Below are 126,326 nucleotides of genomic sequence, written 5' to 3' on the forward strand. Positions count from 1 at the left end.
CCACCTGGAATATTGCGTCCAGTTCTGGGCAAAACAATCCAAAAAGGACATTGAGAAACTGGAGCCATGTGTCCGAAGGAGGAAGACCAAAATGGTGAAAGGTCTGGAAACCCTGAAGCCCTATGAGGAAAACTTAGGGAGCTGGGGGTGTTTAGCTTGGAGAAGAGAAGGTTAAGAGGTGATATGAGAGCCCTGTTTAAATACTTGAAGGGATGCCATATTGAGGAGGGAGCAAGCTTGTTTTCTGCTGCTCCAGAGAATAGGACCCAATGGAGCAATGGATGCAAGCTCCAGGAAAAGAGATTCCAGCTCAACATTCAGAGGAGCTTCCTGAGAGTAAGGCTGTTCAACAGTGGTTCCACATTCCTTCTTTGGAGATTTTGGTGGAGTCTCCTTCCTTGGAGGCCTTTAAACAGAGGCTGGATGGCCATCTCTCAATGGGGATGCTTTGACAGAGAGTTCCTGCATGTCAGGAAGGGGTTGGACTGGATGGCCCTTAAGTTATATTCCAACTCCAGGTAGTATACTTCCGATTGGAAGTATTATATTTTTTGCCTGACATTACTGACTGCCATGGATTAACCATTTGAGGAGAGGATTTATTTCCATCGTACCACTCCATGCAATTTACAGTACAGTTCCTGCAAGGGGACCTATTTTGGCCTTACCACCAACTCCATTGGTTTCCATCCGTATGGTGAATAGACATTCTGTCGTCCTCTGATACTTGTTGAATGACACAGGTGTTTGTAAGAGTGCAACAAAATAATTCTTTTGCAGTGTCTTATTGTTTTTTGGTATTTGTACTTAGTGAAATGTAGTGCAACAACACCTTGGTTTTTTCCTTCTCCCTTGGGGTGTGGATTACCTGGTGGCATGTGCCAACACCAAGAGACAAACAGGCCTGACATCTCAGCCACTGTTGTACTTTGGACCCTCCTGGGATCACACAACTCACATGATACAGATGTTGTGTAATGTGGAAACTAGTGAAGGAAAAGAGGAAGAGCGAGAGACACGGTGCCCTGACTTTGCAAGACCTAAGATGGGCAACTGGAGATGGGGCAGGGATTTTGGGGGGGCTCCTCTTTCAGAGGTCATCTCAATTCAAAACTTACTTGGTGAAAAATCCCAGCAACAAAGAAATCCTTCTCCCCAAGTTCCTCTCAAGACTGCTGCTGGTTCCGGTATTTCTTGATCCCAGGGTGGCTTGCAAGGGCATTTGAGGACCAGAGTTTGAATCACAGCTTGGCTATGAAACCCACTTGACCCAGGGCAAGTCATACTCTCTCAGCCTCAGGGAATAAAAATGGCAAACCTCCTCCAAACAAATCTTGTGAAGAAAATCCCATGAAAAGCCTTGTAAGTTATGTCTTTTGGTGCTCCCAGGTTGGCTGGCAAGGGCATTTGAGGACCAGGGTTCGATTCCCGGCTCAGCCATGGAGACCCACTGGGGGGACTTGAGTGAGTCAGTCTCTCAGTCCCAGGAGTTGGCAACGGCAAACCTCTTCCGAACAAATCTTGCCAAGAAAGTCCCATAAAAAGCCGTGTAAGTTTCTGACATGGTGATCCCTAGAGTGGTTTGCAAGGGCATTTGATGGCCATAAAGGTCACCATTAAGTCAGAAAAGACTTGAAGCAGGAATGCCACCCTCTTCCTTGGCCAGTCTGCCGCCTCCGCTTTGGGCATGACCAGCCTCAGGGAAGAAGCACAGCTCCACTCGCTCCTCCTGAACACATGCAAAGCCCCCAAAGCTAGAAAAAGCCAGAGTGATTGGGGTCCCCAAGAGAGAAGAGTTTGATCCCCCTCGCATCCTCTGCTCTTCCCAAAGAAGGGTGAAAAGTCACCCCCAGCCTCTCCTGCAATTGCCACACTCTCTGCCCAAATCTTCCTGCTTCTTTCTTTGCCCCCTTTTGGGGGCTTTGTTTGGGCCTCCAAATAAAGCAGGGCAAAAAATGTGTCCCTCCGGATGTTGCTGGACTTACAACTCCCTTCCTTCCAGCCAGCATGCAACCAATAGTGAGGAATGATGGGGGTTGCAGTCCCTTGTCACGTAAAGAGGAGGCTGCACTTTGCCCAGCCCTGGAATTTGGAAACTGACATTATCCCTGAAAAAGCCACATGGATCCCTTTGCCACAAAAGGAGAACTGGTTTCATGAAGTGTTGCTTTACCAAAATCCAAAATCCCTGGAATTCCCCAATATTTATTATTATTATTATTATTATTATTATTATTATTATTATTATTATTATTATTCAGTCAAAATCCCCAGAAAGACATTAAATTCCCTGGATTCTGGGGAATTCCCTGGAAAATGGCAATGCAGTTCGTGAAGTGGATTGAATCAGTCTAAAGAACAGCTTGATGAGGAAGGTGAAAAGCCACAAGCGCCTGAACCTCGGGGACAATGCAAAGCATCCTGGGCTTATCTCAAATCCAAGGCCTGCAGGCCTTAGGGGAACTTGGGGCCTGGTGACTCCACACCAGGTCAGGTTTATCTGCACAGTGTAAAAACACTCCAGTAGCTTGGCCCTGAAACCCCAGGGCATGTCACACATCCTCTACCTCCTCTGAACTAAGCTTGCCAAGAAAACCCCAGGATAGGTTCACGAGTCAGAAATGACTTGATGCCACACAACACATAATACACACAGCCCCAAAGGTGCAGAGGCCAAATAGGACCCAGACGGGCCTTCCTGACCCACTGTCTTGTCCCTACAGTGGCCAGAGGAGGAAGCCCCCTGGAAATGGGACTCCCATCCTCCCCAGCAATCTGTAGCCACCCTGATTGGTCTTCATCCACGGGTGGCCTTTACCCTTCTCCATGGACTGAACTTGTGCACCCAAGTTGGCCGCTGTCTCCCCATCTTGTGGCAGCAAGTTCCACTCATGATGCCCCTGGCTTCAACTCTGTAGTAAACTGGGCCTCTGCCACCAGCTCCATGGGCTCTAGGATCCTTGTTTGCATCATGAACAAATGTAATGTTTATCAGTGTTCACTGACACTCAGTTCCAGTGTAGAACTGAAACTTCCATCCGCCTTGCTAGCCAGCAAGGAAGCATGATAGAAGTTGTACTCCCAAGAACGGTGGGAAGGTTGCATTTTGCCCACCCTTCCAGAGCAGCAGAGGGAGGCAGGCTGAGAGGGGCTGGCCCCCCTGGCTTCCCACGCAGGAGGTCACTTTTGCAGAAGGCCACGCTTTCACTTCTCCTTTCCCGCGAAGGGCTGCAAAGTGGGGGATTTCCTCAGAAAGCTTCCCCCTGCTTTCCTGCTCCTCTCGGTCTGGGGACCTATGGAGCCTCCGGCCAGGCCTGGCTCTCTAAATGCATACAGTGCCAGGCCCCAAGGTGGGTAGGCGGAAGAAATCATGACCTGCCCACACTGCCAGGAATTTTGCAGGAACAATTTCATTTTAATTATTTTTCTACTTGTGAAGTACCATACAAACTCTTCTTCTTGTTTGTGTTTTAAAACATTTGTGTTATGTGTGTCTTGTTGTAAATCCCAACACCATTACTACTGCTTAACAATGCTTTAAAGTAAACATTATTACTTCTTTTGCTCCCTGTTCTTAAATGGAAAATGGTGCTGGAAAACAGGAGTGAGGAGGAGGAAGAGGGGCGGATGTTATTGCATATCTCTGAGGGGCAGGGGAGGAAAAGAGGGTGCAAACAACCACTTTGGGGTCCCAAAGGAGTCCTGGGAGGCTTATGTGAGGAAGATCAAGGGCATTTCAGGGGGACCCAAACCAGGAGCAGGAGGAAATGTGGAGGGCAAGATAAAATGGCTTCCAGGCAGGGCTTGGGGAATGCCAAGCTGCCTTTTTTTGGGTGGTAAAAGTGGCAGGCATTGATAGGTGGTGAGGAAAAAGGTCTGGGGTCCAAAGAGAGAGAAAACAATAGGACAAAATGGGTTAATGGTCTCTCCTGGCTGCAAAATGTCCGTATGGCTTTGTAGTAGAATGGGAGACCCACCATCTTGAGGAACAGCTACTCCCCACCTGAAAGGACAGGCCATGCAGAGCAATGGGTCTGCCTCAGGGAAAATGGGACCCCCCCTTCTCCCTGAAGCCCCCAGAAGGGCTGCCCCCAGGCAGCCAATGAAGCAGGCAGTGCTCCCTTTCCTTGCCACAGCTGGAGCAGAGGCAGGGCATGTAAACTGCTGCCAGGGAGGGCAAGGAGCATGTATAGGGGGCACTGCATGGAGCTAGCTGGAGAGCTTCGCTCTCACCCCCCATTTTTGCATATTTGAGGATAAAAGTTGCTGCTGTATAGGAGGCTGGATGGGACGGGTAAGGTGGCAGATACCCTTCACAGATGCAAACCACAAAGGGGGATAGGGCATTTGAATTCCCTCTGGAGGAATGATAGGTGGGGGATAAGGAGGGGTACATAAAGGCCGGAAGCCCCAAGGGAGAAGGGATGGGCACAGGCGGGCCAGAGAGAGAGATTCCCTCAAGCACCAGAGCAGGAAACTGGTCTGTTGTGGGGAGGGCAAGGTGGACTGCCAGTGAAGTGGTGGGCTGGGAAGGGCCTCTCCTCCATCCGAGCCCCCCATCCGCTTGCCTGGCGATCCCGTTCACCTGGGTGGGGGCTGGGAGGCAAGGATGGGGTGGGCGAGGGTAACATTGAGAGAGTCATTGTGCTGGATGAGGGAGGTGTGCCGGTAGTGCAAAACCAGCTCTTTCAGGGAGGTATAGAGGTTGTAGGGGTCAGCGAAGCCAAACCCAGTGGCTGTCTTGTATATGACACAGTGCTTGGTGTCGCCGTCCACCCTGCAGCACCAGTGTTTGGGGGGGGGGGGGAGAGGAGGAGAGAGAACAAACAACAGAGACAACCGTCACTTGGTGTGAACAGGACCAGAAAGGCTACTATTTTCTTCTGACTGCAGCTCCCAGCATCCCCAAGCCAGGGCTGAAACAGCCTTCCAGAATCTGTGGTGCAAAATAAAGGGAGACCACTCACACAACGGAGCAGGCGTAGCACCCACGCTGGCTGCTCTCCCGGATGAGGAAGGTCCCATCCCGCTTGCCTGCCAGCATCTCCTCCGCCTGGGTCCGGTGGATCTTGCCCACGTACCATGTCCACTCCTCCTGATGGGGCAGGTCCTCCTCATCCTCCATCATGGAGTATTGGCTGCGGGGTGAGAAAGACAGTCAGCCCTTGAATTTGGGAAGGGAAGGCAAAAGGAAGCTACATAGAATCCCCCAACAAAGCTGAGGACTTGGGGAACTGTTGTCCATCGGGCCAATTCCCCCAATTCTGGCTGCCTTTTGGGCACAACACTGGGGCACACATGGGCATCACAACATACCCTGGACTGGCACCTTGGCATTGGAGCAGGATCCAGTCCCAACTCACCAGCTACTATCCACTTTTCTGTTGAAGAGGAGAACTCTCTAAGAGTCACCCTGTCCTCTTTAGGGGTCCCATAATCCTCTCCAAAAGCTCCCTCTGTGAATACAGTGGGCACAGGAGGGCTGACTGGAGAATAAAGCGGATGAAGCCAAGCAGGGTTCTGGACACTGTACCCTGGGTGGGGGTCCCTCTTCCTATGCATCCCTCCTGGGGTCCTTGGAGGGCTACATCAATATAGGGCCTGGCAGGGCCAAATTATCGCTGTTAGGTCTCCCTGCCCACAGGAGAAGCCATGCACATTTTGAAAATAAAACCCTATATGAATGCAAGGGAACCGAGCAAGGCTGCTAATGTGCTAAGGATTCATGGAGGCCCTGAAGGGGCCAGATGCAGCTCCTAAAGCCTTCCCTGAGCTCCAGCTATGGAGTCCTGTGTCTCCCTCAAGAGATGCTTACTCCTCAGTTTCATTCCTGATGCCGAGCCATTCATTGATCTTCTTCTGCCGTGTCCCCTTCTGTGTCAGCCACCTGGGAAAGAAAAGAGAGAACTATAGGAAAAGAAATCCCACCTCAACATTTGGAAAATGCTCTTCAAGAGTGGAAGATGCTGCCTCTGACAGAGGATGGGCTGTGATGGTGTCTCCTTGCACTCAATGACCCCTGGGGGTCCCTTCCAAATCTAGGATTTTACAAATTAACTACTACTTAATGTTCCTGTGACTGCAAAAGGACAGGAAAAGATGTTAAGGGACAGGAATAAAGCATGGGTCAGAATGAAAAAAAATAAGATTCAGGCTTGGGCAGCCAGCTCTCTCTGATGCAGGAGATGAGGCCCCTGTTTGTCAGGACTAAAATACAATAAAACGAAATGGCTGAAACTGGTAGCACAGCTTGGAATAATGATGTGGTGGAAATATTCCTTGTTGAAATAAAAAGCTATAGAAAGATGGAGTCACCTTTGTCAGCCAGAGAGATGGTTTTTGAAATAAAGGCTTGGAGTTTAGAAAAACTAGAGCAAAGGAATAAGGAGTGCGTCTTGACCTGGATGGAAGCTGGCACCAGTAAAAAGACATAACATAAACTACTGAGATAAGGACATTCAGAAGCAAGGTTAGGAGGAAAGCCACTGAATTCCTACAGGAGGGGGTAAGGAGTGATGATGCAGTTTTAATGTATGCATGTATTTCTGTTCTGATTGTAAGAATTCTGTATGTTTAAATTGTAATTAGCCAATCAGGTGTATTGAAGAAGCTTCTTTGTCTTGAATAATATAAAAAGAGCCATTTTGTCTTGTTCGGGGTCTCAGCTTTTGGAACTTGAATTCCACTGAGTTCATTGCTTTCCTTTGTCGACAATTGGAAATAAACTTATGGATTTTCAATTACTAGGTCCTCTTGCCAATCCTATTGCTCTGCAAATCCTAGAAATTTAAGTTTCCTGAAATTTCTGTTACATATTTGGCGAGCCAGCCAGGAGTAAAGGCAAGCAGGAATTGGCAAAGAGTGGAAGAACTTATCTTCCTGCAGGCTCTGTGTGTTTTTGGCATTGAGCGGACCCTTGTGAGAAGGCCTTGGCGCCATCCAACATCTTGATTGGAAGGGCTGAACATAAGGGTTGGCTCAGTGGTAGGAACAGAGTTTAGCCTATGTGAGACCACTTAGTACAGTAATTTGAAAATTCACTGGGGGAAAAGGAAAGGGAAAAGTAAAAATAGAAAAAGAATCATCTCTTCAGGAACAGGTAAAGTATAAAATATAGGGAAAAGTGCACTAAAAAGGGAGCCTCGTTGACCGGTCCAAATCTTTGGATGCGAGTAGGAGAAAGGACCCCCTCCCTGTGTTAGCTGAGCCAGTAGCAAAGGTTCTGCCCAGAGAAGCCTTCTTGCCAAAACTCAGGAACCGGGCCCCTAGGGAACATAAGCAAGGAACTGGGAACTGAAAGGAGGTAGATTGTGGTGTAAGTATTGATTGCCAAAGTGTGGGATCAGTGTGGAAGTATAAGGCACTTGCTGGAGTTGTGTTGGGGGTAGTTAATCTACTGATCTCCAAGTGCCAATAAATTGTTTTACCTTTTGTGTGGTGGCAAACCTTTCCCTTCTGTGGTATTTTGTTTTAAATAGCTAGAAGTTAGGTGCTGGTGGAGAGTTGGAGGAGAGCATTGGTCTATTGTGAGTATAAATTATGGTTGTGATATTTTGTTTCATTCTGTCTGGTTGTGGTGAAGGCTCCAGTAAAGACTGTTGAGCTCCAGTAAAGAGTAAAACGTGGGTATATAACGTGTGGAATTTGTCTGTATGTAGTGTCTGAGATTTGTGGGTTTTGCAATCTGTCCAGTGTGTACTTTTAAATCCTAATCCTATAGTGTTTGCGCCTGTTGAAATTGTGCTTGTGGTCTTTTGTTGTTTTGTGTCTAAGGATGGCTGAGGGAGGTAAAACTCCTTTGGATTACATTAGGAAAGGCATGGGGAAACGTTTGAAAAAGGAGCGATTAATCTTTTTGTGTAAAGATGTTTGGAGTCAGATTTTGCCAAATTGGCCGAGAGAGGGTAGTATAGATATTGACATTGTCTTGCAGTTGTATTCTAAAACATTGGAGCCAGAAAGAGGGTTACTCAATGATTATTTGTATATTTTCTATTGGTATAAGACTGTTGGAAAAAGCCCACCTGGGTTGAATAATTGCAGAGAATTGGTGTTTAAAAAGGATGAGAGATTAACTAGTATTAAAGAAGCTGTGTTCAAGGTTCAGATTGATTTGGCCCAAATTGTGGAAGAGATAGAAAAGATAGAGATAGACTCTGTAGAGAGAGGTGCAAATCAGGGAGGAAGGCCCCCACATGACAAGAAAAGAGGGTTTTGAATTAGCTTTGTGTGTTAGACAGTGGCCAGGAGCAACCCAGAGGTAGAAACTTGTTGTTTGGGGAAATTGAAATTGTTTAAATTATAAAAATTGGAAATTGCCTTTGTGTATATTGTAGATAAATTTTGGAAAATTGGTGTTTTAACTTGAGGTTTTCATGATTTTAAATGATCAGTGCCTTTGGGAAAGTTCTGCCCTAAATTTGAATGCATACCCATTTAAAGCCAAAGGAAAATCTAAATTGAATATTAAGCCTGTGCCTTCCCAGAGACATTGCAAATTCTTTTGTCAGTGAAAGTTTTAAGAAGATGGGCAGAAAGAAGTGCTTTATAGTGGTGGTGTTGTTATGGCATAGTAATAATAAAATAGTGAGTTTTAAGCTTAGCCAGTAAGCTTCAGCTGTGGCCTGATTTTGTGAACTGGACTGTGGTTGGAAGTTATCTAAGAGTGGAGGAAATTGTGAGAAAGATAAAAGAAAGTGTTTGAAGGTATGAGGATGTGAAAATGATGGTGTGTGAAAGGAGAAAGCTTATGGAGCGAGTTGATAATGGTTTGGAAAATGGTTGGAAAATGTTTACAGAGGAAAGTATAAACAAGGTTTGAATTGAAATTGAAGGCTCAAGAATGTTGCAGAAGGTTTGAGTATGTTTAAGTGGCTGAGAAAGATTTAGAAATGGGTTTGGTGCAGATGGACAAGCTAGAGTGAGTTAGAGAGAGAAAGGGGGGTTAGGGAAAGCCCACGGTTTGCATTTTAAAACTTTTCCTTTTGCTAAAACTAAAGCAATAGTAGAAGCTATGTTGGAAAGAAAACCTGGAATGGAGTTTCGTGTTGCCAATCTGGTGACTTTCACACCAACATGGGTACTTTTCAGAGCCTTTGGTGTGATTTTGGTGATTGGTTTTAATAGTAATTTTGAAAGTTAAGTATTTGGTGAGTTTTGGCCAAACGTTTGGGGAATTATCTTCGAGGCTTGTTGGCTACACTGTTTGTGAGAGGTTTTTTCCTGGCTGTGGCTAAAGGAGATGGAGCAGCACAGCGTTAGTAAGTTGTAAGTTCAAAGCTTGTTTTAAAAATTTTGTTCTCTTCCCCTCTGGCTGAGATTTTTGTAGACTATTTTTAAAGGCAAAGGATTTTTTTTTCTTAAGTTCATAGAATAGATGTTGTGCTTTAGACTTAGATGAAAAAATAGTAAATGTCTTGTTAAGGGTGATCTATGAAGATGCTTGTTAAAAGAGATTATATTAAGATGGTTTGTTTTAATTTGAGCGGGAAGTGTGTGTGTGTTTGTAGAGAGAGTTCATATTACATAAATAGCAGCCAGACTGGATTCTATCTGACCAGAGAATGCAAGCTTGTTTTTGATATTTTTAAATTTACAGGCAAGCAGCTTTTTGCTCAATATTTTGTTTTTATTTTCTGGCCTCAAGATGCTCTCATGGGTTTTTAAAATGAAGTTTAAGTTGTGCCTTTGGGAATTTATATATGTTTTTTAAATGCAATTGTTTTTCATTGTGCTTTTTGGATTTTAAATTATTGACCTGCAATCTTCTGATTGGCAATCCAGCTAAATTATTTTTCCAATTAAAGTTGATAAGATTAGTGTGTTAGGCCTGAATTCTTTTGAAGCCTGGGGAAAAGTTAGGATGTTTTGGTTTTGTAAGGCTATAGCTGTGCTAGGCTGAAACAGCTGTTGCAATCATGAGCATTCGCCTGAGGTCATGCAAAGTTATGCTGTTGCCTGGTTAGAATTGGTTTATTTATTTATTTTTTGAGTTTTAAGTTGTGATCCATGAGTTTCCTGGCCTATTCCCTGGCCTATTGAATTTTCGCTTTTTCTGAATATTGTGTGCTTGTTTTGTACTTATTTCAACTGCTAATTTTTGAGGCCATAGCTTTTGTATTTTTGAGCTCAAAGATGCCTGCAAAGTCTTGCCAATGTCATGTTAAATTGGCTTGTTTTAAATCATTTTTTGTTCCTGGTTTTAATTTTTAATTTTGCTCTTGAATATTTTGATTTGTTTTGATTCTTGCTTATTGACTGCAATAATTGTTTTTTTGTTTTAAATGCCTGGCCTAAAGTTTTTGAAATGATTTCTTGTTATAACAGACGCTGAGAACTATTTTTATATTTTTAAGTTTTGAGAATGGCCCATCCAAGAGGTTTTTGTATATTGTTTTAGCTTGAATTTTTATTTTTATAATATCTAAATGTATTTTTGAAAGCACCCGAAGTTTCTTTTGTGATTTTGGAACCCAGAGATCCAGAATATAATTGTTATATTCTGGTTAATTAGTGATTGTCAATTTGATTTACACTCATTGAAATTTATAATTTTTGTTATTTTGAAAAAATAACATGGCGAGCCAGTTGATCCTATGTTGAATTATTATGTGGTTCTGGAATGGAATAAGGAACGATATGAAAGTATTAAAGAGATTGGTATTCTACTATATTGTAGCAAGAGAAAATTTGGAAACATTTTACAAATTTAAATTCTGGTTTCCACTGCCAGACGTAATCAAAATTACTCAAGTTAAACTCAAGCCAGCATGTGTGAAATTGTATCCTAATTCCAAGCTAGAATATATCATTTTGGCCTGAGAGGAGTGACTAAAAAAAAAGAGCATCAACTGATTTTTTTGAGTCTTGAGTAAAAAGCAAAGAAGTCACTCTATCATAGTTTTGTTTTTTCCTGTTCCCTGTTCTGTTGTCAAACTGTTGTGGATTCAAATGAGATAAAGCTGTGAGTACATTGGGTCAGAGTTAAAGTTTCATATTCAGTATGTACATGTAAATGCAGCCTGTAAAATTAAGGTTACATATGTATTTTTTTAAAAAAAAAGCATTCAAAAGGTCCAAAGATGCAGGCATAGATAAAAACCTAAAGCATAAAGAGCTCAGAATGACCCAAGAATGACCCAGGGGATCTGTTGTTAGTTAGAGTTAGCAGTGAGATATAAATTCTAGAAGAGAAATATCTTAGCAAAGCCTATAAGAGGGGAGTTAATGAAATGTGGCTAAAGTATACCTTTAATGTATTCATAACATTCTAATAACTTGTCAATTAGTATTTTTCAGTTTTTTGCTTTTCCTTTGCCTGGGAAAAGGGGGGACACAGACAAGAGGAACGAAGTTTAAGCCCCACTTACAACCGGAAGCTGAGTGGGCTCTACTTCGCCATCAATCAAGAAAAGCTAGGCTGCACCTTTCCAGGACTTCAGGTGCTCTACGCCAGCTCCTCTGAAAGAAAGATTTCAAATGCTCTCTATCACCCCTGTTCTCTTTTATGATTTCCTATATGTTTGTTATAAGTGATGCACAAAAATAATAAAAAGAATACACATACAGGTGCATGTCCCATTTTCACACCCCGGAAGCTGAAATGGGCACCACCTTGGACTTCAATCAAGTTTGAGCTGAAGCTCCATCAAAATATTATTTTTTTCAGAGACATTGCCTCTTTTTCTTGTCTATATTCCTTGTTTGTGTTCTCTATTCATGTTTCTGTTTGTTGTCTGAGGTTTTTATAAGTGATTAATGCTAAAAGTGATAAAGTTCAATCATACATATTCTCAAATCAAATCACATCCCAACACATAAGCCTACATATACATGCACATATGTTCCTGACATAAGCAATAACATATGATTTTCACAATAAAGTTAATAAAGCAATCCTATTGAAAAGAAGAAATAAGCTCATCAAGCTCCATGATCAAAGACATAATTGTGTTTGTCGTCAGGATTCCTATTGTTAACTGTGGAATTGGCATGAAATTCAAGTCAAGCATGGTAAGTTTTTTCTCAGGACGCTCTTTGAAAGGAGGGAGACTTTTATACATCTGGAGATAGTCTTAAAGTGTGAAGGCCAGATCTATTCTGATTAAATGGCATTGCACAACAAGAGCTATTCCATAGTGATCTCCCTGAGGAAACGTGAGATGGAAGATGCCCCTGGAGTGGAGGAACATCTGAAACATGGTGGCACCCTGGGCATTCCTATTCTGTTATGAGAGTAGTCCAGAGAAGCATAGTAACAGTTGCTTGGCAAGAGTCTGTAACCAGGCTAAAAATTATAGTTTCTCAATGAGAGGTGATTCTGACAGCAGATACAATATTCTTTATAGTGGAGTTTTCCTATTGAATCATGAAACAAATACACATCACTATTAGAAGATTAGCTTGGTGGCAAGAGTAAACTCCAGAGAATCAGATCCAACAAAAGTGTCAAAGGGTTAAAAGCAATGAGAATATGTGTGTTTGACTAATGCTATACACTGTCTTTCTGAAATTGGACCGACTGGAAGATGTTATTGCCTGGTGATGGTAAGAATATTAATATTTTGGTAACTGCTAGACAGGTTTGTTTTGTTCTGAGTTTAGAGTGTCATATAAACATAGTTAATAGTTGATAGTATCATGCAATATGAATATTGATGAAACATCAAAAGGGGGGAATGTGGTGGAAATATTCCTTGTTGAAATAAAAAGCTATAGAAAGATGGAGTCACCTTTGTCAGCCAGAGAGATGGTTTTTGAAATAAAGGCTTGGAGTTTAGAAAAACTAGAGCAAAGGAATAAGGAGTGCGTCTTGACCTGGATGGAAGCTGGCACCAGTAAAAAGACATAACATAAACTACTGAGATAAGGACATTCAGAAGCAAGGTTAGGAGGAAAGCCACTGAATTCCTACAGGAGGGGGTAAGGAGTGATGATGCAGTTTTAATGTATGCATGTATTTCTGTTCTGACTGTAAGAATTCTGTATGTTTAAATTGTAATTAGCCAACCAGGTGTATTGAAGAAGCTTCTTTGTCTTGAATAATATAAAAAGAGCCATTTTGTCTTGTTCGGGGTCTCAGCTTTTGGAACTTGAATTCCACTGAGTTCATTGCTTTCCTTTGTCGACAATTGGAAATAAACTTATGGATTTTCAATTACTAGGTCCTCTTGCCAATCCTATTGCTCTGCCAATCCTAGAAATTTAAGTTTCCTGAAATTTCTGTTACAATGACAAGGGTTTACATTCAGACTTCCTGAAAAAAAATAATTTTGTTTTTAATACAATTGTGTATCATTTTATATAATTTTAGTATTTTATAGTATCATTGTCTTTTATTGTTCATTTCTGTTTGTGTATGTTCCAACAGATCGCCCTTTGGTGAAAAGAGCATTACAAACAAACAAACAAACAATCTTCTTCTTCTTCAATAATACTAATACTAATAGTGTGCTTTCCTGCATGGCAGGGAGTTGGACCTGATTGCCCTTGAGGTCTCTTCCAACTCTATGATTCGATGATGACGAGGAAAAAATACTTTTTCTGGGCTGCAATTTCCAGAATCCCTCAACCAGCCATGGCAAGCGGGGGATTGTGTTAGTCCAAAGAAGGACATTTCCCTCTCCCAAATTCTGTGAATCCAATGCAAATTCAATTTTTTTCCTGCACCTGTGCTGTTTTTTTGTGGAAGAGCCACCAGCGGGCAGCAGGGCTATTTCAGGAGATGGAAAAATGGCATTATTTTTTGGAGAAAGCGGGTATCCACTTACACCAGGTACTGGTCCCGGAGTTTCCGAAGCTGGAGGAGGTCCGGCTTGAGGCTGTTCATCCGCTTGTCGATCTCCCGGTTCTCAGCTGCCTGTTGCTTGAGGTCTTGCTCCAGCTTCATCTTGCTGTCGTGGATCTCCGTGATCCGGGATTTCAGCTTCTCCGAATTCATCAGGATCCTGGAACCAAAAGTGATGAGGGGACATTGATATATATTTGTGTGTCTTTCTTAAGACCCCCCACTCTTCTCATTCTTGAGATTTGTTGGGATTTGCAGTGGGCATTTTAGCAATCATTTCTCAGCTGCCTTGAACCTGTGGCTGCTGCATGGCTCCCACATCAGCAGTGCTCGGGGCTTTAGTCCAAACTCCAAAGGAACTATAGCTGAGGTGTGGAACTGTATCCCACAAATGGATCCAGCACTGCACCATGGACAGCTTCTTTAAAGGTGCTGTCTTTGTTATATACAAAAATTCTTTAAAGCAGCAGCTCCTAAACTTAGGTCTCCCAGATGTTTTGTACTTCAACTCGCAGAATTCCTGGTGGCTAAGTTGACTGGGGCTTCTGGGAGCTGAAGTCCAAAAGAAATGGAGCCCCAAAAGTTGGGAATCATTGTTTTAAAACTTTGGTCCTCCAAGGCAGTTGAGCCTGAATGGCTACCAGTGGCTACTGATGGCCCGGAGCAATGGCTAGTGGATCACTGTTTTTTCAGTGCTTCTCCTCTGCCGCCCCCAGGCCTTCAGCTGCCTGAAGCTCACCGCTGGAACTCCTTGTCATTCCCTTCCCTCCGGAAGCGCTCCATGTAGTCCTGGCTGCATTTCTCTTGAGTCTGGCATTGCTCCTCAAAGATCTTGATGGTCTCATTGAAGGCCTCAATGGCTGTTCGCTTCATCTGCAGCTCCTGAAAGCATTTGAGATAGAGGGTCCAGGTTAGAGCTGAGCAAAGATCCCCAGTCATCCACCTTGAGGCTCCTGAACCCTTAGGTGTCCTAGCAAGGCCACCAGCCCTTGGGATCTTCTCAGCTCCCCATGGATTTTCTTAACCCCAATGGCTGCAATTCCTTCCTCCTTCCTCCATGACGTTAGAAAAGTATTGGGATGAAAAGAGGAATGCTGTTTTTTTCCCTTTGGCCAGCAAGAATCTGGCACTTGGTCTAGGATGGGGGCCTTGCGGGTCCCCAAAACTGCTTTTGAGGACCTTTTGGGCACCTTAGTCTTTTTTTGGACAGGGGGGCCACATTTTGGAAGCCAGTTGCCAAAGACTGAAGCCCTACCCTGGAAAAGGTGTACTATGTCTGCCCAAGATCCTATGAACCTTTGGCAACAGGAGATCAGCTTCTAAAATGGCACGGAACACCTCTCCACAAAAATATTGGAGTACCCCAAAGATCCTCAAATGCAGGTTTGGAGACCTCATGGGTCACATCCCCCCATCATCTTAGATTTGTCCAGGATAAAGTGTGCCATGTCTGCTCAAGATGCCAGGGAAATCCAAGGCACCCCTACCCATGCCCACTCGAGTCCCATGGCATGGTGCATGGCAAACAGATGGGACAGATCCTCACCTGGGAGGTACGGGTGTACTCTTCGTAGAGGAGGTCGTATTCGCGGCTCTTGTCCTGATACTGCTGGTGGTAGACCTTCAGCTGCTCCCCAACAGCCTCCACACTGTCCTCCTTCACCACCTGGTCCTGCCGGGAGGGGAGACACCATTTATTTGACCCCCCTGGACTTTAACCCCATGGCCAGTGAATCCCCCCAGTCCCACCCCGCAACCTTCTCTTCAAGAGCAAGCCCAGTATCCACTAGGCATTTGGCAAGCAGGAAAAAACAGACCCCAAATCCACACTGCCCAAGACCCAGAAAGACGTCACCTTCTGGGAAACATCTGCCCTTTCAGCCTGGCATAGCTTCTGCACTCATCTCACTGGATCAACTCCCACATCCATGCCACAGGCAAGGCACCATTCTGGAGTACAGCCCCCAGCATTCCCTGCCCAGTCCAGCTGCTGATTCTGGGAACTGTAGTGCAATCATACTTCAGTCAACAAAGCCTCTGACAAAGAAGTTCCATTTTACAAAGCCTCCAACAAGCCCCTCCCCACTTGATAATTGGATATAGCCAGCAGTGAAAGATGATGGGTGTTGTAGTCCAAGGGCTGCTGCTGCATTCTGTCTCCTTTCATGGGTTCCTTTGCATCTGCCTCCTTTCATTTTTCAAGCTTATGGTAGACATACATGAGAAGAAGACGTATCCCTCCACACAACATAAGCCTCCAACAAGTCCCCCTATTAATAACATATAGCCAATAGTGAAGGATGCTGAGAGTTGCAGTTCAAGGGCTGCTGCTGTATTCTGCCTCCTTTCATGGGCCAGCAAGCTTTTTCAAGCTTTTGGTAAGCACACACAAGGAGAAGACATTGTAACCCTCCCACAACTGGCGCACAAGAATAGACTGCCTTGGGAAATGGGGAGCTCCATTTAATGCTATGACGTGGCCCCAACAGACCCCTTTGCCACCCTGGATCACCTTGTAATAAGAACAGCTCTGACTGACAATCCGTTCGGATCCACCTGGGTCCAAAACCAAGCAAAAACCTTGCTCCCTGCCTCCCTGTAAAATCCCTGAGTAGACTACCCTAAACCATGGAGATGTCATGCAGCTCCCCTTCCCCTCCCTGGGTCTGGCTAGCACCCCTTGCAGACCCTGCAGAACCTGCCTCACCTGCTGGTACTTGGAGATAGGGCAGAGGAGACGGGTGTCCAGCTTGGCATTGTACTGGGCCAGCGACTCGTGACGATAGTGGGTGATCAGCTCCACCACTGAGCTGAAGGTTAGGGGCTCAGAGAAGCCGTACTTGCCCTCCCGGTGGAAGATTTTAATCAGCTTGTTGTTGCCGCCTTTCCTGTTGGTACCAGGGGAAAGCAGGGGACAGAAGGGTCATGCTTGGGGGCGGCTGATGATAATTTTAAAGACGACTGATGATAATTTTAAAAGATCCAACCGAAAGACTCATTTACAAAAGTCAAAACGGAATTGAATGACAACGGGGTTAAAAACATGAAAGAGCTAAAACCTATTTAAAACAGTTTGTACACACACACACACACACACACAGAGTTTTAAATAGGATTTAGTGTTTTAGCTCTTTTAGAATCATAATTTATTTTATCATAAAATCACAGTCAATTTAATCATATATATGTGTGCGGGCATGTGTGTGTGCGTGCAAACATCTCAACAACATAGAGCACACCTTTTCACGTTCTTCAGCACATCATCCATCCCTTTGTTTGCACCCCACACCCTTCTCCCAGGCTGGGATGCCAGCTGGCTTGCGAAAAAGGCAGAAAAAGCAATAGAAAAGCATGCAAAATCACAATTAAAACAGCATCAAACATCAACAGAATGAAAAGCAATTAAAACCCAAGAGAAAAACAGTGCAGCAGCAAAGCTGCCATTTTCACGACGATCCTTTTTCAAAAGCTTGCCCTCACCTCAGTGTCAAGGTGTATTCGCCTTGGATCTTGCTGGATGCATCTCTCACCAGGAAGGTGCCGTCTGGAGTGTCCCGGAGCTTCTCGTTCACTTCCTCCCTGCGACGCAGCCATTGGGTGGGGGGTATGTCAAAGGTCTTGGTCACTTTCTGGGGTCTTTCTGAACAGGGGCTATTTCCCAAATTGCATTATGCCCACCACCCCCCAGCTGCCTCCCACCCCCTCTTCCTACCTGGAAATGTCCCCCCAGTACCACTCAGCATCCTGGAGGGGGATTCCGTTGCCGCCATTGGGGAGGGGTCCTGTGGCTGTCACTGCTGCCTTTGGCTTGGGGGGCAGAGCTGGAAGAGAGGGTGCCTGTTGGGTGGGGATGGCCAAAGAGAACCACTTCCCCTTCTTTAAATTGTTGTGTTTTTTTTTTTTTTTTTTTTGGTATTTAAATTTGTATTTAAAATCTATTTAAGTGTGTTTTTTTAAAAAAATGCATCTCATTTTGAGTTCCAATTTTTTTGCGGGGGAAGTGGGATATAATAATAATAATACCACCCCTGGCAAATAAGCCATCCCCTCTGGACCTTGAAAGATGGTCCTTTTCTAGTAATAATGATAATAATAATATTAACAATAATACCCTTGGCAAATTATACCCATCCCCATCCCCTTTAGGCCTTAAACAACAGCAATAACAGCCTTGGCAAATAAACCCCCTCCCCATCCCACTGGGATTCTGGGACTCATAGTTCAGAAAGGAAAGCACAGGTATTATTCCCCTGCTTTGGCCTTCCCATCCTCCTCTCCCCCCCTGCCCCCCTGGGTCCAGAGCATACTTTTCTTTCTCCTCCTGCCCCCCCTTTCTATTCCCAAGGAGACCCCCCATGGGGTGACCCCACCCCTCTTTTTACCTGGAGGGGGTAAGTCTGCCTCTGGGTCTTTGGTCTGCAGAAGTGTCTGCAGGAAGAGGGCAGGGAACTCGGGAGTCGCCTCAGCGCTGTGGGGAAGGAAGAGCAGGCAGCGTGAAGTTTGGAGCACTGGGGTTGGCATCCTACCCCACACATGCCTCTGCTAAACACGACATTGATGGCCACACCCAGGAGGTGCACAATATCCATTCATTGCCTCCCTGGGCACATCAATCTCCCTTCCCCTTTTCTTGCCACACCAGATAGTGGCCACGAGTTCCACAGGCTCTGCAAAGAAATACTCCCATCCATGGCACCACTTCATAATCAAAGTATTTTTGCATCCTCCTAGCTTGTCACACCTCTCCCCCAACCACAACCTCCCCATAGCAAAGAGGATGAAGCAAACTGGTCAGCTTTAATGAAAGTCCAAAGGAAGGACAGGCCGTTCTCAGGGGCTGGAGGGAACCCCCCCCCCAACATGTACCCACTCCCCAAATATTTTTGGAAATGTTTCCACTCCTGAAGGGCACCCTCCCTATGTAAGGGGTCAACTTCTTATTACAAAAGCAGCTAAAAACAAGGTCAGGGGCAGCAGGAAATGTGGGGAAAGGGTGCCATGTGCTCTGTGGTCACATTGCTTCCAACCCCTCCCTCCCCAGAGAGATAAACCCAGCACCTACCTGGCGGCTGGGCCCACACCAAGCAGGAGAGGCCCAAAGATTTCCCCCAATACTCGTGGGCAGAGCCCGCTGCTCTCAGCGTGGGCAGCCACTTTGCCCAGGTGGCATAGGAGGAACTGGAAGGTGAGGAGGTGTGGGACAGGCAGGACCCCCGGACGCTCCAGGGCTGAGAGGAGTAGCTGACGCTGGTGGCCCAGGTCCGTTGTAGGGGCAGCATCTGCAGGGGAGGAAGGAAGGGGATTAAAATTACCCAGGGGGGCTGGCACTCTGCCCATGCCCAGTGGCTCTCTCTCTGTCTGCAAACATTCACATTCACATCCTGGGAGAAGGATGAGGGAACCTGGGAAACTGTATGGGTCAAGAGAGCAGTGGAGAAACAGGGCTACTGGGAGGCTGCCCCCTTTTGGCTTCTCCCTCAGGGGCTGGAGAAGTTACTTCGGGGAACTACAACTCCCAGAATCCACTTTCAAGGTCACCAGCTCCCTTCTACTCCCCATGGGCTGTGTCCACGGAAGCTTCCATTAAGGGGAATAGAATCATAGAATATTTGGGGCAGGAGAAAGACCTGGCGGGGGCAGAGGCTATGAATGACAGTGGGCCCCAAATGCCCCCCTGTGCCCTCTCTCTATCCCCTTCCTCACCTTGCAGAACCCGCAGAATCTCCACCTGGGCACAGGTGGGCACTATGGGGGTTGGGAGGTCCTGCAAGTACCCTTTGAGAGTATCACCAAGAGAAAGGGTGCCAAAGGCCTCCAGGTCGCCAGCCATCACTGTTGCCACATCTGTGGGGAAAGAAAGGGGGCTTGGATTTGGCATAGGGAGTTGGCATGGGGGGGGGGGTCAGGAGTCTCCTAAGATAGAACAGAGCTGGAAGGAACTGCCAGGGCAAACCTTTTGATTATCCAGCACCAAGAAATGTACCAGGGAAAGGAAGGTGCCACCCACAACCAGTCCAAAGCCCCTTTTGCTTTGTGACCAGAGGGCACTAAAAGGGTCTGACTGCTAGCAGAAGGAAAACTGGGAGGAGAGAACTGGATTTCCCTTGGCAGGGAGCTCCACAGCCTTCTGGGACCAACAAGGGTCTTTTCTCAGGTGAAGGAATCATTCAAGTAGAAGCTCATCCACACAATGCATTTAAATATGTAACAAATTCAAGGAGGCCCAAATGGATCACCGGCCACATGTGATTGCTCTATGTAATATTAACAACAATATTGCTACTTGCCCTTGTTGCACAATGATGATGATGATGATGATGATGATGATGATGATGATGATGATGTTTATTTATAATGCCCTTTTCACCAAAGGGTGGGAAATCAAACATATTATCAAAAGTGGAAGATGAAACATAGCACTATAAATTGCTAAAATACTAAATTAATTATAATATACTATATATGCATGTTTATAACACCCCTGGGGATGTGTGCAACTCTTTTATGTATGTGACGATGGCACACTTTTAATGCACACTGCAAGTGCATCTATGGGGCACAACTTTGTTGTTGCCCCAAATCCTCCCCAGCACCCCACATCTCCAACCATTATTTTTCCATGCAGAAAATCCTGGGCCTCCCCTCAAACCCCCCCCCCCCCCCCGTATCTCCACTACCAACAGGGTGTCTGTGGCTCTACCCCCAAGGCCTGGCCTTCAAAGGAGCTGTGCAGGAACATGTTCCCTCCCTACTGAGCTGTGGGTCTTTTGCTCCTTCCTCTGCCCTCTCCAAACAGGGCAAGAACCCCAGAATCAAAAATCCATGGGGCCCGCAGTGGCTTTTCCATTCAGCACCTGGGAGCCCCATGCAAAATCCCCCCCATCCGTTATTTATTTTATTTGTATTCCATCTTTCTCCCAACTCAGACCTGAGCCAGTTTACAAAGGTTTAAAAACTACAGTAATAAAATAATGCAATCTAAAAACACAATTAAAACAACTTATTAATATAATAAATCAAAAAACAAACCCCATAAAATGTTTGGCCCCTGGCAGAGGGCAAGGTCTCCTCCTCTCATGCAAAGGCAAGGGGCAGTCCTGAACCCCTCTCATTTTCTCCTCACAGCACCCCAGGCCCAGTTTGGGAAGATGTCTGTCTCCAATGGACTGCTAAAACAGATTCTTCTTCCTGCAGCCTCTAATGCCATCTTCCATCCCATTGGCCTTCTCTTTCTCCTCCTCTTTGCCACTTTTGCCCCCATGCCAACCCCATGGCTGGCAGAACTATTTCCTACCGCTTCTCAGAGCCTGCCTCAGTTCGGAGCCAGATGTTCGATACAACATTTTGTTCTCCAGCCCTGCAAAAGGCACAGAGAGATACAGGTTAGCACTGCAGGAAGGGAGGCAGCAGCATAATGGGCAAGGAATGGGTTATGGGTACACAGTTGGGTGCCAGCTCCCCCCACTATTCGAGTCTCCCTTTGCTGGGAAGCGACTTGGTGGGGGTCTCTGCCACAGAAGTATGGACTTCACAGACTATGGGCCAAGGATTCAGACAGGCACGCTCCTTTGCAACTGTCAATAACAAACTGGGGGTTTAATTCCATTTTAATGCTCAACTTTTATATATTTTAGTTATGTTGTGTTAATAGACTCCTGCTGGGAGCTTTCAAGCAGAGATTGGGCGGCCACCTCTGTTAGGGATGTTTTAGCTGTGGATCTCTGAACTGGAATGGGGTGGCAGTGATGGACATGGTGACCTCTAGATGCATCGGAGGGTGGCGGAATCTGCTTCTTGGGAGATTTTTAAAGAGAGACTGGATGGCCACCTGTCCCACGGAGTGCGTTGATTGTGTATTTCTGCATGGCAGAAGGAGAGCCCTGCAAAGTTCAACTCTGCAGGGTTAGAACTCCCAGAATCCCTCTTCTCAAAACCAGCAGAGCCCCTAAGTCTGGTCAGATCACCAGGGGTGAAGGATTGGATGCAGAGGTGTCTCTAGAATAGATATCCCCCCCACACCCACCACGGACACAGTGCACCATTGGGGCCCCCTTTCCCTCCGTCCCCCTCCTCACCTTTCTTCTCAATCCCCTCCACCAGCCGGCACAGCAGAGGGGGGGCGGCTTCAGGTGGCCCAAACTGCTCAGAGAGCTCTGGAAGCGTCGTTCCTGGGAGGGGGAAATGGGAGGTGAGGGGAGGAAAGGGTGGGGTGTCAGGAAACATGGAGAGAGAAAGGCATCCTTCACCCCTGCCCTCTTATCAAGAGAATGGCCGAACCTTAGATATCTCCACACTAATGTACAAAGCTTGGGAAATGAATAAGATGAACCTGAACTCTTAACACAGGAGGGCAAATATGCTATAACAGGCATCATTGAAACTTGGTCTCATGACTGGAACGTAGTAATGGAAGGGTGGACCCTATTCCAAAGAAACAGACTGAACAGGGATAGAGGAAAAGGCAATAATATGTAAACCCATGAGGGGATCCATGGCACAGAGCACAGAAAACAGGTGAGGACATCTATAACTTAGAGCAGTAATTCCCAAACTTTAGTCCTCCAGAGGTTTTGAATGAATGAATGTTTTAGACTTCAGCTCCCAGAATTCCTGGGAGCTGGCTAGGGCTTCTGGGAGCTGAAGTCCCAAACACCTGGTGAACTAAAGTTTGGAAATCCCTGACTTAGAGCAAAAATTAAAGGGGAGAGAAAAAAAACAGTGACCTCCTTGTGGGTATCTACTACAGACTCCCAGCCAGATTGAAGTCTTGGATGATGTCTTCCTACAACAAATGACCAAATATTTAAAAAGGAGACAGTAGCACTGGGAGACTTCAACCACCAGGATATTTGTTGAACGCCACACTCTGCCAAGCATGGAAGGCCCAGCCACTTCTCACTAGTCTTGCATAAAATTTCACTGTACAGAAGGTGGAGGAAGCAACGCTGAGCTGGTCAGCGGAGTGGAAATAGTTGGACCCACTCTGTCCTGAAGACCTCGGCACCAGAGAGGGCCAAATCACATATCCCAGCTTGTGAAATATGCCCAGCTGCTCATGGTTGGGTGCAAGGTGGGACTCCGCCACCCATGGGAACAGACATGTGTGTGGAGACCTGAGGGAATTTTGCTGGGCTGGGATAAGACCTTGATCTCCAGGTAAGGCTGCTGGGTTGGGAAATCATGGAATATTGTGACACAGCAGTGCCCAGCATTCCCCTCAAAGGGCAATGCAGGCTGATGGGAACATCAATCCAGCAACCCTGTTGCTCAACTCCTGCCAAGAACAGAGAGGGCTGCATCTGCACTGCAGAATTAATGCAATATGACACCGCTTTAACTGCCATGGCTCCATCCTCTGGGATTTGTACTTTGTTGTGATACTAAAGCTCTCTGACAGAGGCTTTAAAATCTCAACAAACTACAAATCCCAGAATTCCATAGCACTGAGCCCGGGCAGTTGAAGAGGGATCAAATTGCATTTATTATTATTATTATTATTATTATTTACAAATTGCATTAATTCTGTAGTGCAGATGCAGCCCAGGTTGACCCTTTCTGGTTGTGTTACTTGCACACTTGCAACAACCTCCCAGCCATACAGGAAAAATGCAAGATAGTGGACTACAGGGATTGAACAGATGCATAGTTATTACATTTTGTTTGTAAGCGGATATAAGTCTTGATTGATTTTTAGGTGGTATTTATAGTGATGTTAAGAGTTTAGAAACCATTTGGTGGAAAGGATGCATTTATTTAAGTTAGAGGAAGTAATAATGATACACAGCTATTAAGCTGGAAGACTTTTCTTAAAATGTGTTTAACATTCTGTTTGTTTAGTGCAAGTTTAATTGGGAGTGGTTTTGTTTCCATTTTGCTCTGTCTGTTTTGTCTGTCATTATTTCTTTTATCTGAATCAAATAAAGATTTATTTTTTAAAAACAAACAAAAAATACAATAAAGAAGCAAGCAATATCTGCCTCTAGGAAACTTTCTCCTTTCTCTGTCCCTTTCCTTTTTTGGCTTCAGCCAACACTGGGATCAAAATATAAAAACTTTTCAGGGACTACAACAACAGCGAGGTCAGGCTCTGAATTCAAATGGACTTTGACAGCTTACAGCTGAGCCAGAAGTAAGAAAATTAATTTCAACAGGGAGAAATGCAAGATACTACATTCGGTCAGTAAAAATGGAAATACAAAGATATAGGATGGGTAAAACTTGGCTTGATGGCCAGTGCATGCAAAAGGGATCTAGGAATTGAGCTGGACATAGGAGAGGAGCTGAACACCAAATTGCAAAGAACTGCAAAAAATTCTGGCAGGGAAACTGAACTGAAACCCCTGAAGGGTGGAAAAGGGGGGAACCCCTAAAAGCAGATCAATGGGGGAAGGACTGCCACCTCTCTGCTTTCAGGGATTTCAATTCAGTTTCCCTGCCAGAATTCTTTGCAGTTCTTTGCAATTTGGTGTTCAGCTCCACTCCTATGTTGAGCTCAATCCCTTGATCCCTTCCAGCCAGACTGCTGCCTGCTGGCCCTGACTCTTGGGAGCCACTGTCTCCCCTCTGGAGCAAAAGGCTAAAATGTGAAAGATGTGAAAATGCACAGCTATAGGACAGGTAACACTTTGCTTGATGGGAGTGCAAGGAAAAGGGATCTAGGAGTTGAGCTGAACATAAGAGGGGATCTGAAATTGCAAAGAATTCTGGCATGGAAACTGCTGCCAGATGCAGCCTAGTGTGATCCAGCAGCTAAAAGCGTGAATATGATCCTAGGCTTTATCCCCCTGAACATGAGCTAATTGTGATGCAGCGGTTAAACAAGCCAATGCAATTCTAGTCAATAGTAGTGTCACGATCAAGGGAAGCAGTAGTCCCATTATATTCTGATTTGGTCAGACATCACTTGGAATAATAACGTATCCAGTTCTGAGCACCTTAATTCAAGCCCCGTACAATGCAACCACCTAACAGACACATCCCTCCCCACTCTTGTCCCGGAACCCAAGCTGTGACCAGACTCACCTTGATCCGACTCAGGCATGTGAGTCACCCCGACACCCCCGGGAACAACGGGGAGCGGCCGAGGAAGTCGAGGCTGGTGGACTGGTAGGGCAATCTTGACGGGCCCCACATACTCCACGTAGGTCCCAGGGAAGTCCCCCTTCTGCTGGGTGCGCTCGTTGACCCCCAGGATCCATCCAATCTGCTGGGGGGCTTGTTCGTCCCCGTCCTTGAAGCCTCCCAAGGCTTGGAGGGCCCCCTTGCTGACCACCAGTGTGTCCCCTGGGAGCAGGTCAATGTCTTCCTCACGCTCCTTGCGGTAGGGGTAGAGGGCCCGGTACTGGAACCCCTCGGCGCTCCCCATGGTGCCGGGAAGAGGGTCTGGGCTACAGGGAAGGCGGGGGGAGCCCAGCTACACTCTCACGCTTGACTTGGCAAGGAAGCAATCCTGGCCCCCAGCCAGTGAGACCCCTCGGGGCCCCTAGGTGCAGCCCCTTTCCCTTAACTTGAAGCCACGACTCAACCAGACGATGGAGCAAAGGGAGAACGTGACCAGCATAATCCAGCCCGGGCCGACAGCAACACTTCCCAAGAGGAGGGACTGGATGTGGCAGGATCTCGGGGGTGATGAGGGTGGTCTGGTGGATGAGAAAAGTCCCTGGAAATGGAGGGCAGAGGCAGAGGCATACATTATTGTTGGGCTGCATCCGCACTGCAGACATAATCCAGTTTGACACCACTTTAACCGCCACGGCTCCATGCAAGGGAACTCTAGGAATGGTAGTTTGAGTTAAACATGAGCCCACAGAGCGATGCAACAGCTAAAAAAGGCAATGCATTCCTAGGCTGCATCAATAGTAGGAACGTGGGGCAAAAGTGTGATGCACATGGAAAAGAAAGAAGCTCCCCAACAACCACATCGGCTTGCAGGATGTCCATCCTCAGGAGCATTGTACCATATTATTATTATTATTATTATTATTATTATTATTATTATATTTACTTATTATTAATGAGAAGAAACCGGTGGGAACTGTCCCATCTCTCTGGTGAGATGTAAAGAAGGGAATACGCATGCAACATTTTATGCAGGCTGGAGAAGAGTGTGGGAAAGTGTGCATGTAACATTTTGCAGGCCAGAAGGAAGCACCTTTTCCCCTTCCCATTGCTAGATCTGGATCCACTCTCTTCACACACACCTTGAGGAATTTGAGGCAGCTGCTTCACTGGGTTGGGTGGGTGGGGGTAAGGCTGTTTTGCTTTTGGGACTCTGGGTCCCTCACCAAGCCTGGAAGACAGATGGGGCACCAAAGGAAAATTGTATGCGTGTCTGTGTGTGGGGGGGGAGGACAGGTGCCATGCAAGAGACAAAGGGGGCACAGAGGTGCCTGACTTAGGAGGACAGGCTGGTTGGAGATTGGGGAGGAAAGGGAAATAGGCGCTGGGGGATAAAGTCAAGAAAAAGGCCTCCACCTCAACATCAAGGAGACCCTGCAGATGGTAGGAGCTGTCAGTGGACCCCTGCTTTGGAGATCTTTTAGCAGAAATTTGATGCCACCTGCCAGGGGATTTTTAGTGTGGCAGGTGGTGGACCAGATGGCCCTTGGGGTCCACTCCTATGTTCAGCTCAATTCCTAGATCCCTTTTGCATGCACTGCCTGTCAAGCCAGGTTTTAGACTGACAGAGAAAGAGGAAGAGAAGCCCCCAGAAGGAAGGGGGGATTCTGGGAGTTGTTGTCCAAACAGACCCAAGACTCCAGGGTCCTAACTGCAGAGGAGGGCAAAGCCCTGTAAAATGTTGGACATTAAGGGGTAAATGTAGGACATTGTCAATTTATTATTATTATTAGTAGTAGTAGTAGTAGCAGTAGTAGTAATAGTAGCATCCTGCTTTGCTCCCAAAATTGTGACCCAAAGCAGCTTACAGTCTAAAAACTTACAAAAATACAACCCAAAACTTACAAAAATGATAGTTAAAACAGAATCAAACTGTTGCAAAATTAAAACAGATCAATTGTGGTTTAAAAACACAATACAAGGGGAAAAGATCAAGGTGCTTAAAAACCATGCACACTGAAACAGCTAAAGCATACTCCTATAAATATCAATAAGACAGGGGGCCCTTGGTATCCACTGGAGTTTGGTTTGGGGACCAGCCCCTGCGGATACCAAAATCCATGATGCTCAAGTCCCATTGAATACAACGGGGCAGGGAAATGGTCTCCCTCATTTTAAAAAAATGGCCAAAATCAAGGTTTGCTATTCGGAATGTCTACTTTTAAAGAATATTTTCAAGCTGTGGATGCTTGAATCCGTGGACACATACTGCCAGCTGTGTGTGTGAATGCAGACATGTGTGTATGTGTAGGTGTCTCATATATATATAAAATTCCTAGCTATACTCAAAATGGAGCGCATTTGGGAACCTTTCTCCTGGACAGAAGGTGGAGATGTAGGACAGGTCCTGGAAAAGGAGGACATCTGGTCATCCTGCCCAAAGTAGAGATGGGGAAAGTGGAGGGAACGGTGCCCACTGAGGACCAGGAGAACCAGAGCATGTGCAGAGTGCTTGGAGCTGAATAGCCAGGGGAGCCTGGGGCAACAGGTGGGGGCTGAAGGGATACGTTGGGAGGGATTACTGGTCCTAAAGGCCCAAAGGGACTACCTCCCCTGCAATGGACCCACTTCCAGGTCTAAGAAAGGCCAGGCTGTGCTTAGGAAAAGTGTAGGGGGGATCTGAATAAAGGGGTGGCTGGGGTGCGTTAGACAGAAAAGGGGGTCTACCAGTCAACATTTGCAAATGAAGCCTCCCCCCCCTCCCAGCCCCATTTCTTCCCCCATAGGGTGGGAATTATCAGCAAAGAAGTCAGTTCCATTCCTCGCAATTCCCCTTTAATGCAAATGTAATGTAAAGTGAATTACATTAATGTAAAGTGAACTGGGGGGTGAGGGGTTGAAAGCTGCCTCCTCCTTTTCCTCCTCCTCCTCCCCCTACCAAAGGGTCAGACTCAACCCTTGGGGGTCCCCAGATCCCCCCCTCCCTGCGATGGACCCATATCTTGCCCCCCATTTCTTTTGCATGTAAGGGGAATTGCAACTATTTATTCTGTATCCCTTTTTTTGTGGGGGGGGGCATTGCATGGAGACCCTGCCTCCTTCCACGCCCCCCCGGGTGGAGGGCAAAGAGGGGGTGCACCCATCCCAGATGCAACTGAGTGAGCCCCCCTTAAAAAAACCCCTCAGCCTCCCCCCTGCCCCCCATAGCAGGCCTAGGGTTTCCATTTCCTTTTGGAGTTGGGGGGGGGAGCGGAAGGCCTTGCAAACCGAGCCGAGGGCCCCCATGCAACACAAAGGCCCCCTTCTTCAGCCCCCCAATTGCACCCTCTTCAAGAAAAAGGGGTATTACAACCCCTCCAATTTGCAAACGGTTTGCAAAGGCCGCTGCTGACTGGGAGGGGGTTGGGGGGAGCTTTTTCACCCCACCCCCCAACTATAGGCGGGTCTTTCTGCAATGCAAGAGAAAAGACCCCCCCCTCAAAAAAGCCTCCCGGGCACCATCCGACCCACCTTCGTAGGCTCTCCTTTTTCCCCCTTTGCAAGGGCTGCTGCAAAACCCTGGGAAAGACGGAAAGGGCCGAGCGATGGCGGAAGGAGCCGAAGTCTTTCGTCGAAAGCCGCCGCCGCCGCTTCCAGAAGTAGCCGAAGAGACCTCGACGCCAAAGGGGAACGGCGCTTTTGTCCGCAAGACGAGACGTCAGGGTTCGTTGGGGATCTGTTTATCTAGTAGCAAGTAGTAAGTCCATTTCCATACCGCTTATCAGTGCACTTAAGCACTCCCTCAGCGGTTTACAAAGTGTAAGCTAATTGCCCCCAACAATCTGGGTCCTAGAACGGGTTGTTTATTCTCGCTGTATTAAGTTTCTTGAAGCCAACTCCATCCTGGACCCTTTCCAATCTGGCTTCCGCCCACGGCACTCTACAGAGACAGCCCTCACCAAGAACTCAAACGATCTCTTGCGGGCCAAGGCAAACGGCCTCTACTCTATTCTCATTCTTCTTGATTTGTCTGCGGCCTTTGACACTGTGGATCACTGTCTCCTGGTTGATTTACTTTCTGACCTTGGGTTCGCTGACTCTGCTCTCGACTGGTTTAAATCTTACTTGTCAGATAGATCTTTTGCAGTGTCACGGGTGGTCAGACCGTCCTCTGTTCCCCTATCTATTGGAGTTCCCCAGGGCTCTGTCTTGGGTCCCCTTCTGTTCTCTCTATATACACTGTCCCTAGGTAAACTCATCAGTTCTTTTGGTTCCTCTTATCATCTGTAAGCCGACGACACTCAGCTGTATCTTTCCACCCCTGACCTTTCTCCAAGGCTTGAACAGCAAGTTTCTTCTTGTCTGACTGCCATCTCTCAGTGGATGCGGCTTCGGCACTTGAAGCTCAACATGTCTAAGACTGAGCTTCTTGTCTTTCCACCTAAACCCACCCTTCACTATTCCTTTTCTGTTTCTGTCAATGACACTTCTATTCAACCGGTTCATCAAGCCCGCAGTCTTGGCTTCATTTTTGACTCTTCTCTGTCATTTATTCCCCAGATCCAAGGCCTGTAGATTCTTTCTCTACAACATTGCCAAGATCCATCCATTCCTCTCAGCCTCTACTGCCAAGACTCTGGTCCATGCCCTAGTGGTTTCGCGACAAGATTATTGTAACCTTCTTGTGACAGGACTTCCTCTTTCACACCTCCATCCTTTAATCTCTGTCCAGTATTCAGCTGCCCGTATTGTCACATCCGCTCGCCGCTTTGACCATGTTTCTCCTCTTTTCTCCTCCCTTCATTGGCTCCCCTTCCCCTTCCGCATCCGGTACAAGCTTTTGTTACTGACTTTCAAAGCCCTCCATGGGTTGGCCCCTCCTTACTTATCTGACCTTCTTTCTCCTTACATTCCTACTCGCACCCTCCGCTCTGGTAGTCAGGGTCTCCTGTCACAGTGTAGGACTACCACTGCCCCCTCCCGAATTCGTCCCTTCTCGCTTGCTGCCCCTTACTCCTGGAACCTTCTTCCCCCACATGCACACCTCATCACTTCTCTACCCAGTTTCAAAACTGAATTAAAGACTATATTGTTTAGAGAAGCATTCCCAGAGGTGAGTCCCTCTCTGACTCAAGAAGCCTCCTTTTAAGCATCCATTAAGAAGCCAAGCCCTTCCTCCAGTCCATCTGCCTTGCTCCAGGCCTCGGAGGTGGAGAAGATCTGCTGGACCTGATCCTATTCCCCACCACCATTCCCTTCTCCTTTTGTGTCTTGTCTTTTTAGATTGTAAGCCTGAGGGCAGGGAACTGTCTGACTAAAAGATTGTATGTACAGTGCTGTGTAAGTTTACGGCGCTTTATAAATAAAGGTTAATAATAATAATAATAATAATAATAATAATTTTCGTGAACTCCTCAGAAGGATGCAAGCCTGAGTCTAGCTTGAGCTCCCTTAGCTGGGATTCTCGCCCCCTTATGGTTTGTGAGTGACTGGCTGCAGGACAGGCATTGAACCACAGCGCCATTTACTGGACCTTTTCATAGAATCGTAGAGATGGAAGAGACCCTAAAAAGGGCCATCCAGTCCAACCCCTTTATTCTTCCATGCAGGAGCTCCCAATGAAAGCATCCCCATTGAGAGATGGCCATCCAGCCTCTGTTTAAAGACCTCCAGGGAAGGAAGGAGTTCCTCTGTCGAACAGCCCTTACTCTCAGGAAGTTCCTCTGAATATTGAGCTGGAATCTCTTTTCTTGGAGCTTGCATCCATTGCTCCACTGGGTCCCATTCTCTGCAGCAGCAGAAAACAACCTTTTAGTCACACTCCTTTGGACACATGGCTCCAGTTTCTCAACTGTGGATCCCAGAACTGGACACACTATTATTCCAGGTGGGGCCTGACCAAAGCAGAATAGAGTGGCACTATTATTTCCCTTAATCTAGACACTATACTTTTATTGATGCAGCCTAAAATTGCATTGGCCTTTTTAGCTGCCGCATTGCACTGTTGACTCATGTTCAACTTGTGGTCCACTTGGACTCCTTGATCCCTTTCACATGAATAAGTCTCTCGTTCAGCCAGGTGTCCTCCATCATCCTATATCTGCATTTCATTTTACCGGCCCAAGTGCAGTACCTTACATGAAGTGGGGGATTAAAATCTACTTTTTAACCAATAAATCCCTTCCCAGTGGCAGAAACCAGACAGAATCAATTGCACCTTTTTTGACAAACAAACAAACAAACAAAAAGGGGGGACTTAATTACATTATTTATTTTAAATAATTTTATTTTATTTTTTTGTTGATTTGTAGGGAATCGCTATCCACATCAATATAATTCTTTTATAAAATGCCACTGCAGCATAGAATTTTCTTTCCAGGATTAAGAGATGAAAGACTCCAAAGGAAGATATGGTTAAATGTCAGTTACTTTTCCCAATTGGTTTCTTGCCCAAATGCAATGGGAGTTCCTTTGGATTTGGCGCAGAGTTTCCTGCTTTCTGTCCACAAGTTACTTTGCTGACGGGGCTTTTTTAAAAAAACTTTCCCCCCTTTCTTTCTCCTTCGGAAACGGCCATGAGGCCACACAATCCACAACGTCACTAAAAAGCGCGCGCGCGCGCGCGCACACACACACACACACACATTATTTTGGAGTGGATTGTCAATTGCTCCTTTGGAAAACCTGGGCAGCAGGAGGATGGATATAACATTATGCAAAAATAGTATGACACAGTTCTTAGCTCCTTAAAAAGTTTAAAACTTGATCTTCCAGAATAATCTAGTGCACACATCTTATTATGTATGGGATTGTGATTAAGCTATAAATTGAAGCAACTAACAACCACCATATTGTTCTAATGCTGAACCCTCCCCCAGGACCTAGCTCTGAGCCATGTGAAGAGTGCCTTTGGCACGAATGGGGAGCCATTTGCTTCAAAGAGTCAGTCTGCCTGGAAAGGAGGGCTGGAAGGGACCATTGAAAAGGCACCCCCTATAGTCCTTCCCCCATTATCTGCTTTTAGGGCTTCCCCCTTTTGCAACATTTGGGGGTCCTGGTGGAGCTGAATTTTCGCTTCCTTGCCAGTTCTTTGCAGCCTCCAGACCCATTTTTGTTTGAATATTCTTCTATTCTGAATAGACGGGGGCCAAGAGTGTGTGCCGCTCCTATCTGTGAGATGGAGTGGGGTCATGAAGGGCATGCAGGGGGTGCGGATTGCACCTGGTGACACCATCAAAGGGAGTAACACCAAAATGAGCATCCATAAGAAATGGTGCCCTTGTAACCAATGAGGCACAGAAAGAGGGGTTATGCCAACCCTAGTGATGCCTCTGGGGGACCCCCAACCCAGAACTAGAGAAGAGGAGAACCATGTCTGGTATGTACCTCCTCCCAGAGAGATGGTGCTTTGTGGTTTGGGCCCTGGACGATGATTCTGAAGACCCGCGTTCAAATCCACTCTGCTGGGCCATGGAAGCTCATTTCCCTTGGGGAAGTCTCACTCTCTCAGCCTCAGAGGCTGAAATGACTCGAAGGCAGCAGAGCCACCCAAATGGCACCTTTGTTGGGAAAGAGGGGTCCCCATAGCTGCCCCCCACTTGACTAAGGAAAGCCTACCCCCAAAATAATCCTCCGAGGAAGAGCATGCCGGATGGGACCCCAGGAGGCCATCTATTCCAGTGGGTCAAAGGCAGGAGTTGTACAGAGACAACCCCCAGACACCAGATGGAAGGTGCCAGGGCCCTTTTTGTGGCCAAGAAGCTTGTGGCAGTGAGCTCCACAGGGTTGCCTCTGCCATGTGAAGCATCCTCCTTGTCCTCTGGGAGACCTGGGTTTGAGTCCGAGCTCCACCACGGAAACCAACACTCTCTCAGCCTCAAAGCAAGGCCATAGCGACCACTTTGAAGAAATCTTGCCAAGAAAACCCTGGAAAAGGTTCCTCTGTAAGTTGTCAGGCATCAGCTTAAAAGTTCTTTTCAGAGCCATCCAAGGTGGCAGCTGTCACTTTGCCCTTGTGGCAGTCAGTTCCACAGTTTGGTCCAGTGTCACTTTGGGGAGACCTCCTTCCTCCTTTGCCCTGTCCAGAGCCAGGCTCTGCTATAGCAAGAACCTGAATCCTAGAACCATAAAGTTTGAAAGGCCCCCCCCCAAAAGCCATCCAACCCAACCACCTGCTGGCTCTCCCTTCTCCCGGCCAGGCAGATTTTGAGGCCCGCAGACCTTTTTTTGCTTAGCAAAGCAGTGCCACAGATGCAAAGGTAGTGTGGTGGAAATATTCCTTGTTGAAATAAAAAGCTATAGAAAGATGGAGTCACCTTTGTCAGCCAAAGAGATGGTTTTTGAAATAAAGGCTTGGAGTTTAGAAAAACTAGAGCAAAGGAATAAGGAGTGCATCTTGACCTGGATGGAAGCTGGCACCAGTAAAAAGACATAACATAAACTACTGAGATAAGGACATTCAGAAGCAAGGTTAGGAGGAAAGCCACTGAATTCCTACAGGAGGGGGTAAGGAGTGATGATGCAGTTTTAATGTATGCATGTATTTCTGTTCTGACTGTAAGAATTCTGTATGTTTAAATTGTAATTAGCCAACCAGGTGTATTGAAGAAGCTTCTTTGTCTTGAATAATATAAAAAGAGCCATTTTGTCTTGTTCGGGGTCTCAGCTTTTGGAACTTGAATTCCACTGAGTTCATTGTTTTCCTTTGTCGACAATTGGAAATAAACTTATGGATTTTCAATTACTAGGTCCTCTTGCCAATCCTATTGCTCTGCCAATCCTAGAAATTTAAGTTTCCTGAAATTTCTGTTACAGTAGCCCCCGTCTTTTTCCAGCTCAGCAAAAACTCTTTTGTTCTGCAGGGAGCAGAAACACAGGGAGCTTCCCAAACCGAGATTTGCAAGACAAAGTGGAATTCACACACACACACACACAGATATATGAATATAATTCATGGGATTGCCATTAATCAACAGGTGACTTGAAGGCAGACATGTGCAGATGCATAGATGTCTGCACAGGTGTACCTTCAAGTCGCCTGTTGATTTATGGCGATCCCATGAACTTCATAGTTGGTTTTCTTAGGCAAGACTCACATGGCAGAAATAATCCAGTTTGTCACCACTTTCACAGCCATGGCTCCTATGGAATCCTAGGAATTGTAGTTTGTTGTGGCACCGGAGCTCTCTGACAAGAGAAAGCTAAATGTCTCACTAAACTCCAAACCTCAGAATTCCCTAGCATTGAGCCGGGGTAGTTAAGGCGGTCCCAAACTAGATTATTTCTGCAGTGCAGATGCTGCCTCAGAGAAGATCTCTCCAGGACAGCCAGCATGATTTGAGCATTGGACTTGGACTCTAAAAGACTAGGGTTCGAATCCCCTTTGCTCACGCACTAAGGTCCAAAACACACTCCAGAAATAAGCCAGTTTGAGACTACTTTAACTGCCCTGGCTCAATGCTAGGGAATTTGGGGAACTGTAGTTTTGTGAGATGTTTATCTTTCTCTGATAAAGAGCTCTGCTGCCACAATAAACTACGAGCCTGGGCCTTTAAAGCAGCCTCAAACTGGATTATTTCAGTGTGTTTTGGACCCAGGTGAGTTTGGGCAAATTACACGCTCTCAGCTTCACTGCAATGCAACGGCAAAAAGTCCTCCAAACAAATCTTGCCAAGAAAACTCCATAGTGCACTGTAAACTGGGAAGGACTTGAAGACAACAACACAATTTATCTTGTTTTTTAGCCATGCCTCTCTGGTGGTTCAGCCCTGAGGAGATGAGACTGCCCTCAGCCAGAAGGGAAAGACCCAAGACCTAGTATATGCCCGTTATTCCAATTTAATTGCCATGGTTCCACCTGGGATCTGCAGTTCAGGCATTTACAATTCTGAGAAAGGCTGCTAATGCTTTCCAAAACTACAAATCCCACGAATCTGTGAGATGCAACCACGGCAATTAAAGTGGGGCTGTAATGCTACAAAAATGTAGTGTGAACTGGCCCAGTTGCAGCAACAATGGGCATGAACTTTGGCAGGAACGGTGCCCTGAGCAAAGGCAGCATCTTCTGGCCCTCTTCCCAGCCCCTGCCCCTGCCCCTTTCTCCTAGTTGGCAGCAACTGGGGGGTGGGCTCTTTGCCATCCACCTTTCCTTAACATCTCCCAGCAAACTGGGCTCCCTCTCTGCCCTCTGAATTCCTGGTCCTTAAGCTCTGGGTGTGAATTCTGCCCCACGTACCGAAGCATCTCATTTTCTTCCAGAGCTTTCCCACATCCGAACCCGGTTTGGAAGAAGAACTCCACAGCCACAATGGGTGCAATCCAAGGGAGGAGGCAGAGGTCTCATCCCACCGCCATCTCTTTTTATTCACCCTTCTTCCCAAATAGAGAGAATGCCATACAAAGCAACCAACAAATTGGATGCAAAGCCCCAAATGCAAGTGTCTCCTGTTCCTGATTTTAAGAAGACTCCTTCCCAAATGCAGCCGCCTCCCCAAATGCAGACTGCAATAGTCCTCAGTGGTTAAAATAAGGGCCAGGAAAAGAAATTGAAGGGAGGCTTTGGGGCCCACAAACAAACAGACACCAGGAGAAGGCCAGAAGCCCCCATACCAGAGTGGAGGCTGCAAATTGGCTCTGTGTCTTCCTCCAAACTTTAAAGGCTGCTAACCACTATCCCCCAAAATAGGGTCAGGGCCTATCAGACTCCCTTTGATTCAAGCTCACTGTCCATAATGTGGACCCCTCCACCCCTGGCTTTCAAATGCAGGGGCCACGGATTTGGGAAGCCCACCCCAGGGCTCATCTGCATCAGGAGGAATTATTTTATTAACTTTTATTTATTTCTTCCAATACAGGGACTCATGGCAGCACACAGAAAATTCAAAATCATGGGTGGATCTGGGCCTCTGCAGACCCCCGCTGTGCGCTGAGCAGCATGTCTTTGCTTGTAGGTGGGTCCAAAAAGTGGGGTACCAAAAAAAATCCTCCCCACAATTCTGCTGGCCACTTCCATGGCTTTGCAGGAAAGGAAGAGTCAGCATTGGGCCCACCTTGGGAGGATGGATAAAGTGGGGAGGGGGGCAAAGGAAAGTCATGGCTATTCTTGCATCATCTGCAAGCACCAAACACTTCCACGTGTTTATGCCACTGAGGCCCCATTCCCACTGGGCTATAAAACGAATCAAGAATCAGATTATAGGGACAACGTTCCCATTTGAATCTGCGTTCGATCCAACTTTGATCGATTTCTCTGGCGAAAATCCGAATCAGATGCTACTGTCTGAAGGCAAGGGGGCTTTAGCTGCCTCTTCCAGCAGTCCCCGAATTGGCTCAGAAAGCAGGATTTGCTTAATTTGCACCCCTAAATATTCACCCTCCCTGCCCCCCCCATTGGCCCCCACCAAATGTCGGCAGAAAAGAGGAGGTGCTGGGAGTCATAGTCCCCATAAAAGGTAACCAACAGTTCTCAGAATTTGTCTCTTTGGAGGGGAAGATGCAACGGGATCATCTTTCCTCAGGCCAAGATGGGTGGGGATGATGGGCGTTGGAGTCTAACATATCTGAGGGAGCCAGGTTTGCAAATGCTAGAACTTAGACCAGCCAAGTGAGATGCAAAGAGTCCTAAGACACACACCCAAAATGGCTTGGCTTCTTACTCATGTCTCCAAAATGCATCCATTTGCAGGAACTAAAAATAACAAAAACACTACTTTTTTTCTTTAAAAAAAAGATTTCTAGGGCTTTTTTTGGTCCTCTTTTTAAATAGAAGTTTTAAAAAAGAACAGGGGTTGGTTCGCTGAACTTTGGGAAATGGGATGTGGGGCAAAAAATGGACGGCTTTCAGAATTTTTTTTCTGCAGGGGGTCCTCCTATCCAAATGCCTCCCCCTACATCTCCCAGAATAGGAAGAAATGGACCCTGGAGACACTTGGATGGGAGGCTGGCAGGGACCAAATATGGGGCAGCCCCCCAAACATAAATGGAGAGAACTAGGCTAGAGTTGGTAGTGTTTCCCCCACGCCATGGGGGGGCAACTGGTCTGGAGACCCCCTGCCCAAATGCACCCAAAACATCCCTCTGGAACTGCAGGGGGTGGGATTTGCAAAAAACAGCCATTCCAGGGCTTCTACTTTGCCCCAAGGTGTGGGGAAGAAAGAGGACCCCCTTTTCCAGTTAAGAGAAAGACAGCAGACTTTATCCTGAAGGCCCCCATGGGGTAATAAAAGGAGGGTAGGTGATGGGTGGATAAGAACTGGCCAGTGGAAGAAAAGGGGAGACCCCCATCTTGGGGGGGCTGGTGGAAGGAAAAAGGAGACCCCCATCTTAGGGGTCCCTCAGCTACTCTTCCTCACTCTGTCCTGGGTCATCCTCACCATCCCCAACTCCAGGGAGAAGCTGCCTTCCCCACGGATGCCCCCAGGAGGGTTTCTCAAATGCCCTCCAAACTGACCCTCCTCTGAATCCATCTCCTCCCCCTCCCCATGGCTGTTGGGGGATTCAGCTGTGGGGTCTCTCTGTTCCCGGCTCCCCTGGCGTTGGGAAGAGACGCTAGTGTATTCCACTGCCGTTGTGCCATCCTCCTGTTCGATGTAGACCCGGGCCTCCAGCCGCAGCGGATACAATGCCTGGCACTCCTATGCCACTGCTCGACGGTCCTCCGCTTGTATTGCGATGTGGGGCACTGGGGGAGGCTTGGGGGGCTGGCAGGGCCCCTCTGTCACCCAGGGGGCTGTGTGGAAGCCAGGTTGGCGGGCAAAGGGCCGGCTCTCCCCATTGGGCACCTCCGGCTCGTCAAAACTGACTTCCTGGACAGCCTCCTGCTTCTTGAATGAGTCCCGGCGCTCCGAGAGGTTGAGCCGGCGCATTACCACCACCTCTTGGCACTCCTGGTCATGGCGCTCGCTGGTCCAGTGCCGGAGGCGGGAGATGCCACTGCCGCCACTAATGCCACCTTCCCAGCTCTCATCCCGAGCCGAGGCAGGTGCCTTCCGGTTGGCAGCCATCTTCTCGGCTGATTGGACTCTCTTGAGGAGTGGAGAGTGGGCACCGTCAGCAGAGCGAGGCCGGGCACTTTGGCGGGTAACGGCAGGCGGGGAGAGGGTCTTGCCCTGGAAGGCGGGCGAAGGTCCCTTAGCAAAGGGGAGGGGTGAGGGGGAGCGCTGGGGCGAGGGAGGTTGAGGGGCAGTGGAAGAGGAGGGGGTGCATGCCAAAGGGGAGGGGGGTATGCTGCTGGTGGACTTGCGGCGGCCCACCTTGTAGCGCTGCCCGCTGAGCTTGGGCGCCAGGCCATGGAGGGAGCTGGGCCGGATGTGCCCAGCTGGAGAAGTGGGTGTGCTGGACACTGGCGAAGTGCTCTGGGGTGAAGAGGACAGGTCTGTGGAGAAAAGGGGGAGAGCTGTGTGGGACCTCAAACCATCTTCCCTTCCTCTGTCCCAAAGACCCCACCAGCAGGGCAGGAGAGGGGATGTTGGGTGTTGTAGTCCCCAAAGCAAGACTCCCAAACTCTCCACATTTACACCTGCCTTGTGCCAGGAACAGTCCCTTTTCACAGAGATATACACATGGCCCAGTTCAAGGTCCTGCTTGCAGAGCCCTGAAGGGCTCTGTGGGTCTTGGGGGTCCAGAAAGCCTCCCCTCCCTTCTCTACGAATGGCCTGGAGGCTCCAATCATCTCCATGGTCCCTACTGCATGTTCCATTTGCAGAGGCGGCTCAGCTGACAGTGATGCAAGGTAAGGCCTTTTGGGCAATGGCCCCTAGATCTGGCATTTGCTCTCAAAGCAGAGGAGCCACTGCAGCCTTGAAGCTGAGAGTGGGAATGTCCAAATTCCACCTTGCTTTTGCTCCTGGAGCTTTTAACTCTGCTCTTCCTTTGCTCAAGTCTTATATAATTGATTGTGTCACTTCTGTAAGTTTTTAATTGTATTGTGCTTTTAGACTGTAATTCTGCTGTGAGTCCCAATTGTTGTAGAAAATAAATATACTAATACTAAAATATTTTTGCTTTTTGGATTGCTTGAAGAGGACTCCACAGACTGGTTTTCAGGGGCTGAAGGACCCCCCACAATACCCTAAAAACCCACCAAGGATGCCCCTGTGTCCCTGAAGGCTGAGTAGACCCCCTCCCCAAAGAAGGACCCCTCATTAAAAATAAGAATTGTAAGCTGCTCTGATAGCCTTTAGGGCTGAAGGGTGGGGTATAAGTACTCTAATAAAAATGATTCCAGGGGACACCGTGAGCTGCTTACCTGGGAGGGCGTCTGGGGCTGGGCTTTGGCAAGGGGGGGTAGGCGCAGGGGAGAGGCTGTGGGTTGGAGACCCTGGGAGGCTCTCGCTGGAGGAGATGGAATGATGGAGCCCCGAGGAGTAACTCCGACTCGTATGCTAGACAGAAGACTGCCTGGAGATCTTCTGGAAGAAAGACTTCCTCCTGAGTGAGAGAGAGGAAGGAAGTGTCACCTGCATGAATGCACCAAGTGGAAGAAGGAAGCAGTCCACAGATGTCCAAGACAAGGAAACCATTTTGCATCCTATACTTTCCTTTAAAAAAAAAATTTTTTTTAATTGATTTTAACAGAAAGAGAAAAGAGAGGGGAAAGGAGAAAAAAAAGAGTATACATAAATATACTCTACCTTCCAGGCACTTGGAAATTCTTTCCTTTGCAATGATGGGCATTTGCACAGCTTTCCCACAAAAGCTGCACAGCTTCCCCAGAAAACAGCATCTTTCCAGAAGCTACGCAGCTCCTTCTGTGCAGTCTTTCCCCAAAAAACACCCGGCTACTGGTATGGAAACAAATGCTTTCAGGAAGACCCATGTGTGTGTTGTGTGCAAGATTGCTTCTTTTACGCAGCAACAATATTGCACCCCACAAATTTTGCCCAGAAAAAAAATGTTGTGCCAGAAAACATCCACATTTCAAAACAAAACTTATTTTTGATGAAACAGTGTTGATCTGTTGCAATGTTTTTGCTGCACAACATTGCTACTGTGAGTGACTGCAGCTTCAATCACAACAACATTTTTGTCATGCAAAATTGCTGTTGTCTAAATAAAAACAGCAACACTGCAAAAGAAAAGTGTTGCACAAGAAAAAATGTTGTAAAATCTAGCACTGTTGCACAAGACAGTGTGTGGTTGCAGCTTCAATCAGCCTAGGTAATATCTGGTTTGTAACTTTCAGTCTAGCAAAGGCTGAAGCCACAACATCAAACACTTCACCACATTGCCTGGATAGTGTGCAATGTAATTTAATTTTTCATTTTTGCACTTTTTCCAGTAAACAGAGAAAAACAATGTAAGCAGTGAGGTCTCAAGAAATGGATTATATTGTGCTGGGGAAATTAAAAAAAAAACTCTTGCAAAATGCAGGAACTTTTGGTGCAATGTTTTAGTTACTACTTAACTAAACAGTTGGGAAGTTCAAATTCAATCCCCATTCAGAAGGACAGGTTACTCACCTGTAACAGTATTTCTTCGAGTGGTCATCTGCGAATACATACAAATGTGTGTCACTGCGCCTGCGCAGTGCTGTTCGAAAACTTCTGGAATCACTGGTCAAAGTTCACTTTGCAACATATAGAAACTTTTTGGCGGTAACTCTGCCCACCCGTTCTAAGGCCCCTGCCTTCCCGCTCTTTCCCCAGTTCCGCAATTTTTCCGCCAAGCAGGCGATGGAAGAGAGCCAAAGTGAGCAGGACACTGAGGGGACGGACGGGTGGGATTTGTATGTATTCGCAGATGACCACTCGAAGAAATACTGTTACAGGTAAGCAACCTGTCCTTCTTCTTCGTGGTCTCTGCGAATCATACAAATGGGTTTAGACTGACAAGCTTAGGTAATGGTGGAGGGAGTGTCCTGAACCCAAGCTAGGTTAAGAAATGTTTTTATTGAACAATAAACCTTTAATCAGTCCAACATAAATCAGTCATTCTTTGTTACCTGAGGAATACCAACACAGTATATACAAGGCAACCATGACACTCAAGACAGGTAATACAAAACCTGGAAGGTAAAGCAAGGTGTATATATATATACAGAAGCAATACCAAGCATTGTCAATGCAATGACATAAAACAAAGACTGAATAAACAACCGTATAGAGAAGCAGTGTCATAAATACAAACTGATCAACAACATGGTCAATGCAAACCTGAAAAGCTGTATCACTTTTAGACCTGGTGTCCAGCCTATAGTGTTTAATAAACGTCAAAGGCTGGGACCAAATAGCAGCCTTACACACATCCTCCAAAGAAATCCCTGCAAGGAAAGCAGAGGATGCTGCAACCGCCCTGGTCGCATGCGAGCGTACCCTGACTGGAGTCAATTTGCCCGATAGTTCATAACAGAGATGGATGGTGTTTGCCACCCACTTCAACAGTCTCTGAGATGACACAGGCAGTCCCTTCCTAGGTTCCGAATAACATTGAAAAAGTCTTTCGGAACGACTTGAACCCGCAGTCCTATCCAAGAAGAAAGCCAAGGCTCTACGAACGTCCAGCATATGCAAGCTGTGTTCTTCAGTCGTGGACGGGTTCGAAGCTAGGGTAGGCAAAACAATGTCCTGGCACATGTGAAAAAATGAAACCACCTTGGGGAGGAAGGTGATATTGGTTCGGAGCACCACCTTGTCCCTGTGGAACCGAAGGAAGGGCTCATCCCTCCGCAAGGCACAAAGTTCTCCCGCCCGGCAGGCAGAAGTGATGGCCACAAGGAATGCAGTCTTCCAAGTCAATGGTCTCAAGTCCGTTGTGGCCAAAGGTTCAAAGGGCTTGGATTGGAGGGCAGACAGTACAACATCCAAGTTCCAAGCCGGGGCAGGAGCCGAGACCTGGGGATGAAGGTTATCGCAACCCTTCAAAAAGTTTTTAATAAGAGGGTCCCTGAAAAAGGAAGACAAACCATCATATTGAAAATGAGAACAAATGGCCGAAAGATAACATTTAACGGACGTGAGGCACAGCCCCGCGTCCACCAACGACATCAGGAACTCTAGCACCACTGGTACCATGACGCTACGCGGTGGCAGGCCCCTCTCATCAAGGAAATGAAGAAACCTCCTCCACTTGGAGGCATAGGACCTCTGGGTCGCCGGCTTATATGCGGCACGGATCACCCTCTGTACCGAAGGTGGGAGCGATGTCAGCGGCGAAGCCTCCACGCCACCATCGGTAGCGTGTCGATGTCTGGATGCCGGACTCTCCCGTCTTGGAGAGTGAGGAGGTCTGGTCGCAACTCCAACCGGAGAAACTCATCGCCGGAGAGGTTGAGCAGCGACGGGAACCACGGCTGCCTCGGCCACCACGGCGTGATGAGGATCGCATTGACGTGTTCCCTCAACATCTTCGAGACCACTCTGGTGAGCAGGGGGAACGGGAAAGGCGTAGAGCGTCTCCCCGGACCAATCGAAGGCGAACGCGTCCCCGAGAGATCTCTCGTGACGCATTCGGGAGCAGAACTGGGGGCAATGGCTGTTGGAGGCAGTTGCAAACAGGTCGATCCGAGGAGTTCCTCACCGACAAAACAAGTCGCCGACCGTCCCCGGATGCAGTCTCCATTCGTGGCAGGTTGAGGAGGCCCTGCTGAGCTGGTCTGCCAGTGTGTTCTCGTCCCCCGGCAGATGAATCGCCTGGAGAAGGATGTCTCTTTGAATGCACCAGTCCCAGATTCTCAGCGTAATGTCTAGGAGCGTCCTCGACTTGGTGCCTCCCTGTTTGTTGACATAGTACATCACGGTGGTGTTGTCCGTTCTGAGAAGGACCACCTTGCCCGTGATGCTGGATTCGAAGGCCTTCAGTGCTTTTTCCACAGCCAATATCTCCAGTGCATTGATGTGAAGAAGACATTCCTGTCGAGACCATCTCTCCCTTACACACAAGTCCAGAAGGTGGGCGCCCCAGCCCTCCATCAACGCATGTGCCACATCGTCGTTAGGGTCAACTGCGTTTGAGGCTGAGCGAAGGGCATGCCAATGCAAACATTGCGGGAGTCTAGCCACCACAGTAGGGAGGTGGCGATGGGTCTCGGTACGGTGAGCCATTTGTTTGGGGAGTCCGTCATGGGGTCGAAGACCGACAGGACCAAGCCTGGAGCGGCCTCAGCCGCAGTCTTGCCCATGGAGTCACGAACGTAGTGGAAGCCATGTGTCCTAGGGCAACCTGAATGTCCCTCGCCTTTACTCTCCTGTGGGACCGGACGGCGTTTATCGCAACCGACAAGGCCAAGAAGCGGTCCCGAGGCAGGTATGCGGTGCATTCTTCGGAGTCGAGAATGGAGCCGGTGAAACGGACCTGTTTGGCTGGCGCTAAGCAAGACTTCTGTAGATTGACGACCAGTCCCAAGTTTGACAGAAGGCGCAGCGTGAAACGAATGGCGTCCCGGAGCTCCTCTCGCGAGGGAGCTGCCAGCAGCCAATCGTCCAGGTATGGGAAGACTCTGAAGCCCCTCTGGTGGAGGTAAGCCATTACGGGGGCCATGGACTTCGTGAAGACTCTCGGAGTCGTGGCCAGACCAAACGGCAGGACGTTGTAGTGGTAAGCGGCGGAGCCGATGGCGAAGGCGAGGAATCTCCTGTGGGAGTCTCGAATCCCTATGTGGAAATAAGCGTCCTTGAGGTCGACTGTGGCAAACCAGAGGTCCTGGTGGAGCAATGGTAAAATGGAAGCCAAGGTTACCATTCGAAAACGCCGATACTTAAGAAAAAAGTTAAGTTCCCTCAAGTCCAAGATAGGTCTGATCCCACCATCCGACTTCGGTACGGTGAAATACCTTGAAAAGAAAGATCTAGACAGCAATTTAGGTGGGACCGGTGAAATTGCCCCTTTCTGGAGCAGAGAGCGCACTTCGTCGAGAAGGGTGTCCGAGGGGACAGTGGAAATGAAAGCTCTGGTGGGCGGGAGCTCTTTGAACTCGAGGGTATAACCCCTACGGACGATGTTCAAGACCCAGGAGACGGAAGTAATGGAGGCCCAAACGGTGACATAGGGCCTGAGAATGTCCAAAAAGAACGGAGTGGGGTGGACGAAGTGCGCAAGGGGCCCTCATGCCCTCTTCTTGGCCTGATCAAAGTCCTGCTGGCGGCTCTTACGGTACCGTGCAGGCTGGTTGCGGCGGCCAGAGGAAGAAGAAGACTGGGAAGGATCCCTCTGCCGCTGGGTGCCCTGTTGGTTGAACTGTCGGTCCTGGTAGAAGGACCTCTGGGACTGACCTTGATGGTGCTGCCACGGGCGCGGTCGTCTTCGGAATGGAGAAGCCGCCGGGGCCGACATGCCATGCTTCCTCGCGGCCGCCTTCATTCTGAACTTTCTGTTCAGTTTGTCATCCGTCTCGGCATGGAACAGTTCCGAGTCGTCAATTGGCATGTCTTCGATGGTGGCTCTGACGTTTGGGTTCAAGTCAGAACCACGGAGCCACGCGTGGCGCCTCAGCGCAATCGAAGCTGCCATCGCCCTACCAGAGCACTCCACAATGTTTCTTGAGGCGGTGATAAGCCAGCTGCCGATGGAGTGGGTCTCGTCCCTAATCTCAGTCAGAGTACACTGGACCTCATCCGGGACCTCAGGGATGACCAGGGCGATCCCCTCCATCAGGGTCTGAACGTATGCGCCCATGCAGGCAGCATAGTTAGTGGCCTTGACCACTAGGGCAGCTGCCGAATAGGCCTTCTTGGCCAACAAGTCGATCTTCTTGGCCTCTTTATCAACTGGTGAGGTGGCTTGACGCTGGATTGTCGTCTTCTGGGCACCCTCGACAATTGCAGAATTCTGGCGAGAGTGAGCGGCCAACCATGGAGCATTTGGAGAAGACACTTTGTAGAAGTACTCTATCTTCCGGGGCGGGCCCAGGAGAGAAGAGGGAGCATCCCAGGAGCGCTTCACAAGAGTCTCCAACAAAGGCAGGAACGGTATGGCGGGAGGTGTTTGAATGTGACCATGGACACGTCGTTCAACCGGGTCTTTGGCGGTCTCCTCTGGATAGGCCAACTCTATGTCCAGGGCACGGGACATCTTTATGACGTGTTCGCTAAATGACCGCACGTCGTCGGTTGGAGAGGCCGGTTCCGGATAGTGAAGCCCTTGAGGGGAGTCTTGCGGAAGGTCCCCTTCATCCGAGGAACGTTCAGACTCGGGGAGGGGGTCCGGTTCAGAGTCCGAAGCCAACAAATCAATGGTCACCCCGGTCCCAGGATGTTCCGCCGGGCGGCGAGCAGACAGAGTCCGGGTTGTCTTAGAAGAGGTAGCCACCTCCAGATGTCTATCCTCCCGGTGTCGGTCATGCGTGGAGGGGAACTTGAGCATGGCCACATCCCTCGGTACCGCCATATAGTACCGGTTGGTCTCAGAGTCATAAAAGTAGGAGTCGTCCTCAAGGTCCCGGCCCGGTGAGCGTGGGAGGGGGGGTCGGTGACCTCCTTCGTTGTACACGGAAGTCCACCTCCTCCGGGTGCGAAAACTGAACCATCGATGCCGAAAAACCCGGGACTGAAGCCACGTCTCCTCTGGCGGTAGTGTCCTCGGTGCCAGTGGGGTGGCCCCTAGGACAATCGTCTTGGAGTGAATGGCGACACCCATCCCTGTCCGATGGAGCCCTTGGAGATGGAGACCTGGATCGGGACCGAGAACGGTCACGCCGACTGACAGCCTTGGCAGGGGAAGCCGGCCTGGCCTTCTTTGATGCCACAACGTCCGGAGTCGAAGCAGCGGAGGGCCTCTTCTTGCTCGACTTCGACTCCCGTGGGGCATCAGGAGGAAAGAAGGGGATAGGGAGCTCTGAAACCCTAGATCCTGACTTGGTCTTATCCTTCCTGCTGATGTCAGCCCTTGACTTCGAAACCTCGGAGATGTCCGGCTTGGAGGACTTGGAGTGGACCTTAGAAGGTCTGGATCCATCCTTGGGTTTCTTCGGGCTGGAAGACGAAGCCAAAACCGCCTTGTGGGCCTTATGGTCAGAGGCTCCCCGCTTCGGAGTAGTAGGAGCATCCCCGGGGACTAGCTCCACACGGACCAGCGAAGAGGCAGTAGGCACTGTGGACCCCGATTTTTGGGGGTTCTTGGCAGGCTTGGAGGTGGCACTGGGTTTGGCAGAACCACGGGCCACGTCAGAGACAACACTGGGCTCTCTGGAGCCATGAGCTGAAGAGGCAGACACAGGTGGAGCGCTGGCCGGGCTGTCTCGCGAAGACACGGGAGGCACTGCAACCGAGGCCAAGGGGGCCAAAGATGGACGTGGGTCCCCCTCCCGGATCTTTCCCTGGGCAATCGCGGATGTTAGTCGCGACTCCCTATTCTTCCTGGCCTGGGAAGACATTGATTTACATAAAGGGCAAGCCTTTGCATCATGGTCCCTTCCTAGGCAAAGAAGGCAAGAAGAATGTGGGTCCTGGACCAGGCCCTTTCCTCCACAGACCTCACATTTCTTGAATGGCGGAGACATACTTGCCGAGTCGCCAAGCCAAATGGAGATCCAAAATCGAAGTCGACAGTCCAAAGGTCCAAATTACCGGGAAAGCAGAGAAGACAAAATCCAAAAGGCAGTCCGAGTCCGAAAAACCAGTGATCCAATAACGAGCAACAGCAGCAAAGTTCCAAACAGCAGCCAAACGCGGCGGAAAAAAAGAACTGGGGAAAAGAGCGGGAACTGGGGCTTTATAGGAAGGGGGCGGGGCTGCCGCCAAAAAGTTTCTATATGTTGCAAAGTGTACTTTGCCCAGTGATTCTAGAAGTTTCCGAACAGCACTGCGCAGGCGCAGTGAAACCCATTTGTATGATTCGCAGAGACCACGAAGAAGAAAATGGTGTCCTAATATATAAAAATCAGGGTTTGCTTTTAGGAATTTTGTGTGGGTGTGTGTGGGTGGGGAGGGGGAATATTTGAAATCCCTGCATGGTTGCATCTATGGATGCAAAATCTGTAGATATGGAGGGCCAATTATACATAAATAAGGAAACGTCCAGAACAAGAGGTTTTATTTAGTACGTCAAGGCGATGACTGGGTTTAAGTGGGGCTTCTCTGAAAAAGTGATACAGCCGCCCCTCCTTTTTCACGGGGGCTCCGTTCCAGACCCCCTTGCAAAAAAGGAGTTTCACTTACCATATATACTCATGTACAAGTCGACCTCATATATAAGTCTAGGTCAACTTTTGGGGCTAAAAATATGGATTTTTCTATGATCCGTGGATATGTCGAGGGTGTGCCCTCCTCAGCGTCTCCCTCACTAGGCTTCCCTCGCAAAAGAAGACCAACCAGGGACAGGCTTTTGGGCCTCTCCTCAGCCAGGCCTCTTCGCTGAGGAAAGGGCATCGCCCAGGAGAGGCTTTGGGGAAGGCAAATGCCTTCGGCAGGGCTCCTTCTTCAGAGAAGGGGCCTCGCGGGAGAGAGGCTTTTGGGGAAGGCGACCCCCCTCCCTGGCATCTCTTCGGCAGGGCTCCTTCTCTGGGGAAAGCCTGGCTGAAGAGAGGCTGCAGGGTGCGCGATCGTCTCCCTCGCTGGGTTTTTCCCATCAGAGGGAGCCGAGCCAAGGGGGGTGCTGTGGGGCAATCGGGTACCTTTCCCAGCACCTCCCCAGCTGGGCTATCTCTTGCAGAGGTAGCCCGGCTGGGGAGAGGCTTGGTCAAAGTACCGCATTGCCCCGTAGATAAGTCGACCCACAATTTTGGATGCCATTTTGGGGCAAAAATTTCTCGACTTATAGTCGAATATATACGGTATAGTCAAGCCCCACTGGCTTGAATATAGGATGCAAGCACATGGGGGCATGCAAGTGTGTGCCACGAGCACGCACCCCATTCTTTCATTCTCCGTTCATCCCTCGCGCATGAGCAAGGGACGCAAGTCTGAAGACCACAAGAATGGAAGGAGGAATGTACATATATAAGAGAACTCCCTGAAAATAAGTGTAATGGGTGACAGTAGCAAAAGGTGTGTTGTGGGAGCAGTTGAATTTTTAAACTTGTCTCTGCTTTTTACCACCATTGTTTGGAACTGGTGGTTCCCCCCGCCCTAGTTTGCCAGCTACTTACCGGTCCTGTCCATCCTGTTTCTGGCCCTTCTTGCTCCAGCGGGCCATCCAGGTCTTGGAGCTGTTCTTCCGGGCTGGACCTACCTTGATGCTGGTGTTCTCCAGGGCAGTGGTCCTCAGTGCCACCTTGTTACCACTCTGCAAGAGAGAGACAGAGCAGAAGATTGCAAGATGGTCGTCCTTGCTGTTGTTGGTCCAGTGAGGTGGGATGCAGGAAAAGGGGACCCACTGGGACCTCCTTGAAATGGGCCATGGATGAAGGATCCAGTCCCAGGATCAGTCTGAGCAGGATCCGTGCACCCACTTCCCTCCCTGGCTAGCTTACGTCTACTCTAGTTGGGACAACAAGTTGGACTGCAAATGCTGTGAGGAACTATTAGATATTGAGGGGTCTCTTTGATTTCCCTTTGGGTCAGGGAGAAAGTGAGGTGTTTGGGGGGGGGAGGTACATGCCTCACAACTAGGGTTGCCATAAGTCAGGACCTCCAAACCGGAACAAATGTAGGATAACATTTTCAAATGTAGGACACTTTTTTAATAAAAAATGGAGGACACATGAAAAAATTTGATGATTTTTTTAAAAATGTAAATATAAATGCATGTTTCTTAGGCATGATCAAAATGGAGGACATTTTGGCATTATTCCTAGACAGATGGCAGAAATGTACTTCCCTTTCTGGCCAAACCACCCCCCTCCATTCCATCATCATCACTATCGTTTTTAAAACAAGGCAGACCTGTTAGCATTAAAAGCACCAAAAATACACAAAAAAGACACCTTGAGGGAAATAAACCTTTGGAAATGGGCACCCACCTCCTCCTCCTCTTCCTCTTCCTCCTCCTCCTCTTCCCCCTCCTCTTCCTCATCCTCCTCCCCTTCTTCCTCTTACTTCCTCCTCCTCTTCCTCCTCCTCCTCTTCCAACTTCTTCCTCTTACTTCCTCCTCCTCCTCTTCCTTATCCTCCTCTTCTTCCTCCTCCTCCTCTTCTTCCTCTTACTTCTTCCTCCTCCTCCTCGTCGTTGGTTGAATTTCGCGCCAGGAAATGGCGCTTTTCCCTCCCACTGGCCCAGAGGCCTATCCTCCTCGGTCCTCCTCCTCCCAGTCCTCCTCCTCCTCCTTCTCCTCCAAAGCTCACTGGCCAAAGGCAGACTGGGGCTGGAAACAGACCAGTCCCCGCTCTTCTGCCATTGGCCAGACAGCTTCGGGGACGCGCGCTCCTTTTTAAGCCCTGCACACGGGTGCGCAAGAGGGGCGAGCGTGTGCTGCTGCTGGCCGCTGCCCAGGCAAGTGCTGCGGGTGGCGCAGCAGCTGCGCAGAAGAAGGAGGAGGATTGGAGGAGGAGGAGGGCGGTGCGGCCGAGGAGGAAGAGGTGGGTGGCCGGCCAGCACCAGCCGCATTAGCGGCGGCCCGGAGGCCGGGCCCAAACCTGGGATTTAGGGGTAACCGGGCCGGGGTGGGCCAGGTTCCCCCAAAAGCGTGATTGTCATGGGAGCCGCCGGGTTATGGCATCCCTACTCACAACCCACCTTGAGTAGCAGTTCCACCACATCCATGTGGACCAAGCCCAGCACCGACTCCCCACATGGGTGATGAGATCCCCAGCTCGGAGACCGGCTTCCTGGGCAGGACCCCCTTCCTCCACACTCTGCCACGCAAATCAGAGAAAGGCTGGTTAATTTGGATTGCAAAACACCATCAATAGCAATAGCAAGTCCATTTCTATACTGCTTATCAGTGCACTTAAGCACTCCCTCAGCGGTTTACAAAGTGTATGCTAATTGCCCCCAACAATCTGGGTCCTCATTTTAGTGGCCGCCTCAGAGTGATGCAAGCCTGAGTTGAGCTCGAGCCCTTTCGCTGGTCTTGAACTCGCCCCCTTATGGTCTGTGAGTGAGTGGCTGCAGGACAGGCATTGAACCACTGTGCCACCAGGGCTCCATCGACCTTGGGTTCAAGAAAGCTAATGCTTCCCAGGTCTCCTGACACTCTAAGATCTGCCTGCAAAGAATGCTTTGGAAAAGAGAAGAGATGTTGTATTTGATCTTGCTTTGCAACGGGCAGGAAAGTGATCCAAAGGAACTGAGCCCTTCCCAGAAGGCTTCTGCCTCCATCCTCCATTCCCTTCCCCTTTTATGTCATGTCTTCTTAGATTGTAAGCCTGAGGGCAGGGAACAGTCTAATTAAAAGATTGTATGTACAGTGCTGTGTAAATTTACAGCGCTATATTAATAAAACTTAATAATAATAATAATAATAATAATAATAATAATAATAATAGGTACTTGCAAGAAATCATGATAAATAAATATCCTCTGGCCACTAGGAATCAGGGATCCCTGCTTGCAGTTGGGATCCAAAATTGAGGACACTTTCTGCACGTGCTGTTTTAAGAACATGTAATAAGCAGAATGGAAAATACAATGGGAATCCACAGTAAAAGTTGCTGCAGAAGAAAATAACAAGGAAGAAGATCCTTCCTTTCCTCTTCAGCAATGGGACCACTCTAACCAACAGAAGCAATGCCCCACTTGCCAAAATCCATCTCTGCTCAAAAACACCCAGAATTTTGCTTTCTGAATTGCAGGACCTTGAGAAGGAGGACAGGAGCTTGGGAAAATTACATTGGGGGGGGGGGGGGAGATTTGGGGACTTGTACTCCCAAAAAAGTAATTCTTCCAAGCTCCACTTTTCCTTTTCTGATTCCAGAAAGCTGGGGAGCAGGTGGATAATTTGCTTCATAAGTGTTTTGGGGTGGGTTTAAACAGGGGATGGATGCCCACCTCTCAGAGGTACTTCAGTTGTGGATTTCTGCCTGGCAAAGAGTTAGAATAGATGGCCCCTGGGGGTCCCTTTCAACTCTGTGCTTCTAAGTTCCTCTTTCAAGGGTGATTTTATAGGATGTCCTGATGCATGGCACCATAGCTGCAGAGGGTGCCTTTCAAATGATGATGCACTGGGTCTAACAAATGAGGAAAGCAAACAAAAACACACACAGGGATGCGACTTAGGGGGCAGCATTCTCTCCCCTTGTCCTGAGGATTGGCAATCCAGGCACCCGCCCCACAGCCCCACACCCCATTCTGCTCACCCAAACCATGGTCAGACCACTCTTAAAAAAGCCCTCCCTGGACCCTCTGGATAGAAATAACTATAGGCCAGTCTCGTTGTTGCCATTCTTGAGCAAGGTGATCGAGAGGGCGGTCGCCAATCAACTACAGGCAGTCTTGGATGAAGCTGATTATCTGGACCCATTTCAAACCGGATTCAGGGCAGGATACGGAGTTGAGACGGCCTTGGTCGCCTTAGTCGATGATCTCCGTCTAGGCATCGACAGGGGAAGTGTGACCCTGCTGGTGCTCTTAGACCTCTCAGCGGCCTTCGATACCATCGACCATGGTATCCTTCTGGAACGCCTGAGAGAGTTAGGTATCGGAGGCACTGTTCTACAGTGGTTCCGGTCCTACCTTTCAGGCAGATTCCAGATGGTGGCGCTAGGAGACAGTTGCTCTTCTAAAAGAGCGCTAAAATTTGGTGTACCCCAGGGCGCAATATTGTCTCCTATGCTGTTTAACATTTACATGAAGCCGCTGGGAAAAATCATCCGGAGACATGGGGCAGGATGTTATCAGTACGCTGATGGCACCCAAATATATTTCTCTATGTCTCAAACTGATGCAGTGTCTATGGATGGCATCTCTCCTCTGAATGCCTGTCTTGGGGCGGTAATGGACTGGATGAGGGAAAACCGACTCAAGCTGAATCCAGGTAAGATGGAGGTACTTGTTATAGGAAACCCAAGCCCAGGTATGGAATTATGTCAGCCAGTTCTGGATGGGGTCACACTTCCCCTGAAAGACTCTGTCCGCAGCTTAGGGGTGCTCCTTGACTCGTCGCTTCACCTGACAGCTCAGGTAGATGCGACAGTCAGGAGCACTTGTTATCAGCTTCGGCTGATACGCCAGCTGCGCCCCTTCCTGGAGCAGGGAGACCTTGAAACAGTTGTACATGCGCTGGTCACCTCTCGATTGGACTTCTGTAATGCGCTGTATATGGGGCTACCCTTGTGCCAAGTTCAGAAACTTCAACTTGTACAAAATATGGCAGCCAGGTTAATTACAGGTACTCGTCGTACTGACCACATAACACCGGTTTTGAAATCCCTTCACTGGCTGCCAATTAGTTTCCGGGCAAAGTACAAGGTATTGGTGATTACCTTCAAAGCCCTACATGGCTTGGGTCCAGAATACTTAAGAGACCGCCTACTTCCATACTGTCCGTCCCGCACTCTAAGGTCCTCGGGGAAGAATCTACTTCAGCCAATAAAATCTAGGCTAACTTCAGTCACCCAGAGGGCCTTTTCCATCGCAGCTCCGAAGCTATGGAATGACCTGCCGAAGGAGATCCGTGACATTTCTACTCTTACAGCCTTTAAGAAGGCTCTTAAAACGGATCTCTTCCGGCAAGCCTTCCCTACCTAGTTCTACTCCCCATTTACTGTGACTCTGTCCACCAGTTCTTCTCTTAAATTTAATGAGAAGAATTAAATTAAAATTAATTAAAATAAAATCCTTGCCTCAAGAAGAAGAGCCCTCCCTCCATGACGTCATCATCAGACCTGGGAGGGAGTGAAAAAGAGAGGCCCAACTTCCATCAGGCCTAACTGTGAATGTACTCACTTCGCTCTCTGTAATTTTATTGTATTTTATTTATTTATTGTATTTTATTTTATTATCTTTATTTTTACTGTTGTAACCCGCCTGGATTCCTTGTGATTGGGCAGGCTATAAATAAATTATTATTATTATTATTATTATTATTATTATTATTATTATTATTATTATGTGATGGACAGTGTAGAAGTCGCTTTCGCCCATGTAGACACGGATGGCGCGGAGGGTGAAGCCGTACTTCTTGCCCGAGCTATGGATGACAATGGGGGGGCGGAGGGTGGTGCTGCCCAACAAGAACTCCTGGCTCGGGGAGGAATCCCGGGAGGAAGGGTTGGAAGAGAGAAACCGGGGGGAAATGGGGCTCATTAGGGCGCCCCCGGCAAAGTCGTCTACGATGGAAAAACAGAGGGCAAGTGTGGGTGTTGTGTTCTTGTGAGATGCAGTCCAATTGTTGTTGCACTATCCAAGTGCTTTACTAGCAGAATAAAACATCTGTTACTATTGCAATAATATAAAACACTAAAAGGCAACACTAAAATGCAGTGCAAGGCTCCTATAAAATCAATTGTCCAGGCATTTTATTCTGATGCAAAATGACCAGTTTTGCAAAGCAATCCTTTGAATTTCAAAGGTGCCTTTGCAAGATCCCTTTGCATATTCCTTGATGAGTGTCCTTCCCTTAGTTTTATTTTTGAATGGAACATACTTTTCGGCTGGGGGACTTATGATCAGGGATTCAAGGTGTAAAATCTCCTGGAATATTTTTAATGGAAATATTTTTATACCAGATAGATAGATATCTACAGATATCTACATTTATCCCCAGGTGTCCAGGCTGTTGTGCTACAATTGATCCTTTGTGATTGCCAAACTTTGGTCCTCCAGTTGTTTTGGACTTCAACTCCCAGAATCCCTTGCTGCTCCCAGCTTGTCCAGTAGTCAGGAATTCTGGGAGCTGAAGCCCAAAACCTCTGGAGGATGAAAGTCTGGGGACTGCAGATCTGGCTTGCACTCCAAGTCCAGGCAGGGTCTGCATTTTGGGCTCCTCCATCATCTTGGCCATGGAAACTCAGCTTGGAAGAGTCACACACTCCCCAGAAAACCCCATGATAGAGAAGAGGGGACAGTGGCTCCCCATCCAGCTTGCCCCACTAACCTGAGCTGATGATTAGCGAGAGGGCCAAGACGGAGGCTGATTTGGGCACATGCCCACCCGATGCCAGGCACTGCTGCTGTTTCCCAAGACCGTCCTTGGGGGTCCCCATCCGCCTCCCACTCTTGGGCTCCAAATGCCGTGGGATGGACTGTTTGGCACCAGTGCTGTTGCTCCGAAGACGGACACGGTTCAGGCTCGCTAAGTCATCTGGAAGGATAGAAGGAAGGAAGGAAGGAAGGAAGGAAGGAAGGAAGGAAGGAAGTAGGGAGACACTCTTAAGTCATCATGAACTCTGGGACAACCCTATAGGGTTGCGAAGCACTCCATGGCCATCTATGATGTGCAAAATATGACATGCCAAGACCAGAGCTTGGGATAATCTCCTCCTTTCCAGTTGGCATTGTGTATCCACGGATTCTTTACCCATGGGTTAAACCATTCACAGCTTGAAAATATGAAAAAAATAAAACAAATTCCCAAAGCAGATCTTGATTTTGCCATATTTCATAAGGGACACCATTTTGTTATGGCATTTTGTTTAATGGGACTTGAACATTCACGGCCAACTGGATTTGGCATCCACAGGGGGTGGGAGGGGGTGTCCTGGAACCAAACCTCAGTGGATATTAAGTGCAGTGATGATCAGGTTGTTGGAAACACTAGTCTAAGAAAGTAACTATTCTCCAATTCTGACTCGTGCCACACAACCCCCCCCCCCGGCAAATAAAGCTCCTGTCCCAATTTTGGAGGAGCAGTCTTCTGCCCACAGAACCCCTGGGGCTCCTAAACCCTCGCTGCCCAATTATTATATTTTTAATGTCTTCATCTATTTTATTTTCTCCAGGCCAGAAGTAATAAGCCAGCAAAGGGGGCTGCAAAGAGAGGGTGAAACAGGCTCTCGTTTGCAGACCAACAAGGTATTGCATGAAAAGGGAGCCACGGTTTGCAGACTTACAAGGTTTTGCATGGCTGTAAGTAGTTGTACTGGATAAACTGGTAAATGCCTGGCACCTGACCACAATGAGCTTCAGCTAGAGCCCTGCCTACTGCTGGTACGTGGCCCCAGAGACCCTTCCACAATTTCCTGGGCTGAAAAGGGTCCTTCACCTCTACTTTTGAGAAAGAGATTGAAGGCAGCAGGCAGAAATAGCTCTGGGGATCCCTGCCCCCTGCATGCGCACAGACATACCTGCCAGTGCCGAGGCCTTGCTGGGGGTTCTCAGGGGTGCAGTGGCTGTCTCAGGGTCCCCTACCACAAAGACGGGACGCTCCCGCTTGGTCGGAGTCCTGGAGGGGCTCTCGTCTTCAGAGGAGAAGGCAAACTTGGGCATGGCCTCTAGGCTGCAGGTACTGCTCAGGGCTGCAGGGCACCGATGGCCACATTCTTGGCGGAAGGAGTGGACCGTGGACCCACAGGAAGTCCATGCACGAAGCCTATGGGCAATGAAGGAAAGAAAAGGTTATTTATCACAGCCACTCATGAAAAAAGTTTTGGCTTTTGGAATATTTTGGATTTCAGAATGACAGGTAAAGGAAACTCAACTTGTAATAGTGGTTTGTCAGTCATTGCTAAGAAGTAATTTTTCATGAAGGATTAATTTCAGTTATTTTGTTTTTAAATCTCTTTTACACATGCACAGTTATTTTTCATGCTAGTTTTGATTTTTATAAATCCAGCATCGCCCTTGATGGCTGAAAGGGGTCCCCTAACTCTCTCCACCCCTTGCCCCGGTCTAGGCCTACCTAGTCTCGGTGGTTGGCCGGCGGCTCTTCTCCTCGTCTCCAAAGCTGCGATCCCAGCGGTCATCCTTGTCATCTCCTTGGCTCTAGTCCCCTGAGGAGGAGGAGGGGAAGCCGAGGGCCGGAGGGTTGGCCAGGTACTCAGAGCTGCTGTACACCTGGAGGCAGACAGCAAAAACCAGTCTGGTGTAAACAGAGGTGGGTGACCTCTGGAGACCCTTCTCTACTTTTCTATGATAGTTTTGCAAGCTCTGGCACCCTTCTGGGCCTGGATTATGCCCTCAGCAGGAAAGGAGATGATCCAAATGCCCCTGCCTCTACACGGAGGAAGAGACACCATAGTGTCTAGAAGCTTGGGCAGGACAATGGATGCCCCAGCCTGGCAGTGATGTGCCAGGCTAATCCACCTGGCCCCCAAATGCCCCCATGTGCCAACCTTGCTGAAGCGGTGGGAACAGGAGGAGAACTGCCGGATCTCCACACAGGTCTCCTCGTCTTCAGACCCCAGGTGTCGGTAGCGCTCTGGACGAGCTGGGCATGGATAGAGAGATGGGGTTTCTGGTGGGCACCATGCTTAAGCGTGGCACCTCAGCCCCCAATGCTACCCTCCTCTCCTTTTCTCAGCGACACCCCAGCAAGGTGTCAGGGTCAGGGTGAGGTGGTGCATGGACTGGTCATCCTCAGTGTTTCACGGGAACAGAGGACTCAGACTTGCCATGCCTCCATCCAGCATGCCAACCACTACACTACGTTGCACTAAATGACTCAATGAGGACTAGAACCTGGCACCCAGTCCTAACCCAGCACTCTAACCCAACCTGCTTAACCCTTGCAATAATGCTAATTATGCCAGGTGTTTGGCACGAAGGGCAAACACATCCTTTGTCTTCCGGATCACCCCTATGGGGCTGGCCAGGATCCAGGGTGCCCTATTCCTGGGTGGCATTGTGCAGCCCAAACTGCACAGGTGCGCACATGGGAACCCCCTCCCTCTGTCCCTTTGCAGAGGATCCTTACTGTCAAAATAGCTGGTGTCATCTTCAACTTCCAGCTGTGGAATGAATTCTGCCTTTTGGCGCAAGAGTCCAGTCCAGTCCAGGCTGCGGAAGAAGGGGTGCTGCTTCACCTCGTGGGCACCCCCTGGCAGACGAGAAGAAAAGGAATAGGTATGAGCCCCTTGCCCCATCTCAGGGTGGCTATTCCCCCCTCTGTTCATCCCGCATGCACCCCCACCACTACCCCCAATGTCACCCTACCTGTGCCCAGGCGCTCCAGTGGGCAGTGCCGCAGAAGCTGGGTGATCAAGTTCTGGGCATCCGATGAAAGAGCTTCGTCCCCCTCAGGCCAAATGATTTCATCTGAGAGGAAGGAAAGGAAAAAAACATGTACTTTTTGCAAGGTAGTATCGGTTCTCAAACTCATGGGTCTGCCAGGTGCTTTGGACTTCAACTCCCAGAAGCCAAAGCCAACTAGTATCAGAATATTAGCATATTATTTTTGTATTTTAGCATTTTATAGTATTGCATTTCATTGTTTGATGTTCTGCCTTTTGGGGGCCAGGTGAATCTCTCTAACGGCAGGACTGAGGGATTGCAATGGTCCCCAACCAGGGCAAGAAAAGGCTCCCTCTCTGCAACAGAGGGGGAACCCAATCTGTGCCCCTCACCACCATGCCCATGCCCCCCACATCCAGCATCTGGGTCAGGGGGTTCCTTTGTCCCTCAGTTGGGGGACTCCTCAAAGGCCCTTTGGTAAAGTTCAGCAATGCAGCCAGAAGGGAAAGCACACTGCCAGGTGACCATGGGGGGAAATGATGTAGACCCCAATTTCCTCAAACCACCCCCCATGCTTCCAACCTCTCCCCTCCCCCCAAAAAATGACATACCACTGATGACATGCCCAAAGAGCTCCTCCGGTGTGTCACCAAAAAAGGGGACACAGCCCACCAGGAACTCATAGAGGACGATGCCCATCGCCCACTAGTCCACTGGCTTGCCATAGCCTTGGATCAGGATCACCTCGGGGGCAATGTACTCCAGGGTCCCACAAACCTGGGGGGGGGGGGCAGAGAGGGAGGTATTAGGGCTTCCATCTACTCCTAGAAGGCCAAGAAATGGGGTGGGATGTGGGATAGCCAAGCCCTCCTCCTGCAACCATGATGCCCAGGGTGGCACCAGGATTGGGGCAGCCACGTGCAGAGGCTGGTCAGGGCGTTAGAGCTCGATATCCTAGGAGACCATCAGGTCCAGGGGTTAGGAAGCCTAGGCTCTGAGGCCGAATGTGGGTCTCCAAAGAGGCCCCATATTCTGCCCAACAGGTCACAACCCACATCGAAAGAGCATACTTTTAACAGTAAGGGCTGTTCGACAGTGGAACACACTCCTTCCTTGGAGTGTAGTGGAGTCTCCTTCTTTGGAGGTCTTTAAGCAGAAGCTGGATGGCCATCTGTCGGGGATGCTTTCATTTGGATTTCTTGCATGGCAGGGGGTTGGACTGAGCAATCCTTGCCAAATTTAGTGGTACTTACCCCTTGATAAACATGTACAGAACTGAAGCCTAAGCAGGCTGTCTAGTTTTAGAGTCTGTTTGAGTGTTGGGTTTTAGAGTTTAGTTTAACCTTGGGGAATTCCTTGTAATAGTTGTTTTCAATCTAAGGGACTGAGAGTTGGGGTGTATAAATTTGGGCCACAAGGCTGGTTAATTAAAAAGAAAGAAATCATTTTGGGGGACCAAATTTGCCTCAAATGTTTATACAATTAAAAAAGCACTGAGGAAGTGGATTAGCACTGATGTTGTCTTTGTCTGAATTGGTGTTACTCAAGCTGTCCAATAGGTGCCTTTGCAAACTATAGGGGATACCCCCCCCCCCCATAAACAGGCTCCTTCCAGGGCCAAAACAGGGAAGGGAAAAAGGCACATCATGCACACCCATGTGTCTCTTTCTCTGTTCTTAGAGATCCCAGCCAACCCTTCCCTTCCTCCACCACCACTCATACTTAGAATCATAGAATCATAGAATCGTAGAGTTGGAAGAGACCACTAGGGCCATCCAGTCCAACCCCCTGCCATGCAGGAAATCCAAATCAAAGCATCCCTGACAGATGGCCATCCAGCCTCTGTTTAAAGACCTCCAAGGAAGGAGACTCTATCACCTTCCGAGGAAGTGCATTCCACTGTCGAACAGCCCTTACTGTCAGGAAGTTCCTCCTAATGTTCAGGTGGAATCTCTTTTCCTGTAGCTTGCATCCATTGCTCCGGGTCCTGTTCTCTGGAGCAGCAGAAAACAAGCTTGCTCCCTCCTCAATATGACATCCTTTCAAATATTTAAACAGGGCTATCATATCACCTCTTAACCTTCTTTTCTCCAGGCTAAACATCCCCAGCTCCCTAAGTTGTTCCTCATAGGGCATGGTTTCCAGACCCTTCACCATTTTTGTCGCCCTCCTTTGGACACGCTCCAGTTTCTCAATGTCCTTTCTGAATTGTGGCGCCCAGAACTGGACACAATATTCTAGGTGGGGCCTGACCAAAGCAGAATACAGTCTGGCTTGAGGTCCCGGTGGACAATGCCATAGTTGTGGAGGTACTCCAGGGCCAGAACCGTCTCCGCAAAATACATCCGGGCCATGTCCACAGGCAACGGACCCATGTTTTTCAGCAGTGTCGCACAGTCACCACCTATGGAAGTCCAAAAAGCTCAATAGGGCAGGGATGGCTGAACAGCATGGCCAGATAGGCAGGAGCTCACTCAACTTTCCTGGCATTCCTTATCACCTACCAATCTGCCTCACAGAAAGTCTCCAGCCTAGAAATGGTTCCCATCTGTCCATCCATCCCTGCTCACCCATGTCACCTGCTCTGCGTACCTATGCTCTCACTGCTCCCTCACCTTCCATGTACTCCATGACTATGCAGAGGTGACGTCTGGTCTCAAATGAGCAGAACATGCTGACCAGAAAGGGGTTTTCAGCAAAAATGAGTATGTCGTGCTCCACAAAGACCTGCTGGATCTGGTTCCGCAGCACCAGGTTCTGCTAGTTGATCTTCTTGATGGCAAAGTGCTGGTGGGTCTCCTTGTGGCGCACCAAACAGACCGCCCTGCAAGGGAAGAAGCATGGCCTTTTGTCTCAGGATGGAGGGGTAAACCTCAAACCCCTCAACACTTGGCACACGGGGAGGTGGGAAATAACCATTTCCCCACAACATCCTCCAAAATACTGGTTTCCTTCCCAGTCGGGGGGCATTTGGGAAGTGTAGCCGCCAAAAGACAACTACTCCAACTTCTTTTAGACCCATTTAATCAATGGGGAGTCTTTAAGGTAACTGTTCTGCAAATCCCACTCATTTTCCTCTAGTGAGGCACAACAATTGGATTAAAGCTGTTTGGATTTACTGAGGGCAGTTTTGGTGAGTCTAGCTCCCAGAATCCTCAGTGGTAATGCCAGTTAGGGGACTGTGGGAGTTGTAATCCCAAAGATGTAACTTTTCCAATCTAGCCCTGAGAAGAATTTCTTCCAATCAGGTTTGCTCTCTGAGAGGAAAACCACAACTCACCCATAGGCGCCATTGCTGATCAACTTGATGGTTTCAAAATCACTCTCGCAGGGCTTCCTCCGAGAGACGGGGGTGCAAGACTGGTTGAAAGAGAAAGAGAAGGTTGCAATTTGTTTTTCCTAACATGGATTCTTTTTCCATGCTACTTTGCTGAAGGAGGGGTCGCCCTGCACTATAATTCTATTTATTTACTCCGTTTTAAAGTCCATTATATTAGAGCTCTGAAAGTGGCGCATCATCATAATAATCGTGCTAACACTTTCCCAAATCCCAACCTGCAAAAACAAATATTCAAAACACAGGACTCTTTTGGTTAATCCCAACTATAATGGGGCTTATTTGCATGTTGACTCACCGTTCAACCAGTGACTTTGTGGGTCGTTCCTCTTGCTGGGATTAGCCAAAAAAGTTGTAGCCAAAGTGAAACAAGGGAAAGGCCAAACTAAGCTGAAATCCCAGAGCACTCAGTTCGGAGTTTTCCCCAGAAAAGGAAAAGCAGGGAATAAATTCCACAGGGATGAGGAAAAAGCCAGCCAGAGGAGCTTGACTGAAACCCGTGTATGTTACTGGGATAACATGGTTCAACAGAATGGCACATCAAGGAACAAAACAGAGCCAAAATGGTTGGATAAGAAAGAAGGGATGTGTGGGGGGGAGGTCTTTTTCAGGAGGAGGGGATCTCACCTCATTTGCTGCTCAGACCCTGCAGGGGAGCCACAGTCCACCTGATCCAGCTGAACTATTTCTGCAGAGGAAAGAAAGCAAACAGCCGAAGGCCTAAGCTCCATGTAGCCATCAACCACCCCAAAAATCTGAGATGGAGTCGGGGAACAAGAAGGGCCTTCCCCTGCTCGTGGCCCCGAAGAGGCTTCCCCCTCTTTTCAGGGCTGGTCAAGAAGAGGACAACCTTTTTCTTGCCTTTGAGCCGCTCTGGGACCCTGGCCCTGGCCCAGGCAGGCTCCAATTCTCACCCTCCAGAGGGTCCTTGGCCAGCCCAAGTTGGCTGATGATGTAGCGTGGGATGTCAGTCTTGATCCCTTGGCCCACTTTGGCGTGACTCTCCGCTGCCTCCAAGAGGTGGTAAAACTCCTCCGGGTCAAACTCCTGCAGGGGATTGGAGGGGGAAGTGGGACAAAGCAAACACAGTAGCCTCAGCGCTGAGACCCTCCTCTTGAGGACAACGTATATCTATCAAGCTCAACCTGCTAGCAGGACTCACATCCTCCCCTTGGGTTGGGAAGAAAATGGGATGAGATGACATTACAGCCTGGAAAGACTCTTTTTTTGGACTACAACATCCACAGTCTCCTGCAATCACACAGCCCACCATCTCAAGCCAGGACTGGGCAATGAACATGTTGCATCCCCTGGTGGAGGTTGTGGGCTTAGCGGTGTCTCCTAAGGGGCAGGGGACAGGAGAGAATATCCCACTTTTCCAGGTTCCTGTCTGGGAATTTGGGGTCTACACAGCATCCCTCCCCCCAGCCCCACTGGCACTCGAATCTAGACCCATCCTCACCAGGCACTCCAGCAGCCGAGCAGGACGGGAAATGATGATTAGCAGCTTCCGGACAAGTTGCTCCACAAAATGTAGCTCCTCACTCTCTGAACGCTCCTGAGCCTGCAAAGTGAGAATTGAGATGGAGAAGGAAATGAGGGGCATTGCCAGGCAGAGATGAAGGGAGCAAAGAGATGGCAAAGTCACCCTTTCCAAAATAACTTGCACCAGTCGCTAAATGTCAGCCTTTGAAACTGATTTGTCATGGCCACCCAGTTACCACTTTATCAGAGCACATGACTGAGGAATCCCAGATTGTCTGTCTTGTTGCTCTTTGTGTATGTGTGTATTTCGTGTGTGTGTGTGTGTGTGTGTGTGTGTGTGGTAACAGCACCCCTTAGGGATGGCAAGACAAGGGGCAAAGTCTTTACAGCTTCCTGCCAAAAATGCCTCTTTAAAAAAATGGTGTGACTTTGCAAGAAAAGTTATGTGATTTTGGAAAAGTAACTTCTGCTGCACCCTTGGATTAGTCTACATATAAGTGCATTTTGCAAATTGCTGTGGATTTTGCACATTTGTAAAATTTAATTGCAACAGTCAATTGTCTTCCCTTTTCTGTGCAAATGTGTGCACCTCTATTCACCCTCCCTTCGCCAAATATGAGCATCCATCCAAATCTGTGTGAAGCAAACAGATGGCCACACATTCAGTTATACACATCCTCGTAGATATTCCAAGATACTCTGTTAAAAATGCAAAGCCTTTTCTGCAGAGTTTGTGGGGGTTTTAATCTCCCCAAAAGCTCAAACTCCTCCAAATCACATGTGGCCCGATCACATCTGAATCACATAGAATGAGGAGTATTTTAGCCATGCAGACAAGCTCCTTGTGTCCCGTCCCCCCTGAAACTTGAAGACCATCTGCTTAGAGGGATGGCACTGAAGAATGCAATGAGGGCATTCTGGGGGCAGAAGGGTACTCACGTCCCGCAGCATCTTCTCCTGCTTCTCCTGCAGCTCCATGAAGTAGTGGGAGGTGACCAGGGCCCCCTGGGACTTGGCCAGGCAATCGCGTGCCAACTCAATGATCTGGTGGTGAATGAAACCCAGGACGCCATCTGCCAGCGGGAGGGTGCTGCTGGGGCAGAAGGTGGCAATGGTTTCCGCCAGGCACTCCTCCATCTGGGCTGTGGCCTGCGGAAAGGATGGAAGCATGAGCATGGAGGATGGCACCCCCTGGGCACACAGGAATGCCCACTCAAGGTCTTCCTCCCCCCAAATCCCCACAGGGATGAGCAGCACCCACCTCCATGCCCACAAACCCCCTCCTAGTTGGGTTGTGCCCAGTTCTGCCACCCACAATTTAGGAATATATGCTCTGCCAGCAACCCCCTTTGCACTATCCAAGGGTGCGGGCACAAGGGGCTTAGACTTGCACAACTCATTATTTCTGTTTTAATGCCTATTTGTTCTTGTTTTAATTTCCCAGTGTCCACTAGCAAGTTGTGTATTGGTAATTTTCCAGTGTCCACTAGGTATGCCATCCAGGGGCATGGGCACAAGGGGCTTACTTTTGCACAACTCATTATTTCTGCTTTAAAACCTTGTTCTTCTTGTTTTAATTTTCCAGCATCCACTAGGTATGCCACCCAGGCGCATGGACACGAGGGGCTTACTCTTGAACAACTCATTATTTCTGCTTTAACGCCTTGTGATTCCTGTTATATTTTTCCAAGTTATGCTTATATATACTGAACTGCTTTATTCTCAGCTACCAGTTTTATTTTGTCTGATTTTTAAAATAACGCTTGGCCAGTTTTTTGTAACAGTGGATTATGGTTGCATTTTAAAAGTGTGCTGCCTTTGAAACGGACAGTAACTCTCCCCAAGGAACTGGGTGGTGAATTCATCAAACAATGAAATAAATGTGCATGCTGGGACAAAAAAATAAAATAAATGGCACTGACTTCTCGAAGGAGTGGACAGTTCTCTAGATATTGCCTTTTCTAGGGCAGTTAAAGAAGTAGAAGAATAAAAGGAAGCAAAGCCCCACATGCTGTGTGATAGTCCAAAAAAGTTAATATCTTAAAAAGCCCAATGCATTTTGGCCTTGTCCCCAATTGGTCTTCTTCAGGGGCTATTATAAAATAAATAAAAGTACATTTATTATAGTTGTGTTATTGGGACAACACATAAACCACCTCTAAAAACGTAATTTCTTTAAAATCAAATCATATCTATTATCCATTTAAAAAAGAAATCATGTTTTTAGAGGTGGTTTATGTGTTGTCCCAATACCACCAGTGTAATAAATTTGCTGAAGAAGGCCAATTGGTGACAAGGCTGAGCTGCGTTGGGTTTCTTCAGATGTTAAAGGTTTTGGACCATCAAGCGGGACTTTGTTTCCTTTTATTCTTCTACTGTGAATATGTGCTTTCCAGTTTTTTGTTCTGTTCCAGTTAAAGAAGCAGCAAAACAAGACAAGTTTGCCAAAAAAGAAACTTCCATCTAAACTTCCAAATTCCCCCAAATCACTTTGTTTCTCACCTTTGGGAACCGTTCCTTGTAGACATGATTCATCATCACAATCTCATTATCAAACGCCCCAGTCGTCCGGCCAGGGCTGCAGGGAGGAAGAGAGACGTAAGTTGGGGAGGCACAAAACCAGAGCTTGGAAAACTTACTCCTTTGTGCTGCGATTGAGAAGAAGCCTGAGAGGCGAGCTGATGCAGTCACCTTTAGATATCTGAAAGGGATTAAGCAAGATTTGGTCTTTTTCCTGCTCCAGACACAGGGATAAACCAATGGATTCAAATGGCAAAAAGAGAAAGCCCACTTAAATGTTAGGAAGAATTTCTTGTCTACAAGAGCTGTTTGATGGTGGAACAGACTGCCTTGGATGGAAATGGACTCTCCATCTTTGAAGTTCTTTAAAAAGAATATTGTGTACAGTTCTGGGCACCACAGTTTAAAAAGGATGTTGAGAAACTGGAGCCATGTGTCCAAAGGAGAGCGACTAAAATGGTGGAGGGTCTGAAAACCATGCCCTATGAGGAATGACTTAGGGAGCTGGGGATGTTTAGCCTGGAAAACAGAAGGTTAAGAGGTGATATGATAGCCCTGTTTAAATACTTGGAGGGAGCAAGCTTGTTTTCTGCTGCTCCGGAGAATAGGACCTGGAACAATGGATGCAAGCTCCAGGAAAAGAGATTCCAGCTCAACATTAAGAGGAACTTCCTGAGAGTAAGGGCTGTTCAACAGTGGAACACACTCCTTCCTCGGAGATTATGATGGAGTCTCCTTCTTTGGAGGTCTTTAAGCAGAGGCTGGATGGCCATCTGTTGGGAATACTTTGATTGAGATTTCCTCCATGGCAGATTGGGGTTGGACTGGATGGCCCTTGGTGTCTCTTCCAACTCTAGGATTCTATCTCCTGGTAATGATTTAGCTGTTCACTCCTGCAAAGCAGGGGGCTGGACTACATGACCCCTTTTTACACCTTCAAGCTTGTCACCTTCTCTGAGGGGAATTCTTGTTGCAGGAGGCAGGGAAGGATCATTATCTCTCCATTGCCTGAAATGACCTGACTTTCTCAGCAGCCACTTGGGCTGGGCTGGCACAGCAGCATCTTAATCCGCTCATTGCACAAGCTGAGCCGGGGGGGGGGGGGGGAGTCATGCTGGCAGATGGGGCCCAGAGCCTGGGAAGTTACATTTAGCTAAAAAGCCACTGGATTCTGGTTGCATCTATATTGTAGAATTAATGCAGTTGGACATCGCCTTAACTGTCGTGGCTCAATATTAAAGAATCCTGGGTTTTGCAAATCTGTGCAATAGTTAGCCTTCCCTGTCAGAGAGCTCTGGTACCAAAAACAAACTGCAAATCCCAGGACTCCATAGCATTGAGCCATGGCAAAATGTTATCAAACTGCATTCATTCTGCATCCTCCGCTCAGGTTTAAAGAGTCATCAGTTCCTGTTCTTTATTACAGCATGGCTTGTTTTATTTTGCCGCTATGGGGTGGGACATTTTTTTTGGGGGGGGTGTCTGTTGGTTGACTTGTGTTGGGAAAGGGGGAAAAATGCAAACACAGAGGATCGATAAGAGAATGACAAAATCAATGGAAAAAATTCCTGCTGAGATTCCAGTCCAAAGTGGGACAATATGGTTGTGGAGGGAGGGGAGGCAATTGCTCGCTCACATTTGTAATTTGTGCTTGATTTATATTTATTTATTTAGAGTCTTTATACTTCATTTTCAGTCACAAAAGCTGTGTGCGCCTTAAATGTGTGTGTGTGTGCGTGCGCTTTAAAAAATATAATTGTTTCAATTGCATTGCTATTCTAAAACCAGCCCCCCTACCTGAGGCTCCAGGACCGTGGGCGGAAGCAGGGGGACCTCCGTCCATCCTCCCCCGCGGCAACATTCTCGGTGCTCTGGAAGTGCTTGGAGAGAAAATGGAGCTCGTCTGGCGTGGGCTGGAAGGGGAGCTGATGGAGGCGTTCCTGTGAGGAGGAGGAGGAGGAGGACTGTGTGGGAAGATGGGGGGGCAGAGAATTAGGGGGATCCCCATTTGCACCCCCTCTGTTCTGCCCTTCCACTCCACACACAACCTGTGGCAGACCTCTGTTTGCTTGGGTTGAGGGTCACGAGACCATTGGCATTCAAACTGGCCCCCAGCAAAGCAAAAGTGGGGCTCTGAGCATGGCTCCAGTGCTGGTGGGGCGGTGAATCCACTCCAGGTTTGGGCTCTTTGTCTAGGATTGCAATTCAGTACCTTGGAGAGTAGCCCCAGGATTGCCCAGATTAGAACCTGGACTGCACTTATGCCTCTGCCAGGGGAGATGCCAGCTGCCTTTGCAGGGAGACGCTGGTCCTGCTCTCCTGGCATGGGGTCCTCCAACAGCCCAAGATGGAAACCGAAGCAGGTGGGAGTCCACCAGGTTTCCTCTTGCCCCCTCCCCATATCTTTTGCCCCCCAACCCCTCCCAGGGGCTTCAAGGAATGTACCCCTTTCTTTAAAAAAAAAAAAAAAAAGCAATGGGGGAATTGGCACAGAGGGGGATTCTGGGAGCTACAAGAGGCTTCAAAAAGAGACAGTGGTCACATGCGGCCCTCACTGGGCTTACCAGCAGCAACCGAGGCTGGATTGTATCTTGAACCCACCACCTCAGCATCCAGCTTGCCCTGAGGAAGCATTTTTGCTGTGACCTATTTACATCTCACATTTGTAGTTTTGTGAGATATTTAGCCTTCTCTGTCAGAGATCTATGGTGCCACAACAAACTATAAATCCCAGGATGCCCATAGCAGCCCTGGCAGTTAAAGCAGGGTCACACTGCATTAATTCTGCAGTGCAGATGCAGCCTAGGTCCTTCACCAAACTACAAACCCCAGATTCCCTTGGAGTGTGGTGGAGTCTCCTTCTTTGGAGGTCTTTAAACAGAGGCTAGATGGCCATCTGTCGGGGATTCTTTGATTGAGATTTCCTGCATGGCAGAATGGGGTTGGAATGGATGGCTCTTGTGGTCTCTTCCAATTCTACGATTCTATGATTTCCATAGCATGGTGCCTTGGCAGTTAAAGCAGTGGCAACAACATTAATTCAAACCTCTGCCTCCCATACCCTTGCCTGCCTTCTGCTGTGTTTCTCATCCAGTCTCCCCCAGGAACCAAAGCACCCATTGAGGGGACAGGGACATTCAGGTGATTTCCCCCATTCCCAGACTCAGAAAACGCTCTACTCACCGAGACGGTGGAACTGGGGGTGTTTGTCCCATAGCCAGAAGAGGGCAAGGATGCCAGTGACCACCGTCGGCCATCAGACCTGTAAAAGGAAGGCAGGGAGGAATCATTAGTAAGAAATGGGGGGGGGGCTGCACCCCCAACCCCCAGAACCTCAACCTCAGGATGAGGAAGACTACTGGGAGAGACCCCAGCAGAGACAGCAGAATGGATCCCCTGTGGCCCCCACCAGATACCTCCTCCACAGAAACAACCTGAGAAGATCAGGACCAGGAAGCATCCCTGATTTGGCAGGGCCCATCCGATTAATCCTCTGTCAGCCCACTTTCCCAACAGTTTACAAAATGTCCCAGTTCCTCTTTTCCTTCTTTGCACTTGACTCATTGCAGCTGTTGCAAACCAAAACACACTGCAAAAGTAATCCCGTTTGAGACCACTTTAACTGTCCTGGCTCTGTGCTAGGGAATCCTGGGAATTGTAGTTTATTATGGCCCCAGAGCACTTTGACACTCTTCCCAGGATTCCCTAGCGTCCAGCCAGGGCAGTTAAAGTGGTCTCAAACTGGGTTATTTCTGCAGTATTTTGAACCTGAGTCCAAAGCGTAGAGTTTCTGCTCCTGGGGAGGGAGGAGGGACGAAGGGGGGGGGGCAGAGTCTTGTCCTTCCCAGTCAACTCAGGCAAAAGCTGCAGTCTCTCCTAGAGTCAAAACATGCAACATGCATTTTTTTTTTTTTGGCAATAAAGGTATCCCTGTTTGGTGTATTTGGGATGTTATTGGACTTTGCTGCATGGTCAACGTGGCTGCCACATGAAAGGTTTTCTATGAGGGATCGTTGCCTTTGTAGGCCAGCCTGTAATGGGGTCCTGGAGGGATGCCTACAAAGTGCCCAAAAAACCCAGAAGGTGGCCTCTTCTCTCCACCAGGACATACCTGTCTGTCCAAGGGGCATGGCTGGAGCGAAAAAGCCAATGGAGTCTCCGGGGAGAAGAGGGCAGCAGAAAAGGAGAGAAAAGAGGAGGCATAGAGAGAAAGAAAGGCAGATTAAGGGCAGTTCCCCTCGCAACTGGGACTCTGCACACCCCTCTACCTGCAAACTGGGGGAAACAGTGTGCTCAAGACTTGTCCTTTATGTTCTTCGCTTTCTGATTCCTCGGGCACCTTGGGAGTGTTTTAACAAGCGAAAGGAGAGAAGCATGCAAGGAAAGCAAGGAAGTGCATGGGAACACCATCGACATCTCTTCCAGTCAAAGGACATGCCTTCTGCTAGCACTCAAGAGTACTCTTGCCTTGATATACACTTGTCCCTCCCAATTCAGGAGGGATCCGTTCCGGACCACCCCACAAATCAGAAAAAATGCAAATATCCAAGTTCCTATTGAGTATAATGGTCACACGCTCCAGGGCACGTGCTATTTTGTCCCACCTGGCTTGCTGTCCATGAAGGATCAAAAACGTGGACAGCAAGTCCGCGGACTGGGAGGGGCAAGTGTACAGTCATCTCTCCATATTTGCGGCTTTGATATTTGCAAATTTGATTATTCACGGATTTCATTAATATGTTATCTCTAGGAATACTTATGTCCTCCAGCGCAACTCTATGGTCAACTTTAACTAAAAGTTAAAGAGAGAATGCTCTACTAGGCCTTTGTAGCTCCTCCAGGGCAGTTCTATGGTCAGTGTATGTTGGATATCAACCACAGGGTTGCTCTGGAGGACCCAGAGATACCTAGAGAGGTGTCCTCTCAGTAAAAACATGGTGTTTTTGTTATTTGTGGTTTTTCCATATTCACGGGGGTCTTCTGCCCCTAACCCTAGCGAATATGGAGGGACAAGTGTATATATTTCCAAGGTCGTGGGACTCTTGTCTCCAGTAAAGCCCCCATGCCCAGTCTCCTTTGTGATCTGAAGTGTCAACCTCACCATATAAAGAGCTAATCAAAGTTGCCACCTACTCCTGCTGTGCCCACATGCCAGAAATGCCAGCAGATGTGGGGACCAGAGATCCACCACATGCACCAGTCCAACCTTCTGGAGAACCAAAGGGGTTTTCCAGCAGGGCTGGTGGGGATCCCTGAACCTCTGGACGCTCTTTTCTGTCAAAATTTGGCATGACTGAGAGACCCGGCAGTCAGGGAAGCAACAGGCTATGCTTTGCGACTACAGCTATGCTGCCTCTTTGCTTTCTCAAACCCAGCTCTGTCCAGGTAGCTGTGTTGGCTGGGGGATTCTGGCAGTGGCAGTTCAAAAATGAAACATTCCCCAACTCTGTGTTAACCCCCCCCCCCCAATGGGAGCTTTACAGCAGGGGTTAGCAACAGGGAAGCCACATCCGTCTGCTGTCCATTTCTTCAACCCGTTAAGGGGTCTATATGATTCTATATAAATATATATGATAGTAATGACTCTATATAGAGTATTGACTTTATATAAAGTATTCTAGACAAGGTTCCTACTATTCTAGGAGGGGGGCACATCATTTGCAGCATGTGGGAAGTGGGCAGTCATCCTTCCCTGGCATTGCTGTAGAATCATAGAATCACAGAGTTGGAGGAAGCTGCAAGGGTCATCCAGTTCAACCCCTTTCTACCATACAGGAAATCTATAACTCCCCCCTGGCAAAACAAAAATGAAAAAAGCCATGCCTGGCAATGAAGGGGTGGGAAAACTTCAGCTGGACACAGTGGGCACTCGTGGCCCTTTTGGGCAATCAGGTTGGGGCGCTTGGGATTCTAGGACTGACCTCATGCCCTCCGTGTGCCTCCCCAATGCCCACCCTGCCCTTTGGAATCTCTCACCTGCGGGCAAATGGGAAGCTGGCAGAGGGGCCCGTGGAGAAGGTGTGCGGACTGTCCACTGGGCTGTTGCAGGCTGCAGAGGGGAAGAGAATCCCATTATTGAAATGAACTGGCAGGAGAAATGCAAAATTCCTCCATGTATTCCCTGTCCCTTTTTCTTCCCCAAATATACCTATTTAAAAGCCACCCCTGATCCATCTAAGAAGCAAAACACCCCATTAAAAGCCCCTTGGTCAAAAGTGCCCTCACAGAATCACAGAATCATAGAATCGTAGAGTTGGAAGAGACACCAAGAGCCATCCAGTCCAACCCCATTCTGCCATGCAGGAACTCTCCATCTGTCGCGGCAATGAGACGCAGAGACAGGAATGGGTGTGCAAAACTTCTTCCCTGGCCAGGTCTTGGCCAGCCCCTTTTATTCACATCAGGGTTACATTAGGTTTACATTATCTCATAGTACATCAGAAGGCAATTTGCGGAATCAGGGACCAATGTGTACTCAGGAAAATCCTAATTAGCAAAGGGAGCAGGATGTGTACACTGTCTCAGCCGAATCTTGCAAACAAGCTTGTAAAATGTGGGCTAGACAAAGGAACTGTTAAATGGATCTGTAATTGGTTGACCGGCCGAACCCAAAGGGTGCTCAACAATGGCTCCTTTTCATCCTGGAGAGAAGTGACCAGTGGGGTCCCACAGGGCTCTGTCCTGGGCCCAGTGCTATTCAACATCTTTATCAATGACCTGGATGACAGAATTGGGAGCATACTTATCAAATTTGCAGATGACACCAAATTAGGGGGAATAGCTAATACCCCAGAGGACAGGATCAAGATTCAAAATGACCTGAATAGACTAGAAAGCTGGGCTAAAGCTAACAAAACGAAATTCAACACAGAGAAATGTAAGGTATTGCACTTAGGGCGGAAAAATAAAATGCACAGATATAGGATGGGTGACACCTGGCTGAATGAAACTATGTGTGAAAGGGATCTTGGAGTCCAAGTAGACCACAAGTTGAACATGAGTGAACAGTGTGATGCGGCAGCTAAAAAGGCCAATGCAATTTTAGGCTGCATCAATAGAAGTATAGTGTCTAGATCAAGAGAAGTAATAGTGCCACTGTATTTTGCTTTGGTCAGGCCCCACCTAGAATATTGTGTCCAGTTCTGGGCGCCACAATTCAGAAAGGACATTGAGAAACTGGAGCGTGTCCAAAGGAGGGCGACAAAAATGGTGAAGGGTCTGGAAACCATGCCCTATGAGGAACGACTTAGGGAGCTGGGGATGTTTAGCCTGGAGAAAAGAAGGTTAAGAGGTGATATGATAGCCCTGTTTAAATATTTGAAAGGATGTCATATTGAGGAGGGAGCAAGCTTGTTTTCTGCTGCTCCAGAGAACAGGACCCGGAACAATGGATGCAAGCTACAGGAAAAGAGATTCCACCTCAACATTAGGAGGAACTTCCTGACAGTAAGGGCTGTTCGAAAGTGGAATGCACTTCCTCGGAAGGTGATAGAGTCTCCTTCCTTGGAGGTCTTTAAACAGAGGCTGGATGGCCATCTGTCAGGGATGCTTTGATTTGGATTTCCTGCATGGCAGGGGGTTGGACTGGATGGCCCTAGTGGTCTCTTCCAACTCTACGATTCTATGATTCTATGATTCTATGATTAATCAACATGGGCTTATCCAATTATGGATAAAGCATTGTCAACCAGAAGGCGAGTCATAATCCTATGGTCTGCCAGTAGGGTTATCACACCTCAATCTTGGTAAACATTGCTATCCTGGGAGGGGTCGCACCCCCTGGGTCTCCCAGGGAATGCCACATCCATCAAAGCATCCCCATTGACAAATGGCCATCCATCTCTCAGTGCCACCCTCAGTGCCATTCACTCCTCTGGCCAGAACGGACTGTCCAAATGCCAACTTTCAGTCCAAATGCCAACTTTCAAAACAGCAAGGGATGAAAGTGCCGGCACAGCTGGCTGCCACTATCTCCCAAAGGACTGGCCACCACCTCCAAGGCATGGGATCACACCTCTTGAAGCAGAGACACATATCAGTATGGTGAGCTGCGTTTGGCATCTAATGCAGTTTGGTTCCAGAGACCCCCATGGACACCAAAATCCATAGATGCACAAGTCCCATTAAATGCATGCCACTGTAAAAAAAGTCCCTTATATAAAATAGCAAAATCAAGGCTTGCTTTTTGGAAATATATATATATATATATATATATATATATATATATATATATTTTCTAGCCATGGATAGCTGAATCTGTGGATGCAGAATTCATGGATACAGAGGAATGACTGTACTTTCCTGGATGCTGAGTGAAAAGGAGGCATTTGCATTTTTCTTGCACAGTTCTTCCTCCCCTTGGCTTCACAAAATGACCTTCAAAGAATCACATTGTACCCGGGTGCCAGCCGGTGAAAGAGGAGCAAACTTTACCTTCCTGGGTCTTGCAGTTTCACCATGTGGCCATGGTATCCTCACTGCTACTCTCCTCAAAGCACCCCCTCCTATGCCCGCAGCTCATCCATACCTGTTGGCACCGAAAGTGGGGAGAGTGGGCAGGAAAGGGTGGGCGAAGGTGTGCCCACCACCAGGCTCTTCCGGTTGCCACTTCGACAGCTGCAAAGACAGAAGAGGCCAAAGTTAGTTACATACAGAGAGGAAGAATATTTCTGGTGGTTGGCATAGGTGGGCACTGGAGGGAGGTTTTACTGCTTTTTTTTTGGGGGGGGGGCGTCCTAGATGACTGGCAACCCCTCCCTCCACAAAAGTTGGGGAGAGTAACATTTTGCCTGAAGCTTTTCTGCAAGATGAGGAACGCCAGCCTATTCCAAAGTTACTTGCAGCTAGATCAGTGGTGTATACAGTAGTTGGCCCTCGGTATCCATGGATTCTTTATGGCAAAATGGCAAAAACAAGGTTTGCTTTTTAGATTTATACGTGTTTGTGTGTGTGTGTGTGTGTGTGTGTGTGTGTGTGTGTGTGTATTCTGAATATTTTCAATCCATGGATGCTTCAATCCATGGATTCTTTATTCAAGCATCCATGGCTCAAAAATATTCCAAATATATATACAGTGTGTGTGTGTGTGTGTGTGTGTGTGTGTGTGTGTGTGTGTGTGTAAAATTCCAAAAAGCTCAGCTTGTTTTTTGCCATTTTAGATAAGGGTGTAAACATCGTCCCTATTTGACTATGCCACTGTATTTCATGGGACTTGAACATCCACAGATTTTGGTACCCATGAGGGGTTCTGGAACTAAAGCACAGCAGATACCAAGGGCTCACTGTATTACCAAGCTTCATTGCATTAGAAATTTCTGCAAAGCAAAGCTTAGAGAAATATGACTTATTTTGGACTCCACATAAAATCACAGAGGACTTGAAAGAGGGCCGTTGGTATCTTTCAAGCCCTCTGTGATTTTCTGAGACCTTTTCCATATAAACTGCAGCCTCCTAATCTGTTCCTGTGAATGTGTGTTGTGTGTATTGAGGGAAAGATTAGGACTATTTTTAAGCCATTTCTGTGGCTGGAGGTCCAGCCACTGAAGCCTCTCCTGTGCTAGTCCCCTGCGGAGGAGGCCAGGAGGGCTTCCTTTTGTTCGGGGGATTCTTTGGGGGTCCTATCCCAGACCTGGTACCCCCCCACACCTTTCAAAATCTTCCGCTAGAGTTTGAAAGAAGCCCAGAAAGGACTTGTGATGCTCCACAACTCTTTCCAGGAAATGTACCCAAACAGGAATGATTTCAACTCAGGATTTGTTTGATTTATAAAAGATTGACTGGCAGTCTTTAAGATTTGTTTCATATCTTAGATCAGGGGTCGGCAACCTCCGGCCCGCGGGCGCCTTTCCACCAGCCCCCGGTCCTTCCTGCCACCGATTTCGGCGGCTTCAGCCGCCATTTTGTCCTTCAAAATGGCGGTGCCCATTAAGAGGCCCACTGCGGCCTCCGGAGCCATGAAACGGGGCTCCAGGAGCCACACCGGAGCTCTGGGAGGCCCGTTGCCATCGCTGGGGCCCTCCAGGAGGGCTCCGACGGCAGCAGCGGGCCCCTGAGAGGCCAGTTGCCATCGCTGGGCCCTCCAGGAGGGCTCCGACGGCAGCAGCGGGCCCCTGGGAGGCCAGTTGCCATTGCTGGGGCCCTCCAGGAGGGCTCCTGTGACGGCAGTGGGCCTCCCAGAGGCCCGTTGCCTTCGCTGGGGTCCTCTAGGAGGGCTCCGGCGGCGTCAGCGGGCCTCCCAGATGCCTGTTGCCTTCGCTGGGGTCCTCCAAGAGGGCTCTGATGGCGGCAGCGGGCCCCTGGGAGGCCCGTTGCTGTCGCTGGGTCACTCCAAGAGGGCTCCTGCGATGGCACCAGGCCTCCCAGAGGCCTGTTGCCTTCGCTGGGGTCCTCCAGGAGGGCTCCAATGGCGGCAGCGGGCCCCTGGGAGGCTCGTTGCCATCACTGGGGCCCTTCAGGAGGACTCCTGCGATGGCAGCGGGCCTCCCAGAGGCCTGTTGCCTTCCCTGGGGTCCTCCAGGAGGGGTCCGACAGCAGCAGCGGGCCCCTGGGAGGCTCGTTGCCTTCACTGGGGCCTCCAGGAGGGGTCCGACGGCAGCAGCGGGCCCCTGGCGTCAGGGGCCAGCAAAGACGGGGAGGCCTCCAGCGTTGGCGGTCCCCGCCGGCTCTTTCCCGGCCTCTGACTGGGCCTGGGGCCCCATCAGGGGCCGGCAAAGAGGAGGTGGCCTGACCCATGGGGGTGGAAGCTCCACCCCTGGGGGTGGAAGCTCCGCCCCTGGGGGTGGAAGCTCCGCCCCTGGGGGTGGAGGCTCCACCCCCAGCACACGGGCCCGCCCCCGGGGGTGGAAGCTCCACCCCCCCGGCTTCGGCCCCCCAGTTGTCTGAGGGACAGCAACCCGGCCCCCGGCTCAAAAGGGTTGCCTACCCCTGTCTTAGATTGTACGCCATGGGCATGTTTACTCGTATTTATTTTATTGTTTGTATGTACAGCACTGTGCAAATCTACAGTGCTATATAAATATCTCTCTCTCTGGCTTTTCTTAGCGAATGAAGATTCAGGAAGGACTCATCCCGCGCTTTCTACAAGCGCGTCAATGACTAAAAAGGCCGATCCAAGATAAGGAAGTCTGGTTGCAGAAAGCACAGCAGAAAGTCTCCTTTGGTGATGTTTCTGGGTTGTGGTTCTTTCTGCATTGTTGTTTCTCTTCGAGACTCATTTGGCATGACCTTTCAAAGAAGGCTGCAGCATCGTGGATAGTGCGCCTCCATGACTCCTGATGTGAGGCCAGGGCAGACCATTGTTGGTGATCAGTTTGGCCAAGCCTGAGATGTTGTTTCAGGGAGTCCTGTCTCTCTTCTTTGGGGCACCCCTCTTACGCTGACCCGTGGCAAGTTCACCATAGAATACTATTTTTGGGAGGCAATGGTCCTCCATCCTAGAAACATGTCCTGCCCAGTGCAGCTGCGTCCTCAGTAGCATGGCCTCAATGCTGGTGATCCCTGCTTGCTCGAGGACAGCAACATTTGTCACATAGTCAGTCCAGTGTATATTTAGGATTGTGCGTAAACAGATGTGCCTACAGTGATGTGGGGATGGTAGTGTTCTTCTGTGGTGCCGGCTGATAGAGAACTTCCATTTTCTTCAGACTGACTTCCAGCCCAAAGAGCTCTGCAGCTGTTGCAAAACAAGATGTTAGGTACAGCAGAGCTGCTTCCGTATGGGCAACAAGAGCAGCATCGTCAGCAAAAAGCAGCTCACGGACTAGATAGTTTAGAGTCTTAGTGCGGGCCCTCAGGCGGCTTAAGTTAAACAGGCTACCATCAGTACGGTAGCGTATATAGATGCCATCGTCTTATTTGAGATCTGCCATAGCCCTTTGGAGCATCATGCTGAAGAAGATTGTAAATAGAGTTGGAGCGAGAACACAACCTTGTTTCACACCACTAGTTATTAGAAAAGGCTCTGAGAGAGCGTTGCCATATCTGACTTGACCTTGCTGGCCTTCATGCAGCAGGATGATCATTTGGAGGAATTTGGGGGGGGGGGGGGGCATCCTAGTCGTTCTAGGATCTGCCACAGACCTTTTCTATTCACAGTGTCGAAGGCTGTGTCGGAGGGACCTTGAAACTGTTGTACATGCCCTGGTAACCTCTCGTTTAGATTTCTGCAATGCGCTCTACATGGGGCAACCCGGATACCCGGAAGGGGCTAAAAACCTACTTATTCGAGCAGGCTTACCCCTGATCTCTGCCCCAGAATACTTTCCTCCCCCCCCACCCCTTTTTGGTCAGCACTGTTTTGCCGGCATTAATTTGAATTTTATTATCTTTATTGAATTGTTTTAACTAATTTTGTATAGTTGCATTGTTGTATTGTTATATATTTGTTGTACACCACCCTGATTCTAAGAAGGGCGGTATATAAATAAAATTTTTATTATTTATTATTATTATTATGTTACATAGAGTCCTTTATTCTGCTCTCTACATTTCTCTTGCAGTTGTCCAAGGGCAAATACCATATCTGTAGTGCTCCTATTAGCTCTAAAGCCGCATTGGCTTTCAGGGAGATGTTTTTCTGCGATCGCAGGAACTAATCTGTTCAGGAGTATCCTCGCAAGGATTTTTGCAGCGATGGAGAGCAGTGTTATACCTTGATAGTTTGAGCAGTCAGATTTTGCTCCTTTTTTCTTATACAGGGTGATGATGACTGCGTCTCAGAGATCTGATGGCAGTTCGCCTTTCTCCCAGCAACTCACAAGGAGCTTGTGGAGTTTAGCATGGAGTACATGACCTCCGTGTTTCCAAGCTTCAGGTGCATGTAATCAACGCCAACAAAAACTCTGAGACATCCAGAACAAGTGGTGGATCAGCTTAGCAGAAAAGACACAAGGTTCTGCAGATCTGGGTGATTCCAGAGGATTTTACGAAGCTCTCAAAGCAGTGTTTGGACCTACATATTGTGAGACTTGGGATAACTCTACCCAAAAATCCACAACAAACTTCAGGTAGATCAGAAAGTTTATTGTAAGGACTAACTAAGTAGAAGTATTCCTGGCCACGTCTTTGTTGAATCTGAAGAACTCCAAATAGAGACAGAACCTTAGAATTCCCCAGACCCCTCCCTTTGAGTTGGGCCCCTTCGGTTAGCCTTTGATGTAGAATTTCTCCCTTTGTTCTGAAGAGGGAAAAGAAAGGGGGGGTTGGCCATTTGGTTCCTAGTTCCTCTACCAAGTAGAGATCTAAGACTATATGCACCTTTGGTATCAGTTTACCAACAACCCCTCATAAAACTGCCTAACTGCCATGCAATACGTGACCATACAGCCCATTCCTCATGGTGGCAGCCCCCCTATTCTCAAAGTGACTGTCTATCTATATCTCTACCACTCTCTATATGTGTATCTATATCTTCTCTATTTGTGGGTGAGAACCTATTCCCTGACCCCCACTCTGCGGTTTATCTATCTATCTCCCTATCTATCTATCTCCCTATCTCTCTCTCTATCTATCTATCTATCTATCTATCTATCTATCTATCTATCTATATCATCTATCTCTACAAACCTCATGGCAGAATACACCCTGAATGCCTGAGTGAAGGTGGATTCTGACAGTCTGCCTCCCCAAACTTTATCTCCCCCTTTTTGGCTTGTCAGGATAAGCATTTACATCTTTCACATTCACCCATTCAGCCATGTCGACAGGGAAATGTTTCCACTGCACCAAATACTCTAACTGCCCCTGCATCATTCTAGAGTCCAAGATTTTTACAATTTCAAAATGCTCTTCTCCTCCAATCAGCAGAGGCAATGGTTCCATCTTCTCCCCGTCGTCATCACTCCTCTGAGTCGCTGGTTTCAATAAACTGAAATGGAAAACATTGTGTAAATGTCTGTACATTTTTGGGAGGTTTAATTCGGCCGTCACTTCGGTGATCACCCTCTTGACCTCAAAAGGCCCCACAAATTTAGGTGCCAATTTTTTACAAGGTAGTCGGCTCTTCAAGTTTTTTGTAGATAGGAACACTTTGTCCCCCACTTTAATGTCCCAACTTGGTTTTCGGTGTTGGTCTGCGAACCTTTTGTAATCCAACTTAGCTTGCTTTAGAGCATCCTCAATCTTTCCCCAGTCTCTTAATATCTGGCTCCATTTCCCCACCGAAACTGGATCCTCTGGGGCTGGGGTTAGCTAAGGGATGACCCTTGGCTCATAGCCGTACACAGCCTGAAATGGCGACACTCTCATACTTGAATGTACTGCCATGTTAAACACCACCTCCGCATGAGGCAACAGGTCCATCCAATTGTCCTGGAGGTGGTTTACATAGCATCTTAAATACCGTTCCACACATTGGTTCATGCGTTCCACCTGACCATCTGTAGCTGGGTTTGCACCCCGAATTTGTCCTGCAAGCACCTCCAGAATTGAGAAATGAGTGTTCCCACACGATCAGAGACTATCTTATCGGGCAAACAATGTAATTTGTACACATTTTCTATAAACAAGTCTGCCAACCGTGGAGCACTGGGTACCCCCTTACACCCCACGTAATGTACTTGCTTGGAGAACAAGTCTGCGATCACCCAAATGGTGTCTCTGCCCTTGCTGTCGGGTAGGTCTGTGATGAAATCCATACCTATGTGTTGCCAGGGTCGGTTGGGAGTTTCCAAAGGCCTCAAAAACCCATTAGGCTTCCCTGTGTTAGGCTTAGCTCTGGCGCAAACTACGCAGCTTTGTACATAGTTCTCCACTTCCTTTCGCACCCCTGGCCACCAATATTTGCTTCGTAGAGTGTGCCAGGTTTGCACAAACCCCCAATGTCCTGCTGCTTTAACATCATGGCAGGCTGAGGCTGCCATTACCTTAGCCCTTAAGCCCTCTGGCACATATATTTTATTGTCCTTGCCCCACATCCATGTTCCGTCTGCTGTAATTCACTCCTCAAGTTATTAAATCCTTGATCCCCTTCGTATGCGTGAATGATCTCTTGTAACAGGGGGTCTAAGCCTTGGGATGCTAGCTCTTGTTCCCTTTTAGTCTGGCTTTGTGTGGTCACTCCTAGCCCCAGTTGTGTTGTGAACAGTGCCTGTTTCTCCAATTCCTTCTTCTCCCCAGGCCCGTGCATCCGGGAAAGGCCATCGGCCAATACATTCTCCCTCCCTGGAATGAATTTTATAACAAAATTGAATTTAAAAAATTCTTTAGCCCATCGACGCTGTTTTGGGCTTAACTGCCTGAGAGTCTGCAATGCCTCTAAGTTCCTGTGATCCGTCCACACTTCGAAGGGGTGGGAGGCCCCCTCCAGAAATTGCCTCCAAGTTTCTAAAGCCCACTTAATGGCATAAGATTCCCGTTCCCAGCATGGCCAATTAATTTGCGTCGAATCAAACTTCTTGGACGAGTAGGCACAAGGTCTGAGATGGCCCCCCTCGTCCCTCTGCAACAACACTGCCCTCACTGCGGCATCAGAGGCATCCACCTGCACGATGTTCAGGGTCGGGGTGCTTCAGGATTGGCTCTGAGCTAAACAACTGCTTCAAAGCATCAAATGCCTTTGTACACTCCTGGGTCCAATGAATCTTTGTGGAGGGCTTGGGTTTTTCAGTTCCAGGGAGACTGCCCTCACCTCTTCCTCCCTTCCCTGGTGGAGGTTTTCAACAGATTAGTAATAGGCAGAGCCACTTGAGTAAAATCAGGGATAAATTGTCTATAAAAATTTGCAAATCCCAGGAACCTCTGAACCTGCTTGCGTGTTTTGGGCTCAGGCCAATTCAGCACATCTTGGACCTTGTGTGGGTCCATGTGCAGCCCCTGGGTTGACACCCTATATCCCAGGAAGTCAAGTTTATCTGTGTGGAAGTGGGATTTGGACAGTTTCACGTACAGTTTGTGGTCCAGCAGCCTCTTCAACACTTTTCTGACAAGTTGCACATGGCTATTCAGATCTTGAGAATATATCAAAATGTCATCTAGGTACACCAACACTTCTTCAAAGAGCAGATCATGCAGAACTTCATGTATCAGCTTCATAAAGCAAGAAGGACCTCCCAAAAGACCAAATGGGAGCACCAAATATTCAAACGCCCCCAAAGGACAATAGAATGCCATTTTGTACTCATATCCTTCCTTGATTCTTACTCTGAAGTAAGCATCTCGCAAATCCAATTTAGTGAAGATTTTCCCTGTGGACAGCCAGCTCAGCATATCCTTCATCAGGGGCAGTGGATACTTACTGCAGGTGCTTATGGCGTTCAAGTTCTTATAGTCTGTTACCAGTCTCAAGGTCCCATCCTTCTTCTCCCTGAAAAATACTGGAGCCCCAAAAGGCGAGCTGGAGGGGCAAATAAACCCCCTGGCAAGGTTTTTCCCAATAAATTCCTTGAGCGTGCTCATTTCCCGGGGTGTCTTTGGTTTGGGTGGGGCAACCCCTGGGTTCAGTTCTATAGCACAGTCTGTGTCCCTGTGGGGGGGCAGCGCATCACATTCCTTTTCTTCAAAAACCTCCCCCAAATCTTGGTATACCTCCGGGAATCCTAATGGAGATTGGAGCCCTGTCCCTGCGCTCATGGCGCAGGGCCCCCTCATTTTTACTGTCAGGGCTCGGTTGATCTCTGCGGATGAGTGTCCTATCAGCCTCAGATGCTGCTTGCATCCTGGGTCGTTGAAAGTCAGCAGCTTATTCTTCCAATTAATATCAGGGTTATGAAGCGCCAGCCAATCTATGCCCAGCACCAAGTCCCAACCCTGGGTCGCTCCAATTACAAACTGTATGTGTTCCTGGTGTCCAGCAATTGTCAAAGTTAATAGTTCTGTCTGTGTCCTGCTGGGCACCCCTCCCATCATGGAGCCATCCATTTGCATGAAAGGGATCTCCTCAGGTAGAGGCTCTTGGCTGATCCCCCAAGCCTGCACTAATTTTGGGCTCATTAAGCACTTAGTGCAGCCTGAGTCCAGGGCTGCCAGCAAAGTTCCCATAGTTCCTTGTGCCCCAGTTTTGCCTCCAAGAAATAAATGGGCACCCCCCCACTCACCACATCTGGGATGCTTCTGTCCTGGTCTGCATCCTTCGGGTGCGCCTCAAAGCGTGGAGTTCCAGTCCCCGGGTGGGTGGCTTGCCCCGCAGCCTCTCTCCTCGTTCCTCCTCCGGAGCTCAGTGGCGCCTTGAGGGTTGCCTTGTCGCCGGCCTTTTCTGGACACTTTGCAATGAGATGCCCCTTCATCCCGCAAGCCAAGCAGAGCCCCAGCCTCATCCTGTGCTGTCTCTCCGTCTCCCTCATGGATTTTGGATGGATCTGGGCGCCTCCTCCGGATGGTTTTACCAGGGCCTTACCCTGTTGGAGAGCGGCCCGCTGTTTGGCTAGTCGCACCCGCTCCTTGGTGGTTTCGGCCTCCCCGGCCCACCGCATCCACTCCTGCAGCCCCTCTGGGTTGTCTCGCATCAGCACCCACTCTAGTAGGTCTGAGTTGAGCCCATCCTGGAACTGACGCTCCTTCATGGCCTCTGGGTAATCTGTGATCTGTGCCACCACGCTTCTAAACTCTAACACATACTCTGCCACTGACCGCTTGCCTTGCTGGAGAGTCATGAATTTAGTTTTGGCGTAGTCCACTCGGAAGGGGTCTTCAAATCAGGCCCTCAACGCCGTCATAAAGGCCGCCAGGTTCTGAAGATGCGGTGCCCTGCAGTCGTATAGCACCAGCCACTGGGCCGCCTGGGCTTCCAGCCTGCCAGCCACGCAGCGCACCTTCTCGCCTTCATCTGGGAAGTAGTCTCCTCGGGTCCTCATATGCCCCGCCACCTGGGCCAGAAAGAATGGGAGCTGCTCAGGATCCCCATTAAATTTGGCTTCCAGTTTACTCGCCAGGAGCTCCCTCAATGCCTTGGCTTCCCCTCTTCCCCTTCTGGGGGCCGTGTTCAGTCTGCCTTGATGCGAGGGGAGTCGCGAGGTAGTCTCTGCCTCCTCATCGCTCTCCTCCTCCAGACCCTCGCCTAACGACTCTGTCACCGGTTTGGGAGTGGAGTAAGTCTCCCTTTTCTCCAACTCTCTGGTAGTCAGGTGAAACATCAGGGATTTTAGTTCCCTCAGATCCTCCTTAAGGCCGGCTACCTCATCTGCCAGGTTCTCCTCCCTTGGTGCCCTCAGCATGGCCTCTCCCACGGCTTGGTCCCAAGCCGTTACTCTGCCTGCTCTGCGGCGTTTCTTCTCGTCCTCCGGAAGTGGGAACCACAGATCCTCCGGCAGACCGACTCCATTGCCCCTTTGTTTGGGCTTGGCTCTCCACTGCTCACCGGCCTCTAGAGTTTTCTCCCTCTCCAAGATTCCTTCTGAGCCAGCTGGCATCTCTTCCAGTGGCAGGGATTCCTTGGACATCATGAAGATGTGAGATTCAACAAACTGTGAGACTTGGGATTACTCTAACCAAAAATCCATGACAAACTTCAGGTGGATCCGAAAGTTTATTGTAAGGACTAACTAAGTAGAAGTATTCCTGGCTACGTCTTTGTTGAATCTGAAGAACTCCAAATAGAGACAGAACCTTAGAATTCCCCAGACCCCTCCCTTTGAGTTGGGCCCCTTCGGTTAGCCTTTGATGTAGAATTTCTCCCTTTGTTCTGAAGAGGGAAAAGAAAGGGGGGGTTGGCCATTTGGTTCCTAGTTCCTCTACCAAGTAGAGATCTAAGACTATATGCACCTTTGGTATCAGTTTACCAACAACCCCTCATAAAACTGCCTAACTACCATGCAATACGTGACCATACAGCCCATTCCTCATGGTGGCAGCCCCCCTATTCTCAAAGTGACTGTCTATCTATATCTCTACCACTCTCTATATGTGTATCTATATCTTATAGGTTCTCACAAATAGGGGTGAGAACCTATTCCCTGACCCCCATTCTGCGGTTTATCTATCTATCTCCCTATCTCTCTATCTATCTCCCTATCTATCTATCTATCTATCTATCTATCTATCTATCTCTACAAACCTCATGGCAGAATACACCCTGAATGACCGACTGAAGGTGGATTCTGACACATATCAGGTCCAAAGCTCCCTGTACAGTACAGATGGTCAAACACTAATCACAGATAAAGCTTCCATTCTGAACCGATGGGCTGAACGTTTTCAAAGCCTCTTTAGTGCCGACCAGTCCAAGACTCAGTTATCCAACATATGACAACAACCAATGAAAAATGGATTTGACATAGCTCCCACTTTGGAAGAGACCCTTAAGGCCATACAACAGATGAAAAATGGCAAGGCAGCCGGGATTGATGGAATTCCACCTGAAGCTATATAAATAAATAAATAAATAAATAAATAAATAAATAATATATTCCATGCAAAAGGAAGGCAAAGCTGCAATTTTGGGGAGAGGGGGCGTTGCCTAGTGGCCCCGAAGTTGCACAAAAAGATTCAGGGTGTTAACGTAAGTCTAACCATCAAGGTTGATAAAAATCAGTTTATTAATGGATAAGCATCTCTCTGTTAATACAGGAAAATATGCACGTTGAATATTCTTACACACAGAGAAAGAACTTTAAAAAAACAGATACAAACAGCAATGTAAAGTGTTTATAGTTTTTTGTGGGTTTTTCAGGCTATGTGGCCATGTTCTAGCAGAGTTTCTTTCTGACGATGTTCTAGCAGAGTTTCTTTTTGATGTTTAGCTGACAAAACTTTCCTAAGTATCTCCCAGATGGATCAGGTCCCAAATCTTACCTGTTGCGTGCCTTCAAGTTGTTTCCAATTTATAGGGATCCTAGTTGGACTACAATTCTGGAGGGCAGGGCTTGATCCCTGCTCAGCCAAGGAAACCTTTCTGGGTAACCTCAGGTAAGTCACACTCTCTCTGCCTCAGAGGAAGGCCATGCAAACCTCCTCTGACCAAATCTTATCGAAAAAATTTCCTGATAGGGTTGCCATAAGTTGGAAATGACTTGAAGGAACACAACCACAAAGCCAAACTTTTCAAAGGGTTTTCCAGGCCAGATTTCGTCAGAAGGAATTTGTCTTTGCCTTCTTCTGAGGCTGAAAGAGTGTGATTTGCCCAAGGAGGAAACACTCCCTTTTCCTTTGGGCAAAAGGAATTCCCAAACATTGGGATTCCCCCCTCCGCCCGCAATCCCTGTTGCAAGCATGCAACAGGTGCGGGTATTTCCTGGAAGCCAACGCATGGTACACTGCAACCAGTGCAACTTCAGGAACAACCCTGCCCACCTGGCACCTCGCTTCCCTTGCACAGAGCTACATTTCCCACACCAAGGAGCCTAGCTGACCGAACCGCTCTTAACACAATTTGTTATCTGCCTTATCTGCTTAGCCCTCATGCGGGTAAGATGAGCTGTTTTCGTTCCCACAGAGTCACGTTTTGTTAGAGATAATCCAAGCACAGGATTGAACCTAGAAGGCAGGCATCGCACAACCATGGCCTCAGTGCTTGAAAACATTGCAACCAGTGCGAACACTGTCCTTGAGTTTCAGCTACTTGTAATGTAGCATTTTGAAGGAGTGTTTTAAAAAGTAGTATTTTTAAGATATATGAATTTTGTCATTTACAACCCTTTTCAAAAAAGAGGGCTGGTCATTACTGAAAAAAAGCACTGCACCCCTCATGGGAACTAGAGGTTTGCAAACACAGTGGTTGCCCAACAGCAGCTCCCAGAATCCACAGCCCACACAACAAAGTGGTGAGGGATTCTGGGAGATGTAGCAAAGCCCATCTGGGAAGGTGAGGTCTGCTCTCTTTCCAAATGACCCAAAGAGAAGGGTGGGTTTAAGCTGACCCAGTTAAAAAGACAAAATTTTGACTGATAAAAATGTCACACCAATCGCTTTCCCCAATAAACAAACTAGCAGAGGCAGTTTTTAAATCTGTCTGCTAAAATAGCCACCAGCCAACACACAGAAACACACTAACAACACTTAGAGCCACAGAGTTGGAATGGACTCCATGGGCCACCATGTCCAGTTCCTGAAGCTTAGGCTGCATCCACACTGCAGAATTAATGCAGTTTTATACTGCTTTAACTAGCATAGCTCCATCCTATGGAAACCTGGAAATTGACATTTTGTTATGGCACCCAAGCTCTCTGAGAGAGAAGGTGAAATAGCTCACCAAACTATATATTCCACAGTACCGAGCTATGGCATGGCACTGAGGTGTCAAACTGAATTAATTCTGCAGTGTGGATGCAACCTGAATCGCCCGGGGGGGGGGGGGGGAATGGCCATCATGGTTGGGGATAACGGTTGAGGATCATGGTCAGGGATTACGGTGGGGAGCATAGTTGCAGAGTATGGTCAGAGATCATGGTCAGAGATTATGGTTGGGCAATCATTCAGGGAAGAGCACAGGGCTCTTGGGAACATCCGCAAAACAGAGCCTATAAATGGCAAAATGTTTCTGCTGACTTGATTGTGAAGCAGAGAAGTTTGCAAAAGAGGATCCCACCATTCTTGCTTCCCAACACACACAAACCCACAAACATGCACCCTGTGCCCCAGAGCCATGGTTACATCACAGTGCAAAGAGGGCACTGTGGGGCAGCCGTGCACACATCCGCTCCCCCCCACCCTTGCACGCAAACACACACACACACATACACACATCCGGAGATGGAAGCAAGCGCCTTATATAACAGCAACAGACAGGGCTTTGTGGAAGAGAAGTGCACGGATGTGACACTACTGGGGGGGGAATAATTCCCTCCCACCTCCAAAATACCCCCCCCCCAAAAAAAAAAAACTTGAGCAGGAAGCCCAGTCTTTTCCCTTGGGAAGCTTTGAAGACACACAGAGATGACGCACACAGACACACACACACACAGAGATAACACACATGTTTGTAGGAGGAGGAAGGACCCTTTGATGTATCTTCTGAACATAGTGAGTAATGCTGACTTGGAAAAGACAAACGGTAAGGTGCTATTCCTGGCAATAGTTGCGGCTAGGATGGTGTACGCCAAATATTGGAAGTCTGAAGAGATTCCTTCTGTAGAGGAATGGAAGATAAAAATGCTCGACCTGTATGAAATGGAAAAATTAACCTCCCTTATGAAATATGATACACTAACGAATTTCCATAAGGAATGGAAGGTATGGATCTCCTACATGCAACAAGAAGATAACCCAAATAGATGTATTGTATTTATTGATTAATGTTCATTTTAGTGGGGGAGTTAGGTTTGTTAAGTTCATATTTTTCTTATGAGTTTGGTTATATATATACGTAGGTGTGTGTGTTTGCGTGTATAAATATATATACACATATATAGTTGCTTTTGGGACCCATACGTAGGTTATTTAGGCTTTTTTTAGATAACATACTACAAAAGAGGGCTGGTATGTATAGATATAGATATTAAAAGCTGATTTAAAGGTTGTAGCGTGCGTTAGGCTTAAATTTGACAACTTAATGAAGTTGGAGTTTGCTGTTTTCTGTTTTCAGATAAGTCCAGATATGTAGTAGTATATTGTTGAATCCTGATGTAGTTTACATCTAATTCCACAAATTAGAAGGGGGATGACAGTAAGGTGTCTATGAATAAAGAGTAAGCTTCCTAGGCTATTCGGATACAATAGGATAATAGTATGTAAAATTATTAATTTTTCTTAACACGTAACAGTTATTACAGCGGAGGAAGTTAGGTAAGTTTCTGTTTAGTGTTTAGTGTTTAGTGTACATAGGTATGTAGGTTATTTATGTTCTCGTGTGTTGTATGTTTTTTTTCTCTTTGTTTGTTGTATTGTACTAATTTTTAATTAATAAAATTAAAAAAAAAAAGAGAGAGATAACACACATGCTGCCTTTCTCTGAAAGGAAGGAGAAGACCAGAAACCAAAACAAGAACAGCCCCCACCAACACAGCTGTGGAAACAACCCACCTGGGGGCAGATCCCAGAATCCCACATTTGGAAGGGATCCCCCAAAGGTCAGTCCAACCCTGCTCTGCCATTCAGGGAGACACAAAGCATTTCCAACAGACAGACATCCAGCCTCTGTTTAAAAACCTCCAAAGAAGGAAACTCCATCACTCTCCAAGGCAGATTCTTCCACTGTCCAACAGGAAGCTTCCATTGCTCCATGTCCGATATCCAAAACATACTGCCGAAATAATCCAGTTGGAGACCACTTTAACTGCCCTGGCTCAGTGCAAGGGAATCCTAGGAATTGTAGCTTATTGTGGCCCCAGAGTTCTCTGATAGAGAAGGTAATGTCTCACAAAATTATAGTTCTCAGAATTCCCTAGCATTGAGCCAAGGCAGTTAAACCAGTCTCAAACTGGATTATTTCGGCAGTGTGTTTTGGACTCTAATCTCTGGATCTGCAGAAAACAAGCTTGCTCCATGAATTGGCCAAAGTTGCTGCCAAACAAGATTCAGCAGCCATCTGGGGCATTAATAATCCAGAGGAAATACTCCGGGGGAGGGGGGGGGGATAGGGTTGCCGTAATTCTCTACTCTAAACTGGGACAAAATGTAGGATAAAATTTAGCCCAAATGTAGCACATTTAAGAAAAATGGAAGACCTTAAATGTCCTACATTTTGGGCTAAATTTTATTCTACAATTGTCCTATATTTTGGTCTAAATTTTGTCCTACATTTTGTTCCGGTTTATAGTAGAGAAATATGGCAACCCGGGGGGGGGGGGGAATCATAGAATCCTAGAGTTGGAAGAGCCTCCAAAAAGGGCCCTGATCCAGTCCAATCTCATTCTGCCATGCAGGAACTCTCCATCAAAGCATCCCCATTGACAGATGGCCATCCAGCCTCTATTTAAAGACAGCCTCCATGGAAGGAGACTCCACCAAAATCTCCAAGGAAGAAGTGTGTTCCTCTGTCAAACAGCCCTTACTCTCAGGAAGGTCCTCTGAATGTTGAGCTGGAATCTCTTTTCCTGGAGCTTGCATCCATTGCTCCATTGGGTCCTATTCTCTGGAGCAACAGAAAACAAGCTTGCTCCCTCCTCAATATGGCATCCCTTCAGGTATTTAAACAGGGCTCTATCATATCCCCTATTAACCTTCTCTTCTCCAGGCTAAACACCCCCAGCTCCCTAAGTCTTTCCTCATAGGGCTTCAGGGTTTCCAAGACCCTTCACCATTTTAGTCTCCCTCCTTTGGACACATGGCTCCAGCTTCTCAATGTCCTATTTGAATTGTTTTGCCCAGAACTGGACACAATATTCCAGGTGGGGTCTGACCAAAGCAGAATACAATGGCACTATTACTTCTCGTGATCTAAACACTATACTTTTATTGATGCAGTCTAAAATTGCATTGGCCCTTTTAGCTGCCACATCACACTGTTGACTCAAGTTCAACTTGTGGTCTACTTGGATTCCTAGATCCTGTTCAGCCAGATGTCCCCCATCCTATATCTGAGCATTTCATTTTTCTGCTATCATGGCACTGCAGGCTGGAGGATTTGGGAAGCTATTGTCCAAAAGGGAATTTTCCCAAGCTCTGTTAAAATGCCTTGAGAGAGCGGTGGGTCTGATCCAGCAAGGCTATCCTTTCTATAGGTTAGGTCAAAATACATGCAGCAACAGCAGCAGGCCGCGAAGGAATAAAACATCCACACTCAGGGGTAGTCTACTTTGGAAAGGATCGCAATCCCTCCACGGAAGTACTTAGCAGGTTGGCTGCTTTGAGATTCAGAGCCTTCAATGGAGATTTCTCAGCAGAGATTAAATGGATTTTTGTGGGGGTTTTGGCCTGTATGGCCATGTTCTAGAAGCGTTTATTCCTGACATTTTGCCAGCATCTGTGGCTGGCATCTTCAGAGATTAAATGGCTTTGTTCAGAGGAGGTTTGCCATTGCCTTCCTCTGAGGCTGAGAGAGTGTGTCTTGCTCAAGATTACTCAGCTGCTTCCATGGCTGAGCGGAAATTCAACCCTGGTCTCCAGATGCATAGTTTAATGCTCCAAAACGGAACGTTGGGTACTTACTGTGACACGTTCATTTCCTGCAGAGAAGGAAATTTCAAAACAATGTGCAGTTCTCTACTGGAACGTCTGTAAACCTGTGTAAAATAAGACTAATCCCATGGTTAGGCAAAGAAGACACTGGATTAACCTTTATCTCGCAGACATTGGTGAGTCCATGCAGAAACATAGATGCACTCTGTGTTAACAGGGCATGTGGTCAGAATTAAGTCTGATTTCTTTTGAGGATGAACTTGTCTAGAAACTTCAAAAATCACCCCAATTCCATGTAGCAGACTATCATCAACCTGTATGAAGGCTGAGGGGTCTCCCGGCTGAATGAACTGCTGATTAAGGAGTCACGAAATGGGAACAGAGAGCTTGGCAAGGATAGCCCTCTGGTATCTAATTTCTTCACGTCTTGCACACTGGGGGACACACTCACAATTTAGGGTTCAGTGGTATATCTTTGCATTTTCGGATCTTGTCCCGTTCTTTTATAGCTACTCTTCCCAAACCTAGTTGTCTTGACTTCAATCTCCGTTTCAATCAGGGTTTGGTCCTAGATATGGGATTTCTTCATCAGCGACAGTCCGCCTTCTGCATTCGCAGCTTTGACCCTTGCGGCTTGGGTTATTTGGGGTTTTGATTCGTATGTCCTCCTCGCTAGGAACCTCTAAGCTCTCTGGCACAATTCTGCCAGATGCTGGCCATAGAGTTATGCTGGAGGACGAGACGTTCCTAGAGAAAACCCTCCAGCATGATTCCATGACAACCTCTGGCAGATGTTGACCACAGAGTTGCCCTGGAGGACCTGGAGATTCCTAGAGTGGCCTTTTTAATGTGTGTTTTCCCCACATTCACCCATGTATATTTAATTTGTGCATTCCCTTTATGGTCATTCTTTTAGTTTTCAACATTCGACCTTCCTTTGTGCTTTCTGCTTTGACTTTCCTCAGTCGTTGTTCCAAGCCTTTGCCATTTTCTGCTCGTATTCCAGGGTTGTCCGTGTCTCTTTGGTGGTTGATGTTCCTTCCTCCAGTTTTTGTCTCTGGATCTAAAAGCCTGCTTTGGGTGTGAGATTGTCTGTGTACTACTTGAATAAATAGGGCGATCAAATGCAGTCTTGCCCATTGAGATCCATTTTGTTCCTCCGTGTTCTGTCCTAAGAGTGGCCTCTTCTCCCAAGCACAGTTTTCTCATCTGGGCCGTGAAAAGCATAGGCACCCGCCTCCGTTCTTTAAGGGCAGCCACAGAGGATGGCTTTCCGTGGCCGGTGCAGTCCATAGTCTCTGAAGCTCATGCTGGCCTTCTCCTGGCATTCCCTGGTGAGGCTCTGTTCTCCAGGGCCAGGGGAGGCTTGCCCTCTGGTCCTTGGTGCCTCCTCCTTTCCTGAATCCCTCTGGGATGCCTCTCTCTATGTCTGCCTTGGAGTCCCTCTGGCAGAACCGGGAACCCTGGTCTGGGATGAAGGCCAGGACTTCAAGCGGCCTTCCCCTGCAGGGGGCACTGCGGAGGCGCCGGGACTCGGGAGGGAGGCGGGGGCGGTCCTTGCCGGAGGAGCCCCGGCCCAGCAGCAGCCGCCGCCGCCCCAGCCTCCTCCCTGCCTCCCCCGAGGCGCAGGCCGGCTCCTGAGTCCGGGGGGGGGGGAGCCATGGCCCGGCTCAGCTCCGGGGCTGCTCCGCTGCTGGCCCTGAGGCCCCAGAGGTACGGGACTGGGCTGGGCGGCGGGGGCGGTGGGGCTAGGCACCCCGAGTCCCTGGGCTTCCCGACTCTCCTTCCCTCCTCGGCTCTTCTTCTTCTTCTTCTTCTTCTTCTTCTTCTTCTTCTTCTTCTTTTTTTTCTTCCTCCTCCTCTTCCTCCTCCTTCTCGTCTTCCTCTTTCTCCTCTTCATCCTTTACTTCCTTCTCCTCCTCCTCCCCCTCTTGTTCTTCTTCATCCCCTTCTTCCTCATTCTCTGCATCATTCTCTGCTTCTCTTTTTCCTCCTCCTCTTCCTCCTTATATTCTTCTTCTTTCTCTTCTACTTCTTTTCCTCTTCCTCTTCTTCCTCCTTCTTCCCTCTCTTCCTCCTCCTCCCCCTCTTGTTCTTCTTCCTCCCCTTCTTCTCTTCTTCCTCTTCTTCTTCCTCATTCTCTGCTTCTCCTCCTCCTCCTCCTCCTCCTCCTCCTCCTCTTCCTCCTCTGTTTGCACGTGGGAAGGGCTGGCCCTCTGGGGCCACTAGGGACCTTTGGCCTCCAGGCAACCTCTCTCCCTGCAAAAGGACCAGAGAGGACTATTATAGCCATGGGGGGTTGTTTCCAAAGTTGTAGGGAGGGGGACTTCATGTCCCAGCATTTTGCCCTCCAGAGCAGGCAGATTGTGAGATCTGTAGTCCAAAGTGCTGAAAAATGGGGCCCAGTGTGGAATCTGAGAGAGTGTGACTTACCTAGGGTTAGGCAGTGGGTATTCATGGCTGAGTGGGGCATTGAACCCTGGTCTCCTTCCTTCCTTCCTTCCTTCCTTTTCCTGGGCAGCTCTTCAGAAATTCTGATTTTTAGGACCCACCAAATTCTCCCCAAAGATGAAACCAGGAGAAAAGGGTGGTCCAAATGAATGGTCTCCCCAATGGTCCTGGTCCTGCCCAAAGTGCCATGCCTGACGAAGCGCTCCCTGGCATCCGAAAGCTGGCAGGCAGCCTCCCGTGGCATCTTCTTTGGCTCTGGTGCATCTGTGGAATTATGGTGCCCTTGTTCTTGCATTTCTTTGAAAGAAAATGCGACCCAGCATCCTTTTACCTTTTAGCTGTAGCCGATGGACTACAGCTCCCATTCTCCTGGACCATTGGCCAGACCAGTGGAGGACAATGGGCGCTGGAGTGCTGCAACAGCCATTTGTGAGAAGATGGGACATCCAATGCTTTCTTCATTGTCTTTATTGTTTAGATAATTATTTGGGATACTCCCGTCCCAGTTCAGAACAACCTGAAAGTTACATCCTGGTGCTTTCCCATCCATGTGGCAGAGAAATGCTTTCCCTCTTCCTTGTAATTCAAGGGTGGAAGTTGGACTACAGCTCCCATCACTCCCTAACCAGCATTGAGGAATTCTGATGGGTGTAGTCCAACTAAACTGGAGGGAACCTGGATAAGAGCCAGCATGGTGTAGTAGTTTCCCAGCAGAGAGGGTCCTGTCCTCCTGTAATCTGGGTTTAGCTCCTCCTATTTGCTCCTGTAGGCAGGGACAATAAACAAAAGACCGGCCCCTATATAGGGAGGAGCTAGCCCCCCTGAGCCTCAGTCTTGTTCCTGCCTATGCTCCTAGCAGGATGTGTCTCTTCCAGCCAGCAAGGTTTTTCCTTCTCCGAAAGCGGTTTGAGAGTTTTCTTGGCCTTCCCTTCTTCTCCTCTCTCCTGCCTTTCCCCCCTTCTTTGGTGGTGGCTATGGCAGAGGACCCCAAGAGCACTGGCTAAGGGTCATCCTTAGCTCAGGCTGTCCTAGCTCTGGGTCTGCCAGCTCAACAGAGGGGGCTGGCTTCAGAGGGAGACTCATTGGGATGGGTTTGCTGTTGCTCTGCAGCTTCTTCACTATTGCCACTCCAGTCCTTTTATTCTCTTCATTTCTCTGGCTGCCTTGGGAGCATGAAGAAGGACTTAATATGGCAAGGGCTCCCAGGATTGGAGAAAGGTCTTGGCTTTGCCAATGACTCTCCCTCTCCTCCAAAGCTACCCCCTCTCATGGTGGGAGCACAGGAGATTTCTGCAAACAGCATTGCAGCGCATGGGAGCTGTGGGAACAGATGGTGAGGGGTTTCCCTTCCATGTCTCTGTTTCTCCACATCACCTCTGCCCAGCCTGTTTAAGGCCAGGGATCAGTGAGGAAAGTGGCCAGAAGTCATGGAAACTTCCCTCCTCAGCATCTCTGCCCAGCTAGAGTTCAGAGGACAGGCCAGCCAAAGCCATGGCAAAGGATTTCTCTGCACCACCTCTGCCCAGCCTGTTTAAGGCCAGGGATCAGTGAGGAAACTGGCCGGAAGTTATGGAAACTTCCCTTCTCAACATCCCTGCTCAGCCCATTGGGGCCAGAGTTCAGAGGACAGGCCAGCCAAAAGCCATGGCAAGGGATTTCTCTGCATCACCTCTGCACAGCCTGAAACAGGGCCAACGTCGGAGAGGCAAGCCAGCCAGAAGACACAGGAGAAGGGTGAGTACCAAGGGCCCTCTCTCTCCAGCCACCAAATAACCTTTGCCAGATCTAATGCCCTCTCTCGGGGCAGGCATTGCCATGAGGCCTCTGCCATGGCCATTGCATGCACTATGCCTAGCATAAGGTTTGGGACTCTGCCAGGAGGGCAGATGGGGGCATAAACCCTTGGTCTCCCCCTTCCTTCCCATCTCTGGCCCCAATGGCACCCAGGACCCCATAGGTGTGGGGGATCCTTTTGCAGACTGGGAAACACATGGTGGTGTTGCCAGGGCTCCTGCACTTTCCTTTTGAATTCTTATAATGAGATGGTGTGTAAGGAGGCAGAGGACTCCTCCTCTATGTGGTACAGCCGCATGGCTGTAAAGGAAGCTGGACTTGGCCCAGCAGGAACTGAAGCTTCCAACAGTAAATGGTCCTTTTTGGCTGCCACAGAGCATCCCACAAAAAAGCACAAAATGGCTTCATGTCCTCCCCAGAGAGAGCATGGCCTCTGCCACCCACTTCTGTGAGTGACCTCTTTGTTACATCGGATTATTAATACATCTCTGAGGGATGGGCAATTTCCAACTAATCTGAAATTGACCATAGTAAAACCTTTATTAAAAAAGCCCTCCCTCGACCCCCTGTTGCATAATAATTATCGGCCAATCTTGCTATTGCCATTTTTGGGGAAGGTGATTGAGCGGGTGGTTGCAATCCAGCTTCAATTGATCTTGGATGAAATGGATTATCTAGACCCATTTCAAACCGGCTTTCGGGCGGGTTACGGGGTTGAGACTGCCATGGTCGCCTTGGTCGATGATCTCTGTCTGGGCATGGACAGGGGTAGCGTGTCCCTGTTAGTGCTCTTAGACATCTCAGCAGCTTTCGATACCATAGACCATGGTATCCTTCTGGAGCGCCTGGCAGAGGTGGGACTCAGGGGCACTGCGCTCCAGTGGTTCCGTTCCTACCTCTCCGGGAGGTTCCAGATGGTGCATCTGGGAGACGTGTGCTCCGAGAAGAGGGCCCTTACATCTGGGGTCCTCAAGGAGCCATTCTGTCTCCCATGCTTTTTAACATTTACATGAAACCGCTGGGAGAGATCATCCGGAGACATGGGGCGCGGGGTTATCAGTACGCTGATGACACCCAAATAGTCTTCTCTATGTCTCCGACTGATGCAGTGACCAGGGTTGGCGTCTCTCCTCTCGTGGCCTGTCTGGAGTCGGTAATGGGCTGGATGAGGGAAAACAGACTCAGCCTGAATCCAGAGAAGACGGAAGTACTCGTGATAGGTTCTCCCGGTTCGGGGTTGGCGGTGGTTCCACCCGTCCTGAACGGAATCACACTCTCCGCGAAGGACTCTGTACGCAGTCTGGGGGTGCTCCTGGACTCGTCGCTCCACCTTACATCTCAGGTGGACGCGACGGTCAGGTGCACCTGTTATCAGCTTCGACAGATACGCCAGCTGCGACCCTACCTTGACCGGAGGGACCTTGAAACTGTTGTACATGCCCTGGTAACCTCTCGTTTAGATTTCTGCAATGCGCTCCACATGGGGCAACCCTTGTACCATACCCGGAAGCTGCAACTTGTGCAGAATATGGCAGCCCGACTGGTCACTGGCACTGCCAGGGCCAGTCATATAACACCTGTCCTTAAAGACCTACATTGGCTGCCTATTCGCTTCCGGGCGCAATACAAGGTGTTGGTTATTACCTATAAAGCCCTAAATGGCTTGGGCCCAGGGTATCTGGAGGACCGCCTCTCTCCGTACAATCCGTCCCGCACACTCAGATCATCAGGGCAGCAATTGTTAAGAGTTCCAGAGGGGAAATATATTTCCACTTCTAGGAGGGCCTTCTCCATCTCGGCCCCCAACCTCTGGAACTCGCTGCCCTTCGAGCTCCGCTCAGACACCTCCCTAGCCCAATTTAAGAAGGGGCTAAAAACCTACTTATTTGAGCAGGCTTACCCCTGATCTCTGCCCCAGAATACTTTCCTCCCCCCCCCCCCCTTTTTTTGGTCAGCACTGTTTTGCCGGCATGAATTTGAATTTTATTATCTTTATTGAATTGTCTTAACTAATTTTGTATAGTTGCATTGTTGTATTGTTATATATTTGTTGTACACCGCCCTGATTCTAAGAAGGGTGGTATATAAATAAAATTTTTATTATTATTATTTATTCTAAACAGGGGCTGAAGGGTCATCTATCAGTTATGCTTTGATTGAGAGTTCCTGCAGGGCATAATGGGGTTGGACTGGATGGCCCTTGGGGGTCTCTTCCAACCCAAGCATTCTATGAGAGAGCACATGGATACAAATCCTCCTGTGTTCCCTTCCCAAAAATTACAATAAAAAGGGGGAAGCCACTTGTAGATATCATGGGTGGAGAGTTCCCTTCATTCCCAATTGTGTTTGGCTGCCCCAAACTATGGCAGCGGGCCTCTCCTTTCCATCAGAGATTATCCTTGTCAGCACACAGACATGCCTCTGGTAAATGTAGAGCCATGTCCCACAGCAGCCCCTCTTCCCTTCCCAGCTACCTATGCAAGTGAGAAGGGAGTTGAGGACCAACCATCTTCTATCATGCAGCCAGGTTACTATAAAGCCTGCCTGAGATAATAAGGGCTAAGCTTCTAAACCCCAGCTTGAAGTTGGGGCTGTTTTAAACATAAATAAAACAAATGGAGGAGGCTCGCCAGGTGAGAGCGGCGAGCATAAAGCCAGGCAACCGGACCTTACTGCCACGCCCCCTCCGCCTCCTCACCGGACCACCGTCGCTGCCGGAGCCGCGTTCTGCCAGGCAGCCTCCTCCCGGGGTGTCAGAGGTGTGCATCTGCGCACCGCCCCAGGAGTGCCGCCCACGGACTGCATAGGGGACCGCTGCGGAACTCTTACAGCTGCTTTGGCGTTTGGCGGCAGTTGGTGAGAGGGCCCTTTAAGGAACACCTGGGGGGAAGGCAAGGAGGAGGCTCGCCAGGTGAGAGCGGCGAGCATAAAGCCGGGCAACCGGACCTTACTGCCACGCCCCCTCCGCCTCCTCACCGGACCACCGTCGCTGCCGGAGCCGCGTTCTGCTGGGCGGCCTCCTCCCGGGGTGTCAGAAGTGTGCATCTGCGCACCGCCCCAGGAGTGCCGCCCACGGACTGCATAGGGGACCGCTGCGGAACTCTGCAGCGTTACCACCGCGCAGCTGCGCAATTGCGCAGTTTTTATCGGGTTAGGGAGGTTGTGGGTTAGCCATAGAGCAGAGGATGCCTGAGGTGGCTAACCTCTGCTCTCTTAATTGCTGGAGAGGGGTGGGGGGAGGTTATGGATGTGGGGGATGCATGGGCTGGGGAGGAGAGGGATAACATCGTCACGAGCGGAGCTCCCATTGAGGTAGTGTGGGGCAGGGGGAGGTATGGCGGTGGGAGAAGGGGCTTGCGTTCCAGGGGAAGGCGAGATCGATGCGTCATATCTATCTCCCCTTCCTGTCCCCCTCCCAACCTAAGGGACCTGAGGGTCACTCCAACCATGCCACAAACCCTGTCGCTGCTCCTGTGCAATGCCAGGTCGATTAACAACAAGTCCCACGTCCTCCACGATCTGTTGGAGGACAGTAATTGCGACCTGGCTTGCATTACTGAGACCTGGCTTGGGCCTGAAGGAGATGCTGTGTGGGCTCAGGCCCTGCCTGCTGGGTTCTCGGTGAAGGACCAGCCCAGGTTAGGTGGGCGGGGAGGGGGTGTGGCCTTGATACATAGGAACACCTTGTCCCTCACTAGGAACCACATCCGACAGACATCCTATATTGAGTGTATTTACCTGACCCTAAAGGCTAGGGACAGTCTGGGGATTCTGTTAGTGTATCGGCCACCCCGTGCGCTAGCGGACTCCCTTAACGAGCTGACACAGCTGGTCGCTGAGCTGATGCTGGAGACACCCAGGCTACTTGTCCTGGGTGACTTCAACATCTCCCTCACGGCCAGCTATGTTCCACCCGGTGCGGCTCGGGAATTCATGGATACCATGACGGCCATGGGCCTGTCCCAGCTGATAGAGGGTCCTACGCATTGTGCGGGTAATACTCTTGATTTGGTCTTCTGTTCGGATGCGGAAAATCCGTGGGCGGAAATAACTAATGTTTCCCCCCTGTCATAGACGGATCATTTCCTGGTGGAGGCAAAAATCAAGGTCTCTACCCAGATCCCCCCCGGGGGTGGCGGACCTGTTAGGATGGTCCACCCTCGAAGGCTGATGGAACCCAAAAGGTTGCAGGAAGCTTTAGAGGGGTACATGGTTGGAAGTGACGGCGACTCTGTTGATGCCCTGACTTGTATTTGGAATACCGGTCTCTCTAGGGCTATACACAGTATCGCTCCCAAGCACCCTCTCAGGCCCGCTTCCAAACGTAAGCCCTGGTATACGGAAGATCTCCGGGCGAGGAAGCGGGAACTGCGACGGCTAGAGTGCCGTTGGCGGAAACACCTTCGCTTAGACGACAAGGCTCTCCTAGACCAACTGTTAGAGGACTACGGAGAGGCGATATGAGCAGCTAAGAACTCGTTCTATGGTGCTCGTGTCGCGTCCGCGGAGTCGCGTCCAGCAGAGTTGTTCAGGGTGGTGAGGGAGCTAACTCAGCTTCCTCCTGCCCCGAACCAGATCCTTGAACCTTCTAAGGCCTGCTGCGACCAATTTAATAACTTCTTCGTGGATAAAACCTCTCGGATAAGCGAAGGTCTTAACGCCAACATTCAAGCAGAACCTAGAGTAGAGGCGTCCAGAGCCTCCGTGGACTCCATTAAACTGGATCGGTTTGAGTTGGTAAGTACCGATGATGTGGACAAGATCCTCGGAAGTGTTCGGAAGACAACTTGCTCTCTCGATCCCTGTCCCTCATGGCTAGCGGCCCAGGGGGGACCGGCGGTAACTTTATTGCTACGCCGGATTATTAACACATCTTTGAGGGAAGGGCAATTTCCATCTGAACTAAAATTGGCCATAGTAAAACCTTTATTAAAAAAGCCCTCCCTCGACCCCCTGGTACATAACAATTATCGGCCAGTTTCGCTGCTGCCATTTTTGGGGAAGGTGATCAAGAGGGCGGTTGCAATCCAGCTTCAGGCGGTCTTGGATGAAACGGATTATCTGGACCCATTTCAAACTGGCTTCCGGGCGGGTTACGGGGTTGAGACGGCCATGGTCGCCTTGGTTGATGATCTCCGTCTGGGCCTCGACAGGGGAAGCGTGTCCCTGTTGGTGCTCTTGGACATCTCAGCGGCTTTCGATACCATAGACCATGGTATCCTTCTGGGACGCCTGGCAGAGGTGGGAATCGGGGGCACTGCGCTCCAGTGGTTCCGGTCCTACCTCTCTGGGAGGTCCCAGATGGTGCAGCTGGGAGACGTGTGCTCCGATGAGAGGGCCCTTATAACTGGGGTCCCTCAAGGAGCCATTCTGTCTCCCATGCTATTTAACATTTACATGAAACCGCTGGGAGAGATCATCCGGAGACATGGGGCGCGGGGTTATCAATACGCTGATGACACCCAAATAATTTTCTCTATGTCTCCGACTGATGCAGTGACCGGGGATGGTGTCTCTCCTCTCGTGTCCTGTCTGGAGTCAGTAATGGGCTGGATGAGGGAAAACCGACTCAAGCTGAATCCAGAGAAAACGGAGGTACTTGTGATAGGTTCCCCTGGTCCAGGAATGGTGGTAGTTCCACCTGTCCTGAACGGGGTCACGCTCCCTGTGAAGGACTCTGTGCGCAGTCTGGGGGTGTTTCTTGACTCGTCGCTTCACCTGACTGCTCAGGTGAATGCGACGGTCAAGAACACCTGTTATCAGCTTCGGCTTATTCGCCAGCTGCGCCCATACCTGGCCCAGAGGGACCTTGAAACGGTAGTACATGCTCTGGTAACCTCGAGATTGGATTTCTGCAACGCACTCTACATGGGGCAACCCTTATACCAAACCCGGAAGCTACAAATGGTACAGAATATGGCAGCCAGGCTGGTCACTGGAACTTCCAGGGCCAGCCATATTACACCGGTGCTTAAAGATCTGCATTGGCTGCCTATTCGCTTCCGGGCACAATATAAGGTGTTGGTGATGACCTATAAAGCCCTAAATGGCTTGGGCCCAGGATACCTGAAGGACCGCCTCTCCCCGTACATTCCGTCCCGCACCCTCAGAATATCTGGGCAGCAACTACTTAAGGTGCCAGGGGCTAGGTTGACCTCCACCGCGAGGAAGACATTTTCCATCGCCGCCCCGGCCCTTTGGAACACGCTGCCCACAGAGCTCCGCTCGGCCACCTCCCTGGCCCAATTTAGAAAGGACCTAAAAACCTTTCTATTTCAGCTTGCATTCCCCGATTAAAGTCCAGTGGGCCTCCCTTCCTCTTCTGTGGCAAAGAGGACTGGCTAACGGGGGTTTTATTCTGTTTGTGTGTAATTGTTTTTAACCCTGATGTATATGTTGTTTGATATTTTGCTGTCAACCGCCCTGATCTATGGAAGGGCGGTATAAAAATAAAATTTTTATTTTTATTTATTTTAAATGCCCTGTGAATATCAGGGCTACACTACAGGCCATATGCAGCTATCTCCCCATGACTAGCAATGGCCTTCAGTCACTGCTAACCCAGGAGCAGTTTCCTCAGTGCCTGGAAGAAGCTACTGCCCAGGCAGCCTCCCTTGATGGGGCAAATAAAGGAGGGGAGAGCCCCCCCCATAGCAACAGGTCTGGGGGCTCCGATTTACAAGAGATACTGGTTAACTTTTTCTGGTGTTCATTTTATTACTGTTAGCCCATGAAGTTTGAGTTGTGCTGTTTCTGCTCACCCCCCTCTCCTTTTTCCAGGCCAAAGAAGATGCCTGGAGACTAATTCAACAAGGGAAGGGGCTAGCCATAAGCCAACATGATGACTTTTCTTCCTCCCTCATGGGCCTCCATCCTTGTCTCTATTAGGGCCAGAGCCTTTTTGCCTTTGCTGGAACAGCCTAAGACATAAGATGAGCACATGGTTCTACCTCCCTTGTGCAAACTGTTATTCAGCCATAGCACTTCTCATTAAGAGCATAAGCTTTAACAATACAGATTCATTTAAATGCTAATAAACAGGATAACAAACAAGGAGAAGGCCTCTGGTCACTCAGCAGACCTCTAATGCTTCATGCATTGAGGATCTTTGGTAAAAACATCTCATATGAGGTGATAGATATATTGGATTAAGGTGACCAACCAAGTTCCACTTTATTGGCAAAAGGGTTATGTTCCTGTTATAAAACACAGGGAACCTCAGTCAGCTAGCCTCAGGAGAGGTGGCTCTCCTTGCCTTCCCTTCTTTCATAGGAGAGATGTCTGTTAAAGGGAAGAAACTAAAAAAAAAAAAAAAAAAAAAAAAATACAGTTTCTTCCACGAGATGGTTCTCACTAATACAGGGAGTTAAAAAAATTATATAAAAAAAAACCAAACAGACAAACAGACTCCTCTCCATGGGGGGAGAATCTCCCCTTCCTCCAGGAGTGTTTTAAAACAATATAATCAGGTTTTTCTGCTAAGGGGTTGCTTCAAATCCCATTCAGACATCCTGCACAGCCCTGAAAAGTCTGCCACAAAGATCACAATTACCTCTTACCTTGGCTAGATAGTTTACATTTTAAATAAGAATGCCTGCTGATGGACTTGCCATTCAGCTGCTGCCTGGTTTGGAAGACCCATTGTAACAAGGTATGCATATGATGAGTTGGGCTCAAGGCCATGAAGGTTCTTTCTTTTAGTGGTCTCAGGGTGCTACAGATTCCTTTTCATATTGTTGGGCATGCTTTGATTGTGATTTCCTGCATGGCAGGGGGTTGGACTTGATGGCCCTTGTGGTCTCATCCAACTCCATGATTCTATGATTTTATGGTTATAAGGTTAGCTGCTGTGTGGGTGAGTGTCTTATCCCTGATTGGGTTTTCATGGCATGGTCTGGTCCAAACAACACCATTGTTTACTACCTTTTGGGGCTGGAAAAACGGACTTCCTAGTGCCTACGCCTTGTTTTCTGCTAGCAAAAATGCTGATTTAATATACCATACAGCTCCATATAGAGACTTACACCAGCCGCCTATATGCCCACAGCTTATATATATATATATATATATATATATTCCAAAAAACAAACAAAACAAAAATACAACACAGCAAACTATGATTTTACTATTTTATATAGGAGACTCCGTTTTACTATGCGATTATATTTTATGTGCCTTGAGCTTCCATGGATTTGGTATCCATGCAAAGTCCTAAATCCAACTCCATATCGAGGACCCACTATACTATTTTAAATTTAGGTTTGTGTTCCTTTGACAGATCCCTTTTGTGGAGAAAATTCTCTCCTCGAAATTAGATACCAGAGGGCTATCCTTGCCAAGGCCCCTGTTCCCATTTCATGACTCCTTAATCAGCAGTTCATTCAGCTGGGAGACCCCTCAGCCTTCATACAGGTTGATGACAGTCTGCTACATGGAGTTGGGGTGATTTTTGAAGTCTCTAGACAAGTTCATCCTCAAAAGAAATCAGACTTAATTCTGACCACATGCCCTGTTAACACAGAGTGCATCTATGTTTCTGCATGGACTCACCAATGTCTGCGAGATAAAGGTTAATCCAGTGTCTTCTTTGCCCAACCATGGGATTAGTCTTATTTTACACAGGTCACAGACGTTCCAGTAGAGAACTGCACATTGTTTTGAAATTTTAATTGGAGGTCAGACATTAACATTCCTCTTTCAGAGTGGTAAGTCTTAATTACTACAAATGAAATCACCTTAATATCACCTTCATTGCTATAACCAGTTGACAAGGTGATCAGTGATAGGCTGGAAGCTGCCATAGGTCCAGATTAGATCAGGTTCTATTCTGATTGATCACATAATCCACTGCTTAGGCAAGTTATCATCAACTGCTTCAGGTTTTCAGTGGCTGACCTGCTATAATCCATCCAAGATGACATTAAGAAGGGACTTGACCCAACATGGTTATAAGGCAGGTGTCTACCATCACGTTGGTTCTGCTCCATACGAGAGCAGCTAGAATGGCAGCCATCCTCACATTAATAGGCTATTGAAGAGAGTTACAACAGGGCCAGCCCACCAGACATCGTTTTCCAACCTGGGGTGTGAACACGGTCTTAAACGCGCTGACGGTTGGGCCGATCAAATCCCTTCGGGAGGCCTTCCTCAAACACCTCTCCCTACCTCTGTGGCCCTGGCCACTAGCGCCTCCCTGTCAGACATTGCAGGGCGGCCACATGGAAGTCGCATTCGACCTTCATAAGACATTGCAAACTGGACGTGTCTCAGTCCGCTGTGGCGTCATTTGGAAGGAGGGTCCTCCAACAGATTGTGTTGGGGCCCACAGTCTCCTAGCAGCACCTCCCTCCCTGTTCGAGAAGGCTTTTGTAAATCCCAGATTACAGGAGGACAGGACCCTCTCTGCTGGGAAAAGGGACGTTGGGTACTTACCGTGACACGTTCATTTCCTGCAGAGAAGGGTCCTGGTATCCTGCCCACCCGGGTGCTGCCTGCGGCCTCCGACCCTGCCTGCCTGTTGGTGGACCTGCCTTGTTCTTCTTCTTGTTGCTGGATTGGTTTTCTGAGTTCTTGTTTGTTCTTGGACTAGTTTTTTTTAAGGTGTTCTAGTTAACCCTTAGCTGATGTTGCTAAAGTTCAGTTCCTTGATTTACCTTGCTACTCACTTGGCTTGTTATTGACTGAGGCTCAGGGGGGCTAGCTCCTCCCTATATAGGGGCCGGTCTTTTGTTTATTGTCCCTGCCTACAGGAGCAAATAGGAGGAGCTAAACCCAGATTACAGGAGGACAGGACCCTCTCTGCTGGGAAACTACTACACCATGCTGGCTCTTATCCAGGTTCCCTCCAGTTTAGTTGGACTACACCCATCAGAATTCCTCAATGCTGGTTAGGGAGTGATGGGAGCTGTAGTCCAACTTCCACCCTTGAATTACAAGGAAGAGGGAAAGCATTTCTCTGCCACATGGATGGGAAAGCACCAGGATGTAACTTTCAGGTTGTTCTGAACTGGGACGGGAGTATCCCAAATAATTATCTAAACAATAAAGACAATGAAGAAAGCATTGGATGTCCCATCTTCTCACAAATGGCTGTTGCAGCACTCCAGCGCCCATTGTCCTCCACTGGTCTGGCCAATGGTCCAGGAGAATGGGAGCTGTAGTCCATCGGCTACAGCTAAAAGGTAAAAGGATGCTGGGTCGCATTTTCTTTCAAAGAAATGCAAGAACAAGGGCACCATAATTCCACAGATGCACCAGAGCCAAAGAAGATGCCACGGGAGGCTGCCTGCCAGCTTTCGGATGCCAGGGAGCGCTTCGTCAGGCATGGCACTTTGGGCAGGACCAGGACCATTGGGGAGACCATTCATTTGGACCACCCTTTTCTCCTGGTTTCATCTTTGGGGAGAATTTGGTGGGTCCTAAAAATCAGAATTTCTGAAGAGCTGCCCAGGAAAAGGAAGGAAGGAAGGAAGGAAGGAAGGAAGGAAGGAAGGAAGGAGACCAGGGTTCAATGCCCCACTCAGCCATGAATACCCACTGCCTAACCCTAGGTAAGTCACACTCTCTCAGATTCCACACTGGGCCCCATTTTTCAGCACTTTGGACTACAGATCTCACAATCTGCCTGCTCTGGAGGGCAAAATGCTGGGACATGAAGTCCCCCTCCCTACAACTTTGGAAACAACCCCCCATGGCTATAATAGTCCTCTCTGGTCCTTTTGCAGGGAGAGAGGTTGCCTGGAGGCCAAAGGTCCCTAGTGGCCCCAGAGGGCCAGCCCTTCCCACGTGCAAACAGAGGAGGAAGAGGAGGAGGAGGAGGAGGAGGAGGAGGAGGAGGAGAAGCAGAGAATGAGGAAGAAGAAGAGGAAGAAGAGAAGAAGGGGAGGAAGAAGAACAAGAGGGGGAGGAGGAAGAAGAGAGGGAAGAAGGAGGAAGAAGAGGAAGAGGAAAAGAAGTAGAAGAGAAAGAAGAAGAATATAAGGAGGAAGAGGAGGAGGAAAAAGAGAAGCAGAGAATGATGCAGAGAATGAGGAAGAAGAAGAGGAAGAAGGGGATGAAGAAGAACAAGAGGGGGAGGAGGAGGAGAAGGAAGTAAAGGATGAAGAGGAGAAAGAGGAAGACGAGAAGGAGGAGGAAGAGGAGGAGGAAGAAAAAAAAGAAGAAGAAGAAGAAGAAGAAGAAGAAGAGCCGAGGAGGGAAGGAGAGTCGGGAAGCCCAGGGACTCGGGGTGCCTAGCCCCACCGCCCCCGCCGCCCAGCCCAGTCCCGTACCTCTGGGGCCTCAGGGCCAGCAGCGGAGCAGCCCCGGAGCTGAGCCGGGCCATGGCTCCCCCCCCCCGGACTCAGGAGCCGGCCTGCGCCTCGGGGGAGGCAGGGAGGAGGCTGGGGTGGCGGCGGCTGCTGCTGGGCCGGGGCTCCTCCGGCAAGGACCGCCCCCGCCTCCCTCCCGAGTCCCGGTGCCTCCGCAGTGCCCCCTGCAGGGGAAGGCCGCTTGAAGTCCTGGCCTTCATCCCAGACCAGGGTTCCCGGTTCTGCCAGAGGGACTCCAAGGCAGACATAGAGAGAGGCATCCCAGAGGGATTCAGGAAAGGAGGAGGCACCAAGGACCAGAGGGCAAGCCTCCCCTGGCCCTGGAGAACAGAGCCTCACCAGGGAATGCCAGGAGAAGGCCAGCATGAGCTTCAGAGACTATGGACTGCACCGGCCACGGAAAGCCATCCTCTGTGGCTGCCCTTAAAGAACGGAGGCGGGTGCCTATGCTTTTCACGGCCCAGATGAGAAAACTGTGCTTGGGAGAAGAGGCCACTCTTAGGACAGAACACGGAGGAACAAAATGGATCTCAATGGGCAAGACTGCATTTGATCGCCCTATTTATTCAAGTAGTACACAGACAATCTCACACCCAAAGCAGGCTTTTAGATCCAGAGACAAAAACTGGAGGAAGGAACATCAACCACCAAAGAGACACGGACAACCCTGGAATACGAGCAGAAAATGGCAAAGGCTTGGAACAACGACTGAGGAAAGTCAAAGCAGAAAGCACAAAGGAAGGTCGAATGTTGAAAACTAAAAGAATGACCATAAAGGGAATGCACAAATTAAATATACATGGGTGAATGTGGGGAAAACACACATTAAAAAGGCCACTCTAGGAATCTCCAGGTCCTCCAGGGCAACTCTGTGGTCAACATCTGCCAGAGGTTGTCATGGAATCATGCTGGAGGGTTTTCTCTAGGAACGTCTCGTCCTCCAGCATAACTCTATGGCCAGCATCTGGCAGAATTGTGCCAGAGAGCTTAGAGGTTCCTAGCGAGGAGGACATACGAATCAAAACCCCAAATAACCCAAGCCGCAAGGGTCAAAGCTGCGAATGCAGAAGGCGGACTGTCGCTGATGAAGAAATCCCATATCTAGGACCAAACCCTGATTGAAACGGAGATTGAAGTCAAGACAACTAGGTTTGGGAAGAGTAGCTATAAAAGAACGGGACAAGATCCGAAAATGCAAAGATATACCACTGAACCCTAAATTGTGAGTGTGTCCCCCAGTGTGCAAGACATGAAGCGAGATGCAGGGCATCACTTTATCTTTTCTGGGCCAAGTACAGGAGCAACGTGGAAGGCAAAGGGAGGCCCTCAAGAAAAGTGCATCATAAATGGCGCAAGGAAGGAACGGCTTTTGAGCATTAAAAAGGCGTTTGCTCTTGCAAGGAAAGTCACAGGTTTGCAAGACATTTCTCTTTGAAACAAAGCAAGGTGGAAACCAAACCACCCAAAGCCCCCTTCTTGGTAGTGAAGAAGAGGCCCCTCTGCTGCAAAATCCACTGCAGAGGCAATGCTGACTCCACTCCCGAGGGCTACTGGGCTTTTGGGGGAAGCAGATAGACAATAAGATTTGGACCACAATTCGAACCTGGCTTTTTCCTGCAGCAGTGGGGGCGAGGCTGCAGGAGAGGAAATCTCTCTCTGCATGGCAACCCTTGCCTGGCTGAGTCAGGGATGAGGCACTGTGAGCGAGCAGACGGTCATGCACAGATTTGCCATAAGTCACATTGCAAGCCCATCCGAGGCAGGATTTCCTTTGCAAATCCAGACAAGGAAAGCCCAAGGGAGCGGGTTCCAGGGGCCATCATCCAGAGAAGGTGACCCCCATTTATTCAAGGGGTGGGAAGGTCCTGTCAAGCTGACCCTAAACTCCTCTGTCTGCACTGATTCCCAGTTCACTTAGGCATTGGTGGCTACTGAGCTGCCAACCAGTTGCCACCACTCTCTTAGGTGGGCCTTTCATGAGCCAAGAACAAGTTTTTGAGAGGAGAAAACAACAGCAAAACTACACATACAGATATGGGAGATGAGAATATGGCTTCCCTGCCCTTCACTGCAGCTCCTACAATCTCCAAGCCCCCAAAGCGACGGTGGGATTCGGAGAGTTCATACAAAAAAAGCCAAGCAGCTTCAAGGTAGAATCATAGAATCGTAGAGTTAGAAGAGACCCAAGGGCCATCCAGTCCAACCCTGTTCTGCCATGCAGGAACTCTCAATCAAAGCATACCTATTGAGAGATGGCCATCCAGCCTCTTCTTAAAGACCTCCAAGGAGGGAGACTCCACCACTCTTTGAGGAAGGATTGTGTTCCTCTATTGAACAGCCCTTACTCTCAGTTAGTTCCTCCGAATGTTGAGCTGGAATCTCTTTTCCTGGAGCTTGCATCCATTGCTCCGGGTCCTAGTCTCTGGAGAAGCAGAAAACAATTTCCTCCCTCCTCAATATGGCATCCCTTTAAGTATTTAAACACGTGAAGTCGAAGGCTTTCATCGTCGGCATCCATTGTTTTTTTCAGTCTCTGTGGCTATGGAGATTATCGCACTGCGTTCTGAGAACGTTCCATATCATCACGTGATGAGAACGTTCCTGGAACGGATATTACCGCATTAGCAATCAAAACGTGATGAGAACGTGATCAGAACGGCAGTTTACCGCACTGCGATTCCTTTCTTGAAACCGTTCTCAGAACGGTTTGCTATAGCGCATGCGTATTAGATCTTGGGGGCGGTGTACCAATGACGTCGCCACTCGGTGGTTGTTTTTAACCGGAAGTCGTCCGGTGACTTCCTTGTGGGGTGTAAAGATGGCGTCGGAGAAAGCATTTTTTGATCTTGTGAGCATGGTAGAGAAAGAAGAAGAGCGAAGAAGGAGAAGAATGAGTCGCATTGCTAAATCGCTTGTCCTCATTTCGCGCCGGAGGGCTGCTCTGAGTAAGATTGCAGTTATGGCTGCCAGCGGCAATCTAGATATATCCAGTTGTCTGGCATGGATGGCGACCTGGCCTCGCATCCCACGTTGGTGGCAGCAACCCCGGGAGCGGACCAACTGGTGGAGTGACGAAGTCCTCCAGCGATGGGATAACGACATGTGGGTTTCTAACTTCCGCATGTCTAAAGAAACCCTTTTTGATCTGGCCAGCATCTTGAGACCAGAGCTGGAGCGTGGGGAGTCTGTATTCCGGAGTCCCATCCTGGTGGAGAAGAGAGTGGCCCTGACTATTTGGTGGCTCTCAAGCCCTCTGATGTATAGGAAGGTGGCTTCCCGTTTCAAGGTTGGAGCATCCACAGCTGCAGAAATCGCCATCGAGGTGTGCCTTGCCATGGAGAAGCTGCTGCTGAGGAAAACTATCCAGCTTGGAAACTACCACACGGTGTGTATCAATATTACTTTTAAACCTAAGACTTCTGGGTGCAAATGCATTAATGCATATCTAAAGATATATAGGTTTTGCTTATGTAATACCATTAAGATATGTTTACATCCTGCCTTTTCCTTGTTTGGGAAAAAAAGAAAGGCTTTCAATTACCTTTGCAATTATGGGGGTGGGTTAATGATCCTGGGCTTGGGGCATGGATTTAAAAGGTGCATCTCTGCTGCTGGCTTCTCTGTTATCCAGCTGTGCTGGGGTGGTGGTCCTAGGCTTGGAGCATGCACTTCGGAGGTGCATCTCTGCTGCTGGCTTCTCTCTTATCCAGCTGTGCTGGGGGGGTGGTCCTGGGCTTGGAGCATGCACTTCGGAGGTGCATCTCTGCTGCTGGCTTCTCTCTTATCCAGCTGTGCTGTTGTGGTTTGCAATTCTGAAAAAATGTATCTTGATATATTTGTAAGAGTTGATATGTGAACAAGTAACATCTGGATTCCCCTTCAGTGTGTTCTAGGTATATATATAAACCATAATAATTTCTATTGTCCTTTTTATGCTTTTGTCTCTTTGATCCCAGTTTCATATACCAAATAATAATAATAATAATAATGCATCATCTGATATGAAATATGTTAACCCACCTTTTTGATATCCCAAATTTATTATACCTTTGCCTTTTTTCAGATTATGGATGGATTTCAGAGACTCGGATTCCCACACTGCATAGGAGCTATTGATGGCACTCATATTTCTGTTTGCCCACCGCTGGGACGCAGAGAGGAATACATCAACCGCAAGCAGGGATTTTCAATTGTTCTGCAAGCAACTACAGATCACAGTGGGAGGTTTATTGACATTGAAGTAGGGAATTGTGGGAGATCACATGACAGCCACATATTTACCAATTCCGCTATCTGTCAAGTGATGGATGAAGGCTGTTTTGTGCCCGGAAATCCCACCCTTCATGTCCACGATGTAGCCATTCCACCACTGATTATAGGGGATGGTGCCTACCCAATCAGGAAATGGCTCATGACACCATATCGTGGAGAATTAACACCTGACAAACTTGCTTATAACACCACCCATTGCAAGGCAAGATGCGTGGTGGAGAGGTCTTTTTCGCGATTGAAATCTAGGTGGGGGTGTCTGTCTGGTAGACTAACTGTGAAAGAGGAAAATTTCATCTCTGTTGTCACAGCATGTGCCATACTGCACAATATTTGTGAGACGAGGGGAGAAGTGCTTGATCCCGATGTAGAGCCACCTGCGAAAATTGTCCTCCCCGCTTTAGCGAATAACATCAGAGGACACTCTACAAATCACAAAAAAGAGGGTCAAACTGTTAGATCTGCAGTAACTAACATTATTTTGGGTCGTTAACACCAGAAACTGACATTATTTGATGTTTCATAACATCACCTCAGTTATGGCAACAGCATTGATCTGATCAAAACGTTTCTTCTTGGTTTACCTTTGTATCAATCTATAAATGTTGATATACATGTGTTTGACAACATGTCATGTACATGTGAATAACTTTACCAGACGGCAATGTTGAATCACGGTTGTTTACATTCTTTTTTCTTTTAACTTTTTTTTCCCAATCAGGTTCTGCTACTGGTGTATATATTATTGTGGGGTATAAATACCCGACTGTTATAGATTAGCTTCATGGTTTACCCAAATTGTGGAAATCTATTTTGAAGTGTTATACAATTGCTATATTGATGTTTCAAATATCCTTTTTTGGGAATATAGGAAAACAATGGTGTAAAAATGGCTTGTTTATATTACATTTATATTAATACATCATGTTTCCTACCATTGCAATGTTATACTGTGAAGACATTAAGGATAATACCAAACTTGAAAACCAAAAGGAAGGCTGTTCTAGAAACCATTGCTGAATAATGTTGCTATTGTTGTGGAAATGTTTAGGTATATTAAGGACGGTAGACCAATTTCTGAGAACACAGCTGTATTTTATCAACAATATAACTTAACATTTCAAAACACGATTAAATATCCTTTTTCTTTTGGAAAAAAACCGTCTGGTGGCTTGTTTTCCATTATGTCAACAAAGCACGCATTTATATACACTGTATATACATTAGGTGAGAACATATCCATATATACATGGAGACATACAAAACCTTTCCTTAACATGAAAATGAAATTTTACTGTGCTTCAAGGAGAAATGGTTTAAGTCCCTCTTTATCGGTCACAAAGGGCACGTAACAGGGTAAACATAGAATGCTGAAACATATCTGAGGTTTCAAAACAGAACCTTTTCCCTATATGTTTCCCTTATGGGGAAAATATTTTTTTTTTCTTGATTATCCTCCCAGTACGAGAACTGCATGGTTTATCTTGGTTTTGAACAGGTGCAACTGCACCTTGCAAGGAAGATGTTCCTGCATTGTTCACACATTGCACGGTTCCAATACAGCCTTCATTTTCTGGGGGATCAGTGACTGCAACAACATTCTGAACATCCCTGTTGATGTTCTCTACTGTGTTGTCATCATCTCTAATTTCACTAGTAGGAGTGACAGGACAACCATCAGGAGCATAAGCAGGAGGAAGTTCATCAAAGAGTTCAGGGGAATTGTTCCCTTGACGTTTCCCACCAAAATCCGATGTGGATGGTTGCTCCTGGAAATCTGTAAAGACAGCTGGGCCTGGTGTTGAAGGAGGAATATCACACGGAGATGCCCTGAATGATGTGTGCATAGTTCCTTGGGCGACAGTATCATGTTGCCCCGTTGGAAGTGAACATTCATGATCTACTTTCCTCCGGTACAGTTCAGTCATGGTCTCCATGTACTGCAACATTCTCTGTCTGTCCTGTGCACTTCTCCTTACATCTTCCTCCATAATATGTACAAGTTCCATTTCTGTCCTCCTACAGTCTTTCATGCTGTCGTGTACAATTTCCATGAACCGTTCCTGTGTTCTCCGGGTAAGTTGGGCCTCTCGACTTGCACTCTGCATTATAGTGCGCGCAATATGTTCTCCTCTTCTGGCGCGACGATTCCTGTTCCTGTTCGAACGCAGTCTTGTTCCAGGAGACAGCAATACATTGGGTGGTTCGTCCTCTGGATCGTTACGTACTGAAATTTAAAAATTAGTGAAAATAAATTAAGCCCACAGGAAGGAAATTTATTTCTTATGGTAGCATCATGTAAAGGGTTGTAGACAAGGAATTTTCTTAGAAAAGCAGATGCTACCTACCATTGCTTGTACCGCTTGTATCATCTGCACGTCTTTCCAAGTCACCCAATTGTTCTCCAGTCGCACCTTCAAAGTGGAGCATTAAACACCAACGTTATTTCTTTTGAACACATATACAGGTTCACAATATTTATGAAGAAAACAGAGATCCAGAAATTGACATAAATTTATATATGACTACCTGCTATTTGCGTAGGTCCACTTTCCAAAATTGTGACAGGTATCGTAATGACTGTGTCATCGAGACAAGTGTCATCAGAATCTGAAAAATTCAAGGGGAAAAAAAGAGTAAAGCCTTTGTTATTTTAACAAAATAATGTTGTCACGCACATAGCAGAAATCTTCAGGCATTACAGATGGGCTACTTGCCTTCATCACTGTCTTGTCTGGTAGTTGTTTCTTGGGTGCTTCCTTCGCCTGTGTTAGCCATGGAGGTGGATGCGGTGTCTTGAGTCACATTTGTGGTTTCACCCTCCCTTTCAAAATCAAGACTTCGGGATAACCTGTTAGGGGTGATGCTAACATCCCCATGAAAGATTTCCTCTAGTTCCCTATAAAAGGGACATGTAATAGGGTTGCTTCCGCTTCTCTGATTGTGTTTCACAACCTTTCTGTACTCAAATCTCAATTTTTTGGATTTGCTTCTGCATTCCTCGGCAGATCTGACATGGTTTTTCTTTGCCATTTCATCAGATACAACCTTAAATGTATCCAAATTTCTGTAATTCTTTTTTAATTTGGTCTGCAATTTTTGTTCTTTCCATATCTCCAATAAGGCCAAAACTTCATTGGCACTCCACACCCTCCCCCTTGCTTGTGCGGAGGCACTGCTTTCGGTCACTGCATGGCTATCCATGGCTTTCCTAATTACAGAAAGTATAAAATAATACTGTCTGCAATTTAATTATAGCGGTTCTGAAATAAACTTCTGCGTTAGCACTTAGCTGCTGATGCTGACTCTCTGCACTCCCAAACTCCCGGCACTGCAGTAAAAGCACTAGAGGGCGCAAGTCTAGTTTTGGCGCCAAGAATCCCTGCACAGTGATGACGTTGCAAATCCCTCTTCCCGCTGGACATTTCGGAGTGGCCGAAGTTATTGGGAAGCAGTGATGGCGCGTAGTAAGGGTTCCAAATGGGTCAATAAGGAGATTGATCTGCTCCTGAGATTTGTTAGGGGGAGCGGAAAATTAAAGACGCTCATGAGGTCCCGTTCTATACCCATTCTTCCTGTGCATAGAGAGGTAGCAGCGCAATTAAAAATGCATGGCTACAACCGCACCGCCGAAGAGGTATTCATGAAGTTCAAAATGACGCGTGATACATTTTTGGACAGTCTGAATAGTTTTGGGCCATCACCCCCCAAAGAAAAACAACCACCCTTTTCCCCCCTAATGAAAGAGCTGTGGCTTATGGCGGGGAACCATGGCTCCCAGGAAAAAAATCCCTCGGGTAAGTTTGTAGCTTTACAAGTAAGGGCTCATTGTTGCATAGTATGCCATGGAATTCCTCCAGTGTTGTAGCCATAAGGAACAGTTGCTAAAGACAGTCACTATATCAATATCATATTAGGCTACTTCCCTTATCAGTTTCCAAAAGAAAAAAACACTAAACTGGAGTACCAGCCCTGAGGTCGCCATACTTTTCCAACATAGGAAGGGATAGATGGGTGTACATATGGAGGATAAATTTATTAGACAACAGCATTGCCACTCTGTTTTCTTACTTTTTCTAACTGCAAAAAGATGGAGACATTTTAATGTCCTACATTTTTAGTTGTATTATCGACCTGCAGTTTTCCTAGAGTATTCTTACTATGATCAATGCACAATTTCTGATCTAGTTATCTCTTTAATTTTTTTATATGGATCAACATGCAGATACTATAGATGAACCTTGCTGTAGTGGAATCCAGTCGGGACCATCGGGAATCCTTTCGGCAAGAGACATCTTGCCAGAACCCCAAACTCTTGTACCCAGCTACATAACTGAACTTCAACAGTCAGGTGAATTTAAATAAATATGCATTGTCTTTTTCAAAATAGAGTGGTGGTCATATAAGGATTAAGGTTTATATTAAGAACTTACATCTATATACCGGATAACTGAATATCACGAAAACTTTACTTTCAAGACAGTAAATAAAAAGAAATATATGAACATATTGTGTTAAACAGAGAATACATTGCAATAAACTGTCTTATTAAAAGTTTTTTGTATATATCTTTTGTCTGTACAGTGCAATCTTCCTTGAAAACCCAGGAAAATATCAATAGGAAAATTGTGGGAGTACTACAGAAAATGAATGGAAGATTAAAGAAAATCGAAAATATAATTGAATTGCATCTGCAGAAAACATCCACCACTTAAATGTATTCACACATGTTTTTATTACTGCATTGTTATTGAATACAAGTTTAGAGGCTGGACACAGTACTGTACTGTTAACGTAAGATGGCTGTTATTTAGATGTCCAATAACATGCATCGATTGATGATAACGAAGTTATGATTGTCCTTTTTTTTTAAAGGGTATTTCTGATTTTTTTATAAAACCTTTTTTTGACTTGCATCCAAAGTTGGATATGTTACAAGTATGTTGTTCCAAGGGAACCAGACTTTATTTTTAACAAGTATGATTCCCCAATTTCTGGGTAATCATTTGTTTGTTATTACAGATTTAGAAGATTGTTTTGTTGTATTGCGTCGCAGTGTAATAAATGCAGTTTGTAATTAATAACTCACATCTGTTGCCATGCTTAACAGTAGTGTCCTTTACTTCTATATAAAAATAGCTGTTCAGACTGGCAGATTGATAATTTCTTGAATACCATGCCACCAAGTACAGGAAATACACACTGCCAAGAGCATCAAAGGTACATAGTTTCATAAAGATAGAGGTAACATAACAACCTTAATCCAGATATCAAATTCGCTTAGCTGTGAAAAGCTAGCATTCCAAACAGTCAAGGTAGATGCTGGTATGACATATTACCAGTAGGCCCCTGTAAAGTTAGCCCACATCATACTGCTTCTGTTTGACAGCCTTTACATGTACTTTGTGACCAAGAAGTGTCTTCATTCAAACAATCCAAAATGCATGGTAGAGTGGCCATACATGTTATTTTATACATGCAAGTAGAAATGTTCTACAAAAGAAAAATCATCCCAATTAAAAGCAATGGAAATACATTGCTGTGTAAACTTTCAGCACTTGGCAAATAAAGCTTAACAGTAATAACAATAATAATATTCAGGCAGAGGGTATTGATATACATGGTTGCTTAATGATCCATCAGCAATGGTAAGTTTTGAGTGGCAAATTGTGCAGTACTATAAACAAATTCTAATATTAGTTAAATTCTGAATATGAAATAATTTATCAAATGCATAACTGATTACAGATGAAAAAGAACATAATTCCTGAAATCCTGAAATGATCCCTTTTTTAACATGCTGGAGGGAGAACAGTTCTTTGAAAATAATTTTACCAGCCAGCAATGAAAACCATGGTCAACATTACACATAAACCCACTTCCTCAGATGTAATTTTGGCTTAGTTAATACTCTTCTTTGGGCTGCTCATGCTGTTCAAAGAACAAGATCCATTTGCATATTAGCCAGCATGCTGCCAATCCCCGGCACACCCTCCATGGATGTCTATAGTGTGTGAAACTCTGCCTTGCATGCATTTCTACATGGCCCCCACCCTTTCTCCCAAAATGGAAGAGACCTTCAGGGGACATTGGGAAGGGAAGGGTTTTTTTTCTATTTCTTTTCTTTTACCAGAATGTGAGGCGGGGAAGTTCCCCGCCTCTTTGTGCAGGCCGAAATATACTGTCATCCTTGTAGGTCACACAGTATCAGAACAGGGTCATATTGGCCAGCGGTCTTCTGGCAGCCCATTAAGGCATCTCATGAGATGCTTTAATGCTGCTCCAGAATTCTGCCCGCTGCAGGCGACTCCTTTCTTTTCTGTGTCACCCACAAGGATAACAGCATACAGCGGCATGTCGAGCTCCCATGACAGGAGCCACGACTGAGCAATTTGGCATCAAGAGCACCCTAGACCTCACACATTTCCACTGTCTTTCGTGTCATGGCGAGTATCGCCGTTCCTTGCTCTATGACATCTCTTTCTATATGGTCGATCCTATACCGTTTGTCCTGCTGCCCACAACCCGCTCCTTTTGCTGTTATGAGCTCGTTTTGTCCAAAATTTAAAGCTAATTTGCATATATTTCCCAGCATTCCAGCACCCCTCATCCATTATGGCCTCCATGGCTTCAATACCCAAAACCCGGCCATCCAATAGTCTCCTTGCCTCCGCACATGTGACCCCGAACAACCAACCCCCAGTCTAAATTTGCCCCTAAATGGCTCCCTTTCCTCTGTCAATCATCTTTAGGGGGAGGAGAAGCCCCAAAGCCGAGCTGGAAAAAGCCCAATCTGTCATAAGCACGCAGGGAGGCCAGCCCCAAATCCTCAGAGCCCGACAGAGGTTTTAAAAAGACAAAAAACTGAGAAACCTCCAGGTTCCCCCCCCCCCCCGCTCAGAATATTTCCCCCCTTTTCCTTGTGCAGCCCTTGGTCTCTCTGCATCCGCGGACCCCAGATGTCCTTTAAACCCCAGCCCCCGGATATCATGGTGTATTGTGCATACACACAACAGAGATGGGTCACTTACACAACTCCAGAGATAAATATGTCTAGACACATTGCAATATGCTGGCGACGGAAGTCACTCTGTGACAATTCCAGAGACATTTGTATCCTCTGCTTTTGCGACTCGGTAACAGTTTGCAAACATGCAACCTGTGATAGTTAGTGCTATGCATTATGTCTATGTAATGTCTCCATTTCTGCTTTTTTGTACCCGTGCACAGAAAAAAAACCTCACACACGTGTGTGTATGCAGAGAATAGGATAAAATCCTTTTGTCAAAGACGGGGGCACGTCATACATGGGAGAGCAAAGAAAAAATTAGTACGCTCTAGGACTTTGGAGGACTAAAAGGGAAGGGCATTCTTTCAGCCAATCAGGAGACGGAGGAATGCGAGAACGGATTTGAGAACACATAAGAATATCGCACACACTTCTGTTGGAACGTTCTCATCACGTTTCAGCTCTCTGGGAACACATTCATATCTGTACCCTCCTGGAACACATTTGGAACACATTTAAGCGTTCTGAGAACCCGATTGGAACACATACGTGCGGTATACTCAAATGCGTTCCGTTCTCATCACGTGATGAGAACGGTCTCAGAACGCAGTGCGATAATCTCCTATGTTCTAGAAGATTTTCTTCCTGACGTTTCGCCAGCATCTGTGGCTGGCATCTTCAGAGAATGCAGGCATGGAAAAGGTGGGTGTATATATACTGTGTGAGCCTGGGAATGCAGGAGTGATTTGCATGTGTCTTGTTCTGTGCTGATGGCAGGCCTCAGCATGGGAGGCTAATGCAAAAGAGGATTAACTTCTGTTAATTGGTGATCATTATCTGCTGGGAAAGCCCATGACTCTGAGTGGCTTCCATTTGCATTTGCTCAGTCCTTATTTTGCTCTTCCTCAGGACTGGTAGCCAAATTTTGTTCACTTTAAGGGTTTCTTCTTTCCGGTTGAAATTGTCCAGGTGTTTGTTGATTTCAATGCCTTCCCTGTGCATCCTGACATGGTAGTGGTTGGCATGGTCCAGAATTTCATGTTTTCAAACAGTATTTTATGCCCAGGATTGTTAGTGGCATGTTCTGCTACTGCTGATTTTTCTGGCTGGCCCAGTCTGCACTGTCTCTTGTGTTCCTTGATTCTTGTTTGCACACTGCGTTTGGTGGTCCCTATGGAAACTTGTTCACAGCTGCATGGCATGCATTCCCAGGCTCACACAGTGTGTGTGTGTCTGTGTGTGTGTGTGTGTATACACACACACACAGATTTTTCCAGGCAAGCATTCTTTGAAGATGCCAGCCACAGATGCTGGTGAAACATCAGGAAGAAACTCTTCTACAACATGGCCCCAGCTCCCTAAGTCTCTCCTCATAGGGCTTCATGGTTTCCAGACCCTTCACCATTTTGGTCTCCCTCCTTTGGACATATGGCTCCAGTTTTTCAATGTCCTTTTTGAATTGTTTTGCCCAGAACTTGACACAATATTCCAGGTGGGGCCTGACCAGAGCAGAATAAAGTGGCACCATTACTTATCTTATCTTATCTAAACACTATACTTTTATTGATGCAGCCTAGAATTGCATTGGCCTTGTTAGCTGCCGCATCGCACTGTTGACTCATGTCCAACTTGTGGTCTACTTGGACTCCCAAATCCCTTTCACATGTAGAAGTCTCCTTAAGCCAGGTGTCCCCCATAATCTTGTATCTGTGCATTTCATTTTTCCTCCCTAAGTGCAGTACCTTACATTTCTCCATGTTGAATTTCATTTTGTTAGCTTTGGCCCAGCTTTGTAGTCTTTTCAGGTCATTTTGAATTTTGATCCTGTCCTCTGGGGTATTAGCTATTCCTCCTAATTTGGTATCATCTGTAAATTTGATAAGTATGCCCCCAATTCTGTCCTCCAAGTCATTGATAAAGATGTTGAATAGCACTGGGTCCAGGACAGAGCACACTGGACACCCCACTGGTCACTTCTCTCCAGGAGGAAGAGGAGCCATTGTTGACCATCCTTTGGGTTTGGCCGGTCAACCGATTCCAAATCCATGTAACAGGTGCCTTGTCTAGCCCACATTTTACAAGCTTGTTTGCAAGAATGTCATGGGAAACCTTGTCAAAGGCCTTACTGAAATCAAGATATACTATATCCACAGCATTCCCTTCATCTAACAAGCTGGTTGTTTTACCAAAGAAAGAGATCAGATTTATCTGGCATGATTTGAGAGCCCTTCCACCTGTGATTCCAAGCCCTTTGGATGGTTTGCATCCCCAAGTAGCTCCACAACTCTGGAAAGGTCAAAATAACGAGATTTTCAGAGCAAACACACAAGCACACAAGAGTGAGAGCTGACCCCAAAGCCCCTGTTTAAAAACAGCTAAGCCCCCTGCGGCTGGAACATTTATATAAATAAATAAAATAATGATAAAACAATAACATTTGGATAAGTGGCGTCTTCCAAGAGGAAGAGAGAGGATGGTGGCACCCTTGGCTCCAACAGAACCACAACATGCCTCTCCTTGTAGTTTACAACCCAACACAGGTGAATTTCATTGCTAACCATACATTCAGAAGTTTCCAAAAACACTTTTTGGAAACAGACACATAGCAAGGATAAGGCCTCAGCAAACTATTTATACCCATATCAATATACATCAGGGATACAGAATCAATCAATTCATGGGGGGGGGGGGATTCCATCATAAACAATAAATTCATAAACCAAATTAGACTGTAGCGATTAATTCACAAGTAAATACTGTACATGCATGGTACGCTTCCAAAACCAAGCAGAGAGGACAGTGACAAATGCTGACCATTATTATAGTATCCAAAATTCATTGTAGAAAAGAGCTTGGCAGTCCATGCACTGTGCCCTTTGCTGCCCAGTGGTGCCGAGGACTGGAAAAGGCAGGGCTTGGATCCCCAGGGGGCTTAAAGCCCCCAAGGGCCGACTTATTTTCTTTGTTATAATGTTATATTATTTGTTATCGATCTACCCCTAGGATGGGACCCAAAGCAAAGAGCAGAGCAAACCACAACACTGACTGTAAGGATTAAAAAAGCAGTTCAAAGTCGAGTAAGTTACCGATGGCTCTAATACAAAACAGAACCAAAGCACTGAAAACATAAAAAATAAAAATAGAATGCATGCAATATAAAAGTGCAATATAAAGATGCAATACATACATCTTTAAAGAAATCCTTTGACAGCAACCCAGCCTGATGCTGTCTTCCCTTTTGCATTTCTCCCAATTGAAAAGAAGGCGGAGAAGATGGCACACAAGGTGCTGTGGTGGAAATTCCTTGTTGAAATAGAAAGCTATAGAAAGATGGAGTCACCATTGTCAGCCAGAGAGATAGTTTTTAAAATAGAGGCTTGGAGTTGGGAATTAGAGCAAAGGAACAATGAGTGCATCTTGACCTAAATGGAAGCTGGCACCAGTAAAAAAAACATAACATAAACTACTGAGATAAGGATACATTGTTGACATTCAGAAGCAAGGTTAGAAGGAAAACTACTGAATTCCTAAAGGAGGGGGTAAGCTGTTGTTGTTGTTAACCTTTATTTATAAAGCGCTGTAAATTTACACAGCGCTGTACATACAATCTTTTAATTAGACGGTTCCCTGGCCTCAGGCTTACAATCTAAAAAGACACGACACAAAAGGAGAAGGGAATGGTGGTGATGATGCAGTTTTAATGTATGCATGTATTTCTGTTCTGATTGTAAGAATTCTGCATGTTTAAATTGTAATTAGCCAATCAGGTGTATTGATGAAGCTTCTTTGTCTTCAATAATATAAAAAGAGCCATTTTGTCTTGTTCGGGGCCTCAGCTTTTTGGAACTTGAATTCCACTGAGTTCAGTGTTTTCCTTTGTCAACAATTGGAAATAAACTTATGGATTTTCAATTACTAGGTCCTCTCGCCAACTCTTTTGCTCTGTCAGTCCTAGATCTTTAAGTTTCCTGAAATTTCTGTTACAGTGCGGCTCAAAAGGTGGCACAACCAAGTGTGCATACACAGAGGGAGACCGAGAGATAGGAGAGTCATGGAGAAGAGTTTAGTGGAAATGTCAGCCCTGAAAAAGGCAGAGGTCACTTCAACAGGGACTGAGAATCAAAGCTGAGATAGAGACCTGGCTTTCCAAATTGACGGAGTGAGCAAGAAGCTGGGCACTATGCCCAGTTCCAGACACTTCTCTCCAGGATAGCAACAGCCCTCTGAAGAAACGTGCCAAGAAAACCCCACAATAGGGTTGCTATAAGTCAGAAATTACTTGAAGGCATGGGACAACAATATATGAGCTTCAGAGGCCTAAAGGAATCTCTCCTCAACTGTACAGCCTGCAAACTCTCCTTTCTCTGCACTTCCAAAAGGTAAAGGTCATGGACTAGGTGGGCCTTTGGACAAGGGTTCATCATCTGGATGGGGATGGGGATTATTATTATTATTATTATTATTATTATTATTTTATATTCCGTCTTTTCCTGAAAGAATCAAGGCGGATACAAAACAGAAAACGACAATACAACACAAATTACAATAAAATTATATTGGATTAGGTTTTTCTTCGGGAGGTTAGATGGGCGCTTGCAAAGGCCAGGACTTTATTGGTTTGAGCTCTCCATCTGTGGAACTCCCTGACTAGGGAAACAAAAAGCACCATCCCAGGCATTTTGAGGCATGCGTGCTAAGTACTGAACTGAGAAGGTCTAGTTTACACCTGACATCTAAGTTCGACCTTTGGGATCACTATTGTTCCTTTTCAATGGGAAACTGCCTCTTGCATGACCAAGGCCTGTCTGTGCACCTTTCAGAAACAAATGTCTTCCATCTTGTGCATGTAAAAACACCATCTGACACATATTCACCCCTTTCTGCCAAAATAATACTATGACAATTGATTGGCTCCTATTCTGATCCCAAAGTGGGGCTCAAGGTGGCTCACAAAAAATAAACAAAGTGCTCCCATTAGATTTTTCTACTGCAAGTCCCACAATCTGCTTACCCCCTCCATCCGCCCCGGTGGCTGTAATTTGTACCCAGAGGCTGTGATATATTTGCCATTATTTTGTGTTTGCCACCCATTCTGGAGGGGGGGGGCAAGGGATCCCTCTGCGATTGCTGCAGCGGAGGGCAAGATTTACCTGCTGCAGGTGGTCCAGGGACAGAGGGACAGATCCGGACGCTCTGCTCTGGCTTCGGAAGGAGGACCTCCTCCCTCTGGGCTCCCTACAACTTTGAGTAGCCCCATGGGGGTGCAAATGAGGGAAGCGGGACCCCCAGCAAGTGCCAAATGCCTCTACTGGTCTGCTCTGGTGAGGAGACCCAGTGCCACTCTTTGCCAACCCACTGCCTCCTATTCAGAGGGCACAGCACCCCTCCTTTTTTTCCATGATGCTGTTTTGCTTGGGCTCATCCACCGACTGGAGGATATGTGGGGCAGTGGCAATGCAGGAGGGGGGAGTGAGGTTCATGCCAGGCAACCATTTGAGGAAGCTTCATCCTTAGTGGGCATCTGGCAGCCAACCAGGCCAGCACTCTGAGAAAGAGCCCATTGCAGTCAGGGGATTCTGGGAGGTGTATTCCCCCAAAGTAACTTCTGCAAGCTCAGAGATGGCCACAGCCCATCTGGTCACAGGCAGCAGGACTTGTAACCTTTGCAAAACTCACCCAAGGTCCATGGGTGCCCAGTTTGGTCCATGTCATCCAACTTTTCTTAACCAAGTGAGGAGAAGCCATATGGGACAATTCAAACCCTTTTTGTCTCAGAGGAACAACAGCTTCAGCTGAATAACTGAGCAATGTTTTGAAATCTGGCAGAAATAAGGGTGCTCTGATTCGACTCCAGCAGCACACTTACCTGCAGCCATGCCACCCAGAGTAGGAAAAATGGGCATTTGTTTTGCTGTTATTATTCTAACTGTCATTTGTCGGGTCTGAATCTGGGATGGCGCTGCAAGCTATAAACCATGAAAAATGCAAAACCCACAGTAAAAATGCAGACCAAGTCTAGGAAAGCATCTGCTACAACTTCTTTTGCTCAGTTAGTTTCAAAGGTGGCACAATATCCCTTGGCATGCTAACAGTAAATATAAACAGCACAGAAAAGGTGGAGGGAAGCAATGCAGTGAAGAGCTGGGGTGTGTTTATTTCTTGCTCTTGCAAAATGTGTCATCCCTGTTGCTTTTACCCCCAAGAAAGCAGATTTCCATTTCTTTGCAGACCTTCCTTCTGAGAGATGGCACAGGGATGACTCAGCCAAAAAACCAAAAGGAAGGGGCACCTGGGTTGACTTTTCTCCCCCTTTTCCCTTTCCGTGTCCCGGCTTAGTGACTCTCCACCTGCAGACAGAGGCCATTTTATTGCTGATCCCTGTACACTGTCCTGGGACTTTAAAAAACACACAACATCAATAGGCTGCATCAATAGAAGTATAGTGTCTCGATCAAGGGAAGTAATAGTGCCACTCTATTCTGCCTTGGTCAGGCCCCACCTGGAATACTGTGTCCAGTTCTGGGCACCACAATTTACAAAGGATGTTGAGAAACTGGAGCGTGTCCAAAGGAGAGCGACTAAAATGGTGAAAGGTCTGGAAACCATGAAGCCCTATGAGGAAAGACTTAGGGAGCTGGGGATGTTTAGCCTGGAGAAGAGAAGGTTAAGAGGTGATATGATAGCCCTGTTTAAATATTTGAAGGGATGTCACATTGAGGAGGGAGCAAGCTTGTTTTCTGCTGCTCCAGCGACTAGGGCCTGGAGCAATGGATGCAAGCTGACAGTAAGGGCTGTTCGACAGTGGAACAAACTCCCTCGAAGTGTAGTGAAGTGTAGTGTAGTCTCCTTCCTTAGAGGTCTTCAAACAGGGGCCGGATGGCCATCTGCAGGGACATAGCCAGGATTTTGGGAAGGGGGAGTCAAGACTAAGTGCCACCATTTTGAGAGGCTAAGAGCCCCTCCCCCCAAGACACAAAAAGAGGGTCGAGCGTTTACCCTCGACACCTCGATGGCACCACTTTAACTTCCGTTATGGCTTCGTGCTATGGGATCTTGGGATCTGTAGTTTTGAGGACCTGTTGAGTCAGCTGTCAGGTTCCGCAACAAACTACAAATCCCAGCATTTCACAACATGGAGCCAAGGGCAGTTAAAGTGGCCAGCTGGATTATTTTTTCAGTGCAGATGCAAACTGAGTCCTTCCTCTGAAGGTGTTTACATCAGATAAATTCAGCTCGATCAAGCAAAGTGCAGCTGCTCGAGCAATGAGCGGCAGCCACTCTGTTCATGCTCAGAGGCACTCTGCTCATGCTTTGAGACACTGTATTCCAATATCTGAGCTGAGCTACGAACCCAGGCTGAATCCACACATTTCATTCCCACTTCCAAGAGGGATTTTTAATTTTGAGACACACACACACACACACACACACACACTTTTTAATTCCAAGACCTATCTATCTATCTATCTATCTATCTATCTATCTATCTATCTATCTACCATAATTTTAAATTCCAAGACATTATACGTTCCTTTCTTTTTATGAAAAACAAACCCCTTTAAGAGAATCCTATTTTGGGAGAAAGGCAGGGTATAAAATCAATCAATAAAAAATTATAGTGCAATAGTCCATCAGTGCATGGCTTGCATTATAAGACTTTATACCTTTATACATTTAAAAACTATTAAAATCACAGTAGGCTCAGAGTGCTACAGAATCATGGAATCACAGAGTTAGAAGAGACCCCTAGAAGGGCCATCCAGTCCAACCACATTCTGCCATGCAGGAACTCCCAGTCAAAGCATCCTCAACAAATTATGTAATGGAGGTGTCCATCTACATTGTAGAAAGATATACTATAGATTAATGCTATGGAAAATCCCCACCTTGAGTCTGTATATTGGGAGAAAGGCGGGATATAAGAAAATAACAACAACAACAATATCTGGGTATTGTAGTTTTGTGAGACATTTAGCCTTCTTTGTCAGAGAGCTCTGGTGGCACAACATACTACAAATCGCAGGATTTTCCATAGCATTAAAGCAGTGTCGAACTGGATTATTTCTGCAGTGTGCAGCCTTATTAAACTGCAGTTCCCATCAGTCTGTGGTGCTGCTGGATGATGGGGCCTGCAGTCTAGCATTGCCTGGAGCAGGGCCATAGGACTCCACAGCCCCGATTCATCATCTTAGATTGATTCCATATATTAATTAATTAATCATAAAATCATAGAGTTGGAAGAGACCCCAAGAAGGGCCATCCAGTCCAACCCCATTCTGCCGTGCAGGAACTTTCCATCAAAGCACCCCATTGACATGCTGAAAAAGGGCCAGCTAACTGTATTTTATTCTATTTGTCTTTTAAAAAAGAGAAAAAATAAGGCTAGAAGGAAGCCTCTTGCCTTTTTGCATCACAGACCCTCATCTTTTTTGTTGTTGCAAAAATTCAGAAATGACTATTTTTGAAAACATGAGTCCATTCTCAGGAGAAATGTCCAGAGTAGAGTCTGAGTCTCCTTTCTCTGGACTTCTGAAACCTAAATTATTCCAAAACCCAAAACTGACCGTGAGAGCGTCTGGTCTGACCCCAACTCAAGGAAACTTGGGAATCCTGAAGGTTTAGATAAAGTTCTGAATTATTGAATTATACAAGGAATAGTGGTCTCAGGGTTTTGTTGAAGCTCAGTGTACAGAAGCACAACATTATTTTTAAAATATTGTGCATTAAATTACCTTCAGTCTATGTCTATGAGATGCATATGAGACATACATGGATCCCATCTCCCAATATATCCCATTAGACATATATAAATATACCAAACTCTGAAAAACTCCAAAATCCAAAATACATCTAGTCCTCAGCATTTTGGGTAAGGGGTATTATTATTATTATTATTATTATTATTATTATTATTTTACTATATTGTATATGGATATAACTGCTGAAAGTTAGAAGTCACCTTTTCTTTCTTTTATATTTCCTTTTAGAAGCTCACTTCCTTTTTCTTTCTTCCTTTCTCCCCTTCCTCTTCCTCCCTTTCTTTTCCTTCTTTTCTTCAGTTCTCCCTCCCTCCCTCCCTCCCTCCCTCCCATTCTTCCTTCCTTTTTTCCCTTCTTCCCTTCTAGGAAGAGACTTTTATTCTGGCAAAAGCACAAGGGAGGAGGGGGGAGGAGGGGGAGGAGTGGAAGCTGGACTCCCATGGAAAGGAAAGGGAAAGAAATCACAAGAACCCACTACCTCCCCCTCCTCTCTCTCTCTCTCTCTCTGAGCTTGCAACTTTTGTTTTGTCTTTCCCCTTTTCCCTCTCCGAGTTTTCCGTGGTTTTAATGGAGGGGAGGAGGGGAGAGGAAGGAGCTTGAACGCCCCCAGAGCCTGAAGGGGGGGACCGGACCCCCAAACCACCCCCCCCCTCCTTGGCTACGTCCCTGTGACAGCCATGTTTAAATATTCGAAGGGACAAAGGAAGCTTGTTTCTGCTGCTTCAAAGAATAGGACCTGGAGCAATGGATTCAAGCTACAGCAAAAAAGATTCCACCTAAACCTTAGGAAGAACTCCAGAGAGTAAGAGCTGTTTGACAGTGGAAGACCAATGCCTTAGACGTTGGTAGAGTCTGGAGGTTTTTAAATAGAGGTTGGCTTGGACTGTGTATTCCTGCATAGCAGGGTTGGACTGGATAGTCCCTTGGGGTCCCTTCCAACTCTAGGAACCTATGATTATAAATCCCAGCTTCCCCAGACAGAGTATGCACAAGAGCCTATCATATCCCAGCCTACTCCACAGGGTTGTTAGGAGTAAATAATGAAAATAATTAGAATAACTGAAACAGAGACGTATCTAATTTACAATTGTAAAAAACTTCAAGCAGACAACATTATTTTGGGACATGCAGGACATTACAATTCTGAAAGATATACCTTTAAGAGATTAAATGTACCAGGTAATCACCTGTAGCCTATTGTTTAGGTAGAGTATATTACAACATACAATCCCTGTAATTTTTCACCAGAAACCTTCCTATTTGTGAAGTCAAGCTGATTAATGGTTTTGAGTAAGGAATAATGTTGTCTGCTTGAAGTTTTTTACAATTGTGTACTCTGTAGCTTATGTATATTATTTTACTAATTATTGTTAACCTTGTATATTTAGAAGCATGGAATATTCAGATTGAAATGTTAATCCGGCATAGAATGTTTCAATATTGCTGATGAAGACTTCTTGTGAGTCGAAACGGCCACATAGTACTCCGGAGGTAGCCGTCTTTCCACTTTTGAAAGCCTCTACTATTGAAAGCGTATAAATATTGAAGGACATTGCTACCAGTAAAAGTTACGTTATTTGTCTTCATGCTACCATACTGCAAGTACCATCAATGATTTTTCCCAGATTTTGGATTGGATATGTTTGGTGAGACAGCAGGATAATTTTACTGCCAACACTATGGACCTTTATCTTATTGGTTTGGACTATCAATGATATTTATAAGGATACAGCATAGTTTTTTCCTATTTGTATACTGTTGCTCAACTTCTTAATACTGATATGCATAT

At 47.6% G+C, this 126,326-nt stretch overlaps 2 protein-coding genes and 1 pseudogene across 4 annotated transcripts; all 3 read right to left on the reverse strand.

Annotated features, from left to right (window-relative positions):
• Window positions 1-3,385: 3,385 nt before the first annotated feature.
• LOC149284533 (phosphatidylinositol 3-kinase regulatory subunit beta-like) lies at window positions 3,386-28,442 on the reverse strand. 2 transcript variants are annotated; one of them, XM_089496510.1, is made up of 16 exons: window positions 28,355-28,442; window positions 24,809-25,445; window positions 21,862-21,954; window positions 21,081-21,143; window positions 19,490-19,630; window positions 18,849-19,065; window positions 18,169-18,254; window positions 17,499-17,607; window positions 17,267-17,365; window positions 16,494-16,674; window positions 15,333-15,458; window positions 14,526-14,668; window positions 13,770-13,946; window positions 5,816-5,887; window positions 4,968-5,138; window positions 3,386-4,777 (listed from the first exon to the last, which is right to left on the reverse strand). In XM_089496510.1, the coding sequence occupies exons 2-16, from the start codon at window positions 25,149-25,151 to the stop codon at window positions 4,582-4,584; spliced, it is 2,217 nt and encodes a 738-aa protein (XP_089352636.1). In that variant the 5' UTR covers window positions 25,152-25,445; window positions 28,355-28,442; the 3' UTR covers window positions 3,386-4,581. The 2 variants fall into 2 exon arrangements, with proteins under 2 accessions (XP_089352636.1, XP_089352637.1); XM_089496511.1 differs by lacking the exon at window positions 19,490-19,630 and having other exon boundaries at window positions 3,387-4,777.
• Window positions 28,443-36,565: 8,123 nt separating this feature from the next.
• Window positions 36,566-73,977, reverse strand: LOC149284534 (microtubule-associated serine/threonine-protein kinase 3-like; annotated as a pseudogene). The gene is made up of 27 exons (XR_016277836.1): window positions 73,848-73,977; window positions 72,550-72,714; window positions 69,999-70,071; window positions 68,134-68,154; window positions 67,206-67,284; window positions 65,820-65,983; window positions 64,005-64,080; window positions 62,442-62,651; window positions 61,480-61,581; window positions 60,932-61,064; window positions 60,652-60,705; window positions 59,961-60,057; window positions 59,296-59,504; window positions 58,859-59,084; window positions 57,292-57,491; window positions 56,663-56,764; window positions 56,424-56,546; window positions 55,843-55,937; window positions 55,410-55,564; window positions 54,856-55,100; window positions 53,667-53,873; window positions 52,683-52,899; window positions 50,929-50,938; window positions 49,367-49,485; window positions 47,841-47,977; window positions 39,069-39,250; window positions 36,566-38,195 (listed from the first exon to the last, which is right to left on the reverse strand). The product of XR_016277836.1 is annotated as a microtubule-associated serine/threonine-protein kinase 3-like (transcript).
• Window positions 73,978-110,190: 36,213 nt separating this feature from the next.
• On the reverse strand, window positions 110,191-111,694 carry LOC149284535 (uncharacterized). Its single transcript, XM_089496639.1, has 4 exons — window positions 111,487-111,694; window positions 111,299-111,379; window positions 111,118-111,183; window positions 110,191-110,996 (listed from the first exon to the last, which is right to left on the reverse strand). The coding sequence occupies exons 1-4, from the start codon at window positions 111,545-111,547 to the stop codon at window positions 110,191-110,193; spliced, it is 1,014 nt and encodes a 337-aa protein (XP_089352765.1). The 5' UTR covers window positions 111,548-111,694.
• Window positions 111,695-126,326: the final 14,632 nt, after the last annotated feature.

This window comes from Sceloporus occidentalis, unplaced genomic scaffold, assembly GCF_023333645.1.
Source record: "Sceloporus occidentalis isolate IW3139 unplaced genomic scaffold, rSceOcc1.0.p SCAF_91, whole genome shotgun sequence".
Taxonomy (NCBI): Eukaryota; Metazoa; Chordata; class Lepidosauria; order Squamata; family Phrynosomatidae; genus Sceloporus; species Sceloporus occidentalis.

Coding starts and splice junctions, on each gene's coding strand:
- LOC149284533 (XM_089496510.1), bottom strand. CDS start 25,151: ATGGGGAGCGCCGAGGGGTTCCAGTACCGGGCCCTCTACCCCTACCGC. Junction 18,255..18,848: donor GGTGTGGGCCCAGCCGCCAG/GTAGGTGCTGGG, acceptor CCTTCCCCACAG/CGCTGAGGCGACTCCCGAGT. Junction 17,608..18,168: donor GGCAGACTTACCCCCTCCAG/GTAAAAAGAGGG, acceptor CCTCTCTTCCAG/CTCTGCCCCCCAAGCCAAAG.
- LOC149284535 (XM_089496639.1), bottom strand. CDS start 111,547: ATGGCTAACACAGGCGAAGGAAGCACCCAAGAAACAACTACCAGACAA. Junction 111,380..111,486: donor CAGACAAGACAGTGATGAAG/GCAAGTAGCCCA, acceptor TGAATTTTTCAG/ATTCTGATGACACTTGTCTC. Junction 110,997..111,117: donor TACAAGCGGTACAAGCAATG/GTAGGTAGCATC, acceptor TTTAAATTTCAG/TACGTAACGATCCAGAGGAC.